Below are 142,282 nucleotides of genomic sequence, written 5' to 3'. Positions count from 1 at the left end.
AGGAGAAAGAGAGGGAGAGAAACATCAGTGTGTGGTTGCCTCTAACATGGCCCCTCCTGGAACCTAGCCCACAACCCAGGCATATGTACTGACTGGGAATTGAACTGATAAACCTTTGGTTCACAGGCCAGCATTCAATCCACTGAGTTACACCAGCCGGGGTCATTTTGAAATGAAAAAATAAACACCAATAACATTGTTAGAATTCAATTCTCCCATTTTTTCAAACATTTTTCATAATTGATGATTTATTTATAAGTAAACAATTGACTTTACTTTTTAAAAAAATATTTTATTTTAGATGGAAGGGAAGGGAGAGGGAAAGAGTGGGAGAAAAACATGTGGTTGCCTCTGGCACCCCTGACTGGGGACCTGTCTATCAACCTGGGTATGTGCCGGGACTGGGAAGTGAACTGATGACCCTGTGGTTCACACACCAGCACTCAGTCCACTGATTATCTGGCCAGGGCTCAATTCTACCACATTTTTTAAAATTTCTTTTTCTTGCCCTGGCTGGTGTGGCTCAGTGATTGAGTGCTGGCCTGTGAACCAAAGGGTCACTGGTTCAATTCCCAGTCAGGGCACATGCCTGGACTGTGGGCCAAGTCCTTAGGAGGGTGTGGGTGAGAGGCAACCACACATTGATGTTTCCCTCTCTTTGCTCACCATACCCCTCTGTGTAAAAATCTTTAAGGAAAAGAATGTTTCTTTTACCAAAAAATTTATTTTTCTTGATTCATTTGTAACTAAGTAATTGAATTTAAAGTTCATATTTTGTATCTGAGATCTTTATTTCAAAGGTTTGACTTGAGTTATATTGGTCATGCATGTGATGGTATTCGCAGGTCATTTGTCTGATAAAATTTTCCAGACCCTATACTGCAGGAGTACCTCCTTTTACTTTTATCATTTTCAAGATTACTTTGGATCAGACCGAGTCATTTACCTGTACCTTTCCCGGTGAGTCTGGGCCTTTTGTCTTGGAATCAGGGGAAAAACCCTTTCACCTCCGTGGACCTTAGGAACCACATTACCCAGAAGGCAGTTGGAGGGCTGACCCAATGAAGGCTCGGAAAAGGATTTTTTGGTTGGTACCACACGCATGTGGGCGGGACTTCCGTCGCCCTGCTGGTGGGCACTTTGTCTGTTCTCAGGATCCCCTCACCTGTCAGAGGCGGCTCAGCTTTGGTTCCCGGAAAAGATGCTCATGATAAAAAATGACAGAGTCCTGGTCTCTGCCAAGCAAAGGCAATTGTGAGGCTCCGTGACTCTGCCCAGGTGAACGTACCTCCTCCAGGATGGGGACTCGGGTGTCCGGCTCCCCCTCCTCACCTGCTGCTCCCACCTGGCTCCACCCACAGAGTCCTCTGGTCGTGGGTACCTTGAGGTGCCTGGCCGAGGTGAGTGCGCGTCCCCCTGGCCCTCCCCACCTTCTCCCAACATGCCATGCATCCGGGCCCGGGGCGCCTGTCAGGCCCTGAAGCTGAGGCCCCAGCATGGGATCGTGGGGCGCTCGTGGGGATAAAAGATGTAAGGAAATGGGAGAGGGTAACTGGCTGAGGGGCCAACTTGTAAAGACGTGCAGGTGCTGCTGAACCAGAAGGATGTGGGACCCTGGCTTTGGGCTTACATCTGCTTTAAACAGTCTGAGGCGGAGTCACGACCTAACTGGGATTCAGAGGGGTTGCACTGACATTCTGAGAGTCCTGGGAGCCTGGGGAGATTGTGAACCGAGAGGGACACAGGCTGTGTCGTGGTTTTCAAAGCTTTTAGAATTCTCAGATAGAAAACCGACTGGAATTGAGTAATGAATACAGTGAGGCACAGGAAGAGGATTCCCTTGTGCAGGCCACAAAGCTGGTAACAGGTTGTCCTGAGGTGAGACACTTGGCGGGAGGTCACCAGGCTCCAAGGCTGGACCCAGATAAAGCTGACCCTGCTTACCTGGAGCTGAAGGGAGGTTGACTATGTCTTTCCACAGGTTCTGAAGTTGAAAACCACTATGTAATTAGACAAGGAAAGACAGGGTGTTGCACTCCCTACCTGGTGGTGACATTACCATACAGTGTCTAAAGACTCTTCCCTTCATAATTTCCTAGCTCTCATATGAGGGGACCCTGGGATACCCCAATCCTCAGTGCAGGTCACAGATAATGTCAAGATGCTCCCATTTCTGGTGTCAATGTAAGAAACATTCAAACCTGTACTTTCAAAAATGTTTGTTTGAGCTAAACTGAGTACGATTGACTGAAAAAATCTCAACGGAGTGAGAACATGCTTTGGAAATTGGCAGTTTTAGCACTTATTTTATACATCAGAATCAAAAAGGAAGACATAAGTTGGCAAGTTGACATCTATCGGTAATAGGTGTGGGAGGCAGGAGAAAACGAAGGAAACTCTCTGATATAAAATAAAAAGTAAAATTGAATAGACACACACACTTCTTTTACATTGGTGGTAATAGGATAGTTAACAACAATACATGATTTTTGGTCTCTGCTGTGATGCAGTATTTGTGTCCTGAAGGGTAAGGAGAAAGGAAATTATCCTGTCATTCCAAAGGTTTGTTAACATTGTGCAAAAGTAAAAAGATGAGCTCAGTTAAAGTAAAAATTGACCTTCCTTAGAGAAGATCCAGGCCTGGGACATGACTCCTTGCCATGACTCATTTTTAGTTAGAAAGTTTTAATTTCATACCATCTGTATAGGTATTTTCAGTCTCTCAGTGTAATGCCATCATGGAATACTCCCCTATGCTGGTCTGGTTTAGCATGTGGCCATTCTTTTTTTTGGTCTACACTGGCAGCCTGCATAAGCAGTCATGGAATGTTATCCAGGGAGAGACAGGTGTACATGCAAATGCTTGGAGATGACACAGAGCTGGGAATAGGAATAGGCACCTCAAGGGCAGGGCTGGGTGGCAGGGGTCAGAATCATGCCTGTAAAGTGGCCAATTGATAATGATAAAAACATTATGGAGATAATGGGGTATTTGTATAAGAGAAATGTATTGGTCTCTCCTGGATTTAACAGGCTCCATCTGGCTGCATAGTGGGAAAATGGTTATAGGAATTAAGGGAGCTCAGGACCAAGCAAGTTCTATGATCCGGAGGATTGCTGATGGACCAGACCTGGGCCTCAGAGGTAGAAGGAAAGGTTGGCTAGTTGATCCACTTTTTAAATTCTGTTACCATTCTTTTTTCCATTACCATTTATCTTCCTTATACCCTCTTACACCTCTGCTTGGCAACTTCTCCCCTCCTTTTTAAAAAAGGGCATGTAGAGTTTCAGATTTTGCAGCTGTAGGAGAGAAAGGAAAGTGTTCAAAATGACCCTAGTGTTTTTGCTCATAGTAGCTGAAGTGGTGCAGGTTCCATCAGCTGGGCTGAGGAAGATAGCGGTAGGTTGATTCTCTTTGGGAATATCAGAATGTTCTTCTGGGTAATATTTTTAAAGGTTTCAAAGAGCAGTGAGTGCAAACATCCAGCAAGCAGCTGAACACATTAGTCTGGAAATCTAGGTAAGATTAGAAGATGGAAGCCCTGGCTGGCGTAGCTCAGTGGATTGAGCGCGGGCTGGGAACCAAAGTGTCCCAGGTTCGATTCCCAGCCAGGGTACATGCCTGGGTTGCAGGCCATGACCCCCAGCAACCATACATTGATGTTTCTCTCTCTATCTCCCTCCCTTCCCTCTCTAAAAAATAAATAAATAAAATATTAAAAAAAAAAGATTAGAAGATGGAGACATGCAAAAGTCTGGCTCTTTTTTGCATGAGGGCGAAGGTGGCAGAACTGAGGGAGTCAACCTGGAGTGTGAAGATGTGAAGCAGGTAGAGATCCCACTGTGGTGCATACTGCCTAGAGGAAGTGTGAGCCGATGGCCCTGGGTTTTGGTGTCGGGATTTAAGGGTGAGGCATAAGATCATGTTTGGTCGTGTTTCAGAGGCATAATCGGGAACTCAGTGGAATTTCTTAGCTGGAAGAATGGGGCCCTGCAGCCATGGCCCCAAGCTTAGATGGCATTTATTTGCACCACTTCCTGTTATCCTGCCTGGCTTTGCTGGGGCGAAGTAAGTGTTTTATGCAGTTGTGATGACACAGCAGGCAGCTCTCTTACCAAGGGCTGGTATCCTGTCCAAACTGGGGGCCTTAGGAGGGATTGGGCATGGGGAAAAGTAGGGATATGGGGTCTCAGACACACTGTTCCATATTCATTTCTATTAATTCTGACAGGTTTCTGTAACCTTTGAGGATGTTGCAGTGTATTTCTCCAGGACAGAATGGTGCCTCCTTGATGAGGCTCAGAGATGCCTGTACCTCGATGTGATGCTGGAGAACTTTGGTCTTATATCTTCGTTTGGTAAGACATTGACTCTCCTTTGCAGTTTTCTTTGGCTTGCCTGCACTCCCATTTCCTCAGGGTTGTACTTTTCTTCTACCCTAAGCTCTAAGGATCCTGACCAGACTTGCACCCAGGAAGTGCAGGTCAATAGCAGTGGTTGTGGGGTCACCCTCTGATCCTGTTCCCGGGTGTCTGTCTTTTTGCCTCATTGTCTCAAACTTTTCTTTCAAGTTTCTTTTTTTAAAAAAGATTTTATTTATTTATCTTTAGAGGGGAGGGGAAGTAGAGAGGGAGAGAAACATCAATGTGTGGTTGCCTTTTGTGCTCTCCCATGCTGGCAACTGGCCTGCAACCCAGGCATGTGCCCTGACTGAAAATCGAACCGTGACTCTTTGGTTCGTAGGCCCATGGTCAATCCACTTAGCTACATCAGCCAGAGCACAAACTTTTAAAAAAAGATTTTATTTACTTTTAGAGAGGAGAGAAGGGAGGGAGAAAAACAGCAATGTGGAAGAGATATGGATTGCGGACCTGGCCCGCAACTCGGGCATGTGCCCTGACTGGGAATTGAATCAGTGACCTTTTGGTCTCAGGCTCCACTTAATCCATTGAGCCACACCAGGCAGGGTGCCACAAAGTTTTAAACTAACTCTCACTTTCGTAAAAAAATAACACACCCTCATATTCACTGGTGATTTGTTCTAGGCTTTGCATTTCCCATGCCCTTCATTCCTTAGGGGTTTCTCTGTCCTCACATGTGTACTATGTGTACACTGTTTGCTTCCCAGAATTTCTGGGTAGACCTTATACTTGGCAGAGCTAGTTTTTTTGCATTGCCTCTCTCCCTGCAGCCCCAAAAGCTGCTGTAGTCAACCTGCATAGGGAAGGATTTGAGGTCACTAATGTTACCAGCAGCCTAGTAGATTTCACATTTATTAGTGAGAGAAAAACATTTATTTATGTATGTATGTATGTATGTATGTATGTATTTGAGAAAGGGAAGGGGAGGTAGAAAGAGGGAGAGAAACATGATGTATGAGAGAATAAAGGATTGGTTGCCTCTCTCACACCCCCAACTGGGGAGCTGTTCGCCTGAGGATATGTTTGTAGACTGTTATAATGGAAGAGATCGAGAGAAAGAAACATCAGTGTGAAGGAAAAACATTAACTGGTTGCCTTCTGTAGGTGCCCTGCCTGGGAATTGAGCTCACAAACTTTTGGTGCAACTTTCCAACTAACTGAGCCACTAGTCCAAGTGTGTTTGATGTTGTCTATTTTGTCTGAGAATTTTAACTACTCCTTTCTTTGGTTTTATTTGTGTGGAATATTTTTTATATCTGTTTCTTTTCAACATATTTGTGCCCATAACCTTTTTTTTTAAAGGTTTTATGTATTTATTTTTAGATAGAGGGGAAAAAGAGGGAGAAAGAGGAAGAGAAATATCAGTGTGTGGTTGCCTCTCACACGCCCCCTACTGGGGACCTAGTCTGCAGCCCAGGCCTGTGCTCTGACTGGAAATTGAACTAGTGACCCTTTGGTTTGCATGCTGGCGCTCAGTCCACTGAGCCACACCAGGCAGAGCCATAAACTTTTTTTAAAAGATATTTTATCTACTTTTAGAGAGGGAGAAGGGAGGGAGACCAAGAGGGAAAGAACATAGATGTGTGAGGGAAACATCAGTTGGTTGCCTCTTGCACACCCCTAACTGGGGACCTGGCCTATGCCCAGGCATGTGCCCTTGACTGGGAATTGAACTGGCGATCCTGTGGTTCACAGGCTGGCACTCAATCCACTGAGCCACACCAGCCAGGGCAAAGTTATCTAATTATTTTTGAAGGGGGTGGAATATTTGAATTTTTTATCCTGTCGACTTTCTGTCGTCACTCACATAGTGAGTTCAAACTTTTCCCTTTGGCTTGTTTGTGCTGAGCTGTTCTACGACAGTGCTAGTTATTTATCTCTTCGGCTTTCTCTTTGGAGTTACATCATCAGTAATCCATGTTATTGTACAACTGGGAGGGAAGTGGAAGAGTCCTTTGTGTATCAAAAGAAGGACATGAGTCCAGCCATGACAGGATGGGCTCAGGAGGTCTGGCATCAGTGAATGATACTTAGGGAGGGTGTGATGCCAGGGCTTTGTTAAAACATAACGAGGAACCTGTTCTATTTAACTGCATTTTGTCACCTATGCCAGTATCCACACCTTAATCTACATGTCCTTATTCAGTGTTGGCACTTTGCCTATTTGATAGTTTTAATATGTATCATTTCTACTCTAACTTCCAGCCATGGCTAATATCTGCTTCTCTAACCTCTACCCACAACCATTTCTCTAAGGAGTCTTTTTGGTGTGCTCTCCAATTTTGGTACATTTCTGTTGAGCCTTGAAGTGTGCACATTTTTCTTTCTTTGTATTTTTTTGTTAAAAATTTTATTTATTTTTCAGAGAGAGGGTAAGGGAGGGAGAAAGTGAGGGAGAGAAAAGTTGATGTGTCTGAGATTCATTGATTTGTTGCCTCTCATACAACCACAACTAGGGAACTGGCTCACAACCCAGAAATTTGTCCTGACTAGGAATCAAACCTTTTGGTTTGCAGGCTGGCACTTAATCCACTGAGCAACCCCAGCTAGGACTGATATTTACATATTTCCACAGGAGCCTTGCAGAGCATCTGCTGTGCCGATGTTGATTCATGATATTGGGTATATTCACATTCCTCTACACAGCCTTATGTCATAAGCAAAAAGGCTTTTTCAAACCATCATGAACACTTGACAAGTGTCCACCCTATCCTAGTGTCCTTTGTATAATGAGGTGCCCATTATTTACTCCCCTAAGTGGCCTAATAATGTATAACCACCACTTTTCAGAGTCTTAGTTGTTATGAAACTGATGATATCCTCTGCCAATGATGGCGCAGGATAATGCCTTGCCTGTGACAGATGCAAATTTGTGGTGAGAAACAACCCCCCATAGGTCACTGAACTTCACTAGTGTTTTCTTTTTGTTCAGGTTGCTGCTGTGGAACAGAGGATGTGGAGGCACCCTCTGAACAGAGCGTTTCTGTAAGAGTCTCAAAAGCGAAGAATCCCAAGACAGCTTTGTCTTCCAAGAAGAGCCACCCCTGTGAGAGTTGTGGACCAGTCTTGAGAGATATTTTCTTCTTGGTTGACCAGCCAGGAACACAACATGGTTCGACACTGCTGAGGTGTGGGGCATGTGAAAAACCATTTTATTTCAGTGCACAGAGTCACCAGCACCAGGAGCAGGACACAACAAAGTATTGTTTCATAAGCAGTGTGGACAAGGCCTTCCTTGGAAAGAGCTGCAATTTCCATATGTCATGGAAGCCTCGTACCTCTAGTCAGGTTGGAAAAGATCTCCTCATCAGCTCAGAACCCCTCAAGCAACTGGCTACTCACAACATACACAGGGCAAACGAAATCTCTAAGTCTGGAATGACTTTTGAAAGTACAGAAAATTACTATACTGCAAGAGAATGCCAGAACGCCATTGGCTGTAATCACATGGTTGTTGAAGACCAGGAATTCCTGACAGGAAGACAGTGTTTTCTGTGTTGTGAATGTGGAAAATCTTTTACCAATAGCTCTGCACTCTATGATCATCACAGAGTTCACACTGGGAAAAAGTCTTATGAATGTGATGAATGTGGAAAAATTTTTAAGAGGAAATATGACTTTAAATGTCATCAGAGAGTTCATACTGGAGAAAGGCCTTATGAGTGCATTGAATGTGGAAAATGTTTTACCAGTAGCTCTGCCCTTTGTTATCATCAGAGAGTTCACACTGGAGAAAGGCCTTATGTGTGCAGTGAATGTGGGAAATCTTTTACCAGTAACTCCGCCCTCCGTTACCACCAGCGAGTTCACACTGGAGAAAGGCCTCATGAGTGTAGTGAATGTGGGAAACATTTTGCCAGTAGCTCTGCCCTTCGTTACCATCAGCGAGTTCACACTGGAGAAAAGCCTTATGAGTGCAATGAATGTGGGAAATCTTTTACCAGTAGACCTTCCCTCCATGATCATCAGAGAGTTCACACTGGAGAAAAGCCTTATGAGTGTGGTGAATGTGGGAAAACTTTTAGGAGGATATATTACTTTAATTGTCATCGGAGAGTTCACACTGGAGAAAGGCCTTATGAGTGCAGTGAATGTGGGAAATCTTTTACCAGGAGCTCTGTCCTTCATAATCATCAGAGAGTTCACACTGGAGAAAAGCCTTATGCGTGTGGCGAATGTGGGAAATCTTTTAAAAGGAAATATTACTTTAATTGTCATCAGAGAGTTCACACTGGAGAAAAGCCTTATGAGTGCAGTGAATGCGGAAAATCTTTTAAGAGGAGAGAAAACTTTAATTCTCATCGGAGGCTTCACACTGGTGAAAGACCTTATGAGTGCAGGGAATGTGGGAAATCTTTTACCATCAGCTCTGCCCTTCTTAAGCATCACAGAGTTCACACTGGTGAAAGACCTTATGAGTGCAGTGAATGTGGGAAATGTTTTACCTATAGCTCTGACCTTCGGTGTCATCTAAGAGTTCACACTGGAGAAAGGCCTTATGCATGTGGTGAATGTGGGAAATCTTTTACCAGTAGCTCTATTCTTCATATTCATCAGAGAGTTCATACTGGAGAAAAACCTTATGAGTGCAGTGAATGTAAGAAATGCTTTAGACAAAGATCTGCCCTTATTCAACACTATCGAGTTCATTCTGGAGAAAAGCCGTATGAGTGCAGTTAATGTGGAAAAACTTAACATGAGTAGCTCTGCCTTTTGTCATCATTGAAGTATTCACACTGGATAAAGGCTTTCTGAGTGCAGTGAAGATGGGAAATCTTTTACCAGTAGATCTGTGTTCTGTTATTTTCAGAGAGTTTACAAAGGAGATAGTCTTTATCAGTGCATGAATGTAGTACATCCGGTGGTAGCTCTAGCAGTCACCTTTATTTGCATCAAATAGTTCACAGAAAAGTAAGGCCTTATGAGTGCAGTGAATGTGAGAAATGTTTTATCTTTCATAATAAATTTCATTGTCATTACCTAGTTCACACAGAATTTTGGCCTTATGGCTGCAATGAATATGGGAAATTTTTTTTAATAAAATCTTTTTTTAAATGATTTTATTTCTAGAGAGGGTAAGAGAGGGAGAGAAACATCACTTGTGTTGCCTGGTGCACATCCCCAACTGGGATCTGGCCCACAACCTTGGCATGTGCTCTGACTGGGAATCAAACTGGCAAAACTTTAGTTTGCAGGCCAGTACTCAATCCCCTGAGCTACACCAGCTAGGGTAGTGGGAAATTTTCTAAATCAGTAATCTTCATTATTCTAAAAAGCTTCCCACTGGAGAAAGCCTTATGAAAGTAGTGAATGTGGTAAACCCTGTATCTGTAGCAGTCTCCTCAGTTGTCATCAGAGAGTTCACTGTAGGGAATCACCTTGTGCTTGTAATGAATGTGGGAAGTCTTTTTTTTTTATCAGTAGTTTCCATTATGATGAGAAGTTTTACCCTTCAGAAATGCCTTTTGAGTGCTGTCTATGTTGGAAATCTTTTACCAGTAACCATGGTTTTCATTGCCATTAGAGAATTCACAATCACTAGGTTCTTATAAGTTAAGAAATTTTGGGAAATCTTTTATGTCTAGCCATTTCCTTTGTTATCTTCTGAGAAGTCACACTGGCAATAGGTTTTATATATACATACAATATGAGAAATTGTTTTCCTATAGCACTAAGACCCCTTATGTTCAGAGATTTCACTTTGGGGAAAGACCTTATGAGTATTGTGGCTGTGGGAAATTCTTTTTCTATGCTTTCCTCTTTTCATATCATCAGAGAGTTTACACAGGAGATAGGCCTTATAGGTCCATCAAATTTAAGAAATGTTTTATGTCAGAGTCATGGTCACCTTAATCACAGTTCACTGATTAAAGACTTCAAATGTGACGTGAACATGGGAAATCTCTGGCCATAAGTCAATACCCTTTTGGCATTGGAGAGTTCTCATTGTGTAAATGCTTATATTTTGGTAAATGTATTTTATTTCCTATGCAATGACACTGAAGAAAACTTTCTGAGGAAACCCATGTATTTAATTTTACATGTTCACAGTATAGACGTGTCTCAGAAGTTTTTTGTTTAACTTTTGAAGGACTTAACAAAGCACATCTAATTGTGACTTTATGCATTCTTACTCATAGTGTATGGGCTGCATTTCCCTACTCTAACAGAATCTTCTTGTAATAATTATAAATGTTAGCTCTTTTCATATGTTCATCACGCTCTCTGTTCTTTTAGTTGCATTTCCCTAAGGATTTATGATGAGCATTTTTACAGGTGTATATATACTACTTATATATTTTTAGTAATACGAGTGCTCACATAACTACCAATTCTTTTATTAATTTTGGCCACTGTCCTTTAACAAATAGGAAAGGAAAACAGCAAAGATACATGTTGCAATGTCACCTGTTTTCACTCCTTGAATAACAAATATTTTTTGCTATATGGAAAATCTTTTTGGAATAATTTTTTTTGATCCAGGTTTTTTTTTAAGATTTTACTTATTTATTTCTAGAGAGAAGGGAAGGTAGAAAGAGAGGGAGAGAAACATCAGTGTGTGGTTGCCTGTCACGTGCCCCCTACTGGAGACCTGGCCTGCAACCCAGGCATGTGCCCTGACTGGGAATTGAACTGGTGACCCTTTGGTTCGAAGGCCTGAGCTCAGTACACTGAGCTACACCAACTGGGGCCAGAATACTTGTTTTTAATAGTGAAAAATATTTCCAAATTATTGGATTTCTTGCTGTATACAATGCAGTAGGAATATATCATGTATTTCAAGGAATAATCTGCATTATTTACACAATCACTTTTATAAGTTCACATATTTACTAATGTAATAAGCCTTGCTTTTTAGTGTTCACCCATTTTTATGGTCCATCATCTGTGGTTTGCTGGGCTGGAGAAGGATTTGAAGGTGGACTGGGTGGTATGCGGATGAACAAGTATTTCTTGAGCTCAAGGCCCTCCTAAAAGCCCAAGGGAAGAGTTCAGTGATCAGATTCCCCATACCTTGGGCCATGCAACCTGAGTTTAAAGCTTGGATTAGTGACTATTGTTATGATTACAGGGAATTGATGTCCTCTAGGGGCCTCAGTTTCCCCTGTGTAAAAGAGGGGTAAAGAGAAGCCTTGGTTCTTATTAAAAAAGCAGTAGCTATACCATTAGTTATCACCTGAGGGCATCATCCGCTGGCTAGTCAGTCCTGTGACCTTCTACTCCATGTGCTTGTGAAAAATAAATGGGGGTTCTCAGATACGCAATATCTGCTTTAGTCCACACAGACCCTACCTTATGGAGGAGATATCTTCAGGGCTCCTGTGTCTCAGTACGGGTTCTGCACTTGGGAATCTTTGGGTAACAGTAAAACTCGTCAAAACTCACTTCACTGACGTGAAATTAATGATGGCACTAACTATGATGCTTTTGAGCATCAGTAGAGGTATTCCAATCTTCTAAGAATAAGACGTATCTGGGAATACTGGTTATGTACCAATTTTATATTTGCTGCCAAAATGGGTGCAATGTTGGCATCCCTGATTGTGTGGAAAGTGGGAACCTCAATCTGAGGTAAAGGTTTTGAATTTGAGGTTTTACCACTTATCCTGAACATGATGATCATTTCTGCTGAAAATGCATTGACAATGTCTGCATGGGGACTGCAGATTGTTTCCAGAAGAGAATTAGATCAAACTACAGAGAGGTATTCCTGTTGATTAATGAAGTTATTCAATAAGAATTACTTATATAGCTATAAAAGAAAAGACTCTATTAAGCATGAGAACAGGTAAGACACAATGGGTGGTAAATAAAGGACACTGACTTCTAAGAATGAGAGATTTAACTGGAAACTTGGCTACCCTGAAATTCTTTGTACAATGTGTGAGCGCATTTCATTCATGAGAACCTGAGGAAAAAGTAGGTGACAAAGATAGTTGTAAGCAGAAGGATTTAGAAAAGTGTAAGGAAAGACATGGCATCAAGTTTTATTTCTTTAACCATCACTTATTATTTCATCTGTTTTTTTGGCTGTTCCAGGTCTGTGTTATTTGTCAGTGAGTAAATAAAGGTGTTTGCAACCTGGTTTCTTCAAAGCCCTTATTGAAGGCTAGCCAAGAGATCAAATATTTAATATCATAGTAAATTATAAAGGGATAGGTGCCATTGGAACATGAAAAAAGCAGCACACCAAAATGAAAATCATGTGGATCCTCAAGACTTTGAGAGCTCTCACTGGAAAAGGGGAGAAAGATTTGATTAGATCAGATTGCTGTTCCATGGACAATTAAAATACAGTAAAATTTTCCCATGTTAGTAAATTGGTTAGAGTGTCAGACCATTTCTATGACCACTATCCCAGTAGCAGGATGCTGGAAATACTGTATTTCTTATTTTTTAGAAGTGATTTTTAAGTAACATCTGGTAAGATTTTAGATTTTTTTCAACTCCTCTCTTATGTTAGTTTTAACATTTTTCAAGTTTTGGGTTCTATTTTACTGTGATATTTGCTATAAATTTTTAAATAGCACAGGCTTCCTATACAATTATTGATTTTTTATATTTATTGCATATATGCTTCTATATTTTTGTTAATTCCAATATTTTTTGCACTTTTTTCATTTAGAGGTATACATAGGTTAACTTTCAATATGAATATGTTGTTTATTTACTCTAAGTGTAATTTATAAATATGGTCTTTAACTTACTCCATTAGGGATACAAGAATATCATGTGACCTCTGATCTTAAATATGTCTGGGGAACCCCAAATTTCTTTTGTTATAATAGTCACAATATCACTTTGAAATAAGAAAAACACCAATAACTTTGTCAGAATTCAATTCTCCCATTTTTTCCAAAATCTATTTTTCATAATTGATTTGTTTATAAGTAAACAATTGACTTATATTTATTTCGAAAAGATTTATTTATTTTTAAAAGATATTTATTTTTAGAGAAAGGGGAAGAGAGGGAGAAAGGGAAAGAAACACCAATGCGTGGTTGCCTCCCACCCCTCCAACTGGGTAGCTGGTCTGCAACCCAGGCATGTGCCCTAACTGGGAATTGAACGAGAGACCTATCAGTTCTGGGCCGGGACTCAACCCATTGAGCCACGCCAGTCAGGGCAACTTCTATTTAAGTTTTATATTTTTTATCTTAGTTTTTTTTTTTAATTTCAAAGTTTTGTCTTACTGTCTTGTATTATATTTCTCATATATTTGATGGTGTAAGCAGGTCATTTGTCATAAAATTTCCAGACCCTGTAAATGCAGGAGCACCTCCTTTTATTACTGCAACTGGCTGTGTGGAGTTGTGGAGATAATGCACGTTCATCATCATACACGCGAGACCCTTCAGCAGGAATAGATGACATCTTGTATCATGTTGGGTCTCTTTTGGACCAGGACGCGTCAATACCTTGTACCCTTCCCGAAGAGCCTGGGTGTTGTCTCTTGGAATGGGGGGAGGGGGGGACCCTGTTCACCTCCGTGGACTCCAGGGGCCGCAGTACCCAGAAGGCCGTTGGAGGGCTGAGCTAAGGCTCAGAAACGGCCTTTCCATTGGGGCTAACGGCATGAGGGCGGGACTTCCGTTGCCCCGCTGGCGGGCATTTTCTCTACCCTCTGGATTCATCGGTTGGACTCGCTGAGTGCTGTGTTGCGTGACGATGCGGTGAAGGGAAATCGGAGAAACTTGGTTGCCGCCTTCACAAACGCGATTGTGAGGTTCTGTGACTCTGCCCAGGCGACTTGTGCTTGCTCGGGGATGGGGACCTCCGTGACCGGCGCCCCTTTCTTGCCCGCAGTTCCGGCCTCACTCCGCCCACAGAGTCCTTTGGCGGCTTCCCCGCAGAGGCTCCCGGCTGAGGTGAGTGCGTGCCCCCGGTCCTCGCCCCTCAGCCCGCTGAGCACTGCAGCCCGGGTGCGGGACCGTCACGTCCTGCAGCCCTGCCTCGGCGATCGTAGGTGCTCTTGGGTGACACAGGGTGTGACGGGATGGGAGGGGTGACGGGGTGACGAGCGGAGAGGCTGCCGTGTAAGTAAGCACAGGCACTGGACCTGGATAAACCCCCAGACCTGGCCTCGGTCTTAAATCTCCTTTAAATGGAAGCGGACTCACGTCCTGACTGAGAGGCAGAGGAGTTGCACCTTCATTCTGAGGGTCCTGGGAGCCTGGGGTTGTGGTGAACCTAGAGGGGACAAAGGCTAGTCATGGTTTTGAAAGCCTTTTAGAGCCTTCTAGATACAAAACCGCCTGGACTGGGGTGATGAGGACAGCGAGCACAGGAAGAGGAGCCCTTGTTCAAGGTCACAGGGCTGGTAAGAGGCGGCACTGAGGAGACTCTTGGCCCGAGGTCACCAGACTCCAGGATTGGGTGGGCATACGGCTGAGACTTTACCGGGAGCTGTAAGGGTGGTTGATTTTGTCTTTCCACAGGATCTGAAGTTGAAAACCATTTTGTAACCTAGACAAGGAAGGACAGGTTGTCGCAAGTCCCTCCCTGGTGGGTGACAGTACAGTGTGTAAAGACTTTTCCCTTGTTTTTTTTTTCCCCTGCTCTTGGATGTGGGGACCCTGGAGATACCCCAATCCTGAGTGCATGTCACAGATAATACCAAGCAAGGTGCTCCCATTTCTGGTGTTAACCTAAGAAACATTTAAACCTGTAGAGACATTTTTAACATTATTTGAACCAAACTGATTGACTGAATACAGTCTCAACAGGTTGAGAAAAATAATTCAGAAAATGACAGGTTTATCACTCATTTTATACATCAGAATCAAAAGGGAAGATATAATTGGGGAACTTTAAGTCCATTGGTTACAGATGTGGGAGTCAGGATAAAACAACGAAAATCCTGATATTAGATAGAAAGTAAAAATGATTAGACACACATGTCTTTTACAATTGTGGGTATAGGATAGTTAATATTTAATTAACACAATAATGAGAACAATGGGGACATTTTTTGGTGTGTGCTCTGATGCAGTGTTTGTGCTCTAAGGGTAATAAAAAAGGAAATTACATTGATGTTCCAAAAGTATGTTAACACAGGTGCAAAAATGGAATGACTCATTTAAGGTAAGAATTGTCCTTCCTCCAGAAAGATACAGGCACAGGACATGACTCCTGCCATGACTCACTTTTAGTTAAAAAGTTTTAATTTCAAACCATATATAGGGGCATTTTCAGTCTCTCAGTTTGTAAGGTTGTCATGGAGGACTCCCTAAGCTTACCAGGTTAGGCAAGTGGTCCACCTGCCCCCTTTTTTTGGTACACACTGGCAGTGACTGTAAGCATTTATGAATGGTTATCCAGGGAGAGACACTTGCCCATAGAAACAGAGCTGGAAATAGGAATAGGTACCTCAGGTCTTCTTTATTTATGTTAAAAAAAGAGCACCTGAGGGTGAAGTTTAATCATCAGACCTGTTATGTGGCCAAATGATAATTTGGGAATCTGTCATGGAGATAATGGGTTATTTGTGTAAGAGGAAGTAGTTGGTTTCTTCCAGGCTCACTTTGCTTTCATAGTGGAAAACAGATTATGGAAGTTAAAAAAAGAGGAAGGGAGTGCAGAGTTGGGCCTCAGAGTCAGGAGAAAAGGTTGGATTGTTGTTCCAGTTTTTGAATTCTTTTTTTCCATTATCATTCATCCCCTTCATACACTTTTCCACCTTTCCCCATCTATTTTTTAAGGAGGGCAAGTAGAGTTTCAGATTATGCAGCTGAAGGAGAGAAAGGAAAAGTGTTCAATGGTGCAGGTCCATTCAGCTGGGCTGGGGGAGATTTTGGTAGGTAGGTTAACTCTCTTTAGGAATATCAGAATGTTCTTTTGATTAACATTTTTTAAAGTTTCAAAGAGCAGTGAATGGAAACTGAATATGGAGTCTGGAAATCTGTGGAAGGGTCAAAAATAGAATCAAGCAAAAGTGGTGGCCCTTTTGTACATGAGGAGGGTAAAGGTGACATAGCTGAGGGAGTGAACCTGGGTGTGAAGATGTAAAGGAGGTAGAGATCACACAGTGGTATGCACAGCTAGAGGAAGTGTGAGATGATTGCCCGAGTTACCTGGGACTTAAGGGTGAAGCATAAGACCATATTTGGCTCTATTTTGAAGGCATGATCTGGGAGACTTAATGGAATTGTTTAGCAGGAAGAAGGGGGCCCTTCAGACATGGCCACAAGTTTAGATGGAATTTATCTGCCCCACTTCCTCTTATCCTGCCTGCCTGTGCTGAGGGCAATGAGAGTGATTAATGAGACTGTGATGAGACCGCGGTCAGCTCTGGGACCAATTGTCTTTGAACTGGGAGCCCTGCAAGGGTTTTGGTGTGGTTAACATTTGGATTTCAGGATTTCAGGCAGATTGTTCTGGATTTATTTGTATTAATTTTGACAGGTTGTTGTGACCTTTGAGGATGTCGCCGTGTATTTCTCGAGGACTGAGTGGCTCCTCCTTGATGAGGCTCAGAGACACCTGTACCTTGATGTGATGCTGGAGAACTTTGCTCTTATATCTTCATTGGGTAAGACATTGATTCTCCCTTCACTGCTGCCTTCAGTAGACCTGCGCCCCCATTTCCTCAGGGTTGCCATTTCTTCCATCTCAAAGTCTAAGGGTGTTGACCAGAGTTGTACCCAGGGAGCAAAGGACAACAGTAACAGGTCTTGGGTCACCCCTGACCCTGTCTTCAGGAGCCATTCTTTTTGCTTCATTGCCCAAACATAATAAACTTAACTCTCATCTTCCAAAAACAAAAACAAAAAATAACACCCTCACACTCACCAGTGACCTCAAGTAGACTGCATTTTCTCCGTGCCCTTCATTCTTCAGTGGTTGCTCTGTCCTCATGTGTGGACTGTGTGTACACTGTTTGCTTGCCCAGTTTTCTTTGTAGTCCTTGTACCTTGTAAGGCATGTTTTTTTTCCATGCTTCATCTCTCCCTGAAGCCTGCTTCACCTGCTGCACTGAACCTTCATAGGGAAGGGTTTGAGGTCAATAGTGTTTGTAGAAGCTTAGTGGATTTCTCATTGATTAGTAAAGAAAAGCACTTTATATATATATATATATTTTTTTTTTAATTTTTTAAAAGAGATTTTTTTTAGATATTTTTAGAGAAGGGTTGGGAAGGGAGAGAGGAAGCGAAACATCAGTGTGTGGTTGCCTCTCATGCACCCCCAACTTGGGGACCTGGCCCACAAGTCAGGCATGTGCTCTGACTGGGAATCAAACCAGCAACCCTTTGGTTTGCAGGCTGGTGCTCAAGTCACTGAACCACACCAGCCAGGGTACTTTTTATATCCTTGTTTATAATTTTTACATACATATTTTAAATATTTACTTGTGGGTATGTTTACTGACTACTAGAGCAAGCGAAGGAATTGAGAGAGAGAAACATGAATGTGAGAGAAAAGTACCACTTGGTTGCCTTTTGGAGGCACCCCCACTGGAAATCAAACCCATTACCTTTTGGTGCACTGGGCAACTCTCTAAACAAGTGAGCCACCGGACCAAGGGTGGATAAAATATTTTGTATGTATTTATTAGTTCTGTTTTCTCTAAAATGTAGTTAAATTTCAGCAGTTCTTTGTTGCTTTTAATTGGTTATATCTACCTATTGTTGAAAGGGGAATATTTAACTTGTCTAGTACTTTTGGGTCATATTTTCTGCCTTCAGATCTTATATTGTTTGCTTATGTACTTAAGTGCTCTGTGGTTGGATAAATAATAACTAACTTGTTTTCCTTGTGATGAACTGACTCCTTTATCATTTTAGGATGTCTTTTTCCTTGTGATAGTGATTGAGGTCGGGTATTTTGTATGATAGAATTTTATCTATTCCTGCTCTCTTAGTTTTTATTTGTATGGAATGTTTTTTATATCTCTTCATTTTTCAACCTATTTGTTCCCATAAACTTTTCTTAAAGATATTTTATTTCCTTTTAGACAGAGGGGCATTGGGGAGAGAGTTAGGGAGAGAAACATTGATATGTGAGAGAACCATCAATTGGTTGCATCTTGGATGCTCCTGTCTGGGTACAGGGCCTGCAACCCAGGCATGTGCCTGGACTGGGATTCGGTGCTTAATGTACTGATCTGTACCATCCACGGCAAAAAGTAGTTTTATCTGCATGTGGTTACAAGAGTGCTTGGTATGTGATGTGTTGTGTTTTGAGCTGAAGACACGTTTCAATTACCATCCTTCTTGTCCCTTAAGCTGAGGTACAAGTAGTAAAAATCACAGGGGCCCTCAGAGGCCAGGGCAGCAGTTTTCCATGTATGTAGCTATCTGTTTTGGAGGCTTTGGGGACAAAGATTGCTGGGGATATACTGATGTTATTCTTTCATAAGTGATGTTGTGGTCAAGAGGATTCCTCTTGATATCTATGCTTTGAGGAGAATCTTTGAGGAGAAATGTGTGAGGAGTATGCAGATATTATAGGGAATCTTGAAGTTCTCAGCAACAACAGTTGCCATTGTGATTTACAAAACTGGCCACTAAAATCCACAGTAGCACATGCCCTGTAGCTTTTAGATGAAGCTCTCACTCCTTGTGTTTTGAGTCTAAATGTGTTTGCTAGCATTGTTAGAACTTCAGTTTTCCCTGCAGTTCTTTCCATGCAGTTCTTTGTTTGATTCTTCACTTATGGCTCTTTGGAAAAACTAGTCTCCTAAGCATTTCCCCCTTCCATCAAGGGATGCTTTTTATCATGGATATTTGTCTAATTATTTTCGAAGTGGGTTGTATATTTGTATTTTTCATTCTGCCAGTTTTCTGTTGTCACTCACATAAATCTTTTTCCTTTGGTCCGTTTGTGCTTAGTTCTATGACAGTGCTGGTTACTCATCTCTTTAGTTTTACCTTATGAGTTTCATCATTGGTGTTCAATGTAACTGCTTAACTGGGAGGGAAGTGGACGAGTCCTTTGTGTATCACAAGAGGGACATGAATCCAGCCAACACAGGATGGGCTCATAGGGGTTTGGTGCTGGTGAATGGTACTTGGGAAGGGATTGATATCAGGGTTTTTTGTTTATTTATTTATTTTTTATTTAAAGATCTTGTTTATTTATTTTTAGAGAGAGGGGAGGGGAGGGAGAAAGAGAGGGAGAGAAATATCAATGTGTAGTTGCCTCTCACATGGCCCCCACTGGGGACCTGGCCCACAACCCAGGCATGTGCCCTGACAGGGAATCGAACTAGCGACTGTTTGGTTCTCAGCCCATGCTCAGTCCACTGAGCTACACCAGCCAGGGATATCATGGTTTTGTTAAAACATAAAGAGGATCCTGTTCTGTTTAACTGTATTCTGTCACCATTGCCACTGGCTACACCCTAATCTACTTGTCTTTTCACAGTGTTGGCACTTTGCCTGTTAGTTCACATAGTCATCATTTCTACTTCCAGCCAGGGCTAATATCTGCGTCTGTATCCTCTACGCCACACCCATTTTTCTGAGGAGTCTTTTTGGTGTGCTCTCCAACTTTGGTCAATGTCTATTGCACCTTGAGGGGTCTATGTTTGTGTATGAACCTTGTACTATATCTGCTCTGCTGTGGTAGATTTTTGTAGTTTGGGGCACATTCATATCCTCTACAAAGCCTGACATCACCAGCAGGAAGGCTTTTGTAGGCAGCCACCAGTAGTGAGACAACTTCTAACCCCTATCTTTCTTCCTTGTGTCCTGTTTCATCCCAGTGTACTTTGTTTAATGAGGTGCCCATTATTTATTAACCTTACTGGTCTAGTAATGCACAGCCACCACTTTTTCAGAGTCTGTCTCACTTGTCTTGACAATTGTTGCATGGAACCATGCCTTGATGTGACAGGTGGAAATTAGTGATCTGAAAAGTCCCTCCCTCACAATATGTCACTATGTATTTCACCAGCATTTCTTTTTGTTCAGGTTGCTGCTGTGGAGCAGAGGATGTGGAGGCACCCACTGAACAAAACTTATCTGTAAGAGTCTCACAGGCTAAGAATACCAAGGCAGCTTTGACTTCCCAGAAGAGCCACCCCTGTCAGAGTTGTGGGTGTGTCTTGAGAGACATTTTCCTCTTGGTTGACCACCAGGGAACACAACAGAGTCCCCTGCTGAGGTGTGGGGCATGTGCAAAACCATTTTATTTCAGTACAAAGAATCACCAGCACCAGGAGCAGGACACAACAGAGAATGGTTTCATAAGCAGTGTGGACAGGGTGTCACTTGCAAAGAGCTGCAATTTCCATGTGTCACAGAAGCCTTGTACCTCTAGTCAGGTTGGAAAATGCTTGCTCATCAGCTCAGGACATCTTGAGAAACTGGCTACTCACGCCATGCACAGGGCAAAGGAAATCTCTGATTCTGGAAAGATTTTTCAAAGTATACAACATTATTACAACCCAGAAGAATGCAAGAAAGCCATTGTCTGTGACCACACACTTGTTGAGGACCATGATTTCCTTACAGGAAGACAGTGTTTTGTGTGTTGTGAATGTGGAAAATTTTTTACCAGTAGTTCGGCTCTCTCTGCTCCTCATAGACTTTTCACGGGAGAAAAACCTTATGAGTTTGTTGAATATGGGAAATCTTTTGCCAGTAGCCCTGCTCTCCATGATCATCAGAGACTTCTCACTAGAGAAGAGTATTATAAGTGTGGTGAATGTGGGAAAACTTTTAAGAGGAAATATGACTTTAAATGTCATCAGAGAGTACACACTGGAGAAAGGCCTTATAAGTGCATAGAATGTGGAAAATTTTTTACAAGTAGCTCTGCCCTCTGTTATCATCAGAGACTTCACACTGGAGAAAGGCCTTATGAGTGCATAGAATGTGGGAAATCTTTTACCAGTAGCTCTGCCCTCCGATACCATCAGCGAGTTCACACTGGAGAAAGGCCTTATAAGTGCAGTGAATGTGGGAAACATTTTACCAGTAGCTCTGCTTTCCGTTACCATCAGCGAGTTCATACTGGGGAAAAGCCTTATGAGTGCAATGAATGTGGGAAATCTTTTACCAGTAGCTCTGCCCTCCATGACCACGAGAGAGTTCACACAGGAGAAAGGCCTTATGAGTGCCTTGAATGTGGGAAATCTTTTATCAGTAGTGCTTCCCTCCATGATCATCAGAGAGTTCACACTGGGGAAAAGCCTTATGAGTGTGGTGAATGTGGGAAGTCTTTTAGGAGAATATATTACTTTAATTGTCATCGCAGAGTTCACACTGGAGAAAGGCCTTATAAGTGCAGTGAATGTGGGAAATCTTTTACCAGGAACTCTGCCCTCCATGATCATCAGAGAGTACACACTACAGAAAAGCCTTATGAGTGCAGTGATTGTGGGAAATCTTTTAGAAGGAAATATCACTTTAATTGTCATCAGAGAGTTCACACTGGAGAAAGGCCTTATGAATGCACTGAATGTGGAAAATCTTTTACCTGTAGTTCTTACCTTATTTGTCATCAGAGAGTTCACACTGGAGAAAAGCCTTATGAGTGCACAGAATGTGGGAAATCTTTTACCTGTAGTTCTTACCTTATTTGTCATCAGAGAGTACACGCTGGAGAAAAGCCTTATGAGTGCAGTGAGTGTGGGAAATCTTTTAAGAGGAAAGAAAACTTTAATTCTCATCAGAGGCTTCACACTGGCGAAAGACCTTTTAAGTGCAGTGAATGTGGGAAATCTTTTACCATGAACTCTGCCCTTCGTAAGCATCACAGAGTTCACACTGGCAAAAGGCCTTATGAATGTGGTGAATGTGGGAAATGTTTTGCCTATAGCTCTGACCTTCGGTGTCATCTGAGAGTTCACACTGGAGAAAGGCCTTATGAGTGTGGTGAATGTGGGAAATCTTTTACCAGTAGCTCTGTTCTTCGTATTCATCAGAGAATACATACTGGAGAAAGGCCTTATGAGTGCAGTGAATGTGGGAAATCTTTTTCCACTCGGAATGGTTATCGTTGTCATCAGCGCATTCACACTGGTGAAAGACCTTATGAGTGTAGTGAATGTAAGAAATGTTTTAGACAAAGCTCTTCCCTTATTCAACACTATAGAGTTCATTCGGGAGGAAAACCATATGAGAGCAGTTAATGTGGAAAAATATGAGTAGTTCTGCCTTTTGTCATCATTGAAATGTTTACATTGGATAAAGACTTTTTAAATGCAGTAAAGTTCGGAAATCTTTTACCAGTAATTTGGTATTATCAGAGTTTACAAAGGGAATAGGCTTTATGAGTGCTTTGAATATAGGATATCCTATAGCTGTAACAGTCACCCAAATTATCATGAATAGTTCACAAAAAAGAAAAGCCTTATGAGTGGAGTGAATGTGGGAAGTGGGTTTCTTTTTTTTTTTTCCTTCAGTTTTCTTCAAAAAAAAATTTTTGCTTATTATTTAGAGGGGAAGGGAAGGAGAAAGAGAGGGGGCAAAACATCAATTTGTGGTTGCCTCTTGCGTGCCCCCCACTGGGGAACTGGCCTACAACCCAGGCATCTGCCTCAACTGGCAATCAAACCAGCGACCCTTTGGTTTGCAGGCCAGCACTTGTTTAACTGAGCCACACCAGCCAGGGCTAATTTAGGAAATATTTTATCTCAGAGTCATACTCACCTTAATTACAGTTCAAACTTGTTAAATGGTTCAAGTGTGAAGTGATCATGTGAAATCTCTAGCCATAAATTTATGCCCTTTTATCATTGGAGTGTTCTCACTGTGTACATGGTTATATTTTGGAAAATGTGTTTTTTTTTTCCCAGTGCAATGACACTGAAGAAAACTTTCTGAGGAAACCTCTGAATTTAATTTTATATGTTCACAGTGCGGCCATGTCTTAGAATTTCATGTTTAAATTCTAAAGAACCTAACAAAGTACAACCTAAACTAGTTGTGACTTTACACATCCTTACACATAGTGTATGTGGGTCGTTTCTCCCCATCTAAAAAAATCTTGAGTGTTTTATTTTTATCAGTTCTGGCTCTTTTTACATGTTCATCTTGCCCTCTCTGTTGTTTTAGTTGCATTTCCCTACAGATTTATAATGAGCATTTTTGCAGGTGTATATGCACTACTAATATATTTTTAGTATATTATGTGCTTACATAATTTATCTGTTGTTTTATTAACTTCAGCTACTCTCCTGTAAATAATAGGTGATAAAATAGCAAAGATATGTGTTGCAGTGTCACCACTTTCAATCCTTGAACAACAAGTAATTTTTACCTTATGAAAATTTGTGGGGGTTTTGGAATAATTGTTCTTAATAGTGGAAAATATTTCCTAATTCTTCAGACTTTTTGCTGTACAATACGTAGTAGGTACATATATCCTTTTAAGGAATACTCTGCATTATTAACACACTTTATCACTTTTGTTAGTGCAAACAGTAATATAATAAAAAGCCTTCCTTTTTAGTGTTCACCCATTTTCATGGTCTGTCACCTGGGGTTTGCTGGGCTGGAGCAGGACTTGAGAGGGGAAATTGGTGAAATTGATGGTATGAGGATGAACAAGTATTTCTTGAGCCCTCTCGGAAGGCAAAGAGAAGAGATGAGTGATTAGATCCTCCCCATACCTTGGACAGTGCAACCTGGGTTTAAAGTTTTGGTGTGACTATTGTTAGGATTATAGAAAATCGATGCCCTGGCGTAGCCCAGTGGATTGAGCTCGGGCTGGGACCAAAGTGTCCCAGGTTCGATTCCCAGCCAGGGTACATGCCTGGGTTGCAGGCCATAACCCCCAGCAACTGCACATTGATGTTTCTCTCTCTCTCTCTCTCTCTCTCTCCCTCCCTTCCCCCTCTAAAAATAAGTAAATAAAATCTTCAAAAAAACGGCGGGGGGAGGCCAAAAATTAAAAAGAAAGAAAATCGATGCTCTATATGGGCCTCAGTATTTCCCCTTGTAATATAGTGATAAAGAGCAGCCTTGATCCCCCTGCCTTGGTTCTTGTTCAAAGAGTAGTTGCCTTACATTTAGTTACCAACTTTGGGTACCACCCACAAGCCAAAACCCCCTGGAACCTTCTGCCCCAAGTTCTTGGGGAAAATGAATGGAGTTTTGCAGATCTCCCATATCTGCTGCTATCCACACAGACTACCACAGGGAGGAGGTGGCTTCAGGGCTTCTAGGTATCTGTATGGATTCTCCACATGGGCATCTCTGGGTGTCAACAAAATTCCCCAAAACTCACTTCACTGACTGATAGGAAATTAATGAAGGGACTAACCTTGCCCTCATGAGGGTCAATAGAAATAACAAAATTCAGTAAACACTGGTTTTAATATTCCAGGATTTGGTTTTTGATGATGATTATTTTTTTTTAATTCATCCATCAGTAGGTCAATAACTATTAGTGTATTTCTCAGGAAATCAAATATGAGGATCATATGAGGAAATCAAGTATGGGGAAGTTTTTGCATTTTTCTGATGTCTTAGAATGCTTAGCCTCTACCTCATAGTATTCTTGGGACACTATCTGTCAGATCCAGTGGTTTTTCCAGGTGAAACTACTTTGAGCCTTGGCTGCATTTTGTCATCCTCCTTTTTAAGTTTAACACACAGTTGGGTACTCAGAAGTCTTTCTGCATATTCACTGACATTTTGCATGACAGGCTTTAATTTTATCCACTGCAGTGAATATAATGCCTCAGTTTGACCCATCAGGTGTTTTTGGTACATGTCACTGACATGCACTCTGCACTGTTGAGGACAGCTGAATGTGATACCTGGGGCATACTCAGAAGTGATGCTGGAGACCTACCGTATTGTTATCTCCTTGGTGGAGAGTTCACCTCTTCTTCATATAGGAAACTCAGTGCCCACTTGACTCTGTACTCTGTCAGGACTGACTGGGGGAGACAATGGTACTTACCATTTATTCCCTGCAGCCCTGACCTTGTTCAGTAACCTCCTTTCCAGTGTCCCTGTGTCTGCACCAGAGATCTTTGAGTAGTCCTTCTGAACATAAGCCCTTGCTACAATGCCCAGTACATTCTCATCACAACTGAGATTCTTAGCCCTGATTGTGCTAGACAAGTACATTGGCCAAATGAGGATGAATCAATGTATCTGTGTTCCGGTTAGCAGAATTATGGTTCATGGGCTTTTTCAAATAGGAGGGTGAGTCTAGCATATCTTTGGTGATATTTGCAATCCGCATCCATGACATTTTACTAAACAATCCATTTAAAGGAACCAGGTGGCATGTGTGGACACTCTAAAAATCTCCTTTTACCTCGTCTTTTCTTCCTCACTGCTTTTAGTGAAATGTCTTGGATTAGTGCTAAATCTTTAAAGCCCTTCTAAATGTTAGTGATTTACCATTTTCATCTGAAGGAGGGGAAGGGAGGGAGAAAGAAAGATACAGATACATCCACGTGTAAGAACACCTATCAATTTCCTTTAGAATGCCCACTATGGGGACATGGGTCACAGCCCATGTGTGTACCTTGACTGGGAATCAAACCAGTGACCTTTCAGTTCACATGCTGGCATTCACTCCACTGAGACACAGCATCCAGGGCCAAAAATAATTGTTTTTGCAGATGAAATTCTCATTGAATTTTCTGAGATAAAATGTAGTTTTAACTTCTGTGAATATTAACTACCTGGAAATAGTGGTTTTGTACAAAATTTACATTTTTGTACAAGAATGGCTGTGATATTGCCATCCTTGAAGGTTTGGAAAGTGGGCATATGAACATGAGAAACACATTTTGGATTCTTATATTTCTTCACCTGGCAGGGAAATGATCATTTTCCCCATAAATGTAGTGACAGTTTCTGGGTGGGGACTGGGGATTATTTCTGTGAAAGAGTTATAGATTGAGAATTTCTTTTTTTAAAAGATATTTATTTTTAGAGGGGAAGGGAGGCAGAAAGAGAGGAAGAGAAGTATCAGTGTGTGGTTGCCTCTCATCTACCCACCACCGGGGATCTGGCCCACAACCTAGGACTGTGCCCTGACTGGGAATTGAATTGGCAACCCTTTGGTTCACAGGCAGGTGCTCAATCCACTGAGGCACACCAGCCATGGTGGATTCATGATTTCTGAAAAAAGGAAATGTTGATGAGTGGGGATATACAAGAGTTTTACTAAAATAGCTATATGAGAAAATGATCTATGAAGCCCTAAGACAGGTAAGTCCCAATGGGTAATACATAAAGGACACTTAGTTCTAAGAATGACAGAACTAACTTGAGCTATGGCTCTGCTGGAAATGTGACTGAATATCTTCTTTCTACAAAGTGTGGGTCCTTTTGACTCCTGAAAACTTGAAGAAAAATAGTGAGGTGAGAAAGATATAATGAAGTGTGAGCCGAGAAATTTAGAAGAGTTAAAGGAAAGCCATGACATCATGTTTCATTTCTTCAGTAATCATTTACTAATTATGTCACCTATTTCAGAGGCTCACCTAGGTCTCAGGGGAGCTTTGGCTGATGTAGTTTGATTCCATGGCCAGGTTGCAGGACAAACTGAATAAAGTACCTTAATCCAGCAGGGCTAATAGGCCTTCCGAATCACTGTCAGGAGGTACTGTCAGGATTTTGCCTTTTGTCAAAGAAGAGGTAAGACCTGACTCTGGATGGCAATGTCCCAGGAATACAGTTATTCCTGGATAGGAAGTAGATACAGCTCCTCAGTGTGGATAGAGTGCATTGATGGCCAACATCATGCTCTAGATGTCCACCAGATTTCACGTGACAGAGTCATCCGTCGAATGCATGGATGATACTCTTAAATCTCCACAGGGGCTTGCCACTTTTCTGAGAATGACCTCAAGGCTTTATCTGCATATTCTAGGGCCACACATTACTTGATATCCTGTGGCTCTGACACTTCCAAGTTGAGCAACTTTATTAACTGAGCAGAATCCATTTCTAATTTTTCCTACCAGCCCCTAAGAATTTCAAGAGTCTCGTTGTTTCTGTTATGTTTGGTCCCTTTGTGCCTCACTCTAAATTGTCTCTGGACCTCTGGTCAAGATGGCAGCATGGGCAGATATGGCTTAACTCTTCACACAATGACATCAACATTACAGCAAAAATATAGGACAATCATCATTCAGAACCATCAGATACTGAGTTGAATGGAAGTCTGGGGAAGAGGGAATTAAGGAAACCACATTCATCCAAACTAGTAGTAGGGGAATGATGAGAAATGGGTTGGACCGCCACCCACATGTAGTGGATAAAAATTCCAGAGAGATATCTTGGGAGCTAGGAGTCCAGCCCCACAGCAGAACCCCACACCAGAGTTCCAGTGCCAGGAGGATAAGTCCCCATAACTTTTGTCTGCAAAAACAAGTGGGGATTCTGTTAGTGCAAGAAAATTAAGTCCCAAGCAATTTCTCTTAAAGACCCTAGACACAGCTTTCTGGCCATGACAACCTCCCCACAACAACATGCTTCTCATAAAGGATCACCTTCATCCCTCTCCAGAAGAGAAGAGGGAACAGAAGAAATGCCTGGTGCAGAGCCCCAATTCCTACTTCAAGGATGTGAAATGCCAAGGATGCTATAAAATCAGCACCATCTTTAGCCATGCACAAACAGTTTTGTGTGTTGGCTGCTCCACTGTCCTCTGTCAGCCTACAGGAGGAAAAGCAAGGCTTACAGAAGGATGCTCCTTCAGAAGGAAGCAACACTAAAAGTACCCTGAATCAAGGTAAGTGGGGAACCATCCCTATAAACACATTTTCAATTAAAAAAAAAGACCCCAGATGCAGACTCACCTACTCAGACTCATTCTCTCTGCTCCAGCACTGACACAGGAGCTTGAAAGGTACCATTGATACACAGGGAGACACTGAAGTATCTGGCATTAAGGTCAGCGAGGTAATGGTCCCTTTTCTAAACCCTCCCCCCACACCCCAGAGCAGGCAAGGTGGTGCCATATCTGAGACTCTCCATCAACATGTCTAACAGTTTAAAAGAGACTCCGCCCCACCCAACTTGTGGGCATTCCTATACTACTTTTCTACATGAATGTCTGGTCTTGGCTCATGTTTCATAACTTCCTGAATTCTATCAAACAACACCTAGCCACAGTGAGCCCTAGGTCTGACACTAGCAGAAGCCTGCCTAGCTCCATAGCATGGCTTTCTCTGGGAATCTCCAAGCCCAGCACAAGTAGCAGCCATCTCGGATTGCTTTGTATCTCTGGCAGGGTGGCTGAGGGCAAAAGACAGGTAGGAGCTGACCTTGGCCTGAACCACCTGGTGAATTCCAGGGACAGAGCACCCAGTGGACAGCTACGGACCACATCAGAGCACCACCACCCTGCCCCCGCATAGCTGATCATCCATGGATGGCAGAAGTTGGTGGTCAATCCTTCCTTCTGGATTGACAGAGTGGTTACAGCCAATCCTTCCTTCTGACTGGCTTGGGTAAATCCCTTTTTTTGATCTGTCAACAGCAACAAAGCCTCAAGTACAAGAGGAGGGTATATTCAGCTCATAGAAAGGGTTCACTTCTAATACCCAACTTCAGTGATCAGGAAATTTGTACCTCTGGACCCTACAGGACACCTACTACATTTGGCCATACTACCAAGACAGAGAGTTAAAGCAGCTCTACCTAATACATAGAGACAAACACAGGGAGGCTGCCAAGACAGGGAGACAAACATGGCCCAAATAAAAGAACAGATTAAAACTCCAGAGAAAGAGCTAAATGAAATGAAGATTAGCAATCAATCAGATGCCAACTTCAAAACTTTATTTGGATGCTCTAAAAACTTAATGAGGACCTCAGCAGCATTAAAAGGATCCAGTCAGCAATGAAGGATACACTAATTGAAATAAAAAATTTGCAGGGAAGCAACAGTTGAGGTGATAAAGCTGAGAACCAAATCAATATGGAAGAGAAGGAACAAAAACTGACCAATCAGAATAACCAGAAGAAAAATGAATCCAAAGAAAATGAGGGTACTATAAGCAGTTTCTGGGACAACTTCAAGAGATCCACCATTCACATCACAGGGGTGCCAGAAGGAAAAGAGAAAGAACAAGAAGTTGGAAATCTGTTTTAAAAAATAGTGAGAGAGAAAAAAACACCCTAATTTCATGAAGTAAATACACATGCAATTCCAGAAAGCACAGTCTCAAACAACATGCATGAAAAGATGCCCACTTCAAGATACATCATAATCAAAATGCTGAAGATTAACCCTGGCTGTTATGGCTCAGTGGGTTGAGTGTCAGCCTGCAAACTGGAAGGTTGCTAGTTCAATTCCCAGTCAGGGCACATGCTTGGCTTGTGGGCCAGGTCTCTTATTTATGGCAGCAAGAGACAATCGATTGATGTATCTCTTGCGCATCGATGTTTCTCTTCCTCTCTTTCTTCTTCCCTTCCCCTCTCTCTAAAAAGAAATAAATAGAATGTTTGTAAAAAGGAGGGGTTTGGAAATGGAAGTTTAAGATGCTGGCAACAATATATTAAGCTATTAAGTTTCTATTATGTTCCATCATCCAAAGTAAAGAAGGCAGATCACCTCACAGAAGAGGAAGCTTACAGTCAAGAAAAAAATAAAATAAAATGCCATAGTTTAAAGGTAAAGAGAGAATCTTAAAAGCAGAAGAAGGAAAGAAGTTAGTTACCTACAGAGAATTCCCTTAAGACTATCAGGTGATTTCTCAAAAGAAATTGCAGGTTAGAAGGAATTGGCAAGAAATATTCAAAGAGCCCTGTCTGATGTGGCTCTGTGGATTGAATGAAGGCCTGGGAACCAAAGGGTCTCTGGTTCAGTTTCCAGTCAGGGCACATGACAAGCTTTTTGGCCAGATCCTCAGTAGCTATCATATGTATATTTATTTTTAACCTAGTGTTTAATATACCACATTAATATGTTTAATAACCGTATTTAATATACCACAGGATGTACTTCGGACCAAACCAGTTAGTGTCACTAGCTTTATTGGCATATTGGGTTGGTAGGTAGGTTTGGAACTTTATAGGCACTTTCTGGGCTGATTTCCTATAATTGCTTGTCTTTGATGTCATTGACATGTACTCCATTGTTTGAAAAAATGTATAACGTAAGTAGGAGACATCAGATCAAATCAGTGAGGATTCCAGTCGCTGCTGCCCAGGAAGAGCTAAGACTTCTGGTTGCACTAGGCATGGATTCACTGGAGTATTAGTGTATTATTTATTACATTTAATTTGCCATGTGGGTCCTCCTGATGCAGGATAGAGAGCATTAGGGACTAGAGCAACATCCCCCAACCACATTCACCTGAGGGAGCACATGCCCCATAGTCTGAATCAAAGGCCTAGCAGGCATAGCAGGCACTTCCTCACCCAAGAAATACTGTCCACAGGGGTGGGAATAGAGTGGATTTAGTATTCTTAGGGAATTCTTGGGGTGTAAATCTGCCAATCCACTCCTCGAGGCAGCTGGGGAAATACAAGATCCCATTCTTGGAATATACACCTTAAATTACCCAGAAGGCAGGCAGAATATCACAAGGCTGAGTTAATAATGACTCATGAAAGGCATTTCCATTGGGGCCATACTGTAGGGCATTCTTCCATCTGTCTCCTGGTGGGGATTCCTGTTCTCTAAGTTTTGTTATTACAGGATCAGGGTCTCGTGGTCACAGGATGGAAAGGAGAAGGTGCCAGTGCGCTGCTCCCCACAGAAGCTGTGAGGTCAAGTACGCTGTCTGGGTGTCTGGAGTCAGGGTTGGGACAGTAACCCCAACACCAGGGACACCCTCCTTGTCTGCCGCTCCCACCACTTCCCTGCCACAGAGTCCAATGGCAGTGAACACGCTGAGGCGTGTGGCCGAGGAGACTGTGCATCCCTGGGCCCTCCCTCCTCAGCCCACCGAGCCCTGCAGCACGGGTGCAGGGCACCCATCACATCCTGCAACCCTAGCCCCAGCGTCAGGAATCTTAGGTGCTCGTGGGTGACACATGGTGTTATGGGGTTGGCGAGGGTGACCAGCTGTGGTGCCGCCTGGTGTGGTTTCTAAACACCTGCAGGTGTCCTTGACCCAGATAAACCCACAAATCTGGTCTGGGCCTTATATCTGGTTTCAACAGTCTGAGGCAGCATCATGTCATAACTGGGAGGCATAGGAGTTACACCTTCATTCTGAGGGTCCTGGGAGCCTGGGATGGTTGTGAACTGAGAGAGACACAGGCTGTGACATGGTTTTCAAAGCTGTTTAGGTGCTTCTGAGATAGAAAACCAATTGGACTGGGGTGATGAGGACAGTGAGGCACAGGAAGAAGAGCCCTTGTTCTAGGTCACAGAGCTGGTAAGAGGCCACACTGGGGAGATACTTAGCCAGAGGTCACCAGACTCCAGGGCTGGGTTGAAATACAGCTGAGACCTGCTTACTTGGAGCTGAAGGATGCTTGATTGCTTTTTCCCACAGGTGCATAAGTTGAAAATCATTATCAAAACAGACAAAGAAGGACAGGGTGTCCCAGCCTCTATCTGTTGATGACATTACCATATAGTGTCTAAAAACACTTCCCTTGGTAATTTTCCAGCTTTCAAATGAGGAGACCCTGGGGATACCCCAATCCTGAATGCAGGTCATGGGTAATATAAGGTGCTCCCATTTCTGGTATGAACATAAGAGACATTCAAACTATAGAGACTTTTTGAAATGTTGATCTGAACAGAACTGATGACAGTTTCCAGGGAAAAAATCTCATCGGAGTATGAAAGTGCTTCGGAAAATGGCAGTTTTACCACTTATTTTATACATCAAAATAAAAAAGGTAGACATACAAGTTTGGAAGTTGAAATCATTTGGGGATGGGTTAGCGAGGTGGGAGAAGACAAAGCAGGAAAATCCTTGATGTTAAATAAAAGGTAAAAATGGACACAAACTGTTACACATTATTGGGTATAAGATAGTTATTTTTTAATGAATTAACATGACAATAACATTGAGGGGTTTTTTGGTCTCTGCTCTCATGCAGTGTTTGTGCCCTGAGGGGTAAGAAAAAAGAAAATTATCATGACATTCCAAAGATATGTTAGCAAAGGTGCAAAAATGTAAAGGTGGGCTCAGTTAAGGTAAAAATTCACCTTCCTCAGGGAAGATAGAGGTCTAAGTCATGACTATTTGCCATGACTTGCTTTTAGTTACAAAGTTTTGATTTCCGACCATATATAATGATCTTTTCTGTCTCTCAGTTTGTAAGGATATTATGGGGGACTCCCCTAGACTGGTCAGGGTTTTATGAGCCCCTTTCCTATTTTTTTTTTTTCTTTTTGGTCCACACAGGCAGCCAGCGTAAGCATTTAAGAGAAGTTATCTGGGAAGGGACTCTTGCACCTGCAAATGCTTGGAGATGCCACAGAGCTGGGAATAGGTACCTCAGGTCGACTTTGTTTGTGTTAAACACAAGGCACAAGGAAGAATCTTGTAAAGTGGTCAATTGATAATTTGGGTATGTATTAGGGAGATAATAGGATATTTGCATAAGAGAAAGGAGTTGGTCTCTCCTGGGTTTAATAGGCTCCATCTGGCTGCACAGTGGAGAACAGAGTATGGGGGTTAATGGAGGAGACAGGGGGCCCTGGACCTGGAGAGTTCTGTGATCCAGAGGAGAGCTGATAGATCCAGGCTGTGTCTCAGAGGTAGGAGAAAAGGTTGAATTCTTCGTCCAACCTTTTATTGTATTTTATTGTGTTTTTTTCTCATTACCATTTATCTTCTTATACCTTCTTCCACCTCCATCATCCCCCTCCCCTTTAAAGTTTTAAAGAAGTATATTTTAAGATTTTGCAGTTGCAGAAAGAAGGGAAGGGGTTCAAAACCACCCCAGCATTTTTGGTCCTAGCAGCTAAAGCAGTGGAGGAACCATCCACTGGGTTGGGGAAGGTGGTGATAGGTTAATCCTCTTGGGGAATATCAGAAGGTTCTTTCAGTTCACACTTTTATCAGTTACAAACAGCAGTGAGTGGAAACCTCTTGTGAGCAGCTCACATGGGTCTGAATCTGGAAGGGTCAAGGATGGAGTCATACAAAAGTGGCGGCTCTTTTATGCAGGAGGGTGAAGGGGGCAGAGCTGAGAGAGCGAACCTGAGTGTGAAGCAATGACGCAGGGAGAGATCACACAGTGTGTGCACAGGTAGAGGAAGTGTGAGCGGATGGCTTACATTCTTGGTGTTTGGATTTAAGGGTGAAGCCTAAGCCCATTTATGGCTGGGTTTGGACGCCTAATCTGGGAGACTCAGTGGACCTGTTTAGCAGGAAGAATGTGGCCCTGCAGGCAGGGCCCTTAGTTTAGATAGCATTTATCTGCCCCACTATCTCTTATCCTGCCTGCCTTTGCTCAGGACACTGTGAGAGGTGAATGAGACTGTGATGAGACAGCAGGCAGACCAACTGCTGCTGTCTTCCCTGGTGGGGGATGTCCTGTAAGGAATTCGCTGTGGGGAGCAGTAGGATTTTGGGTCTTAGACTGTTCCAGATTCATTTGTATTAATTCTGATAGGTTTTTGTGACATTTGAGGACATCGCTGTGTATCTGTCCAGGACAGAATGGCTTCTTCTGGATGAGGCTCACAGACATGTGTTCCTCAGTGTCATGCTGGAGAACTATGCTCTTATGTCATTGCTGGGTAAGACCCTGACACTCCCTGCACACTCTTTGCTTTGCCTGCATACCCCTTCCTCAGGATTGCAGTTTGCTTCTTGTATCCTAAGCTCTAAGGGTTCTGACCAGTCATGTACCCAGGGAGAGATGCACAGCAACATCGGGTCTTAGGCTGGCCCCTGATCATGTCTACAGGGGTGTGGGGTTTTTTTTTTGTTCATTGTCCCAAATATTAATAAACTAACTCACAGTTTCAAAAAAAAAAAAGACCCTCCATCTCACCAGTGAGGCTTTGCATGTCCCCCGTGCCCTCCATTCCTCAGAGTTTGCTCTGTTCTCCCATGTGGATTGCAGGCACTATTCACTTCCCCAGTGTGCTGGGTGGATCCTGGACTGGCAGGGCTGGTTTGCTTGCACTGCCCCCTACTCTCCCTGCTGCCCCCATACCTGCTATACAGAACCCTCCTAGGGAAGGACCTGACCTCAGTAGTATTGCCAGAAGCCAAATAGATTTCACATTGATTAGTAAGGAAAAGCATTTTTTATATTCTCGAACATTTCTACAAGTGTCTATATTTTTTGTACTCTCTGCAAAATATGTGTATGGATTGTTAGAGAAAGAAGGGAGGGAGAAGGAGAAATATCAATGTGAGAGTAGCATGGATCGGTTTCCACCTGTACGTGCGTGTAATGGGATCAAACCTGTAACCTATGTCTGTGCCCTGCCCAAGAATCAAGCCCACAACCTTTTGGTGTATATGGGACAATGCTCTAACAGAGCCGCTTGGCCAGGGGTAGATAAAATGCTATGCATACATTTATCAACCCTGTTTCCTCAACAGTGTTTTCAAACTTCAATAATTCCTTATTGCTTTAGAAATGGATGATATACCCATTGTTGGAAGGTGCATATCCAAGTCTAGTAGTGTTGGCTTGCATTTTCCCCTTTCAGATCTCATATTGTTTGCTTATGTACTTAGGTGTTCTATTGTTGGGCACGTAGAATTTACAGTTGTTATCCTCCCCACTCTCTTTGGTGTTATTTGCATGGAATGTTTTTTACGTCTCTTTATTTTCAGCTTATTTGTGTCCATAAAGATTTAGTGAGTCTCGTGGAAGCAGCAGATGTCGTATCTTGGGGACTTCTGTTTTCTTTTTGGAGCACAGGCTTCAATTTATTTATATATTCATGTACTTAGTTACTCTCTTATTTTTCTTATTTTTAAATACAATTGACATGCATTGTATTAGTTTCATAATTATACGTTATATAACTAAGTGATCATCTCCATAAATCTGATTCTATGTGACACCATACATAATCAGTAGAATGTTATTGACTCTGTTTCCTAGACTGTACTTTACATGCAATTGAGTATTCTGAAATTGTCTGTACTTTTTAATCTCTTCACCTTTTTCACCCATCATGAGGATTTTTGTAAGTGTTTATTGAGCCAAACTGATGACAATGAACAGGGCACAGATCTCAAATGGTTTTGTGTCTTGTGTTTTTTATCCCTACACCCACTCATATCTTTAATTGGAGAATTTCTGGAGGAACCTACTGTTGCCACCTTGTCATGTTCTCTGCCTCTTTTGTAGTTCCTTTTGTCTTTCCCTTTTGCTTTTTTCTTCTTTTCTTTTTCTGTATTTTTTTCTTTTTCCTTTTATTTTCTTTTTTTTAAAGATTTTATTTATTTTTAGACAGAGGAGAATGGAGGGAGAAAGAGAGGGAGAAACTTCAATGTGTGGTTGCCTCTCATGCACTCCCAAATGGGGACCTGGTCCATAACCCAGGCATGTGCCCTGACTGGGAATCAAACTGGTGACCCTTTGGTTTACAGGTCAGCACTCAGTCCACTGAGCCACACTAGCCAGTTCTTTTTTGTTGTTTTTGAGATTTGATTTCTTTCTTTTTTGTGCATCCATTTTCACAGGATTGTGGTTGTGGTTTGTTTTTTATTAGACTTACATGTAACTCATTTTCTTAACAGTTCGTTGTACCCTGAAAACAGCTTCCCTGCACTCAAAAAATTCTACTCTGTGACTCTCTGTCACACTACCCCTTTACATGTTTTGATTTCATAGTTCACCTCTTTCTATATTGTGTACCTATTCACAAATATTGTCACATTGTTATCCTTAATCTACTTTGTTTGTCCTGTACAATAGAGTTCAATAAAGTGTATCCACATATGAACTGTCTTAGTATTGTGACCCTGATGACATCCTGGTTTTACCAGAGAGTTTTACATTTTCCCACGGTTTCCTGCTTCTATGTAGTACGCATTTATTTCAGCTCAGAGATCTTTTTTATTCCAGCATTTGTAGTAAGTCAGGATGAGTGGAAATTAACGTCTTCATCTTTTGTGTCTGGGAAAGTTTTTTTGCTTGTTAAAGTGAGGACGAGGTTTTTATGGAATAAAACATTGTGCTTTGCAGATGTTTTCTTTTAGTGTTTTGAATATATCATTTGACATTCTCCAAGTCTGCAAGGTTTCTTTTTTTTTCTTTTTCTTTTAAATATTTTATTTATTTATTTTTAGAGAGAGAAGGGAGGGAGAAAGAGAGAGAGAGAAACATCAATGTGTGGTTGCTGGGGGTCATGGCCTGCAACCCAGGCATGTACCCTGACTGGGAATCAAACCTGCGACACTTTGGTTCCCAGCCCGCGCTCAATCCACTGAGCTATGCCAGCCAGGGCAAGGTTTCTTCAGAGAAAAATATTGCTGTCTTATGGGAGTGTTGTCCTTAACATGACAAGTTTCTATTGTCTTTGGTCTTTTCAAATTTTTTTTCTCTTTTTATTTTTGACACTTTTATTATCATATGTTGTGCTGAAATCCTGTTTGCATTGAATGTGTACAGGGAACTGGGAGGATGTTAAACATGGCTGTTCAAATTTCTTTTTCATATTGTGAAGTCAATCTGTAGTTCATTTCTTAAAACCAATTCTGTATGTTTGTCTTTTCCCTCATGTTTATCTATCTGTCATTTTCTCCTTTTGGCCCCTCCAAATTTGCATTTGGGACTCCCATAATGCAAATACACGTTATCTCTTTGGTGTTCCAAAATTCACCAGTGCTGCCCTACATTTTTTTTTACATGGAGGATTTTAAATCACTTGCCTCTGAGGTGATGCCCTTGTCTACTTTTGAAACTCTTTTGCATTTTTCATTTTATTCATTGTATTCTCCAAATTAAAATTTTGTTCATCTTTTTTATGATTTCTGTTTCACTGATCCCCATGTTTTGTTTCCATGTGTGTCTGTTCATTATGTTTAGTTCCAAGTATATTTGTTTGTACCTGACTGAAATTTTAGAAATGATCATTAAAATTATTTTTGTCAATATATATATCTCCATAATTTGGCTTAATTCACTTTAACACTGTGATGTTTCTTTTGTGATTTTTTTCATATTTCCCTTTCTCTGAGTGTTGATGTCTGATATTTGATGAAGAGTTACTTTTTTGGCTTTCTGGACCCAGTTCTGTTTAGAGGTGTAGTTTTATCTGCATATGCATACAAGGGTGCTTGCTAGGTGGTGTGTTGTGTTTTGGGCTGATGAGAAGTTTCATGTCCCATTCTTCTTGCTGCCCCATGACCAAGCTCAGCATTGTGAATATTAAAGGGGTCCTCAGTGGCCAGGGCTGTGGTATTCTAAATATTTAGCAATCTCTTGGAGGCTTGTAACACAAAACAGGCTAGTAGAGTCAATGGTAGCACATGTACAGTGTGTCCGAGAAACTCTTACCCTTTTCTTTTGAATCTGTCCCTGTTCACTGAGCCAGTCTTTCTTGCTATCGTTTTGTGCAGCTCCTTGTGTTAGGTTCCACCTTGTAGCTCCTTGAAATACCTGGTCTCTTAAGCCTCTTCCCCTTTCATGAAGGAATGCTATTTAACATGGATAATTGTCTAATTATTCTTGAAGGGGGTTGAATATTTGTATTTTTTATTCTGCCACCTTGCTGTGGCCACTGACGTCTGTGTGTAGACCAACTCTACACTTAGTGCAGAGTTGGTCTACAACAGTGCTGGTTATTCACCTCTTCTGCTTTCTCTTTGGAGTTGCATCATCAATTTTCCACCTGATAGCTCCAAGAGGAGGGATGGGAACAGTTCTTTGTGTATTACAAGAGGGACAGGCATCCAGCCTTGACAGAGTAGTGTTACAGGGGATCTCACTTGGTGAATGGCAGTTGGGGAAAATTTGATTCCAAGGCTTGGTTAAAACATAATGAGGGATATGATCTCTTTAACTGAAGTTGCTCACCATTACCTGTGGCCACACTTAAATGCACTTGTCCTTTCCCAGTGTTGGCACATTTCTAGTTTGATAATTGTAATAATTTTCCTTCATACTCTTGATTTCCAGCCATGGGTAATTTCTGCCTCTCTAACCTCTACACCACAACCCCTTCTCTGAGGACTCTTTTTTGTGTGCTCTCCCCTTTTGATCAATGCCTGTTGAAACTTGAAGTGTGCTCATATTTCTATACAAAACTTAGACAGCATCTGCATTCCTGTGGTTGATTTTCATGGTTTGTGGCACATTCATATCCACTACACAGCCTTAAAACAGAACTAGGAAGGGTTTTGCAGGCAGCCCATATGCCAGGAATAGCTTCTAAAGCCAGCTTCTCTTCCTTAGGTTCCCCTGCATCCTGGTATCCTTCAGTTAATGGGTTCCCCATATTTCAACACTGAGGGGCTTTTCTTGAGACTCTCATTTGTCTTGAAATCAGCATATAAAATCATGCCAGATGTAACTGATGCAAATCAGTGATGAGAAAATCTGCTCCCTATAGGTCAGTATGTACTTCACTAGCATTTGTTTTTCTTCAGGTTGCTGCTGTGGAGCAGAGGATGGGGAGGCACCCATTGAAGAGAATGTTTCTGTAAGAGTCTCAAGGGCTATGAATCTGAAGTCAGCACTGTCTTCCCAGAAGAACCACCCATGTGAAAGTTGTGGGTGTGTCTTGAGACAAATTTTCTTCTCCATTGACCAGCAGGGAACCCAACAGGTCCCAACACTGCTGAGGTGTGGGGCATGTGCAAAACCATTTTATTTTAGTGCACAGAGTCACCAGCTCCAGGAGCAGGACACAACAAAGAATTGTTTCATCAGCAGTGTGGACAGGGTCTCGCTTGGAAAGAGCTGCAATTCCCATGTGTTGTGGAAGGCTCGTAGCTCTAGCCAGGATGAAAAATGCTTCCTCATCAGTTCTGGACATCGTGAGCCACTGGCTGCTTACGCCATGCACAGGACAAAGGAAATCTCTAAGTCTGGGATGACTTTTCAAACTACAAAATATTACACGGCAGGAGAATGCAATAAAGCTATTGGCTGTGATGACACACTCATTGAGGACCAGAGCTTCTTTACTGGAAGACAGTGTTTTCTGTGTTGTGAATGTGGGAAGTCTTTTACCAGGATTTCTGCCCTCCATGTTCATAGGAGAGTTCATACTGGAGAAAGGCCTTATAAGTGTGGAGAATGTGGGAAATCTTTCAGTGGTAGCTCTGGTCTTGGTTATCATAAGAAAGTTCACACTGGAGAAAGGCCTTATAAGTGCAGGGAATGTGGGAAATCTTTCAGCAGTAGCTCAGGTCTTGGTCATCATCAGAAAGTTCACACTGGGGAAAGGCCTTATGAGTGCACTGAATGTGGGAAATCGTTTAAGCGAAAAGATTCCTTTAATTCTCATCAGAGAGTTCACACCGGAGAAAGGCCTTACAAGTGTGGTGAATGTGGGAAAAATTTCAGCAGTAGCTCAGGTCTTGGTCATCATCAGAAAGTTCACACTGGAGAAAGGCCTTATGAGTGCACTGAATGTGGGAAATCATTTAAGCAAAAAGATTCCCTTAATTCTCATCAGAGAATTCACAGTGGAGAAAGGCCTTATAAGTGTGGTGATTGTAGTAGATCTTTTAGCCGTAGCTGTGACCTCCGTAAACATCACAGAGTTCACACTGGTGAAAGGCCTTATGAGTGTGGTGAATGTGGGAAATCTTTTACTCGTAGCTCTTCCCTCCGTATTCATCACAGAGTCCACACAGGAGAAAGACCATATAATTGCGGTGAATGTGGGAAATCTTTTACCCATAGCTTTCTTCTTCGTCGTCATCGGAAAGTTCACACTGAAGAAAGCCCTTATAAGTGTGGTGAATGTGGAAAGTCTTTTAGCAGTGGCTCTGACCTTTATGTACATCACAGAGTACACACTGGGGAAAGGCCTTATGAGTGCAGTGAACATACAAAATCTTGTACCAGTAGCTCTGCCCTCCATTTTCATCAAGGTGTTCACACTGGATAAAGGACTGATTACTGCACTAAATGGGGAAATCCTTTATATGTTCCAGTAACCTCCATTACTACCACAGAGTTCTCACCAAAGAAATGCTTATGAATGTGGTGAAAGTGGAAAATCTTTTATCTGTTGCATTAACTATCATGTTATTAAAGACTACACACAGTTCAAAGTTTTATGTCTGTAGGGCATATGGGAGATGTTTTATCAGTAATCTTCATTTTCCTTGGAGACTTCCTTTTGGAGAAAGGCCTCATGAGTGCAGTGAAAGTAGGAAATCCTTTTTCTGTAGCATTCCCCTCAGTTGTCATCAGAGAGTTACCCTGGAGAACGGCCTTATGCCTGTAGTGAATTTGGGAAGTGTTTTTCCTGTATTAGTGATTTCCACTAGTATGAATAAACTCTATTTATGCTGTCAAATATGCAATTTGTCAACAAAATTGAGTTTGTCGAAATGCAATTTGAGTGATGAGAGTATAAGAAATGCTTGAACTGTAGCCATTCTCTCTAATGTCATTAGAGAATTTACAATGTCTAAGTTCTTATAAGTTAAGGAAATTTGGGAAATCTTTTATTATGTATTCATTGCCTCTGTTATCTTCTGAGAATTCACACAGGTAAAATCTTTTCATATACAGGCAATATGAGAATTTTTTCTGTAGTACAATCCTCCATTCCCAGTTTCACCCTGGAGAATGTCCTTATGAGTACAGGGAATGTGGGAAAATGTTTTTTGATTGTTTCTCCTTTCTTATCAGAGTTTACACAGGAGATAGGCCTTATGATGACATGAAATGTGGCAAATATTTCACCTCATATCCATAGGCATGTTAACCATAGTTCACAGTGGCAAAAGGAATCAAGAGTGAAGCAAACTAGGGAAATCTTTAGCCATAAGATGTTGAACAGTTCTCACTCTGTAAAAGGGTATTTTTTAGGAAATGTTTGTTATCTTCATAGTAATGACACTGAAGAAAACTTTCTGAAAGTGTCTGAGTTTAATTTTATATATTCACACTGTGGAGATGTCTCAGAAGTTTAATGTTTACATTTTGACGTTAACTAACAAAGTACGTTCTAAACTAATCGTGCCTTGATGCGTTCTTACTTATTGTGTATGAGGGTTACATTCTTCCACTCTAACAAAGTCTTGATTTATTTTTATAATTTTAGCTCTTTCCATATATTTGTCATCCTGTTTTTGTTGTTCTAGTTGCATTTCTTTAATGATTTATGATGTGTATTTTTCAGGAGTATATGTAAATTGGATATGTTTTTAGTATATTCTGTGCTCACATACTTTACCTATTCTTTTATAATTTAGGACTACTCTCCTTAGAAAAGAGGAGAATGAAACAACAAAGATCTATGCTGTAGTGTCATCCATTTTAATTCCTTGAATAATAAAAAATTTGTTTCATGGAATAATAGTTTTTATAGAGAAATTGTTTTTAGTAGTGAAAATCATATTCAGATTATTTATATTCTTTTTTTGCTGTACAGAATGCTGGACATACATATACTTTAAAAAATAATCTACATTCTTTACACACTTCATTGCTTTTGTAAATTCAATTACTAAGTAATATAATTTTGCTTCTAAATTTTCAGTCCTTTCTGTGGTCTTTCATCTGGGGTTTGCTGGACTCCAATATGACTTGAAGGTGCACCAGGTGGTATGAGGATCAATGGGTATTAGTCAAGCCTGAAAGCCCTCCCAGAAGCCAAAGACAAGAAAACAGTGATTAGATTCCCCATATCTTGGCCATGCAACCTGAGTTTAAGTCTTAGATTATTGATCATAGTTGTTATTATAGGAAAGTGATTCACTGTATAGGCCTCAGTATTTTCCTGTGTAAATAGACATAAAAACACCCTTTCTCTGGATTGAATGGTACAATGGGTTGAATGTTGTCCCACAACCCAAAAGGTTGTGTGTTCAATTCTTGGTCAGGGCACATGCTTGTTTTTTTGGTACAGTTCCCAAGTTAGGGAACTAGGGGAGTGGGAAAGGCAAACAATTAATGTTTTTGCACTTCAATATTTCTCTCCCTCGCTTTCTCCTTTCCTTACTGATATGGACCCCAGCTCATGGGGTCCACCACATTGTGGATGAGGCACAAGAAATTCACATGGACTACTGAGTTCTTTGGAAGAAAAGGGCAAGCATGGCTTCTCTCTCAAGAGGAGAAAAAGCCTCAGCCCTTGCCTTGATAGGCCTTTATTGCTTTTCTGGGCACATTACATGATGGTCCTCATTTACTATGCACAGGTTTGCTTTAGGTGGTTACCTTTTACAGAAAACAAACAAGATGCTGCTGCTAATCACATCACAGAAGAAGGATATTTGCAAATGCAAAGGGAAAAGTGGTTGAATTGGTTACACTCTGTACTGGGGAGGTTTAGCACAGACTTTAGGAAATTACAGTAAGCACTTGCTGCCTCAATTCAGGGTGAGGGAGTTTTAGCAAAAGCAAAGTGGCCTAGGTACATTGCAGGCTTGATTCCCCATGGGAGAACCTACCTGTGGGCGTGGGTGCTATACATCTCTGAGTGGGAGCTGGGCCCATGCCAAGCAGTACGGTCTCCTATATTCCCCCCCGCCCCTTGTTTTTAGTTAGGAGCATTATAGATCCCACAAAGCTTGCTACTTGCTGGTCTCTCACATGACCCTGGGAAAATAATTTGCAAATGCGTCAAAGTACACAGAGCATTATTATAATCAGTAAGCAATCAGTGGTTCCAAAGACTCACCTTCTCAGATTAGGCCCATCAATCATTGTCAGGCAGTAATGATCGAATACATAACATTCAAAGAACTCTGAGGGCCCATTTTGAGTCAGGGTCATATAGCTAAAGGGCCATAAAAACTTTGGGGGAGACTTCTGGCAAGATGGAGGCATAGGTGGACGCACCGTACCTCCATGCACAACCAAGATTAGAACAACAACAATTTAGAGGCAGAATAACACCCAGAACTGATAGAGAATTTATCTGAATGGAAGTTGGACAGCCAAGAAGTTGAAGTAGACCCGTTCATCCAGACCGGTAGGAGGGGCGGAGAGGAGCAGCCGGCACGGGTCAAGGTGAGGAGAGCAGAGAGAGAGGTGGGTGCATAAGGCAACTGGGGGCGCGTAAGGCATCTGGGGCGCACAAGATTGCAGTGGATGGGCCCTGAGTACGCAAGTGGCAGCTGGAAGACCAAGTGAGGTGGCGATTGTGGAGCAGGGTAGAGCACACAACCCAGGATCCCAGAGAAGGGACTGAGGTCCCATGGAGAACGGAGCTACCGCCACTGTTCCCTCCTGCCCCCACATACAATTTCACAATCTAGCAACTGGGGTGCCCAGCCCTGGTGAACACCTAAGGCTCTGCCCCTCACCGTAACAGGAGCAACCAGACCACAGAGAGAGAAAGAGAGAGAGAGAGAGAGAGAGAGAGAGAGAGAGATGTCTCAAACAGAAGAACAGATCAATGCCCCAGGACTCATCATTTTAAGCGACCGAGAGATAGCCAATCTCAGATGCACAGTTCAAAACACTGGTGATCAGGAAGCTCACAGAATTGGTTGATTTTGGGTGCAAATTACATGAAAAAATGCAGGTTACCATAAAAGAAATGAAGGAAAATGCACAGAGAAACAATAGTGATGGGAAGGAAACTGGGACTCAAAACAATAGAGTGGACCAGAAGAAAAAAAAAAAACAACCAAACAGGAAAGAATGGAGAAATAAGAATTCAAAAAAATGAGGAAAAGCTGAGGAACCTCCAGGACAGCTTTAAACGTTCCAACATCCGAATTATAGGGGTACCAGAAGGGGAAGAGGAAAAGCAACAGATTGAACACGTATTTGAACAAATAATAAAGGAGAACTTCCCCATTCTGGCAAAGGAAATAGACTTCCAGGAAATCCAGGAAGCTCAGAAAGTCCAAAGAAGTTGGACCCAAGAAGAAACACGCCAAGGCACATCATAATTACATTAGCCAAGGTAAAAATGAAGGAGAGAACCCTAGAAGCAGCAAGAGATAAGGGGACAGTAACCTACAAAGGAATTCCCATCAGACTGTCAGCTGATTTCTCAAAAGAGACCTTACAGGCAAGAAGGGGCTGGAAAGAAGTATTCCAAGTCATGAAAGACAAGGACCTATATCCCAGATTACTCTATCCAGCAAAGCTTTCATTTAGAATGGAAGGGCAGATAAAGTGCTTCTCAGATAAGGTCAAGTTAAAGGAGTTCATCATCACCAAGCCCTTATTTTATGAAATGTTAAAGGGACTTATCTAAGAAAAGAAGATTAAAAAACATGTACAGTAAAAGGACAGCAAACTCACAATTATTAACAACCACACCTAAAGCAAAACCAAAAGAAACTAAGCAAACAACTAGAACAGGAACAGGACCACAGAAATGGAGATCACATGGAAGGTTAGCAACAGGGGAGTGAGAGGAGGAGAGAATAGGAAAAGGTACAGAGAATAAGTAGCATAGATTGTAGGTTGAAAATAGATAGGGGGAGAGTAAGAATAGTATGGGAAATGTAGAAGCTGAAGAACTTATAAGTATGCCACATGGACATGACTAAAGGGGGGGATGTGGGTGGGAGAGGGTGTACAGGGTGGAGGGGAGTGAAGAAGGAAATGGGACAACTGTAATAGCATAATCAATAAAATATATTAAAAAAAACTTTGGGGGAACAAACTTATTTCAGGCTTGAACCATTATCATTTAAATTGAGGGTATTAGTGAAGTAGATTTCATAGGATTTATGCATTATTTCTTAGGCCTGATTGCCCTGGGGAACCTGCTCTTTCCAGCACAGGGCCACACCCTCCTCCAGCATTGTTTCAGGCTTAGGTGAGCAGGGGAAGTAAGGCAGCCAAGAGATTAGGAGGCTTCTTGCAGACAGAATGAGGACTCAGGCTATGTCAAAGCCAAAGGGTGAGGGTCTATCACCCTGTTTTTCTATAGCCCCTCCAAGTCTTTCCCTGAGGGCCTCCTCATGATCGTGCCTGTCTTAGGCCATCCCTCCCTTGAGGAATCTTACCAGTCATTGGCTAACCAATCATGCACTGGGGGCCAGGCAGGGTGAAGTAAAGTGGACAGAGGCGGTGCTCCTGCTAGGGAGATAAGCTTCGTCTCCTCAGTTGCTTAGGGTCCCAAGGTCTGTCACTCAGCCTTAGCCATGGGGGGTTACAGCTTCTGAAACAAGTCAGGGCAGTTCCCAACATCATCTCTCCCCCTTTTTTGTTTGTGAACTCAATTGTAGTTGTTAATCCTGTGAAATCTACTATTTGCTGTTCCTGAATGGGATCTCGAGAAAACAACCTCCATATACATCATAAAGCACAAATAAGGATTAAGACAAGGAGTAACCCAAGGGCTGCTAGGACCCAAACTTGTAAATTCAGTCCACTGAACCAGTTTTTAGGGTTCAGCCATTGTAGATTATTGTGTCTGGAACAGTTTTTGTTCGGTAAGGCCTTTGCTTGAGCATTAAGAGCCTTGATGTCTCCCCATGTGGTGGGGACACACCTAAAAGGAACATTATGGGGCACTGAGGGGTTGTTGCCCTCTGCAGGAGGTGCTTGAGCCTCAGCCCCTGTCATTGGGGCAGGCCCCATACTCCTCTGTTGGCGGACCCAGGCCCGTGAGTGACAGCATGCATGTCTGTTTTCCTTCTGGTTCAGGGTTAGCTGGGCCATCTGGTCTGTCAGTCAATCAATTCTCAGCTCCAGGTAGTGGAGCTTGGCATCTAACCCACTCATGATAAGGCTTTACTCTTTTGGCTGGTGGCCAGACAGGACCTGTAGGGATGGAAACACACGCATACCCTCTTCCCCAAGTTATGAGACCTACAGGGCCCTGCCAGGAGCCATCTCCCAGAGGATCTCTATATAAAACCTGAGGATAAGATGACTGTGGCTCCTTCTTCTGAAAATGTTTCTCAATTGGAGTACAGAGTGATTCATCACAGTTTAGAAAATTATAGGTAAACATGGCTAACATAACCAAAATTTAGTGGGAGGACTCATGGCTCCCTTTTTTTTTGTTTTTTTGTTTTAAAGATTTTTAAAAGTATAATGAGCCCATTCTACAATTGCCTGACAGGTTGGATTGTAAGGCATTCCTGTTTTATGTTGGATATTCCAATGCTGGAGAAAAACCTGAGTGGAATGGCCAAGGTATGCAGGGCCATTATCAGTTTTAATTTGCTGAGGCTGTCCTAAATGACTAAAGGCCTCAAGCCAATGGGCTTGTATATTTTTAACAGTTTCTCCTGTTAAAGCAGATGCATGTAGGACACCAGAGTATCAATAGAAATATTAATATATTTGAATTTTCCAAAGGGAGCATAATGAGTGACATCTGTTTGCCAAATTATTTGAGAACTTAGTCCTTGAGGATTAACTCCTGTAGATGGGGGTGCGTTGCTAAGAGCTTGGCAATCAGGACATTTTTTAATAATTTGCTTAGCTTGGAAAGACAGGCCCCCTGCTGTTTCTGCAAGCTTCAATGAGTTTAAGCAGCAAGTGAATTGCCCTGTTGTTCTCAGGACCTTGTAGCTCCTAGGTTCAGAGTTTTCAAGGAAAGTGGGAAGGATGGTGGGGAGTGGTGCTCTACCTAAATATGTTTTAGACAAAAATGGTTGCACGCTGAAGGCCTTTTGTGACTCAATTGACTAACCATTCCCTCTGGGAGAATAGCCAGTTCTTCCCTAAGGAAACGATCAGTGTTTACAAGTACTGAGCTAAAAAATGGTACTTAGTCTTCCATGGAGAAGGGCTGGTTCTCCCCAGGAGACAGTACACCTATATTTCATTTTTACAATAAAGGGTCATGGCTCCAGCATAAACAAGAAGGACTCTTAATATTTCTTTAACACGTCACACCCCCCATCCCACTTATAGCATGCTTTAGATTGACAAATTTATGGACACATTCATAACTTTCAGAAACAGTTTTTTCCCCCACTGGCAAATACATTTACTTTTTTTTCCCCTACTGATTACTACATTCCTTGAGTGTGCTCAAAAGTGAGCTGTCTCATTATCTTGTGCCCTTGACAACTTGAGGAAGGCTGGAGAAGAGGGAGAGAGGATGCTAAGCTCTGCATGCTTGTTCGCAGGACTGAAGCAGTCCCGGGGCCTTCATAAGGATGATTCAGAGTGGTCAAAAGACACATTTTCTCATTATTTTTTTCCTGCTCTTTTTACTGTATGAGGGAGGTGAGATCTTTTTCCTTCTTTGAACAATCAATTTAAATTCTTTCTGAGTAGAATCCTTATGATGTAACAACATTAGAGACTTTATTCTATTTAACAGAAGTTTAGCAAAATATTTTGAGACTGAGCTGTTCCTTTCAAAACAAAAACAAAAAATTCAAGCAAACCAGTATTTTTGAATTAAATCTTCCAAAGGAGGATGTGAGACACTAACCTAGAATCTTATCTCACACCACCTCGTGCTACTTCAACTTCTGCCCAACTTTTTCCTAAATAAGTCTAAAGACCCCTTATCAGGGAGACATTCAGCAGCCCTAAAAAGCTGCTGTATTAGCTTAAAACATTGCTCTTGTTCCTTAGAGAGCCCGTTCCCCATGGTTGAGGATTCGCAGAAAACTTCAAAGAAATTTTTTAACAAATAAAAGAACCTTTTTTCTGAAATTCCTCCCACCACAAGCACAGTGATTACAAAACCAGTCTCAATTTTGCCTTTTTCCCACCTGCACCTTTAAATCCTAATGCAAGCAAACGGAGGGAAAAGGCAAAACTGAAGGGACTACAAGAGATGGCTTAAAAGAAAGAATTTGATGAGATGGTTATAAATTGTCCTATAACTAGTTGATGTTTTTCAAGCTGATTAAAGGGAAAATCTTTGCTCTTTCTCCCAAGCGCAGACCTAGTTGGGGTTGTGTTGCAGGGATGGGCTTGTGGGTGTTTTTACAGTGTTGTAGCAAGCACCCTTGTGGCTCTCAATTGCTTGACCCATGCCTGCGAGATTGCAGCAAATACTTGGAAGAGAGAGCAAGGCTCTTGCTTATAAGCTAAAGAAGGTACAGCTGCAAAGCAGTCATAAGAGAGGGTGACCTAGGAAGAAAATCCTTTTCCTCTGAAGTCCAACACACCCCACAACCTAACCAAAAAGCACTTGGTGTCGTCGGCCCTTACCTGGGCTGATGTGTACATACTCCAACTAAGTTGGTGTGTTGTCCACAACAATGGCTCATAGCCCTGTGTCCCTGGTCCTGGGCGCCAGCTGATGGGAACCCTGGCTCGTGGGGTCCACCACATTGTGGATGAGGTACAAAAAATTCACACGGACTACCGAGTCCTGTGGAGGAAAAGGGCAAGCATGGCTTCTCTCTCAAGAGGAGAAAAAGCCTCAGCCCTTGCCTTGATAGGCCTTTATTGCTTTTCTGGGCACATTACATGATGGTCCTCATTTACTATGCACAGGTTTGCTTTAGGTGGTTACCTTTTACAGAAAACAAACAAGATGCTGCTGCTAATCACATCACAGAAGAAGGATATTTGCAAATGCAAAGGGAAAAGTGGTTGAACTGGTTACACTCTATACTGGGGAGGTTTAGCACAGACTTCAGGAAGTTACAGTAAGGACTTACTGCCTCAATTCAGGGTGAGGGGGTTTTAGCAAAAGCAAAGTGGCCTAAGTACATTGCAGGCCTGGTTCCCCACAGGAGAACCTATCTGTGGGCATGGGTCCTGTGCATCTCTGAGTAGGAGCTGGGCCCACACCATGCAGAAAGTTCTTTTATACCTTACCCTCTCTAAAATTTAGAGAATAAAAATAGTTTTAAGAAAGAGCAGCCTCCATCCCTGAATGAAAAATTTCCAGGGCTTACATTTTGATAATTTTTATTTTTTTAATCCTAACTGCACCCTGGGAATCAGTAACTGTTCATGTATTTCTGGGAAAAATAGGAGGAGAAGAGGAATGGGTTTTTCCAAGGTCACAGGGCAGACAACTGTCAGATTTCAGTGGCTGGATTCGAACATGGGAGTCTGGCTCCAGACGTGGGGGCAATCTCTATCATAGCATATTAGGCTCTCAGCCCAAGGCAGGAGGACAGCAAAGGCCAGGGACATTAGAAACTCAGCTAGCTGCTGTTTTCATTGTTTTATCATACAATTTATGCATTTTTCGATATCTTAGAGTGCTTAACATCTGCCTCACAGATTTTATGGGGACCTTAGCTGTCATTTCCAGTGGTCTCTCCAAGGGAAACTACTTGAGCCTTAGCTGCGTTTTGTCTACCTCCTTTTTGAGCTTAGTGCACAGCTCACACTAATGAGACCCCAGTGATTCATGGCTGAATCTTTCTGCACATTCTCTTATTTTTTTCAATGACAGGCTAGCATATTATCCGCTGTGGTGAATATTATGCACTCCATTTGACCCTTCAGCTGGTTTTTATACATGCTGCTGATATGCACCTTCTAGCACTGAGAACAGCTAGATAGGATACTGGAATATATTCAAAAGTGATACTGGAGACCTATAGTATGTTATCTACTTAGTGGAGTGTTCACTTCTTCTTCAAACAGGAAGAAGATCCTGTCCTCTTGATCCTGTACCCCATGTATGTCCTCTTGATCCTATACCCCATGTATGTCCAATCTGTGGCCTGTGGGCCACATGCAACTCAGGACGGCTGTGAAAGCAGGCAACACAGAATCATAAATTTACTTAAAACATTATGAAAATGTTTTTGTGATTACCTGTTGCAATGTATTTAATGTATGGCCCGAGACAACTCTTCTTCTTTCAGTGTGGACCAGAGACGCCAAATGGTTGGACACCCTTGCTACTCTGTGAAGTACTGGCTGGATGAAGAAACAGGGCTCACTATGTTTTCCCTGCAGTCTTGACCATGTTCAGCAACCACATCCCCCTTTCCAACCTCCCCATGTCTGCACCAGAGATATTTCTGTAGACACTTTGTCCTTTTGAACAAAGTGAGATTCTTTTCCTGATTCCTCAAGAAAGGCAAGTCAGCCAGATCAGATTCGGAGTATGTCTGCACGGCCTTATTAGCATTGTTATGGCTGATTGCTTTTTCAGAGAACAGGATGAGTGTGCATTATCCATGGTGATGTCTGCAACCTGATCTTATGATATGCTCCTAACAACACAATCCATTTTTTTAAAAAAGATTTTATTTATTTATTTTTAGAGAGAAGGGAAGTAAAGTGAAGAAGAAAGAGTTGGAGACAAATATCATTGTGTGTTTGCCTCTCATGCACCCCCAAATGGGGACCTGACCTGCAACCCAGACATGTGCCCTGACTGGGAATCAAACCAGTCACCCTGTGGTTCACAGACTCACTCTCAATCCACTGAGCTACACAAGTCAAGTCATAACACAATGCATTTAAAGGCACCAGATGGCATGCATGGACAGGGTCTGAACATTTTCTTTCCCGTTGTTGTTTCCTCCTCACTGTTGTCAGTAGAATGACTTGGATTAGTGCTGAATCTCAAAAGCCCTTCTAAGTGTTTCTGATTATCTAGTTTCAACATGGAGCAGCCCTCAGCAGCCCATGTAAGTTACCTGGGGCTTCAGCGTTATTTTGATGTCATTGCATTTCCATGGTGTCCTATCATTAGTCGTAAGTCACACTGATTTCCCCAGTTATTGAAGAGGTACAAGTACACTTTTTAGGATTCAGTGTATACAAGAAAAATTGAGTAGGTCATGTTCCAGAGAATAATAACCATGGGTCCAGCTATGTCCCCCAAGTGGAGATTAGGTATTAGGACACTTGTATGTACAGTTCAATCTCCTATTGAACTCTACGATCATTTTGTAGACCTTAGCTTTAAGTTTATTTACATGATTGTTTATATTGCTACCTGTAGTTTACAGCCTTTTATTAACATGTTTTTCAAGTGTGTGCTAGTGTCTCTAAATTCTACAGTAAGTTTGTATTTTTACATATATTTTATCAATTATTTTTTACAGTTGTTACTATTATTCTCCTTTGACCCACTGTGTCCAGTACCCTTCCATCCAACAATCCCCATACCTTATCTCATGTCCATGCGTCATGCATATAAGTTCTTTTGCTTTTCTATTTTCTATACTATTCTTAACCTCTCCCTGTCTATATTGTACCTACAAATTATGCTTTTGAATCCCTACATGGTTCCCTGCTTTTTGCTTCTTCCTCCTGCCATCTGATAACCCTCCAAATTATCTCCATATCTATGATTCTGTTCCTGTTTTGGTTGTTTTTTAATTTTGTTTTGATTCTGATTCAGTTGTTGATAGTTCTGAATTTGTTGCATTTCTAATATTCATAGTTTTGATTTTCTTCAAACACTGCATGTAATAAGGGATTCGAGGTGATGAACTCTTGTAGCTTTACTCTGTGTGGGAAGCACTTTATCAGTCCTTCTATTTAAATGATAGCTTTGCTGGATAGAGTAATCTAGGTTGTGGGTCCTTGCTTTTCATCACTTTGAATACTTCTTGCCAGTTTCTTCTTGCCTGCAAATCTTGTTCTCAGAAATCAGCTAATTGTCTTTTGGGTACTCTTTGTAGGTACTCTTTGCTTTTCTCTGCTGCTTTTAGATCTCTCCCTTTATCTTTAACATTTGGCATTTTAATAGTGATGTGTCTTGGTGTGTCTTCTGTGGGTCCAACTTGTTTGGGACTCCATGTACTTCCTGGATTTCTATGTCTATTGCCTTCACCAAACTAAGGATGTTTTCTTTTATTATCTTTTCAAATAAATTTTCACGTGTGTGTGTGTGTGTGTGTGTGTGTGTGTACTATTTATTAACAGTCAAGGCCTGTAGACTTATTTCTTCTTGGGTACACCCACAGTACGACCCCAGCAGCTTGTGGTCTTGGTGTGTTGGTCTCAAACACAAAGACCCCAGAAGTAGCGCAACCCTCTGTGGGCTGAATTTTCTCAGCTGCTCTGGGTCTTCATTGGAGCTTATTGTCCAGACCATTGTTCAGGACCTGGCTGTATTTTCCATCCTTTACACTCTTCTGTATGTTCAAGAACCAGTCTGGAATCTTGTACTAAGGTGGGTTCTGCATAATGGTAATCATCCATCCACCTCATCCTCTATGAGCTCTCCTGCCCTCTTGGTGAGGTTGATGTCTGCTTCCCTCAACCCCACATGAGCATATCTTCACCCCACACCTTTAATTGCAGTGATGGCAAAGGCTATTTTCCATCGTGCATCAGTATAGGTGTTGAGTATTCACAAGCTGTGTTGGAATTTCTCAGGAATCACTAGAGACATGGCTGCAGCGGTATATAGGCCTCCTGTGGAGGGTCTCAACTGATTTTTCACTTTCTTGCTCTTTCTCTTCTCCTTTGGGCATCCCTATTAGTTGGATGTTTGCCTGTTTGGAGTTGTCTTAGAGACTTCTTATACTCTCTTTGTTCTTTTGAATTCTTGTTTCTTTTTCATGTTCTGGTTGGATATTTATTTCTTCCTTGTGTCCAAATCCTTGACTTGAATCCCGGCTCTCTTTCCTGCACTGTTGCTTCCCTGTTGACTTTTCTTGATTTCACTTAGTGTAGCCATCATCTCTTTCTTTATGTTGTTGCTGTACTCAATGAGTTCTTTAGCATCCTGATTAGCAATGTATTGAAGTCTGCATCTGCCAGGTTGGTTATTTCCATTTCATTTAGTTGTTTTTCTGGGGTTTTGTTCTGTTCTTTCACTTGGGCCATAATTCTTTGTTTCTTCTCAATTTTGCAGCCTCCCTGTGTGTGTTTCTGTGTATTAGGTGACACTGCTTTGAATCCCTGTAAAAGGCACCTGTTGGGATGAATGTGGCTTCTTTAAATCCTTGCTTGTTGTACTTAATTACAGCTTGATTTCCTGACAGTTGAGGTTTTTATTGTTTTGAGATAGAGTTGTAATTCTTTCTGTGGTTGCCTGAGAGGCAAGGCATGTATACCTATGACTCCATCTTGAGCAGAAGTCTCATTAGTTCTTTATTGCTTACTATCTCCCTATTTTTGATAGGTGAATATTTGAGTTGTTTGCTATTGTTGTGTTGCATTTTCTGACTTCAGATCTTATATTGTTTTCTTAATATACTTAGATGTCTGTGGTTGGATGCATAGTAATGAAAATTTTTATCCTCTTGATGAATTGACTCCTTTTTCATTTGATGATCACCCTTTTCTCTTGTGACAGTGTGTGAGGTTGTCTTCTTGTGTGATACAATTTTAGCTTGTCCTGCTGTCTTTGTTTTTGTCTGTATGGAATATGTTTTACATTGCTTTATTTTCAAGCTGTTTTTATCCGTAAACTTTTTTTAGGTTATTTTATTTCTTCTTTAGAGAGGGGTCAGCAGGGAGAAACAGGGAGAGAAACATTGATGTGCAAGAGAATTATTGATTGGTTGCCTCTTGCACACACCCCATGGTGATCTGGCCCACAACCCAAGCATGGACCAGGATTCAGATATGGTGCTTAACACACTGATCCACACCAGCTGTGGCGAGAAGTAGTTTTATCTCCATATGGATAGAAGAGTGCTAGTTAGCTGATGTGTTCTGAGCTGAATATAAGTTTCAATTGATATTCTTCTTGCTGCCCCAAGAGCTGAAGTCAGAGATCTGAAGATTATAAGGGCCCTAGTGGGGGGAGCTGATGTCCAAATATTATGTGACCTGTTTTGGTGTCTTTGATGGTAAATATTGCTGGGGATATCCTTCATAAATGATGTTGTAGCCAAGGGTATTCCTTTTCATATCCTTGTTGACAAACTCTGCAGGTTACTTTGAGATGAAACTTGTGGGAAGTTGCAGATATTACTGAGAATCCTGAAATTCTCAGACACAGTGGTTGCTATGGTCATTCACACGACAAGCATCTAGAGTCTAGGGTAGCACATGCACAGTGGCTTGGTGTGGAAACTTGCACCCTTGTCTTTTGAATTGAACCATCTTTGCTAAGCCAGTCCACCCTGCAATTCTTTCTGTTTAGTCCTTTTATAATCCACTTATGGCTTTTTTTAAAAAAAAATGGTCTGTTAGCCATTTCCCCCATTCCTCTAGGGATGCTTTTCTTAAAAGATTTTATTTATTTATTTTTAGAGAGAGGGAAAGGGAAGGAGAAAGAAAGGGAAAGGGAAGGAGAAAGAAAGGGAAAGAAATATCAGTGTGTGGTTACTTCTTGTGCACCTCCTCCTGGGGACTTGGTCCATAACCCAGGCATGTGCCCTGACTGGGAATCGAACCAGCAACTTTTGGCTTCATAGTCCAGCACTCAGTCCACTGAGCCACACCAGCTAGGGCTCTAGGGATGCTTTTTATCATGAATAATTGTCTAATTATTTTGGAAAGGGGTTGAATATTTGTATTTATTTAGTATGCCATTATTCTTCATCACATAGATGGTTTTCCTCTGGTCTGTTTGTGCTAAGTAGTGTTATGATAGTGTTTGTTTTTCATCTCTTGTTTTCTCTCTTATTAAGAGTTCAGTCATCAGTATTTCATGCAATTGCTTAACTGGGAGAGAATTGGAAGAGTCATATGTGTATTACAAGAGGGACATGAATCCAGTCATGACAGGATGGGTTCACAGAAGGTCTGGTGTTTGTGAGTGGCATTGGGGAGCATTTGATGTCAGGGCTTTTTAAAACATAATGAGGAGCCTGTTCTCTTTAACTTTTAATTTTATTACCTTTACCAGTGGCCACACCTTAATGAATTGGTCCCTTCCCAGTGTTGGCACTTAGCTAATTCGTTAGTTTTTGTTTTTTGTTTTTTAAGATTGCACTTAATTGTTTTTAGAATGAGGGGATGGGAGGGAGAAAGAGAGGGAAATATCAGTGTGTTGTTGCCTTTTGCATGCACTCTACTGGGAACCTGGCCAGCAACCCAGGCATGTGCCCTAGAGTGGGAATTGAGCCTGGGACTCTTTGGTTCGCAGGCCTGCACTCAATCCACTGAGCCACACCATCCAGATCCTATTTGTTAGTTTTAATAGGAGTAATTTTCTAATCTGATATCCATCCAGGGCTAAACTCTGCCTCTAACCTCTACACCACAACCATTATTTTGAGGAGTCTTTTTGGTGTGCTCTCCAACTTTGGTCAATGACTGTATCTCTTTGAAGTATGTGCATGGTTCTATATGAACCTTGCACAGCATCTGAGGTGTTGCGGTTGACTTTCATGGTTTGGGACACGTTCATATCCTCTACACAGTCTGACATCAACAGCAGGAAGGCTTTTGTAGGCAGCCATCAGCAGAAGGACAACTTCTGAACCCTCCTCTCTTTCTTGTGTCACATCCAATCCTAGTGGCCTTTGTTTAATGAGGTGCCCATTATTTACAGTCATTAGTGGCCAAGTAATATGCAACCACCTCTTAGAGTGGTGTCATTCAGACTCTCAGTTTCTTGAAATTTGTCACATGGAATTATGCGCTGATGTTACAGATGCACATCTGTGATGAGAAAACCCCCTGTCCTGGCTGGTGTGGCTCAGTGAATTGAATGCAGGCCTGTGGACCAAAAGGTTGCTGGTTCACTTCCTTGACCTGGACATGCCTGGGCTGCAGGCCAACTCTCCAGTCAGGGGTGTGTGAGAGGCAACCCAGTGATGTTTCTCTTCCACATTGATGTTTCTCTCCCTCCCTTCCCCTCTTTCTGAAAATAAATAAATAGCCCTGGCTGGTGTGGCTCAGTGGCTTAAGTGCCAGCCTTCGAAACAAACAGTCATGGGTTGGATTCCAAGTCAGGGCACATGCCTGGGATGCCTGCCACATCCCCAGTACATGATACCAGAGGCAACCACACATTGATGTTTCCCTATTTCTCTCCCCCTAACTCTAGAAATAAATAAATAAATAAAGTGTTTTAAAAATAAAAATAAATAAAATCTTTCAAAAAGTAAATTTATGTACATTATTATTTTTCACCTAGTGTTAGTGCATATTTAATAGACTACAATTTGCACTTAGGAACAAACAAATCAGTGTCCCTAGCTTTATTAGTATTCAGTTGGTTGGTCTGGAACTTTACATCCACTTTCTGGGCTGAATTCCTGTAACTGCATGTCTTTGATGAGCTCAGCATGTACTCCATTGTTTGAAAAAAATGTGTAATTCAAGTTAGAGGCATCTGATAAAATCAGTGAGGAATCCAGTCACACTACTACTGCCCAGGCAGAGATAAGACTTCTCGCTGCACGAAGCACAGATGCACTTAAGTATTAGTGTATTATTTATTAATTTAATTTGCATCGTGGGTCCTCCTGATGCAGGATAGAGAGCATTAGGGACTAGAGCAAAGTATGCCAACAACATTACGCCTGAAGGAGAAACATGCTCCACGGCCTGAATCAAAGATACAGCCGGCATACCAGACACATCTCCCAAGAAATTAAGTCCATCCGGGCGGCTAAAGGGCGGATTTCGTTTTCTCAGGGTATTCTTGGGCTGTAAACCTGCAAATCCACTCCTGGAGTCAGCTCGGGAAATACAGGCTCCTGGCCTTGGAGTCCAGACCCCAGCCGTGGACGTTAAAACCTACATTACCCAGAAGGCGGGCAAGGCTGAGTCCTTGCAGTCTCCCGAAAAGGCATTTCCGTTTGATCACCGCTGTAGGGCGGGACTTCCCTCAGTGTCCTGGCGGACATTTCCTCTTCTCTCAGTTTCCTTATTACCCGGTCAGGGTCTCGTGGTCACAAGATCCAATGGAGAAGGCGCCAGGGTGCTGCTCCCCACGGAGCTGTGAGACCAAGCACGCTGCCCGGGTGTCCGGCGTCAGCGTCGGGACAGAAACCCAAGTACCAGGGACACCCTCCTCGCCCGCCGCTCCCGCCACTTTTTTGCCACAAATTCCGATGGCGACCCAGCCGAGGCGCCCGGCTGAGGTGAGTGAGCGAGCCCGGACCCTCCGCCCTCAGCCCACCGAGCCCTGCAGCCCGGGTGCGGGGCGCCCGTCACGTCCTGCAGCCCCGGCCCCGGCCCCGGCATCCGGAATCTGAGGCGCTTGTGGGTGACACGCTGTGACGGGGTTGGCGTGGGTGGCCGGCCGAGGTGCCGCCTTCTAAACATGGGCAGGTGTCATTGATCCCGAAAGACCCGCACATCTGGCCTTGCCGGGCCTTACATCTGCTTTAAACAGTCTGAGGCGGAGCCACGTCCTGACTGGGAGGCAGAGGGGTTGCACCTTCATTCTAATGGTCCTGGGAGTCCGGGATGGTCGTGGACAGAGAGATACAGGCTGTGTCATGGCTTTGAAAGCTGTTTAGATTCTTCTGAGATAGAAAACCAGCTGGACTGGGGTGATGAGGACATTGAGGCACAGGAAGGGGAGCCCTTGTCCAAGGTTACACCGAGCAGGTAAGCCACTGCACTTGGGAGGAACTTGGGACTTCACCAGACTCTGGGGCTGGGCTGAGATACAGACCTGCTTAACAGCAGCTGAGGGTGGTTGATTGCTTCTTCCCACAGGTTCTAAAGTTGAAAATTATTACCAAGTTAGAATAAGAAGGAAAGGGTGGCCCAGTCCCTACCTGGTGGTGACATTACTGTGTAGTGTTTAAAGATTCTTCCCTCAGTAATTTTTCAGCTTTCAAATGAGGAGACCCTGGGGATTCCCTAATTCTGAGTGCAGGCTCCAGTACTATCTATCAAGGTGCTCCAATTTCTGGTGTGAATGTAAAAAACATTCAAGCGGTAGACTTTTAAAAATGTTTATTTGAGCCATACTAGGGATGATTTCCAGGGAAAAAAATCAGCAGAGTGTGAAAATACTTCAGAAAATGTCAGTTTTACCACTTATTTTATACATCACAGTAAAAAAAGATGTGTTAGTTGGCAACCTGGAATTCATTGGTTTTCGGTTAGGTAGGTGGGAGAAAACAAAGCAGGAAAATGTTTGATATTATATAAAAGATAAAAATGAATGGACACAATTCTTTTACATTACTGGGTGTAAGATATTTAACATTTAATGAATGAACACAATAACTGGGGATTTTTGGTCTCAGCTCTCATGCAGTGCTTGTGCCATGAGGGGTAAGAAAAAACGAAATTTCCTGACATTCCAAAGGTGCAAAAGTACAAAGATTGGCTCAGTTAAGGTCCAAGTTGACTTTCCTTAGGGGACATAGAGGCCTAGGACATGAGTACTTGCTATGACTTGCTTTAGTTAGAAAGTTTTAATTTCAGACCATATGTAGGGGTCTTTTCACTCTCAGTGTGTAAGGCCATCTGGGAGGACTCCTCTAAGCTGGTCAGGTTTATTGTATCTCCTGCGTCATTGTTTTGTCCACACAGACAGCCACTGTAAGCATCGAAGGCAGGTTATCCAGGAAGGGACACCTGCACCTACTAATGCTTGGAGATGCTACTAGAGCTGGGAATAGGTACCTCAGGTTTCCTTTGTTTGTATTAAACACAAGGCACAAAGGATTCAAAGATCAGACTTGTAAAGTGACCAATTGATAATTAAGGTATCTGTTAAGGAGATCATGGAGTATTTGCATAAGAAAAAGAAGTTGGTCTCTCCTGGGTTAAACAGTCTTCCTCTGGCTGCCTAGTGGAGAACAGAGTATGGGGGTTAATGGAGGAGGCAGGGGGCCCTGGACCTGGGGAGTTCTATGATCCAGAGGAGAGCTGATGGACCTGCATTGGGCCTCAAGGGTGGGACAAAAGGTTGGATTCTTGATCCATCCTTTGATATTTTTATAGTATTTTTTTCTCATTACCATTTATCTCCCTCATACCTTCTTCCACCTTCAACACCCCCATCCCCTTTACATTTTTAAAAAAGTATACTTTAAGATTTTGTAGTTGCAGGAAGAAAGGAAAGGGTTCAAAACCACCCCAGCGTTTTTTGGTTTTAGCAGCTGAAGCAGTGGAGGCTCCCTCCACTGGACTGGGGAAGATGGTGGTAGGTTAATTCCTTTTGGCAATATCAGAAGGTTCTTTTGTTTCACACTTTTTTATCAGTTACAAAGACTATGTGGAAACATCTTGTGAGCAGCTAACACATAGGTCTGAAACCTGTGGAAGGGTCGAGGATGGAGTCACGCAAAAGTGGAGTCTCTTTTATGCAGGAGAGTGAAGGGGGCAGAGGTGAGAGAGTGAACTGGGTTAGAAGATATGAAGCAGGGAAAGATCACACAGTGTGTGCACAACTACAGGAAGTGCTAGCTGATGGCCCTGGGTTCTTGGTGTTTGGAATTCAGGGTGAAGCCTAAGACCATGTATGATTGTGTTTTAGAGGCATGATCTGGGAGACTCAATGGACTTGTTTAGCAGGAATGTGGCCCTGCAGGTATGGACCTTAGATTAGATGGTATTCATCTGCCCCACTTTCTCTTATCCTGCCTGCCTTTGCTGAGGGCGATGTGAGTGATAATGAGACGGATAGCAGGCAGTTCTGACACCAAGCACTGGTGTCTGCTCTGAATGGAGGGCCCTTCAAAGGAGTTCAGTGTGGGGAACAGTAGGAAAAGGGGTCTCAGAGAGATTATTCCAGATTCATTTGTGTTAATTTTGATAGGTTGGTGTGACCTTTGAGGATGTTGCCGTGTATCTCTCCAGGACAGAATGGTTCCTTCTGGATGAGGCTCAGAGACGCCTATACTTTGATGTGATGCAGGAGAACTATACTCTTATATCATCGCTGGGTAAGACACCAACTCTCCCTGTGCACTTTTCTTTGCCTTGCCTGCACACCCCTTCCTCAGGGTTGCACCTTGCTTTTTCTATCCTAAGCTGTAAGGATCCTGACCAGTCTCACATACTCAGAGAGAGATGGACAGCAGCATCTGGTCTTAGGCTGGCCCCTGACCATGTCTGCAGGAGTATTTTCTTTTAGTTGTTGTTGTTCATTGCTCCATATTTTAATAAACTAACTCACAGTTTTTTAAAAAAGCACTCTCCATCTCACCAGTGACCTGGACTAGGCTTTGCATGTCCCCTGTACCCTTCATTCCTCAGGGGTTGCTCCATCCTCCTATGTGAATTGCAGGCACTATTCACTTCCCCAGTGTTCTGGGTGGATCCTGGACTGGCAGGGCTGGTTTGCTTGCATTGCTCCCTACTCTCCCTGCTGCCCCCATACATGCTGTACAGAACCCTCATAGGGAAGGATTTGACCTCAGTAGTATTGTCAGAAGCCAAATAGATTTCACATTGATTAGTAAGGAAAAGCATTTTTTATATTCTCAAACATTTCTACAAGTGTCTATATTTTTTGTACACTCTGCAAAATATTTGTATGGATTGTTAGAGAAAGAAGGGAGGGAGAAGGAGAAATATCAATGTGAGAGTAGCATGGATCGGTTTCCTCCTATACGTGCCTATAGGAGGGGATCAAACCTGTAACCTATGTTTGTGCCCTGACCAGGAATCAAACCTGCAACCTTTTGGTGTATGTGAGACAATGCTCTAACTAACAGAGCCACTTGGCCAGGGGTGGATAAAATGCTATGCATACATTTATCAACTCTGTTTCCTCAACAGTGTTTTCAAACTGCAATAATTCCTTATTGCTTTCAAAATGGATGATCTACCCATTGTTGGAAGGCGAATATCCAAGTTGTCTAGTAGTGTTGGCTTGAGTTTTCCCCTTTCAGATCTCATATTGTTTGCTTATGTACTTAGGTGCTCTACTGTTGGGCATGTAGAATTTACAGTTGTTGTCCTCCCCACTCTCTTTGGTGTTATTTGCATGGAATGTTTTTTATATCTCTTTATTTTCAGTGTATTTGTGTCCATAAAGATTTAGTGAGTCTCGTGGAAGCAGCATATGTTGTGTTTTGGAGACTTTTTTGGGGGGACACAAGGTAATCCCAACTAATCCTTAATTAATTTATTTATTCATGTGTTTATTTACTCTATTTTTTCTTATTTTTAAAGACAGCTGACATACATTATAATATTAGTTTCATGATTAGACATTGTATAACTTACTAACTGATCATCTCCATAAATCTGATTCCATCTAACACCATACATAATCAGTAGAATGTTATTGACTCTGTTTCCTAGACTGTACTTTACATCCAGTTGAGTGTTCTGTAATTGCCAGTTTGTACTTTTTAATCCCTTTACCTTTTTCACCCATCATGAGAATTTTTATGTGTTCATTTGAGCCAAACTGGTGACAATGGACAGGATGCAATATCTCAAATGCTTTTGTGTCTTGTGTTTTTTATCCCTTCACTCACTCATATCTTCAAAAGGTGTTGCCACATTGTCGTGTTTTCTGCCTTTTTTGTAGTTTCTTTTGCCTTCCCATTTTGCTGTATTATTTTTATTTTTCCTTTTCTTTTTTAAAAGATTTTACTAATTTATTTTTAGAGAGAGGGGAATGGAGGGGGAAAGAGAAGGAGAAACCTCAGTGTGTGGTTGCCTCTCATATGCTCCCAGCTGAGGACCTGGGCCACAACACAGGCATGTGCCCTGACTGGCACTCAATCCACTGAGCCACACCAGCAGTTCTTTTTTGGGGTTGGGTTTTGTTTTGTTTTGTTTTTTTGTTTTGAGATCATTCCTTTCTCTTTTGTATATCCATTTCACAGGATTGTGGTTGTGGTTTGTTTTTTATTAGACTTACATGTAACTCATTTTCTTAATAGTTCATTGTACCCTGAAAACAGCTTCCCTGCACTCAAAAAATTCTACCCTGTGATTCTCTGCCACACTACCCCTTTACATGTTTTGATTTCATAGTTCACCTCTTTCTAGATACCTATTCACAAATATTGTCACCATTGTTATTCTTAATCTACTTTATTTGTCCTGTACAATAGAGTTCAATAAAGTATATCCACATATGGACTGTCTTAGTATTGTGACCCTGATGACATCCTGGCTTTACCAGAGAGTTTTACATTTTCCCACGGTTTCCTGCTTCTGTGTAGTATGCATTTATTTCAGCTCAAAGATCTTTTTTTCCCCCCTGGCATTTGTAATAAGTCAGGATGAGTGGAAGTTAACGTCTTCATCTTTTGTGTCTGGGAAAGTTTTTTTGTTTGTTAAAGTGAGGATGAGGTTTTTAAAATAAAGCATTGTGCTTTGCAGATTTTTTTTTTAGTGTTTTGAATATATCATTTGACATTCTCCAAGTCTGCAAGGTTTCTTCAGAGAAAAATATTGCTGCCTTATGGGAGTGTTGTCCTTACGAGAGGAGTTTCTATTGTGGTCTCCGGTCTTTCAAAAATTTTTTTCACTCTTATTTTTGACACTTTTATTATAATATGTTGTGCTGAAATCCTGTTTGTATTGAATGTGTACAGGGACCTGGGAGAATGTTAAACATGGCTGTTCAAATTTCTTTTTTTTAAAAGTATTTTTTATTATACTATTACAATTTTCCCAATTTTCCCACTTTTCCCCCCATCCTACCTGCCCCACTAACCCTCCAGAATTCCCCCACTTTAGTTCATGTCCATGGGTTATACCTATTAAGTATTTGAGTCCTCTGTTTCCTATACCCCCCTTTTATATCTCTCCCCATCTATTTTATGCCTGCTAACCATGCTTCTTCTTCCCTGTACCTTCCCCACATTTCTCCCGTCCTGCTCCCCACTGAAATTCCTCCATGTGATGTCCATTTCCCTGATTTTGTTCCTGTTCTGGTTGTTTGCTTAGTTTTTGTTTTCTTTGTTTTTCTTTTCTTATAGGTTCAGTTGATAGTTACGAGTTTGTTTTCATTTTACTTTTCATATTTTTTATCTTCTTTTTCTTAGATAAGTCCCTTTAACATTTCATATAATAATGGCTTGGTGATGATGAACTCCTTTAATCTGACCTTCTACAGGAAGCACTTTATCTGCCCTTCCATTCTAAATGAAAGTTTTCCTGGATAGTCATCTTGAATGTAGGTCCTTGCCTTTCATGACTTCAGCTACTTCTTTCCAGCCCCTTCTTGCCTGCAATGGTCTTTTGAGAAATCAGGCAATAGACTTATGGGCACTCCTTTGTAGATAATTCCCTCCTTTCGTCTTGCTTCTTTTAGGATTCTCTATATTTAATCTTGGGTAACTTAATAATGATGTGTCTTGGTGTGTTTCTCTTTGAGTCCAACTTCTTTGGGATTCTCTGGGCTTCCTGGAAGTCTATTACCTTTGCCAGATTGGGGAAGTTTTTCGTTATTTGTTCAAATAAGTTTTCAGTTTCTTGGTCTTCCTCTTCTCTTTCTGGCACCCCTATAATTTGGTTATTGGAATGTTTCAGGTTGTCCCAGAGGTTTGTAAGAATCTCTTCACTTTTTAAAATTCTTGTTTCTTCATTTTGTTTCGGTTGAATGTTTTTTTCCTTTTGTTCCAAATTGTTGCTTTGACTCCTGGTTTCCTTACTGTCACTGTTGGTTCCCTGAATATTTTGCTTTATTTTACTTTGAGTATCATTCATTTGTTGCTTTTTTTTTTTTCCATTTTTTGACCAAGCTTAATCACTTCTGTGAGCATTTTCATTTCCAGGGCTTTAAATTCTCCATCACATAGGTTGGCAATCTCCTCATTGCTTAGTTCTGAGGTTTTGCTCTGTTCTTTCATTTGGGCCTTATTTCTTTGTCTTGGCACAGCTGATAAGTTGTAAGAGGGTGGGGCCTTAGGTATTCCCCGCTGTCAGGGCAAACTTCCTTGCTGTGCTTTGTTGCTGGGCCAGAGAGGGAACGATGCAGCTCACCTGCCTGCTCCTCTCTAGCACCCTTTCCAAGGGACTCTCCTGTGAGACTGGGAGTTTCTCCCACCTCTGAGTAGTCCGAAGCCACCTCTGAGCCTCAGGTTTCCCCTTAAGTCAACCCCGCCTGCACAGCCCTAGGAGGTAGGCAGCCAACCCTGTCCCTAAGGTCTGCCACATTGCCCTGGTTTTTCTGAGTCAGCCTGCGGTCCACCACCTCACTGGTCTGGTTGTTCTAGCTGATTTTTTCTTTAATTCCTTGGTCATCAGAGTTCCATGCAGTGATTTTTTGGTGCTTTTGGTTGTTTATTGATTTTAGATTGGTTGTTATCCTCTTTTTGGTTGTGCGAGTAAGTGAAATGTTTCTACCTACACCTCCATCTTGGCCAGAAATCTCAGGTTTCTTTTTCATATTTTGAAGTCAATCTGTAGTTTATTTTTTAAAACCAATTTTGTATGCTTCTCTTTCCCCCCATGTTTACCTATCTCTCATTTTCTCCTTTTGGCCCCGTCTATGGGACTCCCATAATACAAATACAAGTTATCTATATTTTGTTCCAAAATTCACCAGCGCTGTCCTCACGTGTTTTTTTACATGGAGGATTTTAAATCATCTGCCTCTAAGGTGATGTCGTTTTTTAGTCCTCGATCTTATCTGCTTTTGAAACTCTTTTGCATTTTTCATTTTATTCATTGTATTCTCCAACTTCAAATTTCTTTTTCATCCTTTTTATTTCTTTCTCACTGATCCCCAAATTTTGTTCCCATGTTTGTTCATTATGTTGAGTTCCATGTGTATTCACTTGTACCTGATTGAAATTTTTAGAAATGATTTTTAGAATTATTTTTTGTCAATTTATATATCTCCATAATTTGGCTTAATTCACTTTAACATTGTGATGTTTCTTTTGTGTTTTTTTTTTTCATATTTCCCTTTGTCTGAGTGTTGATGTCTGATATTTGATGAAGGCTTACATTTTTGGATTTCCGTAACCAATTCTATTTAGAGGAGTAGTTTCATCTGCGTATGCATACAAGGGTGGTTGCTAGGTGGTGTGTTGTGTTTGGGGCTGATGAGAAGCTTCACGTTCCATTCTTCTTGCTGCCCCATGACCAAGGTCAGCGTTGTAAAGATTGAAGGGGTCCTCAGTGGCCAGGGCTGAGGTTTTCCAAATTTTTAGTGACCTCTTAGAGCCTTTGGTAGCCAGAAACAGGCCAGTAGAGTCAATGGTAGCGCAAGTGCAGTGCCTCCCAGAAGTTCTTATCCTTTTCTTTTGAATCTAAACCTGTTTCCTGAGCGTCTTTTGTGCTTTTCTTTTCCATAGCTCTTTGTATTAGGCTCCAACTTGTACCTCTTTGAAATAACTTGTCTCTTAAGCTTCTTCCCCTTTCCTATAGGGACACTGTTTATCATGGATAAAGGTCTAATTATTCTTGAAGGGGGTTGAATCTTGTATTTTTTATTCTGCCATCTTGCCGTGGTCACTCACATAGATCTTTCACTTTTGCTTTTTTGGTGCAGATTGTTCTATGACAGTGTTGGTTATTCACCTCTTCTGCTTTCTCTTTGAAGTTGTATCATCTGTATTCCACATAATTGCTCACTGGGTAGGGAAGTAGAAGACTCCTTTGTGTATTACAGAGGATCAGGCATCCAGCCATGACAGTATGGGCTCACAAGTGGGTATGGGAGGTAGGGAGTATTTGATTCGAAGCCTTGGTTAAAGCATAGTGAGGAACTTATTCTCTTTGAATTTATTCCTCACCATTGCCAGTGGCCACACTTAATTAAACTTGACTTTTCCCATGTTGGCACCTTGTCTGTGTGGTTTTTTAAAACAAACAAACAAACAAACAAAAAAACCCCCATATATTTATTTTATCAAGAGGGGAAGGGAAGGAGAAAGAGAGGGAGAGAAACATCAATGGGAGGTTTCTTTTTTTTTTTTTTAAGATTTTATTTCTTTATTTTTAGAGAGGGAAGGGAGGGAGGGAGAGAGAGAGAGAGAGAGAAGCAGACAGACAGACATCAATGTGAGGTTGCTGGGGGTTATGGCCTGCAACCCAGGCATGTACCCTGGTTGGGAATCGAACCTGGGACACTGGGAGGTTTCTTATTGTGTGCCTGTGGCTGGGGACCTGGCCTGCAACCTGGTCATGTGCCCTGACTGGGATCAAACTAGTGACCCTTTGCTTTGCAGGCTGCACTCAATCCTCTGAGCCACACCAGCCAGGGCTGTTTGTTACTTTTAATAATTTTCCTTCATACACTTGACTTCCAGCCATGGGTCATCTCTGCCTCTCTAACTTATATACCACAACCCTTTCTGTGAGGAGTCTTTTTCGTGTGCTCTCTCATTTTGATCAATGCCTGTAGCACCTTGAAGTGTGCACATATTTCTATACAAAACTAACACAGCATCTGTTCTGCTGTGGTTGATTTTAATGGTTTGGGGCACATTCATATCCTCTACACAGCCTCCCAACACAAGCAGGAAGGATTTTGCAGGCATCCCCATGACAGGGATAACTTCTAAAGCCAGCTTCTCTTCCTTAGGTTCCCCCGTATCCTGGTGTTCTTAATTAATGAGTTCCCCATATTACAGCCCTGAGGGGCTTTTTTTGAGACTCTGATTTGTCTTGGAAATCATCATATAAAATCATGCCAGATGTAACTGATGCAAATCAGTGATGAGAAAATCCGCTCCCTATAGGTCAGTATGTACTTTACTAGTGTTTGTTTTTCTTCAGGTTGCTGCTGTGGAGCAGAGGAGGGGGAGGCACCCATTGAAGAGAATGTTTCTGTAAAAGTCTCAAGGGCTATGAATCTGAAGTCAGCACTATCTTCCCAGAAGAACCACCCATGTGAAAGTTGTGGGTGTGTCTTGAGACAAATTTTCTTCTCCATTGACCAGCAGGGAACCCAACAGGCCCCAACACTGCTGAGGTGTGGGGCATGTGCAAAACCATTTTATTTCAGTGCACAGAGTCACCAGCTCCAGGAGCAGGACACGACAAAGAATTGTTTCATCAGCAGTGTGGACAGGGTCTCGCTTGGAAAGAGCTGCAATTCCCATGTGTTGTGGAAGGCTCGTAGCTCTAGTCAGGATGGAAAATGCTTCCTCTTCAGCTCCAGACATCTTGAACAACTGTCTGCTTACACCATGCACAGGGAAAATGAAATCTCTCTACAAACTACAAAATGTTACACCCCAAGAGAATACAAGAAAGCCATTGACTGTGATGATACACTTGCTGACCAGAGATTCCTTACTAGAAAACAGTTTTTTTTGTGCTGTGAATGTGGGAAGTCTTTTAACACAATTTCTGCACTCCGTATTCATCATAGAGTTCACACTGGAGAAAGGCCTTATGAATGCACTGAATGTGTGAAGTCTTTTAGCCGAATTTCTGCCCTCCAGGTTCATCAGAGAGTTCACACTGGAGAAAGGCCTTTTAAGTGTGGTGAGTGTGGAAAATCTTTCACCAGTAGCCCTGCCCTCCGTGTACATCAGAGAGTTCACACTGGGGAAAGGCCTTATAAGTGTGGTGAATGTGGGAAATCTTACACCAGTCACTCTGGTCTGAGCCATCATCAGAAACTTCACACTGGAGAAAGGCCTTATGGGTGCAGTGAATGTGGGAAATTGTTTAAGCAAAAAGCTAACTTTAATTCTCATCAGAGAGTTCACACTGGAGAAAGGCCTTATAAGTGTGGTGACTGTGGAAAATCTTTCACCAGTAGCTGTGGCCTCCGGTATCATCATAGAGTTCACACTGGAAAAAGGCCTTATGTGTGTGGTGAATGTGGGAAATCTTTTACCCAAAGCTCTAACCTCCGTCATCATCAGAATTTTCACACGGGAGAACGGCCTTATAAATGTGGTGAATGTGGTAAATCTTTTACCCGTATCTGTTACCTTCGAAAACATCACAGAGATCACACTGGAGAAAGGCCTTATGAGTGCAGTGAATGCAGAAAATCTTTTACCTGTAGCTCTTCCCTCCGTCACCATCAGAAAGTTCATATAGAAGAAAAGCCTTATAAGTGCAGTGAATGCGGAAAATCTTTTACCCAAAACTCTGAGCTTCGTAAACATCACAGAGTTCACACTGGAGAAAGGCCTTATGAGTGCAGTGAATGCAAAAAATCTTTTGCCCATAGCTCTTCCCTCCGTCATCATCACAGAGTTCACACTGGAGTAAGGCCTTATAAGTGTGGTAAATGTGAAAAATCTTACACCAGTCGCTCTGGGCTCCGTCATCATGAGAAAGTTCACACTGGAGAAATGCCTTATGAGTGCAGTGAACATGGGGAATCTTGTACCAGTAGCTCTGCCCTCCATTTTCATCACAGTGTTCACACTGGATAAAGCACTGATGAATGCACTAATTGGGGAAATCCTTTATGTGTGCCAGTCACTTCCATTACCCTCAAAGAGTTCACACCAAAGAAGCACTTATGAATGTGGTGAAAATGGGAAATCTTCTATCTATTTCATTAACTATCATTGTTATCAGACCGCACACAGTAGCAAAGTTTTATGTCTGCAGGGAATGTGGGACATGTTTTATCAGTAACCTTCATTTTCCTTGGAGACTGCATGTTGGAGAAATGCTGTGAGTGCAGTGAAAGTGGACATCCTTTTTCTGTAGCATTTCCTTGGTTGTCATCAGAGAGTTACCCTGGAGAATGGCCTTATGCCTGCAGTGAATTTGGGAAATGTTTTTCTAGTATCAGTGATTTCCACTGATACAAGGTTTTTTATATATGCAATGTGAGAAATTTTTTATACCACAATCTTCCATTATATTCTCAGTTTCCTGTGGTAAATAGCCTTATGAGTACAGGGAATGTGGGAAAATGTTTTTGATTCTAACTCCTTTCTTATCAGAGTTTGCAGAGGAGATAGCCTTTATGATGACATGAAATGTGGGAAATCTTTCACCTCGTTTCCATAGGCATGTTAATCATAGTTCACACTGGTAAGAGGATTCAAGCATGAAGTGAATGTGGGAAATCTTTAGCCATAAGTCTTTAGCCTTTTGATGTTGGAGAGGTCTCACTTTGTAAAAGGTTAGATTGTAGGAAATGTTTTTTTTTTCTTTTTTCAGTGTAATTATAAAAACTTCAGAAAAAAACTTTCTGAAAATGTCTGAGTTTAATTTTATATGCTCAGAGTGTGGAGATGTATGTCTCAGAAATTTAATATTTAAATGTTGAAGTACCTAACAAATTATGACCTAAACTCCTTGTGCCTTTATGCATTCATACTTATAGCATATTAGGGTTGCATTCCCCCACTCTAACAAAATGTTGATTTGTTTATTTTTTATAATTTTAGCTGTTTTCATATATTTGTCATGTTCTTTTTATTGTACTAGTGGTACTTTTCTAAGGGTTTATGATGAGCATTTTTCAGGAGTGTATGTAAAACGGGTATATTTTTAGTATATTCTGTGCTCACATACTTTACCTATAGTTTTACAATTTTAGGCTACTCTCCATAGAAAATAGGAGAGTGAAACAACAAAGATCTATGTTGTCATGTCACCCATTTTCACTCTTTGAAAAACAAATAATTTTTATTTCATGGAAAAATTGTTTTATGGAAAAATTGTTTTTAGCGGAAAACATATCCAAATTATTTGGATTTTTTGCTGTAAAGAATGTGTAGGTAGTTATCATATACTTTATAGAATAATCTGTATTATTTACACACTTCATTGCTTTTGTAAATTCAGTCATTAAGTAATATAATAATTTTGTTTCTAAGTTTTCAGCCCTTTCTGTGGTCTTTCATCTGGGGTTCACTGTGCTACAGCAGGACTTGAAGGTGTACCAGGTGGTATGAGGATCAGTGGGTATTTGTTGAGCCTGAAAGCCCTTCTGGAAGCCAAAGACAAGAAAACAGTGATTAGACTCCCCATATCTTGGTCATGCAACCTGGGTTTAAATCTTAGATTATTGACCATTGTTGTTATTATAGGAAAGTGATTCACTGTATAGTCCTCAGTATTTTCCTGTGTAAATAGAGATAAAAATACCCTTTCCCTGGATTGAGTGGCACAGTGGGTTGAATGTTGTCCCACAACCCAAAAGATTGCGAGTTCAATTCCTGGTCAGGGCACATGCCTGTGTTTTGGTCCAGTTTCCAAGGTAGGGGAGTGGGAGAGGCAAACAATGAATGTTTTTGCAGTTCAACATTTCTCTCCCTCTCTTTCTCCCTTCCTTCCCCTCTAAAATCCAGAGAATAAAATAGTTTTAAGAAAGAGCAGCCTTCATCCTTGAATAAAAATTATCCAGGGCTTGCGTTTTGATCAAAACTGTTATTTTAATCCTAACTGCACCCTGGGAATTAGTAACTGTTAATGTATTTCTGGGGAAAATAGGATAGAGAAGAGGAAGGGGTTTTCCCAAGGTCACAGGGCAGACAACTGTCAGATTGAAGTGGCTGGATTCAAACATGTGAGTCTGGCTCCAGAGCTGGGCACAATCTACCATAGCATATTAGACCCTCAGCATAAGACAGGAGGACAACAGGGCCAGAGACAGGAGAAACTCAGCTAGCTGCTATTTTCATTATTTTAATTATCATGAATTTTCTGTGTTTTTTTTTCTGATATTTTAATAGTGTTTAACATCTGCCTCACAGTCTTCATGGAAACCCTGTCTGTCATTTGCATTGGTCTCTCCAGGGGAAACTACGTTGAACCTTAGGTGCATTTTGCCTGCCTCCTTTTTGAGCTTAGTGCACACAGTTCAGAACTAATGAGACCCCAGTGATTCATGGCTAGGTCTCTCTGCACGTTCACTTATCTTTTGCATGACAGGCTAGGATATTATGCACTGTGGTGAATATTACCTACTCAGAGTATGGTTCTTCTAAATGACAACCTTGTCTACACAGGCACTGTCATCAAAGGTTACAAAAGCAAAGCCTCTCTTTGCTACTGCCTGGGTCAGTCACGACTTCAATCACTTCAGTTTCTCCACATTGTTAAAATGATCTCTTAGCTAATGTTTTTCAGTGTCTTCTTTGATACCATCTACTAAAGACATCACAGTTAAGGGGCACTATGTCTGTGAAAATGATTTTTAAAATGATTTCAATGATTTATTTTTAGAGGGAGGGTAAGGTAGTGAGAGAGGGAGACAAACACTGATCTGTTGTCTCAAACATGCCCCCAACTGGGAATCTAGTCCACAATCCAGATGTGTCCTGACAGGAATCAAACCAGCAACATTTCAATTCACAGGCCAGAGCTCAATCCACTGAGCCAAACCTCAGCAGGGCTATGAAATTTTCTCCTGAAAAAGGCTCTTTGGTTCCACAACTCTTCCACCTACCTATATGGCTGTGTGTTCTTGGCTGCATCCACATCCTCCAATGAGGTATGTGTGACAATCCCAAGTCTCTGGAGCACTTGGTGTTTGGATCTTTCATCACACAGTTTGTGAGCATTTGCCATTGCTCGACATTGCTCTTTAGACCCTCACCACATGTTTCAAATCTTAAACCTCCAATGAAGAGGTTCTTTAGCTGTTAGGGCTCTCAGGAAGACTCTGACTTAGATGTAACAACTGCAGGAGGGAGACTTCAACGATGGTTACTCAGCAGCATCTGCCGGCAGAAGGAGTCAGTATTTGCGTTCGAATTCCTGGAAACAATTATATTATTTAAAATTTTATTTATTTTTTTAGAGAGAGTGGAAGGGAGGCAGAAAGAGGGAGCGAAACACCCATGTGTCAGAGAAACATCCATCAATTGCCTCTGACAATTTCAACTGGGGAACTGCCCTGCAACCCAGGTGCATTCCCTAACTGGGAATCGAACTGCTGACCATTCAGTTTGGAGGCTGGCACTCAATCCACTGAGTCACACCAGCCAGTGCTAAAAATAATTGTTTTTCATATAAAATCTCACTGAACTTTCTGAAGTAAGATGCATTTTAACTTCTGTGAATATTAATACGTTCCTGGAAATAGTGGTTAAGTACAAAATGTACATCTTGTACAAAAATGGCTGTGATTGCCATCCACGAAGTTTTGGAAAAGTGGACATCTGAATGTGAGAAAGATGCTTTGGATTATTGTATTTCTCCACCTTGCATGGAAATGATCATAATTTCATTTGTCAATGCAGTGACATTTTCTGCATGGGGACTGGAGATTATTTCTCTTAAAGAGTTAATGGAGCCATGACTGGTGTGGCTCAGTGGATTGAGTACTGGCATGCAAGCCAAAAGGTTGCTTGTTGGATTCCCAGTCAGGTCACAGGCCTGCTTTGTGGGCAAGGTCCCCAGTAAGGGGCATTTATGAGGCAAGCACACTTTGATGTTTGTCTCTGTTTCTTCTTCCCTTCCTCTCTCTCTAGAAATACAAAAGGTATTTTTAAAAATGAAATTAAGTTAAATTTCTTTTTTTTAAGGATATTTTGCTTATCAGACATATTATCTAATGGGGCACACCTTTACCCCTGAGAGTTCTACCTATTCAAGGTATTTTATTTTTTTTAAGATTTTATTTATTTATTTTTTAGAGAGGGAAGGGAGGGAGAAAGAGAGAGAGGGAGAAACATCAATGTACGGTTGCTGGGGGTCATGGCCTGCAACCAGGCATGTACCCTGACTGGGAATTGAACCTGCGACACTTTGGTTCACAGCCCACGCTCAATCCACTGAGCTACGCCAGGCAGGGCTAAATTTCTAAAAAGAGTTATGGAGTGAGCAAACTAGGGAACGTTATTAATGTTGATGAATGGATATGCAATGTTCATTACTTAAGGAGCAATATGAGAAAATGCTCTATGCAGCCAGAGAACAGATGAGGCCCAATGGGTTTTACATTAAGGGAACTTAGTTCTAAGAATGACAGAACTAACTTGAGTTATTGGTTTGCTGGAAATGTGGCCACCCTGAATATTATCTTTCTACAATGTATGGGTAATTTTCATTCCTAAGAACTTGAAGAAAAACAGGTGAGAAACATATAGGAATGTGTAAGCTGAGAAATACAGAAGAGTGAGGGAAAGCCATGACACCATGTTTCATTTCTTCAATAATCATTTAAGTATGTCACCTGTTTCAGAGGCTCACCTTCAGGGAAGCTCTGGCTGATGTAATTTGACTCAATGGCCAGGTCACAGGGTAAATTGCAGAAATTCCTCCATTCATTAGGGCTCATCATCCTACTCACTGTCAGGAGGTACATGTCATAATTGTGCCTTTTGTCAAAAAAGAGGTGAGACCTGATTCTGGATGGGAATGTCTCAGGAATACAGGGAGTATGTGCAGCTCATATTTGGGGCCAGATTGCTGTCAATGACTAACATACTGCTCTGGATGTTCACCAGCTTTCAGATGACAGAATCATCTGTTGTGTTGAGTGTATACTCTTGAAGATACTCTTGAAGCTCCACAGGGGCTTGTCTCTTTTCTGAGGATGACCTCAAGACTTTATCATAATATTCTAGAGCCACACATCACTCAATGTCCTGTGGCTCTGACACTCCCAAGCAGATCAATGTCATTAACTAAGGAGAGTCCATTTGTTTTTCTTCTCAGTCCCAAAGAATTTCAGAGGCTCATGGTTTCTGTTTTATTTGGTCCCTTTTTTGCCTATATCTAAATTGTCTCTGGACTTCTGATCAAGGTTGTGGTATAGGCAGACATGGCACACCTCTGCACAATCACATCCAATTACAACTAAATTACAACTAGCTAGCATTCAGAACCATCAGATATGAAGTTGAATGTAAGTCTGAGAACAAGGGAATTAAAGAAACCTCATCCATCCAGACTGATCCACGGGGCACAGATGAGGAATAGCCTTATCCCTCACCCATGGGTGGTGGATAAAGGTTTGGGAGGGATATTTGGGGAGCAAGGAGTTCAGTCCCACATCAAGCCCCTTCCCAGGGCTCCGTGCCTGGAAGATAAGTCCCCATAACTTTTGTCCACAAAAACAAGTGGAGATTTCATTGGTGGAAGAAACTCTGGAGTCCCAAGCAGTCTCCTGCACAGACTCACATACTCAGACTCATTTCTTCTGAGCTCCAAAACAGTGTAGCAGCTTGAAAGACATTGTTGGTATAAATGGAGAACCTGATGTATCTGGCTTCAAGGTGAACAGAGGCCATCATCCCTTTTCTAAATCTGGCAAGCTGGTGCCATATCTGGAACCATCCACGTGGCTAACAGTGTTTGACCTCCCTTACAGATCCCTAGAGAGTCTGTACCCCCCAATTTATGGGCACACTGAAGTTGCTTTTTCATATGAATGGCTGTCTTCAGTGAGCCCAAGGCCTGGAACTAGTAGCAGCCTGCCTAGATGCATAGCACGGCTTTGACTGGGAATCTCCAAGTCCAGCACAAGTAGTAACCATCTCAGATTGCTTTATAGCTCAGGCAGGGTGGCTGAGGGCAAAAGACAAGTGGGAGCTGAACTTCGACAGAACACTTGGGGAACCCCAGGGACACCACCCTGCCCCTGCATAGCTGATCATCCATGGGTGGCAGAAGTTGGTGGTCAGTGGTCATGGCCAATCCTTCCTTCTGACTGGCCTTGGAAAATCCTTCCCATTGATCTGCCAACAGCAATAAAGTCTCAACTGCAAGAGTAGGGTGTACTCAGCCTATATGAAGGGCACACCTTGAGTACCCAGCTTGGGTGATAGGAGAAGTTGTGCCCTTGGACCTTACAGACACCACATTAGGCCACACTACAAAGACAGAGTAAAAATAGCTCTACCTAATACAGGGTGGCTGCCAAACACACACATAGAAACAAACACAGGGTGGCTGCCAAAATAAATAGACAAAGAAACATGGCCCAGAAGAAAGAATAAATCAAATTTCCAGAAAAAGAGCAAAACAAAGGAGATTAGCAATCAATCATATACAGATTTCAACACTCTGTTTATTTGGATAGTCTAGATAGTTAGTGAGGAACTCCACAGTATTAAAAAATCCAGTCAGAAGTGAAAGATACAGTAATTGAAATAGAGAACAATTTTGCATAGAGACAACTGTATTGTTGATAAATCCGAGAATCAAATTAAAGATATGGAACAGAAGGAAGCAAACCACAACCAATCAACAACCTGAAGAAAACAGAATCCAAGAAACAGGGTAGTATAAGCAGCCTATGGGACAACTTCAAGAGACCCAACTTTCACATCGTAGGGGTGCTGGAAGGACAAGAGAAACAACAAGAAGTTCGAAATTTAAAAAAATAGTGAAAGTAAACTTCCCTAATTCTGTGAGGTAAATAGACATGCAAGTCCAGGAAGCACAGAAGAGTCCCAAACAAGATGGGTGCAAAGAGGCCCAGACAAAGGTACATCATAATTGAAATGCTGAAGGTTAGCCTTAGCTATTATGGCTCAGTGTATTGTGTGCTGGCCGGCAAACTGGAAGGTGGTGAGTTTTATTCCCAGTCAAAGCACATATCTCTGTTGCGGGCCAGGTCTCCAGTTTGGGGAAGCAAGAGGAAACCAATCAATTATCTCTTGCACACTGTGACAGACCTAGGTGGGCCTGGGAGGAATGGAAATTCGCCAGATGGGAAAACAGTACCGAGGGAAACTGGAGCCTGGGAAAATGCCAGCCTGGGAAACTGCCTGCCAACCCTACCCAGGACAAACAGATGCCTGGCTAAGATTGAGGTCTGGGGTTGGCCTATCTGGCATAACAGGATGCAGCTTTAACTTGAGCCTGGCAAGATTTATCAAGAACAATGGAAAGCAGAAATGGCACCCAGCAACCAGATCTAGCCAATCAGACTGTGACACCCCAACCAGTTAACCTTTGTGGGTTTTTGCACTTAAAAACCCTGCCTTAAGAACAACCAAGCAAGTCTTAACCTCCCTAGGTTGGCTCCCCTTTCACTCTTATTCCTGCTAATAAACCCTGCTCCTTAGCTTGCTGCATTCATCTGTTTTCTGGAGCGACTCCAACCTAACACACTGATGTTTCTCTCCCTCTCTTTCTCCTTCCCTTACCCTCTGTCTAAAAATTAATAAATAAAATCTTTCAAAAAAGAGGTATGAAAATGAACATTTAAGATGCAGGGGACAATGTAGTTTGTTATTCGGTTTCTATTATATTCCATAATCCAGAGTGAAGAATGAAGATCACCTCACAAAAGAGGAACCTTAAGGTCAAGAAGAAAAAATATATAAGGCCAAAGGTAAAAGATAAAGAGAGAGTGCTTAAAAGCAGCATAAGAAATGAAGCTAGTTACCTACAGGAGAATTCCCATAAGACTGTCAGCTGATTTTTCAAAAGAAACTTTGCAGGCTGGAAGGGATTGGCAAGAGATATTGAAGGTCACAAAAAGTAGGGACCTACGCCAAGATTGCTCTACCCAGCAAAGATATCATTTAAAATCCAAGGGCAGATAAGGAGCTACCCACACCAGAAAACAGGAAAGGGATTCATAATGACGAAACCATTATTCATGTAATGTTAAAGGGAATTATTAAAGAAAAAAATCAAAACTTTGAACAATAATATAGCAAACAAGACAATCTATCAGCAATTGAATATAACTTTTCTGAGGGTGAGGAGCTCTCCATTCAACATGCCTCTCGCAAAGGACCTCCTTCATCCATCTCCAGAAGAGGAAGAGACACAAGAAGCATCTTGTGCAGAGCCCCAAATCCTGTGAAGTGCCAGTATACTATAAAATCATCACCGTGTTTTGCCATGCACAAATGGTAGTTTTGTGTGTTGGATGTTCCACTGCCCTCTGTCTGCCTACAGGAGGAAAAGCAAGGTTTACAGAAGGATGCTCCTTCAGAAGGAAGCATCATTACAATTTCCTGAATCAAGATGAGTAGGGAACCGTCCCAATAAACACATTTTGGATACAAAGAAGGGGGGAGAGAGAGAGAGAGAGAGAGAGAGAGAGAGAGAGAGAGAGAGAGAGAGAGAAACGATTGAATCTAAAAAATCAAACTAAGCAACAAGAAGAACAGAGACCCAAGTAGTCCTGGATATGGAGAGCATGTTGATGGTTGCCAAACAGGAAAGGTAGTGAGGGGGAATTGCTGAAGAGGTGAGAGGATTAAGAAGTACAAATAGGTAGTTGCAGAATAGCCATGGGAATGTAAAGTATAGTATAGGAAATGAAGTAGCCAAAGAACTTATATGTATGACCTATGGACATGAACAGCTTGGGGGATTGCTTGAGGGAGTGATTGTTGCTGGGTGGAGGGGGGCAAAAGGAGAAAAATTAGGATAAATGTAACAGCATAACCAATAAAATATTTTAAAAGTTAAAACGATGTAATAAGGTCCATGAAGAAAAATTATCTGTCTCTCGAAGTTTTTCCATGGTCATATGCATTCACTTGCTCTATCCTTAGTGCTTTTGTGCAGGGACTGGAGGTTCAAGTACTATCTGTTCTTGGGTCTTTGTGCTGAGGTTCTGCTGTGAAAATTTCATCTAAATCAGTTGGTAGGCTGTCTTCAGTGTGTCCACTGTATGGATACAGTTCATCCTCCTCATGGACATAAGCTTGCTGACTTCACAACCAATCTGAGAGGGGTACTAATGCATTTCTTGGTTGATGGCACCTGCTTTGTTAGCAGAGGTCTCCTTAGTTGAATGGCTGATAGAGTGTATCTGGAATGTGCTTAGCATTTCCAAAGGGACTCCACATAGGCTGAGGGAATGATGTCTGGCATCAAGGGTGTCATTAACTTTGCAATGTTTAAAAACCTGCAGTGACCTCAGGCAGTCCAGATTTGAAAGATGATTTGATACAGCAACCTAAACACTTCGTGCAATCAGAAACAGGAAAAAGTGTACATCATTTTTTTAAAAAAAGGAAAAAGCCTTTTACAGAATTTCTATTGATTTTTAAATTTTTACCGTATGTAGGCATACCCATAATTTTTAAAAATTTTATGTATTCATTTTAAGAGAGGGAAAGAGAACTGTTTTTCCACTTATTTATGCATTCATTGGTTAATGCTTATATTATTCATATTTTTCCATTTTTCAATGGCTTGTCCTATATTCCTGTGACATTTTTTCATATGTGTGATGGGGAAACTAGGTTATTACTCTGTTTCCCAGATTTGCTAACATGGACATACCCTCTTTACTGCAATGTGCTTTATTGAGCTTCAGAGAATATGCATTTTCATAAACAGAAAGGCAAGAACCCCACCAGCAAAAGATTGCATGCAACTCAACAAGGGCTCATATAATGGTTTAAATGTTTTAATCAATAAAATAGTTTTAAATTAAGTTATGTATATTTTTAATTTTCACCTAGTATTATTACATTTTTAAAAGACTACAATCTGTACTTTGGAACAAATTAGTGTGACTAGCTTTATTAGTATATTCAGTTGGTTGGTCTGGAAGTTTATATGCACTTTCTGGGCCAAATTCCTGAAATGGCATGTCTTTGATGTTTTCAACATGTACTCCATTGTTTGAAAAAAAAATGTGTAATGTAAATTAGACACCTCATCAGATCAAATTAATGAGGAATTCAGTCACACTGCTGCCCAGACACAAATGCACTTAATATTTAATGTATTATTTAGTAAATTTAGTTTGCATTGTGGGTCGTACTAATGCAGAATATAGAGAGCATTAGGGACTAGAGCAAGCAAGAAACCAGACACTTCCTCGCCCAAGAAATGATGTCCACCGGGGAGGCTATGGAGCGGATTTAGTATTCTCAGGGTATTCGTGGGGTGTTAACCCGCAAATCCACACCTGGAGTCCACTCGGGAAATACAGGATCCCAACCTTGGACCCGTACATTACCCAGAAGGCAGGGTGGAACATCGCCAGGTTGAGTCAATAAAGACTCAGAAAAGGCATTTCCGTTGGGGCCCTACTCTAGGGCGGGACTTCCGTCGGTTTCTTGGCGGGCATTTCCTCTTCTCACAGTTGCTGTTACCCATCCTGCGTCTGTTGGTCACTGGGTCGAAAGGAGAAGGCGCCAGTGTGCTGCACCCCACAGAGCTGTGAGGCCTAGGACGCTGCCCGGGGGTCCGGCGTCAGGGTTGGGACAGTAACTCCAGGACCAGGGACACCCTCCTCGCCCGCCGCTCCCGCCTCTCCTGTCGCGGCGTCCGATGGCGGCGACCGAGCTGATGCGCTCCGCTGAGGTGAGTGCGCGTCCCGGGCCCTCGCCCCTCAGCCCGCCGAGCCCTGCAGCCCGGGTGCGGGACTCCCGTCACATCCTGCAGCCCCCGCCCCGCGGTCCGGGATCGTAGGCGCTTGTGGGTGACCGGGGGAGGTGCAGCTCTCCAAACAGGTGCCGGTGTCGTTGACCCTAAAAGACCTTCACACCTGGCCTGGCCATGACATCTGGTTTAAACAGTCTGAGGCGGGTCGTATCCTGACTGAGAGGCAGAGGTGTTGCACCTTCATTCTAAGGGTCCTGGGAGCCCGGGATGGTCATGAACCGAGAGAGACACAGGCTGTGTCATGGTTTTCAAAGCCGTTTAGATCCTTCTCAGATAGAAGACGGACTGGAGTGTGGTGATGAGGACATTGAGGCACAAGAAGAGGAGCCCTTGTTCAGGGTCGGAGAGTTGGTAAGAGGTGGCACTTGGCCAGAGGTCACTGTACTCCAGGCCTGGGCTGAGATACAGCTGAGACCTGCTGACTAGGACCTGGAGGGTGATTGATTGCCTCTTCCCGGGTGCTGAAGTTGAAAATCATTATCAAACCAGACAAAGAAGGACAGGGTGTCCCAGTCCCTACCTGGTGGTGACATTACTGTATAGCGCCTAAAGACTCTTTTCTTGTTAATTTTCCAGCTTTCAAATGAGGAGACCCTGGGATACCCCAGTCTTCAGTGCAGGTCACAGGTAATTTAAGGTGCTCCCATTTCTGGTGTCAACATAAGAAACATTCAAACTGTAGAAACTTTTTAAAATGTTTATTTGAGCTGAACTGAGCATGATTTCAGGAAACAAAGTATCAAAAATATCCAGAATATGAAACTGCTCAGGGAAATGGCAGTTTTACTACTTATTTTATACGTCAGAATCAAAAGGAAGATGTGTAAGTTGAGAACTGGAAATCCATTGGTGATGGGTTAGTGAGGTGGGAGAAAACAAAGCAGGAAAATGCCTGATACTAAATAAAAGGTAAAGATGAATGGACACAATCCTTTACATTACTGGGTATAAGATAGTTAATATTTAGTTAATTAACACAGCAATAACACAGAGGAATACCTTGGTCTCTGCTCTGATGCAGTGTTTGTGCTCTGAGGGGTAAGAAAAAAGGAAATTATGCTGACATTCCAAAGGTATGTTAACAAAGGTGCCAAAATACTAAATGGGCTCAGTTAGGGTAAAAATTGAGTTTCTTCAGGGAAGATAGAGGCCCAGGACAAGACTACTTGCCATGACTCACTTTTGGTTAGAAAGCCTTAATTTCAGACTGTATATAGGAGTATTTTCTCTCAGTTTGTAAGGCCATCAGTTTGTAAGTCTCCCAAGCTGCTCAGGTTTAGTATGTGCCACTTGCCCTTTTGTTTTTTGTTTGGTCCACACAGGCAGCCAGTGTAAGCATTGAAATCAGGTTTCCTGGGAAAGCACACCTGTAGTTAATACTGCTTGAAGATGCCACAGAGCTGGGAATAGGTACCCCAAGTCCCCTTTGTGTTAAAAACAAGGCACAAAGGGGTCAAGAATCAGACTCCTCAAGTGGTCAATTGATAACTTAGGGAGATAATAGGGCATTTGCATAAGAGAAAGGAGTTGGTCTTTCTTGGGTGTAATAGGCTCCATCTGGTTGCATAGTGGAGAATAGATCATGAGTTTCATGGACGAGGCAGGGATCCCATCACCAGGCGAGTTCTCTGATTCAGAGGCGAGTCGATGGACCTGAGTTGGGCCTCAGGAGAAAAAGCTGGATTCTTGGTCGATCTTTTATTTTTTTATCCAATTTCTTCCCATTACCATTTATCTTCCTCATACCTTCTTCAACCTTCATTCACTCCTGTCCCCTTTACATTTTTTAAGAAGGGCAAGCATAGTTTCAGGTTTTTCAGCTGCAGGAAGAAAGGAAAGGGTTCAAAACCACCCCAGCCTATCTGGTCCTAGCAGCGGAAGCAGTGGAAGCTCCATCCACTGGGCCGGGGAGGATAGTGGTAGGTTAATTCTCTTTATGAATATTGGAAGGCTGTTTGGTTCAAACAGAGACTTCTCTTTATAAGTTAAAAAGAGAAGTAAGTAGAAACATTTTGTGAGCACCTACATGGGTCTGAATCTGTGGAAGAGTTGAGGATGGAGTCATACAAAAGTGGAGGCTCTTTTATGCAGGAGGGTGAAGGGGGCAGAGCTGAGGGATTGAACCTGGATGTGAAGCTGTGAAGCAGGGAGAGATTGCACAGTGTGTGCACAGCTAGAGGAAGTGTGACCAAATGGACCTGGGTTTTTGGTGTTTGGATTTAAGGGTGAAGCCTAAGTCCATTCATGGCTGGGTTTGGAGGCCTCAGCTGGGAGAATCCATGAAACTGTTTAGAAGGTAGAAAGGGACCCTGCAGGCATGGCCCTGAGTTTAGATGGCATTCACCTACCCCACTTCCTCTCATTCTGCAGCCTTTGCTGAGGAAGATGTGAGAGATGGATGAGACTGTGATGAGACAGCAGGCAGCTCTAGCACCAGTGCTGGTGTCTTCTCTGAAGGCATTGCTGGGGGGTGGGTGGGTGCTGCAAGGGATTCAATGTGGGTAAAACTAGGAAAAGGAGTCTCAAACAGACTGTGCCAGATTCATTTGTATTAATTCTGACAGGTAGTTGTGACCTTTGAGGATGTTGCCGTGTATTTCTCCAGGACAGAATGGCTCCTCCTTGATGAGGCTCAGAGATGCCTGTACCTCAATGTGATGCTGGAGAACTATGCTCTTATATCATCTCTGGGTAAGACACTGACTCTCCCTGCACACTCTTCTTTGCCTTTCCTGTACACCTCTTCCTCAGGGTTGCAGTTTGCTTCTTTTATCCTGAGTTCTGAGGGTCCTGACCAGACTTGTTCCCAGGGAAGATAGACAGCAGCAGCTGGTCTTGGGCTTTCTCCTGATCATGTCTACTGGGGTCCATTTTTTCTGGTTCATTTCCCCAAATTTTAATAAACTACCTCACAGTGTCAAAAAAACAAAAGACCCTCTGTCTTACCAGTGATCTGGACAAGGCCATGCATTTCCCCAGTACACTTCTTTCCTCAGGGATTGCTTTGTCCTCTTATGTACACTGTGGGCAATATATGCTTCTCCAATTATCTGGGTAGATTCTGGACTATGTAGGGCTCAAGTGTTTTCATTGCCCCCTACTGTCCTTGCTGCCCCAATACCTGCTGTGCAGAACAATTGTAGGGAAGAATTTGACCTCAGTATTATTGCCAGAAGCCTAATATATTTCACATTTATTAGTGTGAAAAAGCATTTTTTATATTTTTGAACATTTCTACAACTATATATATTTTTTATCCTCAGTGCAAAATTTATTTTGACTGTTGGAGATAGAAGGGAGGGAGGAGAAATATCTTTGTGAAATAGAAACATTGCTTGGTTTTCTCTCATACACGCCTGTCACAGGGAATCAAACCCATAACCTAGGTTTGTCCCTTGCCCAGGAATCAAAACTGCAGCCTTTTGGTGTGCAGGACAGGGCTCTAACTAACTGAGACACTTGGCCATGGCTGGATAAAATACTATGTATATATTTTTAGCTCTGTTTTCTCAACCTTGTTTTCAAACTTCAATAATTCCTCATTGCTTCGAAATGAATGATCTACCCATTGTTGGAAGGGGAATATCCAAGTTGTCTAGTAGTCTTGTGTTGCGTTTTCCACTTTCAGATCTCATTTTGTTTGCTTGTGTACTTAGGTGTTCTGTGTTTGGATATATAGTAATTAAAATTGTTATCTTCCCAAGCACTTTGTTGTTATGTGCATAGAATATTTTTTTACATCTCTTTATTTTCAGCTTATTTGTTTCCATGAAGATTTAGTGAGTCTCGTGGAAGTAGCATATATTGTGTATTGGGGATTTTTGTTTTTGATCACAAGTTAAGCCCAACCAGGCTTCAATTTATTTATTTATTCATTTATTTATATGTTTCTATAAATATTTTTATTTTTAAATACAGTTGACATACATCATGGTATTCATTTCATGATTTGAAATTGTGTAACTTACTAAGTGATCATCTCCATAAATCTCACTCCCCTCTGACACCACTTATAATTAGTAGGATGTTATTGACTCTCATAGGCTGCACTTTATATCCCCGTGACTATTCTGTAACTGCCAGTTTGTACTGTGTAATCCCTTCACCTTTTTCACCTATCATGAGAAATTTTGTTGGACTTACATAAAACTCATACTCTTAACAGTTCATTGTAACCAAAAACAGCTTTACTGCATGCAAACACTTTACACTTTGACTCTCCGCCACACCATTCCTTTATATGTATTGATGTCACACTTCACATCATTCTATATTGTGTATCTATGCACAAATATTGTCACCATTGTTATTCCTAATACACTTTACTTTTATCCTGTAAGTAGAGTGAAATAAAGTACAATCCACCAATGAACTGTCTTAGTATTGTGAACCTGATAACATCCTGGCCTTACCAGAGAGTTTTTCACTTTCCCATGGTTTCCTGTTTCCTGTTTCTGTATAGTATGCCTTTGTTTCAGTCGAAGATCTTTTTTTTTTTTTTTTGCATTTCTAGTAAGTCAGGATGAGTGGAAATTAACTTCTTTTGTGCTCTGGAAAGTTATTTTTCTTGTTATTTCTGAGGAGGAGGTTTTTGGGATAAAATATTATGCTTTGCAGATATTTTCTTTTAGTGTTTTGCATATATCATTTGATATTCTCTAAGGCTGCAAGATTCCTTCAGAGAAATCTATTGCTGGCTTATGGGAGTGTTGTCCTTTCATGAGGAGTTTCTTTCTTTCTTTCTTTTTAAAGATTTATTTATTTATTTTCAGAGAGGGGAAGTGAGGGAGATAGAAACAGAAAGAAACCTCATTGTGTGGTTGCTTCTTACATGCCCCCTTCTGGGGACTTGGCCTGCAGTGCAGGCATGTGCCCTGACTAGGAACCCAACAAGGGTCCCTTTGGTTCACAGGCCAGCACTCAAACCCCTGAGCCATACCAGCCAGGGCCATGAGGACTTTCTATTGTCTTCAGTCTTTGAAACATTTTTTTGCTTTTGATTTTTGACATTTTATTATAATGTGTCATGCTAAAATCCTGTTTGCATTGAATGTGTACAGGGACCTGCGGGGATCTTAAACATGGCTATTCACATTTCTTTTTCATATTTCGAAGTTAGTCTTTAGTTTATTTTTTAAATAGATTTTTTATGCTTCTGTTTACCCTCTTATTTATTTATCTCTCATTTTCTCTCTTTTCCCACTCCTCTAAGACTTCATAATGCATATATACGTTATCTCTGTGGTGTTCCAAAATTGACAGAGGGTGTCCTCTCATTTTGTTTTGCATACAGTATTTTAAATCACCTGCCTCTGAGGTGATGTATTTATTTTACTCCTTGATCTTGTCTGTTTTTGAAACTTTTGCATTTTTCATTTTATTCATTGTATTCTTCAACTTCAAATTTCTGTTTAATTCTTTTTATGATATCTTTCTCTCCAACCCCCATGTTTTATTTTATTTTTATTTATTTATTGTTTAGATTTTATTTATTTTTAGACAGAGGGGAAGGGAGGGAGAAAGAAAGAGAGGGAGAGAAACATTAATGTGTGGTTGCCTCTTTTGCATCCTCAATTGAGGATCTGGCCCACAACTCAGGCATGTGCGCTGACTAGGAATCAAACTGGCGACCTTTGGTTTGCAGGCTGGCACACAGTCCACTGAGCCACACCAGCCAGGGCCCCATGTTTTATTTTTATATTTGTTTGTTCATTGTGAGTACTTGTGTATTCGCTTGTTCCTCACCCTCACTGAAGTTTTTAGTAATGATTTTTTAAATTATTTTTCAGCAGTTTTTATACATCCATATTTTGGCTTAATTCACTTTAACATTGTAATGTTCCTTTTGTGATTATTTTTTTCATGTTTCCCTTTGTCTTAGTGTTGATGTCTGATATTTGATGAAGCAGTTACTTGTTTGCACCTCATGAACTGATTATGGATAGAGGAGTCATTTTATCTGCATATGCATACAAGGGTGCTCGGTAGGTGGTGTGATGTGTTTTGGACTGATGAGAAGCTTCACTTCCCATTCTTCTTGCTGCCCCATAACCAAGGTCTGCATTGTAGAAATTGAAGGGGTCTTCAGTGGCTAGGGCTATGGTTTTCCAAATATTTTGCGCTCTCTGGATGCTTTGGTGGCACAAAAAAGGCCATTAGAGTCAATGTTGGCACAAACTCAGGGTCCCCCAGAAGTTCTTACCTTTGTGTTTTGAATCTACACCTGCTTGCTGAGCCAGTCTTCCCTGCTATTATTTTGTGTAGCTCTTTGTATTATGCTCCACCTTGTTGCTCTTTGAAATAACTTGGGTCTTAAGCCTCTTCCCCTTTCCTGAGGGTGCTGTTTATGGTGGATAATTTTCTAATTTCATTGTAATGTGTTGAATACTTTATTTTTTATTTTGCTATCTTGCTGTGGTTACCCAGAACTTTTTCTTTTGGTTTTTTGGTCCAGAGCTATTCTAAGATGGTGTTGGTTATTCACCTCTTCTGCTTTCTCTTTGGAGTTGCATCATCAATATTTCACATAATTGCTCAATGGGTTGGAAACTGGAAGAGTCCTTTGTGTATCACAAGAAGGTTAGTAGACCAGCCATGACAGATTGGGCTCACAGGAGGTCTGGCCAAGGGGGAGAATTTCATTCCAAGGCTGTGTTAAAGCATAATGAGGACCCTGTTGTCTTTAACTGCATTTTGTCACAGTTGCCAGTGGCCACATGTTAATTAACTTGTCCTTTCCCTTTCTTGTCACATTATCAGTTTTTTCTTTGAATGGTTTCCATTTCTATCCTAACTTCCACCCACGGATGATCCCTGCCTCTCTTACCTCTATACCACAACCATTTCTCTGAGGAATCCTTTTGGTGTCCTCTACTATATTTTTGTTGACATTTTATTTATTTCTTTTTAGAGAAAGGAGAAAGGAAAGAGAGACGATAAGAAACATCAATGTGTGGTTGCCTGTTGTGCATCCTGCACTGGGGATCTGGCCTACACCCAAAAATGTGCCCTGACTGGAAATATAACTGGCCACCCTTTGGTTCACAGGCCAGCACTCAATACATTGAGTCACACCAGCCAGGGTGGTGTGCTATACCATTTTGATCAATGTATGTTGCACTTTGAATTATGTACATACTTCTTTACAAACCTAGCACAGCCTCTGCTCTACTGTTGTTGATTTTCATTGTTCTGAGTACATTCATATCCTCTACATAGCCTTACAAGACAAGCAGGAAGGGTTTTATAGGCAGCCCTTAAGAGAGGAAAAACTTGTAAAGCCAGCCTCTCTTCCTTGTATCCCGTCTTGTCCTAGTATCCTTCAGTTAAGGACTTTCTCATTATTATAGACAGGAAAGGCTTTTTTGAGTCTCTCATTTGTCTTGGAAATCATCACATAGAATCATGCCAGATGTTACACATGCAAATTGATGATGAGAAAACCTTCTCCCTGTAGGTCACTCTGTACTTGACTAGGTTTGCTTTTGTTTAGGTTGCTGCTGTGGAGTAGAGAACTTGGAGGCACTGAAAGAACAGAATATTACTGTAAGAGTCTCAAAGGCTATGAATCTGAAGTCAACACTGTCTGCCCAGAAGAGCCACCCCTGTGAGAGTTGTGGGTGTGTCTTGAGACACATTTTCCTCTTGGTTGACCAGCAGGGAACCCAACAGGGCTCAACACTGCTGAGGTGTGGGGCATGTGCAAAACCATTTTACTTTAGTGCACAGAGCCACTGGCACCAGGAGCAGGACACAGCACAAAACTGTTTCATCAGCACTATGGACAGGGTCTCGTTACCAAAGAGCTGCAATTTCCGCGTGTCGTGGAATTTTTGTACCTCTAGTCAGGTTGGAAAATGCTTCCTCATCAGCTCCAGATATCCTGCGCAACTGGCTGCTTACACCAAACACAGGGTGGGGAAACTCTCTAAGTCTGGAATGATTTGTCACACTACAAAATATTACACGCCAAGAGAATGCAAGAAAGCTGCTGGCTGTGATGACATACTTGTTGAGGACCAGAGATTCCTTACTGGAAGAAAGTGCTTTTTGTGTTCTGAATGTGGGAAGTCCTTTGCCAAAATTTCTGCCCTCCGTGTTCATCAGAGAGTTCACACTGGAGAAAGGCCTTATAAATGTGGTGAATGTGAGAAATCTTTCACCACTTGCACCGGTCTCCTTCATCATCACAGAGTTCACAGTGGAGAAAGGCCTTATGAATGTGTTGAATGTGGAAAATCTTTTACTCAGAGCTCTACCCTCCGTCGTCATCAGAAAGTTCACACTGGAGAAAGGCCTTATGAGTGTGTTGAATGTGGAAAATCTTTTACTCAGAGCTCTACCCTCCGTCGTCATCAGAAAGTTCACACTGGAGAAAAGCCTTATAAATGTGATGGATGTAATAAAGCCTTTTCCCGTAGCTCTGACCTTCGTAAACATCACAGAGTTCACACAGGGGAAAGGCCTTATAGTCATGGTGAATATGGTAAATCTTTAACCAATAGCTTTATCCTCCATCGTTATCACAAAGTTCACATTGAAGGAAGCCCTTATAAGTGTGGTGAATGCGGAAAATCTTTTAACAGTAGGTCAGGTTTCCTTTATCATGAGAAAGTTCACACTGGAGAAAGGCCTTATAAGTGTAGTGAATGTGGGAAATCTTTCACTGGTTACTCTGTTCTCCGTCATCATCAGAAAATTCATACTGGAGAAAGGCCTTATAGGTGTGGTGAATGTGGGAAATCTTTTACACAAAACAATATCCTCCGTCGACATCAGAAACTTCACAGTGGAGAAGGGCCATTTAAGTGCGATGAATGTGGGAAATCTTGTACCAGTAGCTCTGACCTCCACGAACATCAGAGAATTCACACTGGAGAAAGGCCTTATGAGTGCGCTGAATGTGGGAAATCTTTTAAGCAACAACATAAATTTCTTTCTCATCACAGAGTGCACACTGGAGAAAGGCATAAATGTGGTGAATGTGGGAAATCTTATACCAGTAGTTCTGCCCTCTGTGTTCATAAGAGAGTTCATACTGGAGAATTTCCTTATAAGTGTGGTGAATGTGGGAAGTCTTATACCAATAGCTCTGCCCTCCTTGTTCATCAGAGAATTCACACTGGAGAAAGGCCTTATAAATGTGGTGAATGTAAGAAATCTTATATTACTAGCTCTGCCCTCCGTGGTCACCAGAGAGTTCACACTGGAGAAAGGCCTTATGTGTGTGGTGAATGTGGGAAGTCTCATGCCAGGAGCTCTGACCTCCGTAAACATCAGAGAGTTCACACTGGAGAAAGGCCTTATGTGTGTGGGGAATGTGGGAAAGCTTTTATAAGTAGTTGTAGCCTCCGGTATCATTACATAGTCCACACTGGACAAAGGCCTTATGTGTGTGGGGAATGTGGGAAATCTTTTACTCATAGCTGTATCCTTCGTAATCATCAGAAAGTACACACTAGAGAAAGGCCTTATGAGTGAAGTGAACATGGGAAATCTTGTACCTGTAAGTCTGCCCTCCATTTTCATTAGTGTTCACACTGGATAAAGTACTTAGGAGAGCAGTAAATGGGGAAACCCTGTATGTGTACCAGTTACCTCAATTGTCATCACAGAGTTCACACCAAAGAAACACTAATGAGTGGTGAATGTGAGAAATCTTTCATCTGTTGCATTAACTATCATTGTTACCAGAGATGACACACATGAGCAAAGTTTAATGGCTGCAGGGAATGTGGAAATTGTTTTATCATTAATCTTTGTTTTCCCGAAAGACTTCACATTGGAGAAAGGCATCATGAATGCAGTGAAAGTGGGAATTCCTTTTTCTGTAGTAGTTCCCTCAGGTAGTCCCTAAGTAACCCTTCAAAATGGCCTTATGCCTGCAGTGAATTTGAAAAATGTTTTTCTTGTATCAGTGACTTCCACTAGTATGATAGAGTTTATGCTGTTGAATTGCAACTTGAGTGATGTAAATATGAGATGTGCTTGAACTGTAGCCATTCCCTTCATTATCATTAGAGAATTCACAATGGCTAAGTTCCTATAAATTAAGGAAATTTAGGAAATCTTTTATCATCTATCTGTTGCCTTTGTTATCTTCTGAGAAGTTACGCAGGAGAAACATTTTTATATACAAGAAATACAAGAATTTTTTCTATAGCACAATTCTCTATTATATTCCCAGTTTTACTGTGCTAAATGTCCTTGTAAGTAAAGGGAATGTGGAAAAATGTTTTTTTTTTTATTGTAACTCCTTTCTTACCAGACAGTTTACAGAGGAGATAGACCTTATGATAACATGAAATGTGGGAAATCTTTCACCTCCTTTCCATAAGCATATCAATCGTAGTTCACACTGGTAAAGGATTCAAGCATGAAGTGAACATGGGAAATCTTAGCCATAAGTCTTTAGCCTTTTGATGTTGAAGAAGTCTCACTTTGTAAAAGGTTAGATTGTCGGAAATGTTTTATGTTTTTTTTTCTTTAGTGTAATGATACTGAAAATTTTCTGAAAATATCTGAGTTTAATTTTATATGCTCAGTATGGAGATGTCTCAGAAATTTAATATTTAAATTTTGAAGTAACTAACAAGATATGATCTAAACTAATGTTGCATTTATGCATTCATAGTTATATGTATGAGGGTTACATTCCCCCAGTCTAACAAAATGTTGATTTGTTTAATTTTCATAATTATAGTTCTTTTCATATATTTGTCATGTTCTTTTTATTGTTCTAGTTGTACTTATCTAAGGATTGATGAGCATTTTTCAGGAGTGTATGTTATGAGGATTTGTTTTTAGTATATTCTGTACTCAAATACTTCACCTATTGTTTTATAATTTAGGGCTACTCTCCTTAGAAAATAGGAGAGTGAAACAACAAAGATCTATGTTGTAATGTCACCCATTTTCACTCCTTGAATAACAAATAATTTTTGTTTCATGGAAAAATTGTTTTTAGTAGTGGAAAACAAATTATTTGGAGCTTTTTGCTGTACAGAATGTGTAGGTACATATATATATTTTAGAATAATCTGCATTATAACACACTTCTTTGCTTTTGTAAATTCATTCATTAATATAATAATTTTTGCTTTTAGTTTTCAGCCCTTTCTGTGGTCTTTCATCTGGGGTTTGCTGGACTCCAACAAGACTTGAAGGTGCACCAGGTGGCATGAGGACCAACGGGTATTTGTTGAGCCTGAAAGCTCTCCCGGAAGCCAAAGACAAGAAAACAATGATTAGACTCCCCATATCTTGGCCATGCAAGTGGGTTTAAATCTTAGAATATTGATCATTGATACAGTTACAGGAAAGTGATTCACCCTTTCTCAGTATTTTCCTGTGTAAATAGGGATAAAAAGCACCCTTGCTCTGGGTTGAGTGGCACAGTGGTTTGAAAGTTGTCCCACAACCCTAAAGGTCATGTGTTCAATTCCTGGTCAGGCCATATGCCTGTGTTTTGATCCATTTCCCAAGTTAGGGAAGTGGGAGAGACAAGCAGTTAATATTTTTGCACTTGCATATACCTTTCCCTCTCTTTCTCCCTTCCTTACCCTCTCTAGTAACCAGAGAATAAAATACTTTTCAGAAAGAGCAACCTTCATCCCTGAATGAAAATTTTCCAGACCTTGCATTTTGATCATTATTATTTTTTAAATCCTTACAGCACCGTGGGAATTAGTAACTGTTATTGTATTTTTGGGAAAAATAGGATGGAGAAGAGGAAGGGGTTTTTCCAAGGTCACAGAGCAGACAGTTGTCAGATTCAAGTGGCCGTATTTGAACATGTGAGTCTGGCTGCAGGGCTGGGGACAATCTACCATAGCATATTAGGCCCTCAGCACAAGGCAGGGGGACAGCAAATGTCAGGGACAAGAGAAACTGTGCTAGCTGCTATTTTCATTGTTTTAATTATCATAGGTTTTCTGCATTTTACTGGTGTCTTAGGGTGCTTAACATCTGCATCACACTCTTCATGGGAACGCTATGGGTCGTTTCCATTTGTCTCTCCAGGGGAAACTACTTTGAGCCTTATCTGTGTTTTGTCTGCCTCCTTTTCAAGCTTAATATGCACAGCTCAGCACTAATGAGGCCCAAGTGATTTTCGGCTGGGTCTTTCTGCACATTTACTTATCTTTTGCATAACAGGCTAGGATATTATACGCTGGTGAATATTATCCACTCTGACACTTCAAGTATTTTTTGTACGTTGCTGATAGGCACTCTGCAACCTGTCCTTGAGGATAGGTTGATATGATACCTGGGAAATATTCAGAAGTGATGCTGGAGACCTATCGTATTGTTATCTACTTAGTGGAGTGTTCATTTATTCTTCATACAGGAAACTGTCCTCTTGATTTTGTACTCTGGGTGTCCACTCTGTGGCCTGTAGGCTGCATGTAGCCCAGGATGGCTGTAAATGTGGGCCAACACAGAATTGTAAATTTACTTAAAACATTATGAGATTTTGTGTGTGTGTGTGTGATTACGTGTTACAGTATATTTAATGTGTGGACCAAGACAACTCTGCTTCCAGTTTAGATCAGAGACTCCAAAAGGTTGGACACCCCTGCTACTCTGTCAAGTGCTGGCTGGATGAGGAATTGAGGCTCTCCATGTTTTCCCTGCAGCCCTGACTGTTTTTAGCAGTGACATTCCCTTTTCCAACCTCCCTCTGTCTGCACCAGAGATGTTTCGTTAGACACAAGTCCTTCTGAACAAAGTGAGATTCTTCTCCTGATTGCTCGAGATAGGCCAATCGGCCAAGTCAGGTTGGGTATATGTCTACACGGCCTTATTAGAATTGTTATGGCTGATTGCTTTTACTGAGAACAAGATGAATGTGGAGCATTCTTGGTGATGTTTGCAATCTGATCTTATGATATGTTCCTAACAACACAATGCATCTGAAGTCACCAGGTGGCAGGCGTAGACAGTGTCTGAAAATTGACCTCTTTCCCCTTGTTTCCTCCTCACTGCTATCAGTAGAATGACTTGGATTAGTGCTGAATCTCAAAAGCCCTTCTAAGTGTTTCTGATTATCTATTTTCCACATAGAGCAGCCCTCAGCAGCCCTTGTAAGTTACCTGGGACTTGAGCATTATTTTGACATCATTGCATTTTCATGGTAACTTATCACTAGTCGTAAGTCACACTGATTTTCCCAGTTACTGAAGAGATACACATATACTTTTTAGGTTGTATTGTATACAAGGAAAATTGTGTAGGTCATGTTCAAGGGAGCAATAACTATGGGCACAGCTATGTCCCCTAAGCAGATACCAGGTGTCAGGTCATTTGCAGGCACACTTCAGTCTCCTATTAAACTCTAAGATCATCTGCAGCCCTTAGCTTTAAGTTTACTCACATGCTTGTTTATATTGTTGCTTGTATTTTACAGTCTTTTATTGACGTGTTTTTCAAGTGTGTCCTGGTGTGTCACTAAATCCTACAGAAAGTTTGAATTTTTATATTTTTTTACATAGGTCTTATGTAAAAAAAGGGATACACATATACTTTTTAGGTTGTATTGTATACAAGGAAAATTGTGTAGGTCGTGTTCAAGGGAGCAATAACTCCCTTATTGCTTATTTGACTACAGTTGTTCCAATTATTCCACCTTTGCCCCATTGCATCCAGTACCCTTCCATCCAGCAATTCCCACACCCAATCATTTCATGTCCATGGGTCATGCATATCAGTTCTTTGGCTTCCCCATTTTCTATGCTATTCTTAACCTCCCCCTGTCTATTTTGTACCTACCCTTTATGCTTTTTAACCACTGCATATTTTTCCCCTTCTCCCTTCCATCTGATAACCCTCCAAATTATTTCCATACCTATGATTTTGTTCCTACTCTGGTTGTTTCCTTTGTTTTTTTTTATTTGTTTTGTATTGTTTCCAATTCATTTGTTGATAGTTATGAATTTGTTGCCTTTTTAATGTTCATAGTTTTGATCTTTTAAATAAATCCCTTTAACACTTCGTGTAACAAGGGCTTAATGATGATGAACTCCTTTAGCTTTACACTGTCTGGGAAGCACTTTATCAGTCCTTCTATTTAAATGATAGCTTTGCTGGATAGACTAATCTAGGTTGTAGGTCCTTGCTTTTCATCACTGAACACTCCTTGCCAGTCTTTTCTTGCCGGCAAAGTTTGTTTTCAGAAATCAGCTGATTGTCTTCTGGGCACTCCTTTGTAGGTAACACTTTACTTTTCTCTGCTGCTTTTAAGTGTCTCTCTTTAACTTTTGGTATTTTAATTATATATCTTGCTCTGGTGTTCTGTGGGTCAAACTTGTTTGGGACTCTGTGTGCTTCCTGTGCTTGTATGTCTGTTTCTTTCACCAAACTAAGGACGTTTTCTTTCATTGTATTTTCAAATAAGTTTTGATTTTGTATGTGTATAGACTTTATTAACAGACAAGGCTTACAGATTTATTTCTTCTTGGGCACACCCACAGTTTGACCCCAGCAGCCTGTGGTCTTGGTGTTCTGGCCTCAAACACAAAGACCCCAGAAGTAGCACAGCCCTCTGTGGGCTGAATTTTCTCAGCTGCTCTGGGGTTTCATGAAGCTTATTGTCCAGACCATTGTTCAGGACCTGGCTGTATTTTCCATCCTTCACATCCTTCTGTGTGTTCAAGAACCAGTCTGGAATCTTGTACTAAGGTGGGTTCTGCATAATGGTAATCACCCATCCACCTCATCCTCTATGAGCTCTCCTGCCCTCTTGGTGAGGTTGATGTCTGCTTTCCTCAACCCCACATGAGCATATCTTCACCCCACACCCTTAACTACAGTGATGGCAAAGGCTGTTTTCCATCGTGCATCAGTATAGGTGTTGAGTACTCACAAGCTGTGTTGGAATTTCTCAGGAATCACTAGAGACATGGCTGCAGCGGTATATAGGCCTCCTGTGGAGGGTCTCAACTGATTTTTCACTTTCTTGCTCTTTCTCTTCTCCTTTGGGCATCCCTATTAGTCGGATGTTTGCCTGTTTGGAGTTGTCTTAGAGACTTCTTATACTCCCTTTGTTCTTTTGAATTCTTGTTTCTTTTTCATGTGCTGGTTGGATATTTATTTCTTCTTTGTGTCTAAATCCTTGACTTGAATCCCAGCTCTTTCCTGCACTGTTGGTTCCCTGTTGACTTTTCTTGATTTCACTTAGTGTAGCCATCATCTCTTCCTTTATGTTGTTGCTGAACTCAATGAGTTCTTTAGCATCCTGATTAGCAATGTATTGAAGTCTGCATCTGCCAGGTTGATTATTTCCATTTCATTTAGTTGCTTTTCTGGAGTTTTGTTCTGTTCTTTCACTTGGGAGATAATTCTTTGTTTCTCCTCAATTTTGCAGCCTCCCTGTGTGTGTTTCTGAGTATTAGGTGGCACTGCTTTGAATCCCTGTAAAAGGCACCTGTTGGGATGAATGTGGCTTCTTTAAATCCTTGATTGTGGGACTTCCATACAGCCTGATTTTCTGAGAGTTGAGGTTTTTATTTGTTTTGAGATATAGTTGTGATTCTCTTTGGGTTGGCTGAGAAGTGAGGCATGTCTGCTTAGACTCCATCTTGACCAGATGTCTCATTAGTTCTTTATTACTTTCAATCGGTTACATCTACCCATTGTTGAAAGGGGAATGTGTAAGTTGTTTAATGTTGTTGTGTTGCATTTTCTGGCTTTAGATCTTGTAGGTTTCTAAAAATACTTAGGTGTCTGTGGTTGGATGCATAGTAATTAAAATTGTCATCCTCTTGTTGAATTAACTTCTTTTTCATTTTATGATCACATTTTCCTTTTGTAACAGTGTTTCAGGTTTCTTTTTGTTTTATAGTATTTTAGCTAGTCCTGCTCTCTTTGTTTTTATCTGTGTGGAAAATTTTTATATCTTTTTATTTTCAACCTATTTGTTTCTATAAATGTTTTTAAAGATATTTTATATATTTTTAGAGAGGTGAAGGGAGGGAGAAACATGATGTGCCAGACAATTATCGATTGGTTGCCTCTTGCACACCCCCACCTGGTGATCTGGCCCACAACCCAGGCATGTGTCAGGACTCAGATTTATGCTCAACGTACTGATCCATACCAGCCAGTACTAGAAATAGTTTTATCTCATTGTGAATAGAAGAGTTCTTGGTAGGTGATGTATTTTGAGCTGAAAACAAATTTCAGTTGTCATTCTTCTTGTTCTCCTATGAGGTCAGATTACTGAAGATTTTAGGGTCCTCAGTGGGCAGGGCAGCAGATGTCCAAATATTTAGTGATCTGTTTAGAAGTTTTTGATGGCAAAGATTGCTAGGGATATACTGATGTTATTCCTTCATGATATTGTAGCCAAGGGGATTTCTCTTGATATCCATGCTGAGAAACTCTACAGGTTCTTTTGAGATGAAATTTGTGGGAAGTTGCAGACATTACTGAAAATCCTGAAGTTCTCAGAGACAATGGTTTCCATGGTGATTCACAGACCAGGTTGCTAGAGTCCATGGTAACACATGTGCAGTGGGTCATAATGGAAACTCATCCTCAATTTTGAATCAAACGATCTTTGCTAAGACAGTCTCCTTTGCAATTCCTTCTGTGCAGTTCTTTTATACTGCACTTATGGCTGTTTGAAAAACCTGGTTTCCTAAGCATTTTCCCCATTTCTCCAGGGATGTTCTTTATGATGGATAATTTTCTAATTATTTTGGAAGGCAGTTGAAAATTTGTATGCTTTATTTTGCCAACATTATTCATCATGAATATTGATTGTTTTGCTTTGGTTTATTTCTGCTAAGTTGTGCTACAGCAGTGCTAGATTTTCATCTGTTGCGTTTTCTCTTCGGAGTTGAATCATCAGTATTTCATGTAATTGCTTAACTGGGAGGGAATTTTAAGAGTCCTGTGTGTATCACAAGAGGAACCTGAGTCCAGTCATCATAGGATGAGCTCACAGAAGGTCTGGTGTTTGTGAATGGTGCTTGATGCAAGGAATTTTTAAGGGAGCATTAGATGCAAGGGCTTTGTAAAACATAAGGAACATGTTATCTTTAACTTTTAATTTTGTCACCCTTGTCAGTGGCCACGTATTAATCTTTTGGTCCCTTCCTAGTGTTCGCATTTTGCAAATTTGGTTGCTTTTTTTTTTTAAGAGAGGGAGAGAAGCATCAATATGTGGCTGCCCCTAGTGTACCCCACTACTGGGGACCTGGCCCGTAACCCAGGCATATGCTCCAACCGGGAATCGATCCGGCAACCCTTTGGTTTGCAGGTCAGCACTCAATCCACTGAGCCACACCAGCCAGGGCTGGTTGTTTTAATAGGTATCATTTCTAATCTGACATCCAGCCAGGACTAAACTCAGGCTCTCTGACCTCTACATCACAACCATTTCTCTGAGGAGCCTATTTGCTGTGCTCTCCAACTTTGGTCAATACCTGTTGCACCTTGAAGTGTGCTCATGTTTCTATATGAACCTTGCACAGCATGTGCTCTGCTGCTGTTGATTATCATGCTTTGAGGCACATTCACATTCCTCTACAAAGGCTGACAGCACCAGCAGGAAGGGTTTTGCAGGCAGCTATCAGAGGGACAACCTCTGAACCCTGCTTTTCGTCCTTGTGTCCCATCCTATCCCAATGTCCTTTGCTTCATGAGGTGCTTGTTATTTACATTCATTGCTGCTGTAGTAATGCACAACGGCCACTTTTTCACAGTCTATGTCAGTTTCTGGAAAACTGTCACATAGAATTGTGCTTTAATGTGAGAGATGAACATCTGTGATGAGAGAATGCCCTGCGCTAGCTGGTGTGGCTCAGTGGAATGAATGAAGCCCTGTGAACCAAAAGGTTGCTGGTTCATTTCCCTGTTGGGGGACATGCCTGTGTTGCAGGTTGGCTCTCCAGCTGGGGGTGTTGGGAAGACATCCGATTAATGTTTCTCTTACATATTGATGTTTATCTCCTGACCTTTCCCTCTCTAAAAATAAATAAATATATTTTTCAAAACTCACCCTGATGCCCTGGCTCATGTGGCTGAGTGGATTGAGTGCTTGCCTATGAAACAAAGGGTCACCAGTTCGATTTCTGGTCAGGGCACATGTCTGGATTGTGGGCCAAGTCCTCCATGGGGGTCGCGCAAGAGGCAGCCACACATTGATGTTTCTCTCCTCTTTCTCCCTTCCCCTCTCTCTAAAAGTAAATAAATAAAATCTTTAAAAAAACAAAACAAAACAACCCTCACCCTAAGTCACTGTATTTCACCAGCATTTGTTTTCATGTTGCTGCTATGGAACAAGGATGTGTTGGGACCCATTGAACAGCGCGTTTCTGTAAGAGTCTCACAGACTAAAGCTCCCAGCTCAGCTTTGTCTTCCCACAAGGGCCACCGCTGTGAGAATTGTGGACTGATCTTGAGAGACATTTTCCTTTCTTTGACCAGCAGGGAACATAAGTTAGGCCAAAACTGCTGAGGTGTGGGGCACGTGCAAAACCATTTTATCCTAGTATGCTGTGTCACCAGCACCAGAAAAGGGGGACACAACAAAGAATTGTTTCACAAGCAGTGTGCTCAGGGTCTCCCTTGCAAAGAGCTGCAATTTCCATGTGTCATGGAATCCTTGTACCTCTAGTCACATTGGAAAATGCTTCCTCGTTAAGTCAGGACATCTCAAGCAACTGGCTGCTCATACCAGCTAAAGAGCAAAGGAAATCTCTAACTTTGAATGACTTTTCAAAATACTAAGTATTACACCTCTAGAGAATGCAAGAAGAAAGTTATCGGCTGTGTCCAACACAAGTTAAAGACAGTTTTGTGGTCAGTGAAGGTTGGAAATATTTAACCATGAGCCCATCCCTTCATGATCATCAGAAGGTTCACACTGGAGAAAGGCCTTATGAGTGCAGTGAATGTGGGAAATGTTTTATACAAAGATCTGCTCTTTGCCCTGGCTGATGTAGTGCAGTGGGCTGAATGCTACCTGCAAAGCAAAGGGTGCTGCTGGTTCAATTCCCAGTCACAGCACATGCCTGGGGTGCAGGTCGGGTCCCCAGTTGGGGATGCTTGAGAGGCAACCACACACTGATGTTTCCCTCTCACCCTCTCCCTTCCCATCTAAAAATAAAGTCTTTACAAACAAAAGATCTGCCCTTCATCAACACTATCAAGTTCATTCTGTAGAAAAGCCATATGAGTGTGCTAAATGTGGAAAAACTTATATGAGCAGCTCTGTCTTTTTCATCTTTGAATTGTTCACAATGGCTGTAGGCCTTTTGAGGCCAGTGAAATTGGGACATTGTAATTTTTTTATTTTTTATTTTTTTAATTTTAATTGTTGCAGTACAATTTTCTATCTTTTACTCCCATCCCAACCTACCCACCCAGCCCTCACATTTTTAATAATGATCTCTCTGCTCTCTGATATCAGAGTTCACAAAGAAGATAGGCTTTCTGAGTGCAGTGAATGTAGGAAATCCCTTCTCTGTTGTAGTCGCCTCCTTTGTCATCAGTTCACCCTAGAGAATGGCATTATGTCTGCAGTGAATGTGGGAGGTCTTTTCTGTGTGTCAGTAATTTCCATTATTATGAGAGTTTACACTATAGAAATGTGTTTTCTGTGCTTTGAGTATGGGAAATCTTTTACCAGTAGCTATGATTTTCATGTTATGAGGGAAATCACAAAAATTAATTTCTTACAAGTTTAGGAAATTTTGGAAATCACTTGTTTCCTGCACTTGCCCATAGATGGGGCTGACCCATAACACAGGTATATGCCCTAACCCACAATCAAATTTGCATCCTTTCGATTACTGATTGAGCTCCTCCCACTGATCCACACTGGTCAATGTTCTGTCCTTTTCCTCCCTCCATTTCCCCTGTAGAAATAAATAAGCAAATGAATAATTTTTGAAAGACATCAGTGTCAGAATCAGACCATTTTATTTGGCATTTAACAACATGGGTGCAAAAACAATGATAGCAAAACACTTTCTTGGAGTGCTTAACACTTTCTACAGAAGAGGAACTAAAATACTGTGTTCTAAATTTGCTCACAAACACAGTCCTTGAGTTTTTTGCCCATTCACATGATATTTGTCTAAAACATCTCTGCCACACCCTCTTCCAACCATGTTTTTTTGACAAGGTCTGAACGTGGAAAGAGGGAATTCAAGGAATCCATCTTCCTGGAAGAGAGCGTGGCATACAGAGGGGGGCAGTAATTTTCCTGGGGATTGCTCTTAATAATTTCCTCGCTAATATTAATCATGGTCTTACTTTGTACCCTGATTCCCATAAGAACAGGCCATGAGAAGAAAAAGTCTTGAAGTGAGTCAACGATTAACTTTGAGGGAAATTCTGAAGGGATAACTAGTTCTCCCTAGACTATTGAATCATGCCCAAATTGTTTTAAACAAGGCATTTACAAACCTGAGTAAGAAATTATCCCCGATTGTTCCCATAAAAGAATTCATGAATCAGTTACAACAGGCTGAATTATTGGTGGACTTTCCCACGCCTGTTCCTTACCCATAGATACAAAGAGTCTTTCAAGAAAACAAGAAAAAAATTATATAGACCCCTACCCACAGCCCAGAGATACCCCTGGGTAGCATATTGGATTAATGGCAAATTATGGTATCCCCCAAAAGGAGCTAATAGTCTCCAGAGGGTTCCAGATCCCCCATTGCCCTATACAGGAGCATGTAATGAGGATGGTATTAGAATGGCCAATAAGGATGGAGTCCAAGTGCCTTATAATAGTCTACATTTCATGGAAAGGCTAGCTCGAAGCAGACCTCCCTGGTGTTTATTAACTAAGGAACAAAAAAGGTTTACTGTAGCTGGATTTCCTGTTTATCTCTCCTTACATGTTTGTTTTAGTGATTAAAAGGTGGTGGGATTGTTAGACACCTGTATCTCAGGTTTATTGATTTGCATAATTCCAATGAAGTTGTATAAAATAATTTCTTGACCAGAGAACAAATTCCCCTCTAATAAAATAGCCCCTGAGTGTCTAAAAGTTGTTGGAGTAACAGCCCCACCTTTACCTTGAATAGGAATATATATCAAATAGAATTAGACAGGTAAAGAAATAAAAGCTGGTTAGCTATTACAAACTAAGCATGTAGAAACAGTTACCAGAGAGTCAGGTGACAAATTCTGAGAACTTTAATAAACAATAAGACATTCAAACTCTGTATGTACAGCTATTTCTAGTTGTCTGATTTATGGCTCTCCTGGTCAAAATAATCTTTGTTTAATATAACTGAATCTATGGGAATTTTTGTGCTTTTCCTGGTTACCTTTGTATTGATTTTTTTCTGCTTCACCTAACCGCAAATGTTAATCACTATCAGAAATGAAAGTATAAAAACCTGCTTGTACTTGCAATAAACAGAACAGAGCATCACCGTCCCTTGAGGCGTGTTGTCGTCTGTCTCCCATCGCCGACACCTTACCCACCTTTCAGGAACCCCTGGACCCAGCTGCGGCTGGACCGCGGCACATCTCCTTTGTAGCAGCCTGACTGCCACCACAGTACTTGCCTGAGTTCACAGATCTGTTGTAACCTGTACCTTCCCTGGCTCCTGTCCTGCTAAGCTTTGTTTCTAGGTAGTTCTTACCACCTGTGCCATGGCCTTCCCTGCTGCTACTGGAGCCACCACAGCCTCCTTGGATTCCTGGATTGGCCAAATGTTGGCCTCCATCAGCAGAAGAGCAAGAGTTTCTGCCTCCAAAAGTTCCTCCTTTCATGGGTCCAAAATCTGAAGACTATTTGTTGTAATTGCCAAAAATCATTGTACCTTCTACCACCTCCAAACTCCCTTCCATCATCACCAAATCCATTATAGCCATCCTCACTGGCACCATATTCACCACCGCCACCACAGCAGCCACTAAAGCTACCTTGACCGCTAAAGTTTCCTCCATGACCAATGTCATTTGCACCAAAACCACCCACATGACCACCTCTGAAGGTTCTAGAAGCACTTCTCCATCTAGGGCTGGAGAAAGCACTAGCCATCTCTTGCTTAGATAGGACTTGTATGAGTTCACAGTTGTGACAATTCACAATATGGGACTTCTAAATGTCAACCTTGTCTACACAGGCATGGTCATCAAAGGTTTCAAAAGCAAAGACTGTAGTTTTGTCACTGCCACTGTCAGTTATGACTTCAATCACTTCAAATTTTCACATTGTTCAAAAGTAATCTGCTAGATGATTTTTTCAATGTCTTCTTTAATATCATTGACAAAAGACTTCACAGTTAAGGGGACACCAGGTCTGTGAAAATCATTTTTTAAAAAGGTTTCACTTATTTATTTTTAATGAGAGCATAAGATAGGGAGAAAGGGGGAGAAAACATGCATCTGTTGCCTCTCACATGCCCCCAGCTGGGGACTTGGCCCACAACCAGATGTGTCCTGACAGGAATCACACCAGCACCATTTGGATTCCCATGCCAGAGCTCAACCCACTGAGCAACAGCTAAGCAAGGTTAGGGAACTTTCCCTTGAGAAAGGCTCTTTAGTTCCACAACTCTTCCTCCCGCCTCATATGGCCATGTATTCATGGCTGCATCCACCTCCACAGTAGCATGTGTGACAAATTCCAAGCTTCTGTAGCACTTGGTGTTTGGATCTCTCATCATCACACAGTCTGTGAGTGTTCGCCATTGCTCAGCATGGTTCCTCAGTCCATCATCACATGTTTCAAATCTCAAACCTCCAATAAAGTGCTTCTTCAGCTGTTGGGCTGTTAGGGAGACACTGACTTAGATTTGAAGACTGCAGGAGGGAGAACTTAGTGATGCTACTCAGCAGTGTCCACCAGCAGGAAGGGTCAGTATTTGTTTTCTAACTGCTGAAAACAATTATGTTATTTAAAATTTTGTTTACTTTTTAGAGAGAGGGGAAGGAAGGCAGAGAGATGGGCAGAGAAACATCCATGTGTGATAAACATCAATCAATTGCTTCTTGCCCTCTTACAACTGGGGACCTGGCCTGCAACCTGGCCATATTCTCTCACTGAGAATCAAACAATGACCTTTCGTTTTGCCTACTGGCACTCAATCCACTGAGCCACACTGGCCAGGGCCAAAAAGAATTGTATTTGCACATGAAATTTCTCACTGAATTTTCTGAGAAGATGTATTTTTAACTTCTGTGAATATTAACAGAATATTCTGTTGATATTTAATATTCTGTGAATATTAACATGTACTTGGAAATAGTGATTATATACAAAATTTACATTTTGTAGCAAATGGCTTTTATATTGCCATCCATGAAGGTCTGGGAAGTGGGCATGTGAATATGAGAAAGATGTCTAGGATTGTTGTAGTTCTCTACCTTGCAGGGAAATGGTCATGATTTTACTTGTCAATGTAGTGACATTTTCTGTGTGGGGACTAGAGATTATTTCTGTTAAATAGTTATGGATCCCAGAATGGTGTGGCTCAGTAGATTGATTGAGTGCTGGACTGCAAACCAAAAGGTTGCTTGTTGGATTCCCAGTCAGGGCACAGGCCTGTCTTGTGGGCCAATTCAGTAGGGGGCACTTATGAGGCAACCACACATTGATGTTTCTCTCTCTCTCTCCTTCCCTTCCTCTCTCTCTCTAAAAATAAATAAAATAGTTTTGGGTGGTGCCTCAGTGGTTGAGTCCTGGCCTGTGTATCAAAAGGGTGCTGGTTAGATTCCCTGTTGAGGGCACATGCCTGGGTTGCGGGCCAGGCACCCAGTAGGGTGTGTGTGAGAGGCAAACACATTGATGATTCTCTCCCTCTCTTTCTCTCTCCCTTCCCCTCTCTAAAAAATAAATAAAGTCTTAAAATTTTTTAAAAAATAAATATAATTCTTTAAAAATTGAAATTAAATTTATAAAAACAGTTATGGAGTGAGCAAACTATGGAACATTATTAATGTTGATGAATGGATATACAATGTTCATTACTTAAGGAGCAATATGAGAAAATGCTCTATGCAGCCAGAGGACAGATGAGGCTCAATGGGTTTTAAATTAAGGGAACTTAGTTCTAAGAATGACAGAACTAACTTGAGTTATTGGTCTGCTGGAAATGTGGCCACCCTGAATATTATCTTTCTACAATGTATGGGTAATTTTCATTCCTAAGAATTTGAAGAAACACAGTGAGGTGAGAAACATATAGGAAGGTATAAACTGAGAAAGAGTGAGGAAATACAGAAGAGTGAGGAAAAGCCATGACATCATGTTTCATTTCTTCAATAATCATTTCCTAATTATGTCACCTGTTCCAGAGGCTCATTGAGATTTCAGGGAAGCTTTGGCTGATGTAGTTTGACTCCATGGCCAGGTCACAGGGCAAGTTGAAGAAATTACCTTGATCCACTAGGGCTCCTTGTCCTCCCACTCAGTGTCAAGAGGTACATGTCATAATTGTGCCTTTTGTCAAAGAAGAGATGAGACCTGCTTCTGGACGGCAATGTCCCCAGAATACACAGAGTGCATGCAGCTCATTTTTTGTGGCCAGATTGCCATTGATGACAAACGTATTGCTCTAGATGTTCACCAGCTATCAGATGACAGGGTCATCTGTTGAGTTGAGTGTGTGGAAGATACTCTTGGAGCTCCACAGGGGTTTGTCTCTTTTCTGAGGATGACCTCAAAGGCCTTATAATATTCTAGGGCCACATATCACTCAATGTCCTGTGGCTCTGATACTTCCAAGTAGAGCAATTTCATTAACTGAGGAGGGTTAATTTCTGTTTTTCTTCCCAGCCCCTAAGAATTTTAGAGTCTCATAGTTTCTGTTATGCTTGGTCCCTTTTGGCCTCACTCTAAATTGTCTGTGGGCTTCTGGTCAAAGTGGCAGCAGAGGCAGCCATGGCTTCCCTCTTTGCACAACCATATCAAAATTACAACTAAAATATAGAACAAACTGCACTCAGACCATCAGATACTGAATTGAATGGAAGTTTGAGAACCAGGGAATTAAAGAAACCACATCCATCCAGACTGATAGGAGGGGCGCAAATAAAGAATAGTCTTGTACCTCTCCCATGTGTGGTGGATAAAAATTTGGGAGGGATATCTGGGGAGTGAGGAGTCCAGCCCCAGCCCAGGAAGGACCCCAGCCCCAGGGTTCCAGTGGCAGGAGGATAAGTTCATCTTACCCTCTGTCTGCGTAACATCTATCTGCAAAAACAAATGATTTCACTGGTGCAAGAAACTCTGGAGTCCCAAGCAGTTTCTCTTAAAGTCCCCCCCCACAGGCTCACACTCTGACTCATTCCCTCTGAGCTCCAGCACTAGCTTAGCAACTTGAAAGGCACCATTGGTGTACAGGGAGAAACTGGTGTCTCGCCTCAAGGCAAGCAGGCGCCTTATCCCTTTTCTAAACCCTCCTCCTGTAATCCAGAGCCAGGAAATGGTGAAATACCTGAGATTCCATCCACCTGACTGACAGTGCTTGAGCTGCCTTAGAGACACTGCCCCACTCAATTTATGGGCCCACCCAAGCAGCTTTTCCTATGAAGGTCTGGTCTTGGCTCATTCCTCACAAATTCCTAAATTGTAACAAACAACAGGTGGCTTCAGTGAGCCCCAGGACTAGCATGAGCAGCAGGCTGCCTAGCATGGCTTTGTCTGGGAATCTCCAAACCCAACATAAATAGCAGCCATCTCAAAATGTTTTATAGGTCAGGCAAGTAGGCTGAGGGCAAAACTCAGGTGGGAGCTGACCATGGCCTCAACCACCTGGTAAATCACAGGGACAGAGCACCCATTGGACACCTACAGACCATGTCAGCACCACCACCTTGCTGCTGCAATAGTTGATCTGCCACGGACAGCAGAAGTTGGTGGTCAGTATTGACAGGCAATCTTTGCTTCTGACTGGTCTGGGTAAATCCCTCCCATTGATTTCCCAATAGCAACCAAGGGTCAACTACAAGAGGACAGTGTACTCAGCCTATATGAAGGGCACACCTGAGATCCCAGCTTGGGTGATAGGGGAAATTGTGCCACTGGACCCTAGAGGACTCCTACTACATTGGACCACACTACCAAGACACAGAGTCAAAACAGCTCTACCTAATACATAGAAACAAACACAGGGAGGCTGCCAAAATGAGTAGACAAAGAAACATGGCCCAAAAGAAAGATCAAAACTCAAACAGCAAAACGAAATGGAGATTAGCAATCAATCATGTGCAGATTTCAGTACTCCCATTTATTTGGATGGTCTAGAAAGTTAGTGAGGACTTCCACAGTATAAAAGGGATCCAGTCAAAAGTGAACGATACAGTAATTGAAATAGAGAACAATTTTGCATAGAGACAATAATTGTGTTGATAAAGCTGAGAATCAAATATCAATGATATGGAACAGAAACAACAACCAATCAGAACAACCAGAAGAAAACAGAATCCAAGCCCTGGCTGGCGTAGCTCAGTGGATTGAGCGTGGGCTGCGAACCAAAGTGTCACAGGTTCAATTCCCAGTCAGGCTACATGTCTGGGTTGCAGGCCATGACCCCCAGCAACCACACATTGATGTTTCTCTGTCTCTTTCTCCCTCCCTTCCCTCTCTAAAAATAAGTAAATAGAATCTTAAAAAAAAAAAGAAAAGAAAACAGAATCCAAGAAACAGGATAATTATAAGCAGCCTATGAGACAACTACAAAAGATTCAACATTCACATCATAGGGGTGCTAGAAGGAAAAGGGAAAGAACAAGTAGTTGGAAAATCTATTTTAAAAAATAGTGATAGATAACTTGTCTAATTTTGTGAAGTAAATAGATATGCAAGTCCAAGAAGCACAGAGAGTCCCAAACAAGATAAGGTGCAAAGAGGCCCACTCCAAGACACATCAGTATTAAAACGCCAAAGGTTAGCTCTGCCTGCTATAGCTTAGTGGATTGAGTGCCAGCCTGTGAACTGGAAGGTTGTGAGTTTGATTCCCAGTCAGGATACATGCCTGGGTTGTGGGCCAGGTCCCCAGTTTGGGGCAGTGAGAGGCAACCTATCACTGTATCTCTTGCACATAATTTTTCTTTCCCTCTCTTTCTCCTTCCCTTACCCTCTCTTAAACAAATAAAATCTTTCAAGAAAGGGGGGGATGGAAATGGAAGTTTAAGATGCAGACAATAATATATTATGTCATTCAGTTTCTATTATATTTCATAATCCAGAGTAAAGAATGCAGATCACTTCACAAAAGAGGAATGTTGAGGTCAAGAAGAAAAAAATAAAATGCCGAAGGTGAAAGATAAAGAGAAAGTCTTAAAAGCAGCCTAAGAAAAGAAATTAGTTACCTACAGGAGAATTTCCATAAGACTATCAGCTGATTTTTCAAAAGAAACTTTGCAGGCTAGAAGGGCTTGGCAAGAAATATTGAAAGTCATGAGATGCAGGGACCTAGATTGCTCTACTTAGGAAAGATATCATTTGGAATCGAAGAAGGAGAGAGAAAGGACTTCCCAGACAAGAAAAATGTAAAGGAGCTCCTGATCACCAAACCATTATTATGTGAAATGTTAAAGAGACTTATTTAAGAAAAAGAAAATAAAAAATATGAACAATAAATGTCAAAAAAAAAGACAATCTATCAACAACTGAATCTAAAAAACAAACTAAGCAACAAGAAGAATAGACACCAAGTCATGGATAAGGAAAGTGTTTTGATGGTCGCCAAATTGAAGGTGAGGTGAGAGGGAATGGCTGAAGGGGTGAGGAGATTATGAAGTACACATAGGTAGTAACAGAATAGCCATGGGGATGTAAAGTACAGTATAGGAGATGAAGTAGCCAAAAAACATATATGCATGACCCATGAACATGAACAATGGTTGGGGGACTGCCTGAGGGAGGTGTGGGTGCTGGGTGGAGGGGGGCAAAAGAGGAAAAATTAGGATTACTGTAACAGCATAATCAATAAAATATAAAAAAATAAAAAGAAGTTATAAGGTCTATGAAGAAAAATAACTTGTCTCTGGAATTTTTTCCATGGGTGTGTGCATTCACTCCTTTATCCTTGGTGCTTTGGGGCAGCATCTGCAGGTTCAACTATTATTAGTTTTTTGGCTCGTTGTGTGGGTTGAGATTCCGGTGTGGAAATTTCATCTAAATTTGTTGGTAGGCCATCTTCCTGTGTCTACTGTGTCCACTACCTAGATACAGTTTTATCCTCTTCATGGCGTATAAGTGTGTCTTGACATGTGGCATCCATTTAGTCTGTAACCTTTGTTAGCTGAGATCACCTTAGTTAAATGGCTGCTAGGGCGTATCTGGAATGTAAAAAATTAGGAATGTAATGTAAACAATTTTGAAAGAGACTCCATGTAACCTGAGGGAATGATGTCTTGGATCAAGGGTGTGATAAACTTTGGAATGTTTCAAAACCTCCAGTGACCAGCTGGTCCAGATTTGAAAAATAATTTGAGACAGAGACCTCGACATCCAGTGCAATGAGAAATGGGAAAAAAGGCATGTTAAATTTTTAAATAGGAAAAGACCTCTTACAGAATTTCTATTGATTTTTAAATTTTTATAGCATGTATGTATACCTATAATTTTTAAAAATTTAAGAAAGAGAGAAAGGGAGAGAGAAACATTCATTTGTTGTTCTACTTATGTATGCATTCATTGGTTAATTCTTATATGTGTCCTCACTGGGGATGAAACCCAAAACCTTGGTGTTAGGGTCTACCCTGTAACCAACTGAACTGATGGAGGCCTCAAGAGTTGGAAAATTCTAGTTTAAGTTAACAGTAATAAGCCTAGTAGTTAATGCATGTAAAAAGCTATTGTTTCAGGAACTGCAGGTACAGCCCAGCTTGACTCCAGGAAACAACAAGAAATTGGCCTTTGTGGTCCAGAGGCAATGAAGGCAGCATCCAAGCCATTGTGTTCTAGGGAGAGACATATACTGCCCAGGACACAGATAAAGAAAATCACTGGTCAGCTGATGAAAGAATGTTAGGGACATTGCCAGACTGCAGCTTTTATCTGATTAACCTCCTTCCTGAATTCCAAATCCCTTACCTACACTTTTTTCCCCTTGAATTCCAAGTCCCTTACCTACATTTTGCCCCCTTATAAAAAAAGCTTGCTTAAAAGGAAAGCAAAGACTTTCTGTTATGGTGTGAATATACCATCTTCTCAGATCACTGGCCTTCTGAATAAAGAGCCCTTAGAGGTTCAATCCCTGTCTCTGCTTCTGTGTGCTGTAGTGACAGGAAGCCCAAACACTGACTTTTCTGGTTTCATATTTTGGGGACTCCTCTTGGACAGACTTTTGGACTTTCCGTATTTGATGGGGAGTCCTGTTGCCTGCCTAGACTGGAGGCCCCCAGGGTGCATAGCACTAGCACCTGCCAAGTGATTTCACGTGGGGACTCTCCTCTGACTCTCAGCAGTTCTTGTCATTTTCTCATTTGATTGAATCACTACACTTTCTGGTTCAGTTTACAATTCTGGGTCACGATTTAGATCCTCAGTAATTAAGATGCATTCTGGTATACAGAGCTCTGTCTGGTAAAAAGATGCCTTCTAGTTTAATTAAGGTACCTTCTGATTTTAGTGACATTATAGAGCTCTCTCATAGAATGGGGGGAAAAAACTTGGTTCCAAAAAACAGCCCTTTGGGTCAAGTTTTAGGTAATTGGTCAACCTACGCTTATAAATGTATGACTAAAAAGAAAGTGGTTTTTATTATAATACTGTTGGGGTTATATATTATATAATCTAGACTCAGGGCAGCACTGGCCACTGAATGGGTCTTTTTTTTTTTTTTTAGTTCTACTATTTATTTTTAAAAATATTTTTGAGCCCTGGCTGGTGTAGCTCAGTGGATTGAGCATGAGCTGAGAACCAAAATGTCCCAGGTTTGATTCCCAGCCAGGGTACATGCCTGGGTTGCAGGCCATAACCCCCAGCAACTACACAATGATGTTTCTCTCTCTCTCTCTATCTCCCTCCCTTCCCTCTCTAAAAATAAGTAAATAAAATCTTTAAAAAAAACATTTTTGAAAAAATATAATTTTTTTACAATATTTTCAACTTAAACACTATTCACACTGAACAGGTATGGCAGCTTAACCTACCCAGATATGAAGTTTAAGAAGCCAAAACTGTTCTAGTTTAGTTAAAAGAAAAGTGCTGCAGACTATTGTAGTGATGGTTAACAAAGCAAGGAAAAGCACCACTCAAATCATACATTCCAATTTCTTTGTTCAACTGGATTAAGGTTGGTCAAATGTTAGACTTTATAAAGGCATAGCTACAGTGAGAATTGCAGGAGATGCAGCTCTCAAATTACATACTTCCTCAGCTATATTTCTGACATGATAACATACCACCAAAGCCAATACTAGTTCTAATCTGATCACTACCTCAGTAACCGAAGATAGATGTGTCTACAATGAATTATTTCAAATTAACAACCTTCCTCAGAAGATTCTTTTTGATTGGGACAAATACAAATTTGAGTCTGAGCTGAGAAATTCACTTAGCTACTAGAACTTAATTTAAATTTACTCACTTAAAAAAAGCTTAGACAATAACAAGTGTTAGTTAAATCCTAAGGGACCAATTTAGTCTCAAAAAAAGGCAGTTCACTAAGTTAAAAGTCATTTAATCTGGTGCTTTGTCACAGCTTGACAGGTGCTTCTTTCCTTGCTGTCGTCACATCAAGCCATGGGGCCAATTCTGTTTTTCAGTAAATGTTTGACAGCTTTTTTACGTAATAACAGTCTTAGCACTTTTATTAAGCATGCAAGACTAACAAAATTTTGGCATTGCCTAAGTGTAACACGCTGACAAGAGAGCTTTTACAATGAAGTCTTCTAACACTGCCTCCACAGTGCGGAAATTGTACTACATCCACCAAAAGAGGGCCCCATCTACTCAAATATTTTAGTACTTCACCCCAGGAACAAACTCCTTTGCATTTGGATTCAGATTGCTGTTGTCTGGTAAATTCCTCTTCATTTCCCATCCACATGTACTCTGCAAATGGACTTTCATCTTCATGAGAATGACCATTAATAATCACATCTTCGTCGAAGAGGCTCGGGCTAGTACTGCTGCGACTTGGATCGTTCATGGTTGGAGTTTCATTAGTTGTCGTTTTTAACCCAGTGCCCAGGGACGGTAGCCAACAAATCCGGTGGGCCTCTGAGGATCGCCACAGGCAACGCTGCTCCCCCAGGTCTTTTTTTTTTTTTTTAAATAGCGTTTTATTTTATTTTTTTTAAAGATTATTTATTTATTTAGTTTTAGACAGAGGGGAAGAGATGGAGAAAGAGAGGGAGAGAAACATCCATGTGTGGTTGCCTCTTGTGTGCCCGCTACTGTGAACCCTTCCGGTTGCCCAAGCCTGTGCTCTGGGAATCAAGGCAGCGACCCTTTGATTTGCAGGGCAGCGTTCAATCCACTGAACCACACCAGCCAGGACTGAATGAGTCTTTAAATTACTGTATTATACTAGATTACTGTATATTACTGTAACTAGAGTTGTTTTGTCAAAGATCAGAGAAGTGGGACAAAATGCCTGACCTAGAAACTTTTATAATGAGTTTACATAATGAGGATGCAGGATTAAAAGGAAATGGATTAATGGTCCAGAGAAAAGGGAATTTGCCTGTGAAAGATAGCAGAAACTCAGAGGAGAGAACCTTGGAAGATCTAGATAATATGGCTCTTGTGAGCAAGGTCAGTGTTTCCATGGCCCCTCCAGCCCTGGAGATCCTCCTTCCTTGGCTGAGGGAACCAGGAAAGTGATCCTTAGCTGCTTTCGTCATCTGGAACTAATCGGGGAACCAGACTGGGTGGAGGAAAAGCCCCTACTAGGGCAGGGCAATACCCTGTGTGAAAACTTCCAGTGGAAGTAGGGCTACAGGGCCAGCCTGCTGGATGTTATTAGGCACATACTCTGTTCTCTACATCATATTTATTAAACTGGAAAAACTCTGAAAGGACCAGAGTATATCCCTTTAGAACAGATGAAGGAGTACACTCAGGCTTTTTGAGTCCCTGAAGCTGCACCTGGCTTCTACAGGCTTGGGGCTTCCGAACCTACTAAAGCCCTCTCAGTTACGTGGTCAAGAAAGGCAGGGAATTGCCCTAGGATTCCTCCCCCAAATGCTTATTACATATTGCAACCCATCGAATGGTTGTCAAGGAAACTAGATTACACTGTCCAGGGGTGGCCAGCCTGCTTGAGAGCTGTGACAGCCACCTGTGAACTCTTATCAGAAGCTGAAAATTTTCCTTTGGACAGCCTATCACCATTCATGCACCCCACCAAGTGTTGAGCCTGCTGGAGCAAAAAGGAAATCTGTGGCTCACTGTTGGAAGAATGGACAGATACCAAGCCACTCTTCTTGACAATCCCAATGTCTCCTTCAAAACTGTAAGTTAATTAAATCCTGCCTTTCTTCTCCTGGAGCCTGAGTCAGCTGCACTAATACATGATCATGCTGAGATAACAGATAAAGTTAGTTCTAGCAGAATTGATTTACGGGACCATCCTCTAGAAGAGGCAGATTGGACTCTCTATGCAGATGGAAGTAATTATATGGACAAAGGAAACAGAAAGGCTGGGTATGCAGTTGTGACTCTTGAAGGAGTAGTGGAGGCCAAGGCCTGACTACCACCTCTGGTCAGGAAGCTGAACTGATTGCATTGACAAGTGCACTGGAATTGTCGCATGAAAGAGAGTGAATGCGTGTACCAACTCAAGGTAAGCTTTCCTAATTTTGCAATCACGTGGTTCCATATGAAAGGAAAAAGAATCATTAACCTCCAATAAAAAGGCAATTAAGCATGCAGCAGCAATTTTAAAATTATTAGATGCTGTTCAGGTACGTTTACAGGTGGCAGTTATGCACTGCACGGGGCATCAGATAGAGGACACTGAAGTGGCGAGAGACAAAAACATCTGGCCAATTGAGCAGTGGAAAAGGCTGGTAAAGGAGTATTTAAATGCCTGTAGTACCTGTTCTAGACTTGTCACAATTTGACCCTGAATATTTCACTGCAGACTTAGAGAAAGCTGAGAGCTGAGGTTTGATCAAGAAGTAACTGATAACGGATGGAGAAAGAATAAGAAAGGAGTCACACTCCTTCCTGAACATTTAGTAGAGCCAGCCATGAAGCATTTGCATGAGACCACACACTCTGGAAGAGATGCATTAACCACCTATATTAAACCATGGCTCACAGGTCCTGGAATTTCTAAAGCCATGTGAAAAGTAATTGCTAGATATGTTGTGTACCAAAAGAACAACCCAAAGACAGATCCCCATCAAAAGAAAGAAGGGAAGCAATACCAAGGACAGGGCCCAACTGAGGACTGGCAAATAGACTTTACCCAGATGCCAAGGGTCCAAGGGTGGAAATATTGGCTAGTGTTTGTTGACACCTTTTCAGGATGGGTGGAAGCCTATCCTACTAGAACGGAGAAATCCTCAAGGTAGTGAAAGCCTTACTGAAGGAAATGTTCTGTCGCTTTGGCCTCCTTGGTAGCACCCAGAGTGATAATGGACCTGCTTTCATTTCAGAAATTACACAGGTTAGTAAGTTTTTAGGAATCAAATGGAGACTCCACACGACATGGAGAGCTCAGGCTTCTGGGAAGGTAGAAAAGATGAATCACACCTTGAAGAAAAATGTAGCCAAGCTGTGTCAAGAAACTCATCTCCACTGGAATCAAGTTTTGCTATTGCTTTGCTCAGGATAAGGGTGGCTCCTCGAAGTGGGATTCAGTTGAGTTCTTATGAAATTGTGCATGGATGACCATTTCAGGTAATGATTAGGGTGAGAGATATGTATATAGACCAAGAAGTGAAGATAAAAAAATGTGTACAACATTTAAGTCAGACCTTAGCTGTAATTAATGACCTTGGTTGTATTAGAGACCTCTCCCCTAGAGGTTCACTACATTCCTTTGAGCCTGGAGACAAGGTGCTACTCATGACCTTTTAGACAGGATCTCCAGAGAGCCATCTAGAAGAAAAGTGCATGGGACCTTGGGACATACCCCTCACCCCTCACCCCTCGGTGAAGTTGGTAGGAATAAAATTTTGGATTCATCACACCAGAGTAAAGAAAACACTAGAGGAACAATGGACCTCTTAATCTCAAGAAGACCTGAAAGCCATCTTTCCAAAATAATGACTTATGTTCTTTTCATTACTTCTTGTTTGACCACCTGTTATAGACAACTTATTCCTTTCAAATGAGATGAAAATATTTGGGTATATTTAGCAAAAAATATTGTAAATATTTCTGACTTTTGTCTTGCAGGAGGAGCTTACATTGAACCGAACATTCACTACATGTCTTATAGGTGTTTGTACTCCCCTGAGAAGCCTTGGAAACTACACTTTGTTTAAGCATATCAGTAAGAAAATAACCTACTCTGATATTTGTAATCGGAAACCTGTGGTAACTTTAAAGGATAGGGAAATGTTATTCTTAAAAGTCTCTAATGTAGTCCCAGCTGGAGAGTGTGCACCTTTTGTCAAAAGTGCTAAAAACTGTTTTGTTCTTTGTCATAGCTTGTTGCTGCATACAATGTGCCCCCTTATGTGGGTCTACAGTTAGATCCACATAAACTCCCTACCATATAGTCTAATGCTAAAATACATGCTCAACAGCAAAATGAATACTTCTATATGAAACTGATCTCACAGAAATCAGATAGTTTAAAACTAACAGTAGGGAATGATGAGGGACTCAAGAGTTGGAAAATTTTAGTTTAAGATAGTAGTTAATAAGCCTAGTAGTTAATGCATGTAAAAAGCTATTGTTTCAGGAACTGCAGGTACAGCCCAGCTTGACTCCAGGAGACAACAAGAAATTGGCCTTTGTGGTCCAGAGGCAATGAAGGTGGCATCTGAGCCATTGTGTTCTAGGGAGAGACATATACTGCCCAGGACACAGATAAAGAAAATCACTGGTTAGCTGATGAAAGAATAGTAGTCACACTGCCAGACTGCAGCTTTTATCTGATAAACCTCCTTCCTGAATTCCAAATCCCTTACATATACGTTTTCCCCCTTATAAAAAAAGCTGGCTTGAAAGGAAAGGAAAGATGGTTTGTTAGGGTACAAACCTGCGTCTTCTGAGATCACTGGCCATCTGAATAAGGTGCCCGTACAGGTTGACTCCTTGTGTCTGCTTGTTGGGTCTGGTGGGTGTCAGGCAGCCTGAATGCTGGCTTTTCCAGTTCCAGAACTACCAGGCCAGAGCCCATACTTTCCTGTTCATTATAATATCTCATGTAATGGAAAAGAATTCTCAGCTACATATAGGTCAACTTTCATTATAGATATATATTTCTTTATTTACTCTAAGTATAAGTCTTGAATATGTTCCTAATCTTATTGAATTGACAATGCCATACTAATCATCTTGTTGCAGAAAATCACTCATACTCGGGGAGATGGCGAAGCCTGATCCTTTATTACTCACGAGGGCTCAGAGGGGTTAAATTCCCAAATCCTGAGCAAATGAGCTAAAGTTGGACTTTTCTTTATATACTAGTTACACAGGCAGAAAGGGAGGAGGGAGCAACTGCTAAAAAGCAAGCATACAGAAGCAGAAGCGAAAGTCAGTGTTTTGACCTTGAGATAACTGTTACCTTGGTAACGACTGCTGGTCAGCTCCTACTTAAACAAAAGGCACTGTGAAACTTTGCAGGTGTTACAGAGAACACCTTTGCTTATCAAAGAAGCTGCAGAGCATAGAAGCTTTTTCATGGGGGTTTTCTTTTCCTGCCACAATCTCACCTATAAATCAACAACTATGTCTGTAACTCACCATCTCTTTCATTATAATAATTACAATACAGTTTTCACCCTAACAAAGTACCAACAACTTTGTAAGTATTTACTTCTGCCAATTTCCTAACAATCAATTTATCTTCATTGATACTGAAATTACAAGGAGGTTCCCATTTGTGTTGATATTATTATTTTTCATTTTCAAAGGTTTGTCTTGTATCCCTGTGACACTTTTGTCATATATGTGATGGGAAACTAGGATGTTAGTCTATTTCCCTGATTCGCTACCTTGGGCACACACCCATTTATTGCAGTGTGCTTTATTGAGCTTCAGAGAACATGTATTTTCATCAACAGAAAGGCAAGACCCCCCCCACAAGCAAAAGATTGTATGCAACTCAACGAAGCTTCAGATAATCGTGTACATTTTTTAATCAATTAAATATTTTTAAGTTAAGGTATGTATATTGCTATTATTTTACCTAATGTTATTGCATATTTAATAAACTACAAAATGCAGTTCAGAACAAACTAATTAGCGTCACTAATTTTATGAGCATATTCACTTCGTTGGTCTCGAACTTTACATGCACTTTCTGGGCTGAATTCCGTTCTAGGCCGTAATTTAACTTGGAGGCTTCTGATCAAATCAGTGAGGAATCCAGTCACACTGCAATCCAGGCAGATAAGACTTCTGGCTGTATCAGGCACAGATACACTTAAGTATTAGTGTATTATTTATTACACTAATAGTGTAATCATTTGCATCGTGGGTCCTCCTGATGCAGGATAGACAGCATTAGGGACTCGGGCAATGTCCCTAACCACAATCGGCCTGAGCGAGGCATGGGCCCCATGGCCTGACTCAAAGGTCCAGCAGGCATACCAGACTCTTCCTTGCCCAAGAAATGATATCCACCCTGGTGGCTATGGAGCGGATTTAGTATTCTGAAGGTATTCTTGGGGCGTAAACCCGCAAATCCTCACCTGGAGATAGCTCCGGAAATACAGGACCCCAACCTTGGAGTGTACAACCTACATTACCCAGAAGGCAGGCGTGGAATGTCACAAAGCTGAGTCAATAAAGACTCAGAAAATGTATTTCCCCTGGGGCCACACTGTAGGGCGGGACTTCCCTGGGTTTCCTGGCCAGTATTTCCTCTTTTCTGTCTTATTACCTGGTCCGGGTGTAGTGGTCACAGGACAGAAAGAAGGCCCCAGTGTGCTGCTCCCCACAGGAGTGAGGCCAAGTACGCTGCCCCGGTGTCCAGCAACAGGGTTGCGACAGTAACCACAATACCAGGAACAGCCTCCTTGCCCACTGCACCCGCCCCTCTCCTGCCACAGAATCCAATGGCGGCAACCACGCTGAGGCCCACGGCTGAGGTGAGTGCAAGTCCCCTGGGTCCTCTGCCCTCAGCCCACTGAACCCTGCAGACCGGGCGCCCCTCACAGCCTGCAGCCCAGGCCCCTGCATCTGGGATCATAGGTGTTCATGGCTGACACTCAGTGTGAGGGGTTTGGCAAGGGTGACCCACCGTGGTGCCGCCTTTTAAACACATGCAGGTGTCGTTGACCCCAAAAGGCCCGCACACGTGGCCTTGGCCTTACATCTGCTCTAAAAAGTCTGAGGCGGAGGGGTCGCACCTTCTTTCCGATGGTCCTGGGAGCCCGGGATGGAAGAGAACCAAGAGAGACACAGGCTGTGTGAAGGTTTTGAAAGCCTTTTAGGTCCTTCTGAGAAAACCCACTGGAGTGTGGTGATGAGCACACTGAGACACAGGAAGAAGGGCCCTTGTTAAAGGTCCCAGAGTTCGTGTTAAGTAGCTGAGGTGGCTAAGAAAGAACTCGGAACCAGAAAAGTCCAATTAAAGGGTTTTATTCAAGCCAGGACACTGACGTCAGGCTGGCTGGGTCTGAACGAATGGCAGCCGCAAGGGAAAGGGTAGAAGTCTAGGCTTTTGAGGTCATAGCGGACTGCCCTGCGGAGGGTGAGTCACGAGGTCCTGGTATCTGATCTGGGAGGACTAATTCTGTAGAAAGCTGGAGGGAGAGGGGAGGGGTCAGTGAGGATTCAACCGGCTTCTAGCAGGATGCCTAAGGCTATGCCTCAGCTGCTTCTGATAAGGGGAATCTCGTGGTCAGGTATGTAGTGACGTGTATCTTCTTTGTTCCAGCAAAGACAGTGGCTTAGGTTCATGTCCCACTACATTCTAACATCCCAGGCTTTTTCTGTTTTATTTGGGAAAAGGGTCACCGAATTTCTTCAGTAACTACTTCAATGCTGACAAGAGTTGGAGAGTCCTCTTTAGATCATATCTAGGAGTCCAGCCTGGGCCTATATGGGATTCTGATCTTGCAAGTAGAAGACGGTTCTGACTTGTTTTTTGAGCTGGTCTAATCTGGATGATGTCAATTTCGTAAGCAGGCTAAATAGGCATGGGCCAAACAGGAGTAGAAGAAGTATCATGAATAGGGAACCTAAGTAGGGCAATAATCAGGTCATAATGGGGAGCCATGAGGTGGGGTCCCAAGAGGGGGTGAAGGTCCCGATCTTAGAGGCAGACTCAAGAATACTTTGAGTGTTCTGCTGGACTTGCTCTGATTTGTTTATGTAAAAACCACACTCTTTTTAAAGGTACAGGCATGTTTGGAGCATGCTTGTCACATGTTTTGTTACACGAGTGATGGTTTGGAGAAGGGAGATGGCATATACGGAGGCCAGGATTCTACATGGAGGGCTTTGTGGAAATGAGAGAGGAATTCTTCTCTTCAGCTTAGGGAAAGTATTAATTGCCCCCCACTGGTGAGCCACTCGTCTTCCCAGACTGCCCCTTGTTGTACAAGTTTAATTTCTCTGTGAGTGTGTCTTGGTGTTACAGTAGGGAGAGCTAGGAGTTGGTATTTAGAGGCTGGAAGGGTGGCTGCTTATTTCGCGTGTTTGTCTACCCGCTCATTCCCGAGTGACATGGCAGACGTGTCACCCTGGTTTCCTTTGCAATGCATGACTGCTATTTCAGAAGTTTGATGTGCCGCTAAGGGGAGTTTAGAGGTGAGGTCTGCATTGGTAATGGGGGATTCTTTGGATGTGAGGAAACTGCTCTCTGCCCATGTGGAGGCATGTGAGTGTAAAATAGGGTAGGCATATCTGGAGTCAGTGTATATGTTGATTTTTCTGTCCTTTGCTAGTCTGAGGGCTCGAATTAAGGCTATGAACTCAGCTGGTTGTGAGGATGTCCCTGGTAGAAGGAGGCTACTAGTCTCAGTGACTTGGGTGGAGGATACAATAGCGTATCCAGCCCTGTGCTGACCCGTGTTCATGAATGAGCTCCCATCTAGGAACCAGGTATCTTTTGGGGAAGAGAAAGGCAATTCAGAAATATGTGAAAAGTCAAAATGATGGTGAACAGGAACTCAGTGCAGGAATGTTCCTCTCCCATGGCTTCTGGAAGGTGGACGAGTGTAGCAGGATTTGTGGTGGTGCCTCTAGCTCCTTTTACTTGGGACGCCTGGAGTAAAGTTAGGAAGAATTGCTGTAGCCTTGAGGGATGCAGAAATTTTTCTGCCTGTTTGGTAATGAAGCTGCTATTATGTGGGGGGAGTGGACAGTTATAGGTTGAGAATAGGTAAGTTCTTGGGCCCCTGTCATAGGTATCGCTGTGGCACCCGGGGCCCTCAGGCATGTAGGCCAGCCTTGAACTGTATAGTTTAGCTGCCAAGATAAGTAGGCAATTACTTTAAGGTCAGGGTTTTTGTCCCAAACAACCCTCACGATATTCCTGGCCTTCTGTCCATATAAAGAATAAAAGGCTTTTCTAGGTTATAGAGGGCTATAGCTGGAGCTTCTGTTAGGGCGTTCTTTAGCTCTTCAACCCAGCCAGCCAACTGACCTCTTTGGTGGCAGGGGCTGATTTAGTGGGCCCTTGGCAGCATCATACAGTGATGTAGCTATGAGGCCAAAGTGGAGGATCCAGATTCTAAAATATCCAGTCAAGCCAAAGAAGGAAAGGAGGTCTTGTTTAGTTGTAGGAATTGGCATGGAGGTAATGAGAGTCTTCCAGGCAGGGGTGCTCTCTCTGTGTCCAGAAGATACAGTAAATCCTAGACATATTACTAATGATTTGGATAGTTGGGCCTTATTGGGGGGAACTCGGTAACCTACTTGTCCTAAGTGATTAAGAAGTTGGGCCATGTGAGTCTGTGAGTCTTATAGGGTCAAGCTGCAGAGCAGGAGATCATCAATATGTTGTAGGAGGGTTTATGGGGAGAGATCAGTGGCTTTAAGATCCCTAGCCAGGGCTTACCCTTAAAGGTGGGGACTGTTTCAAACTCCCTGGGATAACACTGTCCAAATAAGTTGTTGGGAGATGTGGGTGTCAGGGTCAGTTCAAGTGAATGTGAAGCGATTTTGAGAGTCAGGGTATAAAGGAATGGGGAAAAAAATGTGTCTTTGAGGTTGAGGACAGAGTAATAGGTGGTGTTTGGAGGACTAAGAGAAAGAAAAGTATGGGTTAGGGACTCCTGCGTGGAGGGGAATAACAGCCTGGTTGATGATTCATAAGTCCTGGACTACATGAGAAGCGCCATTAGGCGTTTGGACTGGGAGAATGGGGGTGTCGCATGGGGAGGTTGTAGGTTGCGGTCATCCTACATGAAGGAGGTGGCTTGTGATGGGTTCTATTCCTTGTAGGGCCTCACTTGCTAGGGGTTACTGAGGCCATGCTGGAAAGTGGGAAGGATCCTGGAGGGAGATCCGAACTAGGGCTTGGTGTTTAGCTATAACGGGCATATCAGTGTTCCAAACTACAGGGTGTAATTCTGTGGCTGGGAGGGGTAGTGACTTGTGAGGTCTGGAACTAGCTAGAGAGAGCAAAAAGAACCCCCGAGGACTGGGAGGAAAAGGAATTTGGCTAGGATTTTCTTCGTAGAATTGGTGTCAGGCAGCGAGGGAGTATTAAGAAGGAGTATGAAGGAGTGTCCAAGAACATGTCCAAGGGGAGGTAGCTAGGGGATGAGAAATTATACCGCTGACCCCAAGAACAGAAACTGAGCAACGAACAGGTCTTCCAGAATATTCAGGAAGAGCAGAGTCAGTGGCCCTGTGCCTATGAGAAAGGATATTGGCTTCCCTGCTTTGCCACAGAGATGGTTGTGGGGCCTATGGCAGCTCTCAGGTACCTTCAGTCTGCTGCCGCTAACCTCACAAGGTCTGCGAGTTCAAAACCAGAGGTCCGATCCAAGTGAGTAACCTATATCCCCTTGCCTTGAGAGGCCTGGGGACAGTCAGACTTCCAATGGCCCTCTGGTTTACAGAGAGGACAAGACCCTGGTGGAGGCCATGGCTGTGGGTGGCACCTGGCCCAGTGCCCTGGCTTGCCACATTTAAAGCAACCCCTCAGGGGAGGTTTTCCTTTCCCTTTGCCTTTTCTGTTGGGCAGCCATTGGGTGTCTTTCAGGGTCTAGGCTAGGAGCTGGTAAGCCTGAAGCCTGATGACCAGACTTGGCCTTTGCCTCCTCTCTCCCCTTCTTTTTCTGTGCTTGTTCCTCGTCTCTTTGGTTAAAGACCTTAAAGGCCAGGTTCATTAGTTCAGTCTGTCCAGTCTGGGGGCCAGTATCAAGCTTCTGACGCTTTCTCCTTATGTCTAGGGCTGACTATGAGGAAAAATGCTTGTGGAGAAGTAGGCTGCCTCCTGGGGAGTCTGGGTTTAAGTTAGTGAACCATTGGAGGGTGTCCCAGAGACAGAACAGAGAGGCTGCGGGGTGTTTATCCAATCCTTGTGTAATTTCCTTAAGTTTGTCATAATTGACTCCCTTATTTGCGGAGAACTTGAGGCCAGCAATTAGGCAAGTGATCATATGACTATGAGTCCACCTGCCTGGTCTCCCATCCTGATGATCCCCATCAGGTTCTTCAAGTGGGATGGCAGTAGCACCTGCCGGGACCTGCGTGGGGAGGAGGTCCCTGAGGGGGGCAGTGGGAGGTTAAGAAAGACACAGACACAGACAGTTTAAGGAAAAACGGGGACCAGGTGGGACATCGTCCTCTGATGGAGAGACAACGACCCTGAACCCGGTCTCCACGTTTATTTTATAAGAGGTAGTTGAATAAAGCTCAAGGACGTTTCACAGGCTCAGGGAAAAACTGCAGGCATAATTGCTCCGTTCCCGGGCTATCTAAAGGATATCTAGTTCTGCAAAAGTTACAGCTGCATTCAGCTGAAGCTTGTTGTTAACTATTTAACCATCTCCTTAGCCCCTGTGGGTTCCGGCTGTATGACGCCAGCCTTCACCGCCCTCCACTAGCACCCACTGGACTATTAGGATTTTATCTGTTTAAAGCCTCTGCATGGGTCTGAGCCACTAACCAAACTTGTTCCTTCTCCTCCGGGGACAGCAGGTGGAAAGAATGATGTAGAGATCCCTCCAAGTAAGGTCATAAGAGCCAGTAAGGTATTCATTCAAATTCCTTAACAAAGCACGTAGGTTCAGAGGAGCAGGATCCTAATTTCTGTTCGACCTGAGAGAGATGGGAGAGGGAGAGAGGGACGTGGACTCAAATTGGACCCTGGGGCCTAGCGACTTCCCTAAGGGGGCACATGGAGTGCATACCCCACAGTGGGAGGGTCACCCTGGGACCGTGTTTGGTGGGGTGAAGGGAGGGATTAACTGGGACCTGGGTGAGCGGACGAATGGGGGGAAGGTGGCAGAGGGTCAGGTTTAAGGGCCTGGGGGAGCCATAGGGAGGGGGCGAGACAGGAGCAGAGGGAAGAGTGATTGGCAGGTTAGAAAGGAGGGTCAGTAGAGTCAGAGTGTGAGGACTCGGGTAGAGGGGATTGGAGAAGCAGGACTTGGTGAGTGGAACAGGGTTGACAGAGGGAGGGGCACCTGCACAGGTTGAAAAACACCTGAACGTAGGGCAGTTCACTCCACTTGCCCATGCGATGACAGGAGTTGTCAAGATCAGTAAGAATTTGAGGCTCAAAGGACTCATTTTCAGGCCAAATGGACCCTTCGTCTAATTTATATTGAGGCCAGGCATTATTACAATAGAAAATGAGGCTCTTCAGTCAGATTTTGGGTGTTAGGTTTAATTTTTTAAAGTTAGACACCCCAGGGAGTGTCTCATGGAAGGCGAGATTGAGAGGCCCCCATGCTGGAGATAAAGGTAAGGAAGATAAGTGTTCCTTGCACCGAGGACCACTGAAGGGGTGTCCCCTCCTCAGGGTCTCCTGGTCCGTGAGGCCAAGTGGAGGAGACTGAGAAAAGGGCATCCCTTTGACCCATTCTCCTGGCAGGTCCCAGACCCACACTGAGCTCTTGCACCCGTAGGCAGCTCCCTGCTCTGCTCCAAGATTTTCTGGAATGTCGTCCCAGGTGACAGTGCAGAAAAGGGTGAGCCGGAAAGGAACAGAGGCTTATTCCCTTGCCATGAGAGAGTCCCGATGTTGAGGTGATGGCTGGACAAGTGGGTCTGCCCGAGTTATTGACCTGGCTCCCAGGTCTCCAAACCTCACCAAGACAGGGCTAGGGGGTTACCCAGGGATGAGATTCTGTTCCCCACTTCTCCCCTAGTCCCAAGCCTCAGGAGGCTGGAGGTGATGTCCCGGTTTCAGCACCAAAATGTTAGGCAACGGAGGTGGCTAAGAAAGGACCTGGAGCCAAAAAAGCCCAATTAAGGGCTTTTATGCAAGGTGGGAGACAGGTCTGGCAGGCTGGGTCTGAACTGAGCGCAGCCATAAGGGGAAGGGGAGAAGCATTTTTAAAGTTGTAGCAGACCTCCCCAGGGGAGGGTGAGTCACGCAGCTGATCTGCTCCAGGTGTCCTGGGTATCTGATCAGGGAGGGCTGGTTCTGTAGAAAGCTGGAGGGAGAGGGGAGGGGCAGTGAGGATTCAACCCGTTTCCAGCAGGATGCCAGAGGCTATGCCTCAGTTGCTTCTGATATGGGGAACCTCGTGGGCAGGTATTTAGCTGGTGACTCACACCTTCTTTGTTCCAGCATAAGTGATGGCTTAGGTCCCTGTCCCAGTACGTTCTAACAGAAAGTGGCCGTGCTGAGGAGAAGGTCACCAGGCTCCAGGGATGGGCTGAGGTACAGCTGAGACCTGCTTACCAGGAGCTGAAGGGTGGTTGATTGCGTCTTCCCATAGGTGCAGAAGTTGAGAATAACTATTTGACTGGACAAAGGACAGGGTGTCCCTGTCCTTACTTGGTGGTGGCATTACCTTATAGTGTCTAAAGACTCTTCCCTTAGTAATTTTTCAGCTTTCAAATGAGCAGACCCTGGGGATACCCCAATCCTGAGTGCAGGTCCCAGGAAATATCAAGGTGTTCGCATTTCTGGTGTCAGTGCAAAAAATATTCAAACTGTAGAGACATTTTTAAATGTTTATTTAAGCCAAACTGAAGGTGATTTCGAGGAAACAAAATCTCAGCAGAGTGTGAAAATACTTTGGAAAATCACAGTTTTACCACTTGTTTATACATCAGAATACAAAAGGCAGATATTTGGTTGGGAACTAGATATCCATTAGTGACAGGTTAGGGAGATGAGAGAAAACAAAGCAGGAAAATCCCTGATAGTAAATACAAGATGAAAATGAGTGGACATAATTCTTTTACAATACTGGATATAAAATAGTTAATATTTAATTACTTAACACAATAATAACACCGAGGGTTTTTTGTTTTTTGTTTGTTTGTTTGTTTTGGTCTCTGCTGTCATGCAGAGTTTGTGCCCTGAGGGATAAGAAAAAAAAATAAATTATCCTGACATTCCAAAGGTATGTTAACATGGTGTAAAAATACAAAGATCATCTCAGTTCAGGTGATAATTGACCTTCCTCAGGGAAGATACAGACCTAGGACATGACTACATACCATGACTCACTTTTAGTTAGAATGTTTTAATTTCAGACGACATATAGGGGTGATATCAGTGTCTTAATTTGTAAGGCCATAAGGACTTAGACTCCACCAAGCTGGTCAGGTTTATTTTGTGCCCCCTGCCCTTTTTCTGTTTTTTGTTGGCTTGTTTGTTGGTTTGGTTTTTGTTGGTTTGTTTGCTTGTTTGGTCTGTGCAGGCAGCCAGAGTAAGCACTGAAGGCAGGTTACTGGGAAGGGGCACCTGCACCTGCAAATGCTTGGATGTGCCACAGAGCTGGGAATGCATCCCTCAGGTCTCTTTCCTTATGTTAAAAACAAGGCACAAGGGATTAAAAAAAATCAGACTTGAAAGTGGACAAATGATCATTTGGATATCTATTAGGGAGAAAATAGGGTATTTGCAAAAGAGGCAGGAGTCGGTCTCTCCTGGGTTAAACAGTCTCCCTCTGGCTGCCTAGTGGAGAACAGAGTATGGGGGTTCATGGAGGAGGCAGGGAGCCTTGGACCAGGTGAGTTCTATGACCCAGAGGAGAGCTGATGGACCCGAGTTGGGCCTCAGAGATAGGAGCAAAGGTTGGAATTTTGGTCCATCTTTCATTTTTTTAATTTTATTTTTTCCCCTTACCGTTTATCTCCCTCATCCTCCACCCCCATCCACACCCCACCTTTTACATTTTTAAAAAAGGGCAAGTACAGTTTCAGATTTTGCATTTGCAGGAAGAAAGGAAAGGGGTTCAAAACCACCTCAGTGATTTTGGTGCTAGCAGCTGAAGCAGTGGAGGCTCCATCCACTGGGTTAGGAAAGATGGTGGTAGCTTAATATTCTCTGGGAATAGCAGAAGGTTCTTTTGGTTCACATTTTTATCAGTTACAAAGAGCAGTGAGTGGAACCATCTTGTGAGCAGGTAACACATGCAGCTGGAAATCTGTGGGAGGTTCGAGGATGGAGTCATACAAAAGTGGTGGCTCTTTTGTGCAGGAGGGTGAAGGGGGCAGAGCTGAGGGATTGAACCTGGGTTGGAAGCTGTGAAGCAGGGAGAGATCACACAGTGTGTGCACAGCTAGAGGAAGTGTGAGGTAATGGCCCTGGGTTCTTGGTGTTTGGATTTAAGGGTGAGACCTAAGCCCATAAATGGCTGTGTTTTGGAGGCATGATCTGGGAGACTCAATGGAATTGTTTAGCAGGAAGAAAGGAGCCCTGAGTTTAGATGGCATTCATCTGCCCCACTTTCTCATCCTGCCCACCTTTGCTGAGGACACGTGAGAGATGAATGAGACTGTGATGAGACAGCAGGCAGCTCTGGCACCAAGTGCTGGAGTCTTCTCAGTACGGGGTTACGGGTGGGGCCCATGCAAGGGTTTGGACATGGGGATGACTAGAATATGGGGTCTCAGACAGACCGTTCCAGATTCATTTGTGTTCATTCTGACAGGTTGGTGTGACCTTTGAGGACGTTGCCGTGCACTTCTCCAGGACAGAATGGCTTCTCCTGGATGAAGCTCAGAGACGCCTGTACCTCAGTGTGATGCTGGAGAACTATGCTCTTATATCATCGCTGGGTAAGACACTCATTCTCCCTACACACTCTTCTTTTTCTTGCCTGTCCACCCCTTCCTCAGGGTTGCAGTTTGCTTCTTCTATCCTAAGCTCTAAGGGTCCTGACCACCCTTGTATTCAGGGAGAGGTGGACAGCAGCAGCTGGTCTTGGGCTTACCACTGAACATATCTGTAGGTTTGTTTTTTTTTTTCTCATTGCCCCAAATTTTAATAAACTAAGTCACAGTGTTAACGGGAGAGACCTGGTTCTTCTTGCTGACACATGTGAAGAATTACAAATAAGCAAATCTATTTGCCTTCAATCAGTTTATTAGTGACCTGTTCCCATGGAAGAGAACAGGGTAGAGTAGGGGGTGACAGGCAAAATTTCAGGGCAAAGCAGGGTGGCTGAAGACCAGGGTGGCAAGGCCCAGTGGCCTGGGAGCCAAGATCACCTAGAGTGCCCTGAGCCTGAGAGAGACAGACAGACAGACAGACAGAGGAGAGAGAGAGTCCTTTGTTCTGAGGATTTACGTAGTTGATGAGATAGGAGGGAAAAAGTTACATATTGATTAACGGGTGAAGGTGGTGCCAGCTTTCCTAGGGGAATGTGACTACCCAAACTTAGGTACATGTGGGGGTCTGTTAGCTCGAATCCTTATCTTGCTCCAGACTCCATTTGTTCATCTTGTTGTAAAACAAATACGTGACAGGAGGCAGTTAATTAAAATTGGAGCACTTTCCAAAGTTATTATGGGCTCTTTCTGTAAGCACCAGAGACTCCCTCGTAAAACAGATAGTGACCAGAGGTAGGCAATCAACCAAAGTTGTTTTATGGGCTTCCTCTTTGGGCACCATGGACACTCTCCCACATTCCAGGCCTTGGGATGAAAGCACAGCTTCAAGGCTTTCTTTCCCAGATAATGGAAATGCTACATAAAATTTCAAGGACTTCCCTTCTTTCTTGCTAACATAGTGTTTCTTGTGATGTTGGAACACCTGGCAATACTATCAGACCAGGCTCAGGACTGCTGAGTTAGCATGTGAGACCTGTCTCCTTCCTCCCCTCTGCCTGGGTTTACTATTTAATTTACCTCATTGGTAAAAGGTGTTTCTTGGCAACCAGGGTGCTAGATGCTAGCCAGTAACAGTATTACAATCTCAGAATTCTTCCTATGCTTTCTCCTGCCTCAACTCTGTATCCTTGATTGGAAAATTTCTTGAAGAACCTACTGTTGCCTCCTTGTCATGTTTTCTGACTCTAGTGGAGTTCCTTTATTGCCTTCCTATTTGGTTGTCTTGTGTGTGTATGTGTGATTTTATTCCCTTCTCTTTTGTGTACCTATTACACAGTATTGTGCTTGTGGTTTGTTTTGATTAGACTTACATAAAACTCATACTCTTAACAGTTCATTGTAACCAAAAACAGCTTTACTGCATGCAAACACTTTACACTTTGACTCTCCGCCACACTATTCCTTTATATGTATTGATGTCACGCTTCACATCATTCTATATTGTGTATCTATGCACAAATATTGTCACCATTGTTATTCCTAATACACTTTACTTTTATCCTATAAGTAGAGTGAAATAAAGTACAGTCCACCAATGAACTCTCTTAGTATTGTGAACCTGATGACATCCCAACCTTACCAGAGAGTTTTACACTTTCACACAGTTTCCTGTTTCTATGTAGTTTGTCTTTATTTCAGCTGCAAGATCTTTTTTTTTTTTTTTCATATCTAAAAGTCATGATGAGTGGACACTAAATTCTTCACGTTTTCTGTTTCTGGGAAAGTTATTTTTCCTGTTATTTCTGAGGAGGAGGTTTTTGGGATAAAGTATTGTGCTTTGCAGATGTTTCCTTTCAGTGATTTGAAGCTATCATTTGAGTATCTCCAAGGCTGCAAGGTTTCTTCAGAGAAATCTATTGCTTCCCTTCTGGGATTGGTGTCCTTTCATGAGGAGTTTCTACTGTCTTTGGTCTTTCAAACATTTTTTTTTGCTTTTGCTTTTTGACACTCTTATAATATGGTCATGCTGAAATCTTATTTGCATTGAATATGTGCAGGGATCTGGAAAGATCTAGAATGGCTACTTATATTTTTTCATATTTTGAAATCATTCTTTTCTTTTTTAATTTTACTTATTTATTAGAGAGGGAAGGGAGGGAGAAAGAGAGAGAGAGACATCAATGTGCGGTTGCTGGGGGCCATACCCTGCAACCCAGGAATGTGCCCTGACTGGGAATCGAACCTGCAATGCTTTAGTTCGCAGCCCGCACTCAATCCACTGAGTGAAATCAATCTTTAGCTCATATTTTTAAAAAGATTTTATTTATTCATTGTTAGAGAATGGGGAAAGGGAAGGAGAAAGAGAGGAAGAGAAATTTCAATGTGTGGTTGCCTCTAGCATGCCCCATACTGGGGGCCTGGCCTGCAACCCAGGCATGTGCCCTGACTGGGAATGGAACCAGTAACCCCTCAGTTTGCAGGCCTGCGTTCAGTCCACTGAGCTACACCAGCCAGGGCCCATTTTTCTCTCATTTTCTCTCTTTTTCCTTCCTCTGGGACCCCATGATGCAGATATAGGTTTTCTCTCTGGTGTTCCAAAATGCACAAAGGATGTCCTCACATTTATCTTTTTTTTTTTTTTTTTTTACATGGAGGGTTTTAAATCACCTGCCTCTGAGGTAATGTATTTTTTTAGTCCTTGATCTTGTCTGCTTTTGAAACTCTTTTGCATTTTTCATTTTATTCATTATATTCTTCAACTTCAAATTTCTGCTTCACTCTTTTCTATGATTTCTGTCTCTCTATTCCTCATGTTTTGTTCCCATGTTTGCTTGTTCATTATGTTGAGTTCCATGTGTATTTTTGCTTGTACTTCACTGATATTTTTTATAAATGATTATTTGAATTATTTTTTGGCAATTTATATACCTCCATATTTGGGCATAATTTACTTCAACATTGTGATGTTCCTTTTGTGATTTTTTTTTTCATATATCTGTTTGTCTGAGTGTTGATGTCTGATATTTGATGAAGAGTTACTTTTTGGGACTTCATGAACCAATTCTGTTTAGAGAAGTAGTTTTATCTGCATATGCACACAAGGATGCTTACTAGGTGGTGTGTTGTGTTTGGGGCTGATGAGAAGCTTCACATCCCATTCTTCTTGCTGCCCCATGACCAAGGTCAGCGTTGTGAAGGTTGAAGGGGTCCTCAGTGGCCAGGGCTGTGGTTTTCCAAATATTTAGGGATCCCTTGAGTCTTTCATGGCACAAAACAGGCCACTAGAGTCAACGGTAGCACAAACACAGTTTCTCCGAGAAATTCTTACTCTTGTGTTGTGAATCTTTCCCTGTTTGCTGAGCCAGACTTTCCTGCTATTTCCTGCTGTTCTTTTGCATAGCCTGATGTATTATGCTCCTACTTGTAGCTCTTTGAAATAACAGGTCTCTTAAGCCTCTTCCCCTTTCCTGAAGGAATGCTGTTTAACAAGGATAATTGTCTAATTATTCTTGAAGGGGTTTGAATACTTGTATTTTTTATTCTGCCACCTTGCTATGGTCACTCATGTAGATCTTTAACTTTTGCTTTTTTGGTGCAGAGTTGTTCTATGACAGTGTTGGTTATTCACCTCTTCTGCTTTCTCTTTGGAGTTTTATCATCTGCATTCCACATAATTGCTCACCGGCGAGGGACATGGAAGACTCCTTTGTGTATCACAAGAGGGACAGGCATCCAGCCATGACAGGATGGGCTCACAGGGGGTCTGGCAGTTGGGGAAAATTTGATTCCAAGGCTTGGTTAAAAGAGAATGAGGAACTCCGTGGACTGAGTGCCGCCCTTGAATCAAGGGGTTGCCGGTTCTGTTCCCAGTCAGGGCACCTACCTGTGTTGTGGCTGGGTCCCCAGTGGGGGGCATGCGAGAGGCAACCACACACTGGTGTTTCTCTTCCTCTCTTTCTCCTTCCCTTCCCCCCTCTCTAGAGATAAATAGGTAAAATCTTTTAAAAAAGAAACATAATGAGAAACATTGTTTTCTTAAATGTATTTGATCACCATTGTCAGTGGCCAAACTTTAATGCACTTGTCCTTTCTCAGTATTGGCACCTTACCAGAGTGTTACTTTAAATAATTTTCCTTCACACTCTTGATTTCCAGACATGGGTAAGCTCTGTCTCTCTAACCTTTACAGAACAATGCATTGTCTGAGGAGTGATTTTGGTGCGCTCTCCCATTTTGATCAATGTATGTTGCACCTTGAAGTGTGCACATATTTCTATACAAAACTAACACAACTTCTGTTCTGCTATAGTTTCTTTTCAAGGTTTTGGGCACATTCATATCCTTTACACAGCCTTCCAACTGAAGCAGGAAGGGTTTTGCAGGTAGCCCCTAAGAGAGGAATAACTTGTAAAGCCAGATTCTCGTCCTTAAGTTACCCCATGTCCTAGTATCCTTCAGTTTATGAGTTGCCTGTTCTTATAGATCTGGGGGGCCTTTTTTGAGTCTCTCATTTCTCTTGGAGATTATCCCATAGCATCATGCCAGATGTTACCAATGCATATTAGTGATGAGAAAACCTTCTCCCTATAGGTTAGTATGTACTTCACTAGTGTTTGTTTTTCCTCAGGTTGCTGCTGTGAAGCAGAGGATGTAGAGGCACCCACTGAATTGAATGTTTCTGAAAGAGTCTCAAAGGATAAGAATCTGAAGTCAGAAGTGTCTTCCCAGAAGAGCCACCCATGTGAGAGTTGTGGGTGCATCTTGAGAGATATATTCCTCTTGCTTGGCCAGCAGGTCATAACACTGCTGAGGTGTGGGGCGTGTGTGAAACCATTTTATTTCAGTGCACAGAGTCACCAGCAGGGCACAACACAGAATGGTTTCATAAGCAGTGTGGACAGGGTCTCACTTGAAAACAGCTGTAATTTCCATGTGTCCAGGGATGCTTGTACCTCTCTTCAGGTTGGAGAATGCTTCCTCATCAATTCCGGACATCGTGAGCAACTGGCAACTTGCTCCATGCCCGAAGGAAAGAAAACCTCCAAGTCTGGAATGACTTTTAACACTGCAAAATATTACACCCCAAGAGAACGCAAGAAGACCATTGACTGTGATGACACACTTGTTGAGGACCAGAGATTCCTTACTGGAAGACAGTGCTTTTTGTGTTCTGAATGTGGGAAGTCTTTTACCAGAATTTCTTCCCTCCGTGTTCATCAGAGAGTTCACACTGGAGAAAGGCCTTATAAGTGTGGTGAATGTGGGAAATCTTTTGTGCAGAACATAACCCTCCGTCATCATCAGATACTTCACACAAAAGAAAAGCCTTTTAAGTGTGCTGAATGTAGCAAATGTTTTATCAATAGCTCTCGGCTTCGTGAACATCACAGAATTCACACTGGAGAAAGGCCTTATAAATGCAGTATATGTGGGAAATCTTTTACCCGTAGCTCCTCCCTTCATCATCATCACAGTGTTCACAAAGGAGAAAGGCCTTATAAGTGCAATGAATGCGGAAAATCCTATATTCATAGCTCTGACCTTCGTCTACATCACAGAGTTCACACTGGAGAAAGGCCTTATGAGTGCAGTCAATGCGGAAAATCTTTTAGCTATAGTTCTGCCTTCCATTGTCATCAGCGAGTTCACACTGGAGAAAGGCCTTATAAGTGTGGTGAATGTGGGAAATCTTTTACCTTTAGCTTTTGCCTCCGTCGTCATCAGAAAGTTCATACTCAAGTAAACCCTTAAAGTGTGATGAATGCAGAAGATCTTTTATCAGTAGTTCTGAACTTTGTCTGCATTGCAGAGTTCGCACTGGAGAAAGGCCTTATGAGTGCAGTGAACAGGGGAAATCTTGTACATGAAGCTCTGCCTTCCACTTTCATCAAAGTGTTCACACTGGATAAAGTACTCATGAGAGCAGTAAATGGGGAAATCCTTTTTGTGTACCACTCACCTCAGTTCCCATCAAATTGTGCACATCTAGAAACACTTAAGAGTGTGGTGAATGTGGGAAATCTTTTCTCTGTTGTATTAACTATCATGTTATCAGGGACTATATACAGGAGCAAAGTTTTATGGCTGCAGAGAACGTGGGACATATTTTATCACTAATCTTCCTTATCCTTGTAGACTTCACATGGAGAAAGGCCTCATGAGTGTGGTGAAAGTGGGAAACACTTTTTCTGTAGTATTCCCCTCGGCTGTCATCAGAGAGTTACCCTGGAGAATGGCCTTATGCCTGCAGTGAATTTGGGAAATGTTTTTCTTGTATCAGTGATTTCCACTAGTAGGATAGAGTTTATGCTGCAGAACTGCAATTTAAGTGATGTGAATATGAGAAATGTTTGAACTGTAGCCATTCCCTTTATTGTCATTAGAAAATTCACAACGTCTAAGTTCTTATAACTTAAGGAAATTTGGGAAATCTCTTATTATCTATCCATTGCCTTTGTTATCTTCTGAGAAGTCACACGGGAGAAATGTTTTTATATACAGGCAATATGAGAATTTTATTTTGTAGCACGATCCTGCATTATATTCCAAGTTTCACTCTGGTGAAAGGCCTTATGGGTACAGGGAATGTGGGAAAATGTGTTTTTATTGTTTTTCCTTTCTTATCAGAGAATTTACTCAGGAGATAGGTTTTATGATGGCATGAAATGTGGGAAATCTTTCACCTCATTTCCTTAGGCGAGTTATGTGTGGTTCACACTGGTTAAAGGCTTCAAGCATGAAATGAACATTGGACATCCTTAGCCATAAGTCTTTACCCCTCTGATGTTAGACAGCTCTCTTTGTAAAATGTTAGATTGTAGGAAATGTGTTTTGTTTTTTCTTTTTCAGTGTAATGACACTGAAGAAAACTTTCTGAAAATGTCTGAGTTTAATTTTATGTGTTCACAGTGTGGAGCTGTCTCAGATGTTTAATATTTAAATTTTGAAGTAACAAACAAAATATGATCTAAACTAATCGTGCCTTTATGCATGCATAGTTACAGTGTATGAGGGCTGCATTCCCCGACCTTACTAAAATCTTGACTGGTTTAATTTTTATAATTTTAGCTCTTTTCATATATATGTCACATTCTTTTTGTTGTTCTCGTTGCATTTTCTACAGTAAGATTTACAAAGAGCATTTTCTGGAGTGTGTGTTATGGGGATTTGTTTTTAGTGTATTCTGTGCTCACATACTTTACCTATTTTTTTTTATAGTTTTGGGCTACTGTCCTTTAAAGAATAGGAGAGTGAAACAAGAAAGATCTACGTTGTTGTGTCACCCACTTTTGCTCCTTGAATAACAAAAAAGTTTTGTTTCATTGAATGATGAAAAATTGTTTTTAGTAGTAGGAATCATATCCAAATTATTTTGATTTTTTCTTTGCTGTACACAATGTAGTAGGAACATATCATACACTTTGAAGAATAATCTGCATTATTAATACAGTTCATAATTTTGTAAATTCAAACATTAAATAATGAATAATTTTTGCCTTTTAGTTTTTAGTTCTTTCTGTGGTCTTTCATCTGAGGTTGCTGGGCTGCAGCGGGACTTGAAGGTGCACCAGGTGGTATGAGGATCAATGGGTATTTGTTGAGTCTAAAAGCTCTCCCAGAAGCCAAAGACAAGAAAACAGTAATTAGACTCCCCATATGTTGGCCACGCAGCCTAATTTTAAATCTTAGATTGTTGATGATAGATATTGTTACAGGAAAGTGAATCACCCTATAAACCTCTATATTTTCATATGTAAATTAAGTTAAAAAGCAACCTTTCCTGGGTTGTATGGCACAGTGGATGGAATGTGGCCTGGTAAGCCAAAAGGTCGAGTTTTCAATTCCTAGTCAGGGCACATGCCTGTGTTTTGATCCAGTTCCCAAGTTAGGGGAGTGGAAGAGGCAAACAATTAATGTTTTTATACTTGGATATTTCTCTCCCTCTCTTTCTTGCTTCCTTACCCTCTCTAAAACCCAGAGAATAAAATATTTTTAAGAAAGAGAAGCCTTTATACCTGAATGAAAATTTTCCAGGGCCTGTTTTTGACCATTATTATTTTTTCAATCCTAACAGCACCCTAGGAATTAGTAACTGTTATTATATTTCTGGAGAAAATAGGATGGTGAGGAGGAAGGGGTTTTTCCATGGTTACAGGGCAGACAATTATCAGTTTGAAGTGGCCGGATTTGAACATGTGAGTCTGTCTGGCTTCAGGGCTGGCGACAATCTCTATCATAGCATATTAGGCCTCTCAGCACAAGGTAGGAAGACAGCAAAGGCCAGAGACATGAGCAACTAAACTAGCTGCTGTTTTCATTGTTCTAATTAAAGTGAATTTCCTACATTTTTCTGATGTCTTAGGGTGCTTAACATCTGCCTCATACTCTTCATGGGAACCCTGTCTATAGTTTCCAGTGCTCTCTCCAGTGGAAACGACTTTCAGCCTTAGCTGTGTTTTGTTGACCTCCTTTTTGAGCTTAGCACACACCTCACACTTATAAGACCCCAGTGATTCATGGCTGTTTTTTCCTGCACATTCACTTAACTTTTGCATGGAAGGCTAGAATATTATGCACTGTGGTGAATATTATCCACTCTTTTTGCCACTTCAAGTATGTTTTTACTTATCGCTGACATCCTCCCTGCAGTATTGGGAACAGCTGGACATGATACCTGGTATGTATTCAGAAGTGGTGCTGGAGACCTACTGTATTGTTATCTACTTAGTGGAGTGTTCGCTTCTTCTTCACACGGTAAAAGTTCCTCTTGATCCTGTATTCCGGGGGTGTCCAACTTGTGGCCCACAAGCTGCATGCAGCCAAGGATGGCTATGAATGCATCCCAACACAAAATCGTAGATTTACTGAAAACAAGAATTTTTTTGTGATTATATGTCACAATATATTTAATGTGTGGCCCAAGATGACAATTCTTCTTCCAGTTTAGACCAGAGATGCATAAAGGTTGAACACCCCTGCAACTCTGTTAAGTACTGGTTGGATGAGGAATTGAGGCTCTCCATGTTTTCCCTGCAGCCCTGACCATTTTCAGCAGTGACATTCCCTTTTCCAGCCTCCCCCTGTCCACACCAGAGATATTTCGTTAGACACAAGTCCTTCTGAACAAAGTGAGATTCTTCTCCTGATTGCTTGAGACAGGCCAATTGGCCAAATCAGGTTGGGTGCATGTTTGCACAGCCTTATTAGCATTGTTATAGCTGATTGCTTTTCTGAGAACAGGATGAGTATGCAGCGTTCTTGGTGATGTTTGCAATCTGATCTTATGATATGTTCCTAACAACACAATCCATCTGAAGTCACCTGGTGGCATGCGTGGACACTGTCTGAAAATTGACCTCTTTCTCCTTATTTCGTCCTCCTCGTTGTCAGTAGAATGCCTTCAATTTGTGCCGAATTTCTAAAGCCCTTCTAAGTGCTACTGATTATCCATTTTCCACAAAGAGTAGCCCTCAGCAGCCCTTGTAAGTTACCTGGGACTCGAGAATTAATTTGCTGTCATTGCATTTTCATAGTAATTTATCACTTGTCATAAGTAAAATTGACTTTCCCACTTACTGAAGATATACAGGTACACTTTTCAGGATGCAGTGTATATAAGAAAAACTGTGTAGGTCATGTTAAAGGGAATAATAACTGTGGGTACAGCTATGTTCCCCTAAGCAGAGCTCAGGTGTCAGGTCATTTGCAGGCACAGTTCAGTCTCTTCCTATAGAACTAAAATCATCCCTACCCCTTAGCTTGAAGTTACTCTATGTGCTTGTTTATATTGCTGCTTATATTTTACAACCTTTTATTGACATGTTTTTCAAGTGTGTCCTGGTGTGTCACCAAATCCTACAGAAAGTTTTTATTTTTTTACATATATTTTATTAATTATTTCATTATAGGCATTCCAATTACTCCACTTTAGTGCACTGCATCCAGTACCCCTTCCATCCAGCAATGCCTGCCACCTTATTTCATGTTTGTGGGTCATGCATATAAGTTGTTTGTCTTCTCCATTTTCTATTCTATTCTTAACCTCCTCCTGTCTATTTTCTACCTACAATTGTGCTTTTTAATCCCTGCATCTTTCTGCCCATTTTCTGCCTTCCCGTCTGCTAATCCTCCAAATTATGCCCATACCTATGATTCTATTCTTGTTCCTGTTTGCTTAGTTTTTTGTGTTTTACTTTGTTTTATTTCAGATTCAGTTGTTGATAGTTCTGAATTTGCTACGTTTTTAATGTTCATAGTTTTGATCTTTTTCTTAAATAAGTCTCTTTAATACTTTATGTAATAAGGGCCTAGTGATGACATACTCCTTTAGCTTTACACCTTCTGGGAAGCACTTCATTGGTCTTTCTATTCTAAAGAATAGCATTGCTGGATAGAGTAATCTAGGTTGTAGGTCCTTACTTTTCATCACTTTGAATACATCTTGCCAGTCTCTTCTTGTGTGCAATGTTTAAGAAATTAGCTGATTTTTGCCCTGGCTGGTGTAGCTCAGTGGATTGAGCGCAGGCTGTGAACCAAAGTGTCGCAGGTTCGATTCCCAGTCAGGGTACATGCCTGGGTTGCAGGCCATGATCCCCAGCAACTGCACATTGATGTTTCTCTCTCTCTCTCTCCCTCCATTCTCTCTCTAAAAATAAATAAATCTTTAAAAAATTGTTAAAAAATAAATTAGCTGATTTTCTTATAGGTACTCCTTTGTAGATAACTGTGCTTTTCTACTGCTACTTTTAAATTTCTCTCTTTATCTTTAAATTTTGGTATTTTATTTATGATATGTCTTGGTGTGGTCTTTTGTGGGTCCAACTTGTTGGGGACACTATGTGCTTCCTGGACTTGTATATCTATTTCCTTCACCAAAATAAAGAAGTTTTATTTCATTACTATTTCAAATAAATTTTCATTTGTATCTATATATCTGAATATGAACTATTTATTAACAGACAAGGCCTACAGATTTATTTCTTGTTGGGCACACTCACAGTTTGACCCCAGCAGCCTGTGGTCTTAGCATGCTGGTCTCGAAGATCCCAGAGATCATTCTGTGATCATCTTTTTCTCCTGTGACATTGTATGAGGTTTCTTTTTGTATAATACAATTTTAGCTGGTCCTGCTCTCTTTGTTTGTATTTGTATGAAATATTATTGTTTACGTCTCTTTATTTTCAACCTATTTGTGTCCATAAACTTTTTTTGTAGATATTTTATGGAGAGGGCAAGGGAGGCAGAAACAGAAGGAGAGAAACATTGATGTGCAAGACAATTATTGACTGGTTGCCTCTTGCACACCCCCACCTGGTGATGTGGCCTGCAACCGAAGCATGTGCCAGGACTGAGTTTTGGTGCTCAGCGAACTGATCCACACAAGTTATGGTGAGAACTAGTTTTATTTCACTGCGGATAGAAGAGTGCTTGTTAGGTAAAGTGTTTTGAGGTGAAAAGAAGTTTCAATTACCAGTCTTCTTGCTGCCCCATGAACTGAGGTAAGAGTGCTGAAGATTGTAGGTTCCTCAGTGGGCAAGGCAGCTGATGTCCAAATATTTAGTGATCTGTTTGGAGTCTTTGACAGCAAATATTGCTGGGGATATACTGATGTTATTCCTAAGTGATGTTGTGGCCAAGGGTATTCCTCTTGATAACCATGCTGACAAACTCTACAGGTTCCTTTAAGTTGAAACTTGTGGGAAGTTGCAGATATTACCGAGAATCCTGAAGTTCTCAGAGACAATGGTCCATGGTCATTCACAAAACAGGCCTCTAGAGTCCAGGGTAGCATATGCGCAGTGGCTTGGTGTGGAAACTTTCATCTTTGTTTTTGAATCTAATTATCTTTGCTAAGCCAGTCCCTCCTGAAATTCTTTCTGTGTAGTTCTTCTATACTGCACTATGGCTCTTTGGAAAAACTGGTCTCCTAAGCATTTCCCCCATTCCTCAAGGGATGGTTTTTATCATGGATAATTGTCTAATTATTTTGGAAGGGGTGGAAAATTTTATTTTTTTATTCTGCCTGCACTCTGTCGGGAGCTGACCAACAGCCAACCCTCGACACAGTCAGGACAGATGAGACGCATCTGCACAGCAGGGGTGACTGTGGCTGGATCTCCTGTCTATCTCTTCCTGCATGCCTGTCCCTGCTAGCAATAGGTGGTGGAATTTTTAGATACCTGTATGTTATAACAAAAAATCTGCACAATGCCTCTGATTCTGCACAAAATAATTTGCTGACCACAGAACAGAAATCCCTAACAACCCTAATGCTGCCTATTTCCCCCACCTGGGAAGTTAAGGACAAAATTAAACTATGGGCAGACCAGCTGCCAGGACGCTGGAGGAAGCTGTTGCCTAGGAATGGTCCTTAAAGAGTCACCACTTAAAAGCTCAAGATTTATTAGAGCCACTACCCCTCCCACACCCTTAACAGGAATGTTTACTAATGGGACCAGGTGGGTAAAGAAGCAAGGAGTTCTAGTTGAATATAATAATCTCAATACATGGAAACAAATACAAAACATGCCCCCCCCCCCCCAGAAGATGTATAAATCAAAAGACCTAGGCAGGAAACCAGTTACCTAACCTAGACAAATCTAACTTCAATGGACAATAGCTAGTTTCTATATAACCTATAAATCACCCCTTGCACCCTTTTAACTTAGACCAGTCCCTAGAATCTTAATAGACACCTAGTTACTAATTGGCACCTGAAAGTTTGTGCCCATATAGCTTCGTTGGCTATCTGATTGATAACCCTCTTGGTCAAAGTAACCTTTGTTTAACAAGATTGATCTGTAAAACCTTCTGTACTTTTCGAAGTTATTTCTATGGTAACCGTTTTTGTTTTAATAATCACACTATGCACCTGCTACATTGAATGTTGTGTAAACTCCCCTATAAAGATAAAGAAAGATAAAGATTGATTCTTCTTGGGGAGTCAGTCAGGCCTAGAGAGCCTGGCTGTTCTCCAGCACCCCACCTGGTGTCTCGCTCCATTTTCTTCGCCTGAGCTGTTCTTCCTTCAGGGTCCCCGAGACCCACTGAGACTGGACCCCAGCAGCACTCTATCATCACTCACATAGATTGTGTTCCTTTTGTCTCTTTGTGCTGACCTATTCTATGACAGTGCTGCTTTTCCATCCCTCCTGTTTTTTCTTAGGAGTGGAATCATCAAAATTTCATGTCATTGCTCATCTGGGAGGGAAATGGAATAGCCCTTTGTGTATCACAAGAGGGACATGAGTCCAGCTATGACAGGATGGGCTGACAGAAGGTGTGGTGTTTGTGAATGGCACTTGGGGAGCATTTGATGTCAAGGCTTTTTAAAACATAATGAGGAACATGTTCTCTTTAACTTTTATTTTTTGTCACCATTGCCATTGACCACACCTTAATATCTTGGTCTCTTCCCACTGTAGGCACTTTGCCAATTTTTAGATTTAATAGGCGTCATATCTAATCTGACATACAGCCAGGGCTGATCTCTGCCTCTCTAACCTCTACACCAGAACCATTTCTCTGAGGAATCTTTTTGGTGTGTTCTCCAACTTTGGTCAATGCCTGTTTCACCTTGAAATGTGCTCATGTTTCTCTATGAACCTTGCACAGCATCTAATCTGCTGCGGTTGATTTTCATGACTTGGGGCACATTCACATTCCTCTACACAGGCTGCCATCACCAGCAGGAAGGCTTTTGCAGGCAGCCATCAGCAGAGGGACAGCTTCAGAACCATGCCTGTCTTCCTTGTGTCCCGTCCTATGCTAGTGTACTTTGTTTAATGAGGTGCCCATTATTTACAGTTGTTAGTGGGCTAGTAATATGCAACCTCCACTTTTTCAGAGTCTATCTCAGTTTCTTGAAAATTGTGACATAGAATCATGCCTTGAAGTGACAGATGTACATCTGTAACGAGAAAATCCCCTGAACTGACTGGTGCAGCTCAGTGGGCTAAATGGAGGCCTGTGAACCAAAATGTTACAGGTTCACTTACCTGTCGGGGGACATCCCTGTGTTGTGGGCTGAGTTTCCAGCAGGGGGTGTTGGAGAGACATTCAACTGATGTTTCTCTTGCACATTGATGTTTCTGTCCAGACCTTTCCTTCTCTCTAAAAATAAATGAATAAAATAATTAAAAAAAAAAAAAAACACCTCACATCTGAGTCACTATGCATTTCACCAGCATTTGTTTTCATTCAGGTTGCTGCTGTGGAGCAAGGATGTGTTGGGACCCACTGAACAGTGTGTTTCTGTGAGAGTCTCATAGGCTAAGACTCCCAACTCAGCTTTGGCTTCCCAGAAGGGCCACGATGGATGTAGGCTTTTTGAGTGCAGTGATACTGGGAAATTTTTTACAATGAGCTCTGCTCGCTGTTATTATCAGAGAGTTCACCAAGAGATAAGCTTTGTGAGTGCAGTGAATGTTCGAAATCTCTTTTCTGTTACAGTCACCTCCTATGTCATCATAGAGTTAAACCAAGAGAATGCCTATATACCTGCCATGAGTATGGGAAGTCTTTTCCTGTGTCAATAATTTTCCATTATTATGAGAGAGTTCAAAATGCAGAAATGTCTTTTGAGTGCTGTGAATATGGGAAATCTCTTACCAGTAGCTATGATTTTCATTTTATGAGGCAATTCACAAGGATTAATTTCTTATAAGTTTAGAATATTTGGGAAATCATTTGTTCCATGCACCTCCACCTGGGCTGGGGTGACCTGTAACCTAGGTATGTGCCCTGACCCAGAATCAAATTTGCATCCCTTTGGTTACTGAATGATGCTCCTCTCACTGATCTGCACTGACCAAGCCTCTCTCCCTCTTTTCTTCCCTTCCTTTCCCTTCCCTCTAGAAGTAAATAAGCAATTAAATAACTAAATAATTTTTAAAAACGCATTTATCAGTTTCAGAATCAGACCATTTTATTTGGCATTCAACAGCATGGGTATACCAACAATGATATTAAAACACCTTCTTGGAGTGCTTAACACTTTCCATAGAAGAGGAACTAAAATTCTCACAAATACGCCCCTCAAGTCTCTTGCCCATTCACATGACATTTGTCTAAAACATGTGTTCTTTGTAGCAGCCTGGCCCTGTGCCTGGCTGAGTTCACAGATCTGTTGTAACCTGTACCTTCCCTGGTTCCCATCCCGCTAAGCTTTATTTTACCAGGCAGTACTTACAATCTGTGCCATGGCCTTCCCTGCTGCTGATGGAACCACCACAGCTTCCTTGGATTCCTGGATTGGCCAAATGTTGGCCTCCATCAGCAGAGGAACAAGAGCTTCTGCCTCCAAAGTTTCTTCCTTTCATGGGTCCAAAATTTGAAGATCGGTTGTTGTAATTGCCAAAAATCATTGTACCTTCTACCACCTCCAAACTCCCTTTCATCATCACCAAATCCATTATAGCCATCCCCACTGGCACCATATTCACCACCGCCACCACAGCAGCCACCAAAGCTACCTTGAACACTAAAGTTTCCTCCATGACCAATGTTGTCATTTATACCAAAACCACCCATGTGACCACCTCTGAAGGTTCTAGAAGCACTTCTCCATCTAGGGCTGGAGAAAGCACTAGCCATCTCTTGCTTAGATAGGACTTGTATCGGTTCACAGTTGTGACAATTCACAATATGGGACTTCTAAATGTCAACCTTGTCTACACAGGCACGGTCATCAAAGGTTTCAAAAGCAAAGACTGTAGTTTTGTCACTGCCTCTGTCAGTCACAACTTCAATCACTTCAAATTTCCACGTTCTTCAAAAGTAATCTGTTAGGTGAAGTTTTTCAGTGTCTTCTTTTACACTGTTGACAAATGTCTTCACAATTTTGGGGCCACTAAGTGTGCAAATCATTTTTAAAAAGAGTTTCACTTATTTATTTTTGGAGAGAGAGGCAGGTATGGAGAGAGGGAGACAAAGATGGATCTGTTTCCTCTGACATGCCCTTAACTGGAGACCTGGCCCACAGCCAGATGTGTCCTGACAGGAACCAAACCAGCAATATTTTTTTAAAATCTTTCGTATAAACACTTTTTTTTTTTTTGCACAGTTTTTTTTTTTTTAAGATTTTATTCACCTATTTTTCAAGAGAGGGGACGGGAGGGAGAAAGAAAGGGAAAGAAACATCATTGTGTGCTTTCCTTTCATGTGACTCCCATTGGGGGCCTGACCCACAACCCAGGCATGTGCCCTAACTGGGAATGAACCGGTGACCCTTTGGTTCACAGCCCACACTCAATTCACTGAGCTACGCTGTCTTTTTTTTTTTTTTTAAGATTATTTACTTATTTACCTCTAGACAGAGGGAAAGGGAGAGAGAAAGAGAAGGAGAAAAACATCAATATGTGCTTGCCTCTTGCATGCTCCCATCTGGGGACCCAGCCCAAAACCCAGGCATGTGCCCTAGCCTGGGAATCAAACCAGCAACCCCTTGCTTTCCAGTGCAGTGCTCAATCTACTAAGCAACAACAGCCAGGGCCAACCAGCAACATTTGGATTCCTAGGCCTCAGCTCAATCCACTGAGTCACACCTAAGCTGCCTAGGGAATTTTGTCTTCACACAGTCTCTTTGGTGCCACAACTCTTCCACCCACTTCATAAGGCTGTTAGTTTGTGGCTGCATCTACTTCCACAGTGGCACGTGTAACAAAAACTCAACCCTCTGGAGCACTTTGGATGTGAATCTCTCATGACACAGTCTGTGGGTGTTCCCCATTGCTCAGCAGGCTCCTGAGATCTTCATCATATGCTTCATAGCTCAAACCTCCGATAAACAGCTTCTTTAGCTGTTTAGGCTCTTTAGGAGACTCTGGCTTAGATGTCATGACAACTGCAGAGGGAGAATTCAGCAATGCTACTCAGCAGCGTCTACTGTACAAAGAGTCAGTACTGG

The 142,282-nt window shown here is 42.0% G+C and overlaps 6 protein-coding genes and 5 pseudogenes across 15 annotated transcripts; 7 read left to right on the top strand and 4 right to left on the bottom strand.

The window, feature by feature from the left end:
- Positions 1-1,140: 1,140 nt before the first annotated feature.
- LOC123826093 (zinc finger protein 345-like) lies at positions 1,141-22,811 on the top strand. 2 transcript variants are annotated; one of them, XM_045849960.1, is made up of 4 exons: positions 1,141-1,400; positions 4,233-4,359; positions 7,355-9,052; positions 21,192-22,811. In XM_045849960.1, the coding sequence occupies exons 1-4, from the start codon at positions 1,299-1,301 to the stop codon at positions 22,499-22,501; spliced, it is 3,237 nt and encodes a 1,078-aa protein (XP_045705916.1). In that variant the 5' UTR covers positions 1,141-1,298; the 3' UTR covers positions 22,502-22,811. The 2 variants fall into 2 exon arrangements, with proteins under 2 accessions (XP_045705916.1, XP_045705909.1); XM_045849953.1 differs by lacking the exons at positions 1,141-1,400; positions 4,233-4,359; positions 7,355-9,052 and adding exons at positions 13,989-14,291; positions 16,828-16,954 and having other exon boundaries at positions 20,337-22,811.
- Positions 20,347-41,704, top strand: LOC123826187 (zinc finger protein 501-like). 2 transcript variants are annotated; one of them, XM_045850164.1, is made up of 2 exons: positions 20,347-20,389; positions 38,828-41,704. In XM_045850164.1, exon 2 carries the CDS (start codon positions 38,899-38,901, stop codon positions 40,297-40,299), a length of 1,401 nt encoding a protein of 466 aa, XP_045706120.1. In that variant the 5' UTR covers positions 20,347-20,389; positions 38,828-38,898; the 3' UTR covers positions 40,300-41,704. The 2 variants fall into 2 exon arrangements, with proteins under 2 accessions (XP_045706120.1, XP_045706111.1); XM_045850155.1 differs by lacking the exon at positions 20,347-20,389 and adding an exon at positions 33,893-34,005.
- Positions 27,690-28,062, top strand: LOC123826218 (40S ribosomal protein S27-like). Its single transcript, XM_045850206.1, has one exon. It carries the CDS (start codon positions 27,815-27,817, stop codon positions 28,058-28,060), a length of 246 nt encoding a protein of 81 aa, XP_045706162.1. The 5' UTR covers positions 27,690-27,814; the 3' UTR covers positions 28,061-28,062.
- Positions 41,705-52,121: 10,417 nt separating the features above from the next.
- LOC123826208 lies at positions 52,122-52,578 on the bottom strand (annotated as a pseudogene).
- Positions 52,579-56,961: 4,383 nt separating this feature from the next.
- On the top strand, positions 56,962-69,726 carry LOC123826127 (zinc finger protein 501-like). Of its 3 annotated transcripts, none has more exons than XM_045850043.1 (3): positions 56,962-57,178; positions 59,821-59,947; positions 66,702-69,726. In XM_045850043.1, the coding sequence occupies exons 1-3, from the start codon at positions 56,999-57,001 to the stop codon at positions 68,321-68,323; spliced, it is 1,929 nt and encodes a 642-aa protein (XP_045705999.1). In that variant the 5' UTR covers positions 56,962-56,998; the 3' UTR covers positions 68,324-69,726. The 3 variants fall into 3 exon arrangements, with proteins under 3 accessions (XP_045705999.1, XP_045706018.1, XP_045706010.1); XM_045850054.1 differs by lacking the exon at positions 56,962-57,178 and adding an exon at positions 57,543-57,650; XM_045850062.1 differs by lacking the exon at positions 59,821-59,947 and having other exon boundaries at positions 57,089-57,178.
- A 6,810-nt stretch (positions 69,727-76,536) lies between these two features.
- On the top strand, positions 76,537-76,795 carry LOC123826037 (annotated as a pseudogene).
- A 2,059-nt stretch (positions 76,796-78,854) lies between these two features.
- LOC123826102 (zinc finger protein 345-like) lies at positions 78,855-90,247 on the top strand. 6 transcript variants are annotated; one of them, XM_045849996.1, is made up of 4 exons: positions 78,855-79,091; positions 79,749-79,799; positions 81,778-81,863; positions 86,665-90,247. In XM_045849996.1, exons 2-4 carry the CDS (start codon positions 79,756-79,758, stop codon positions 88,650-88,652), a joined length of 2,118 nt encoding a protein of 705 aa, XP_045705952.1. In that variant the 5' UTR covers positions 78,855-79,091; positions 79,749-79,755; the 3' UTR covers positions 88,653-90,247. The 6 variants fall into 6 exon arrangements, with proteins under 6 accessions (XP_045705952.1, XP_045705939.1, XP_045705946.1 ...); XM_045849983.1 differs by having other exon boundaries at positions 81,737-81,863; XM_045849990.1 differs by lacking the exon at positions 78,855-79,091 and adding an exon at positions 79,335-79,523.
- Positions 90,248-93,225: 2,978 nt separating this feature from the next.
- LOC123826200 lies at positions 93,226-95,044 on the bottom strand (annotated as a pseudogene).
- A 5,584-nt stretch (positions 95,045-100,628) lies between these two features.
- On the bottom strand, positions 100,629-110,254 carry LOC123826035 (annotated as a pseudogene).
- A 6,037-nt stretch (positions 110,255-116,291) lies between these two features.
- LOC123826030 (zinc finger protein 211-like) lies at positions 116,292-131,243 on the top strand. Its single transcript, XM_045849762.1, has 5 exons — positions 116,292-116,324; positions 125,256-125,382; positions 130,004-130,532; positions 130,743-131,036; positions 131,186-131,243. The coding sequence occupies exons 1-5, from the start codon at positions 116,292-116,294 to the stop codon at positions 131,241-131,243; spliced, it is 1,041 nt and encodes a 346-aa protein (XP_045705718.1).
- A 9,300-nt stretch (positions 131,244-140,543) lies between these two features.
- LOC123826029 lies at positions 140,544-141,243 on the bottom strand (annotated as a pseudogene).
- Between the last annotated feature and the right edge of the window lie 1,039 nt (positions 141,244-142,282).

The sequence above is a fragment of the Phyllostomus hastatus genome, unplaced genomic scaffold, assembly GCF_019186645.2.
Source record: "Phyllostomus hastatus isolate PE091 unplaced genomic scaffold, TTU_PhHast_1.1 phas_contig_133, whole genome shotgun sequence".
NCBI lineage: Eukaryota > Metazoa > Chordata > Mammalia > Chiroptera > Phyllostomidae > Phyllostomus > Phyllostomus hastatus.
This window is presented reverse-complemented; position numbering and strand designations above follow the sequence as displayed.

Bases quoted from the DNA above. Each gene is read 5' to 3' on its own strand.
- LOC123826093 (XM_045849960.1), top strand. From the start codon at position 1,299: ATGGGGACTCGGGTGTCCGGCTCCCCCTCCTCACCTGCTGCTCCCACC. The intron at 1,401-4,232 runs GTGAGTGCGCGT...TAATTCTGACAG, and splicing joins CCTTGAGGTGCCTGGCCGAG to GTTTCTGTAACCTTTGAGGA. The intron at 4,360-7,354 runs GTAAGACATTGA...CTTTTTGTTCAG, and splicing joins TGGTCTTATATCTTCGTTTG to GTTGCTGCTGTGGAACAGAG.
- LOC123826218 (XM_045850206.1), top strand. From the start codon at position 27,815: ATGCTTCTCATAAAGGATCACCTTCATCCCTCTCCAGAAGAGAAGAGG.
- LOC123826187 (XM_045850155.1), top strand. From the start codon at position 33,972: ATGCTGGAGAACTATGCTCTTATGTCATTGCTGG. The intron at 34,006-38,827 runs GTAAGACCCTGA...GTTTTTCTTCAG, and splicing joins TGCTCTTATGTCATTGCTGG to GTTGCTGCTGTGGAGCAGAG.
- LOC123826127 (XM_045850043.1), top strand. From the start codon at position 56,999: ATGGAGAAGGCGCCAGGGTGCTGCTCCCCACGGAGCTGTGAGACCAAG. The intron at 57,179-59,820 runs GTGAGTGAGCGA...TAATTTTGATAG, and splicing joins AGCCGAGGCGCCCGGCTGAG to GTTGGTGTGACCTTTGAGGA. The intron at 59,948-66,701 runs GTAAGACACCAA...GTTTTTCTTCAG, and splicing joins TACTCTTATATCATCGCTGG to GTTGCTGCTGTGGAGCAGAG.
- LOC123826102 (XM_045849974.1), top strand. From the start codon at position 79,380: ATGGTCATGAACCGAGAGAGACACAGGCTGTGTCATGGTTTTCAAAGC. The intron at 79,800-81,736 runs GTAATTTAAGGT...TAATTCTGACAG, and splicing joins GTCTTCAGTGCAGGTCACAG to GTAGTTGTGACCTTTGAGGA. The intron at 81,864-86,664 runs GTAAGACACTGA...GCTTTTGTTTAG, and splicing joins TGCTCTTATATCATCTCTGG to GTTGCTGCTGTGGAGTAGAG.
- LOC123826030 (XM_045849762.1), top strand. From the start codon at position 116,292: ATGGCGGCAACCACGCTGAGGCCCACGGCTGAG. The intron at 116,325-125,255 runs GTGAGTGCAAGT...TCATTCTGACAG, and splicing joins CGCTGAGGCCCACGGCTGAG to GTTGGTGTGACCTTTGAGGA. The intron at 125,383-130,003 runs GTAAGACACTCA...GTTTTTCCTCAG, and splicing joins TGCTCTTATATCATCGCTGG to GTTGCTGCTGTGAAGCAGAG.